The sequence below is a fragment of the Chrysemys picta genome, chromosome 1, assembly GCF_011386835.1.
Source record: "Chrysemys picta bellii isolate R12L10 chromosome 1, ASM1138683v2, whole genome shotgun sequence".
Classification (NCBI taxonomy): Eukaryota; Metazoa; Chordata; order Testudines; family Emydidae; genus Chrysemys; species Chrysemys picta.
In genome coordinates this window covers 117,516,138-117,660,316 of record NC_088791.1, presented here as the reverse complement: position 1 = coordinate 117,660,316, position 144,179 = coordinate 117,516,138, and the positions used below count along the sequence as shown (strand labels likewise).

Here is a 144,179-nt window from a genome sequence, read left to right as displayed (position 1 = left end):
CAGTTGGTATTTTGTACCTGGTGCTTCCATCTCATTTTTATTTTATACAATAAAAAACAAAACCTGAAGGGCAATGTTTCCAGTTTTTTATAGTTTTAAGTTAGGCCTCTATAGCCAGATATAGGCACTGAGAGGTTCTTACCTCATTGCCAAGATGACACAGCCACTACCTCAGTTTCTTTATGTTGTGTGATACTTTGATTAAGCCTTCTGAATAAATCAAAATTTCTTCCAGGGTACTGAGAGTCCAACTCTTAAGTCCCAAACCAAGACCACATCTTCCCCAGTCTTCACCCACTTAACAGGCTTCTACCTGGGCACAGGACGAGGTGTATGTATGTGGAGGGGATAGTCTGCCTTCCATCTCTCAGATGTTCCAGCCTTTATCCTCCACAGCACCGCTTCGCTTCCCCTCCCCCAAAATAGCAGGTGCTCACTCCAAGCCTGAAGCTCATGGAGCTTCTTTTGCCCAACACCTTTCTTCCCCCTTCCCCCCCCCCCATTCCAGTTTATTGTAGTGAAGAGGCCAAGAACTCTTGCTTCTTTTAAGTCCCTCATGATAAAAGGGAACTTTTATGACAGTCCTTTCCCAGAAAGCCTGGTTTCAACCTATAACTCCCATCTTCCCCAGAGCTGAAACCAGAAACAGAGCATAGCTGGACATAGAATGCATCTTAAGTGCCTGTAACAGAAGCACTAGACCTTTAAGTGAGTTACCTGATTTCCAGACTTCCACTGAAATCAAGAGGAACTGAGCGTGCTCAGGCACCTCTGGAAATCAGGACATGTTTCTGAACGTGTCTAGGTGGTATAGTCAAACAAACTCACTACAGCCACCTCAGCTCCATTGCAAATACTGTCTTACAGCCTTCAAGTCCCACTTAAAAAATAAAAAAAAATAAAAAAAAACCCCACATACTCTTGTAATTCAGTGGCATTCACCCTGCAGGACAAAAATCCTTGGCTGAAGAGGTGGAATGTTTAAAGCTCCATGATTGTACACAGTTTTTTTTTCAAATCCTTGATTTTCTTGTTACTTAATATATTATTGCTTATAAAACATATATATTGTGCCACACAGCTGAGTTGATGTTGCTGTATAAGCCAGGTAGAACCTTGAGCAGTGTGCATGCTTTATTTATCTCAGTTTAAGGGGGGAGGGGAGGAAAGAGAAAGGAGGGCGGAGAAAAAAAAACACACCACAGTTTTGAGGCCATCTGTATCATTTACATAATTTTTGTCTTACTATTGTCTGAACTGGAGCAGCCAGAGCTGCTTCAGTTCAATCCATTTTTAAAAGCCTGCTCACCAGGTGGCCTTGTTTTTCCTCTGTGCTATTAAAGAAACCACACACAGTGTCTCTAACACCACATAATGTAATGTATAGTAAAATGTTGCTTTACTTCAGAGTAATTAAGACTTATATTCTGCCAACTCAAAAGTAAAACTACATTGACACCTAAGACTTTTTAAAAAGGGATGTCCATGGAAATACATGATGCCCAGGAAACTGCAGGAAAAGAAACATTGCACAGTGCAACTTAAGTTAATTTGGCTAAATTGCTCCAATTTCTGTCACAAAAATCCTGCTTCTGAATAATGCACTGAATTACAGCTTCTTATGAAAGGAAGGAATGCAATGGTACTCCTAGCACCAGACTGTAAACCTTTATTCCCATTGGTGCACGTTTACTCACACAAGCAGTCCCATTGAAGCCAATTGACCCACAATTTGGCCTAGAGATAGTACAAACAACTTTTGCATAGACACTACTTGACATAAGTAGGCTGCCCGTATTTTGCTGATGTGTCAGGCTGCTATTGGCCCCGCAGAGGCTTCCATGAGAAAACACCCATAGCTCTGGGACAGTTAAAAGTTGGTTCAGGAACTGCAATGAGTATTTCTCAACAAATCTATTTTAACACTATGTGGAGGCTATATAAACATGCAATTGGAATGATGAATGACTAGCTACCATGATCATTTGAGACAACAAAACCCTCTTACATTGAAACTCCACTTACAAGGAAATGGAGCGAGTGGTGTTCTTGGAGAGTAGTGCTCCTCTTGGGCCTTAGTTACGCTGAGGACAACGTGGAGGCAATTTTCTGCCTTGGTGTAACTCCACCGATGCTCCCAGTGGCAGAATTAGTCATGTAAGAACGACTGTGTACTATAAAACTCCCATCAACTTAATTGGAGCAGATTTAGCACTTGTAAAAATCCCAGTTCGAAGCCAAAGCAGGCACAGATTGTTGACAGGATCTAGGGGTTGCATAGGTGTGACTATACTGACAGGTCACCTACTGCTGTAATCAGAGAAAATCCCCAACAAACACAAGGCCGCATGATTTTTGGAACTTCTTCCTGTAAGTACTCTGCTTCTCATGTCAGCCAGTTGTCTCTTCTCTTATTGCAACATGATCATGTTGTTTCCTAGTTGGATGCCATGACAACAAAGGCAATCTTTACATCTAACATATATTCCATTAACCAGATTCATCCCCAGGAACACACTTTTTAAAAAAAATATATAAATAAAATTGCTGAGGAATTGCTCCTATTGCTGTTTGGCACCTTTGAGTGTGTTACTTCTGGACAGGTCTCAAGTTCATTAAACAGGGAGAGACCTATTGGTGCTAAAATTCTCTTTGCTTCTTGAGATAACTGACAAAAGGCTAGACTTGTGGTTTCTAGTGCCCAAAGGCTGAGTCCTGCACGGACGGAAGTAAATAGACATGAATAGGCATAGTATTGGGTCCCAAGTTTGCTGAGAAAGGGAAAGGGAAGGCAGAAAAAGGAGGACGGAAAAAAGGATTGTGAGTTTCCTGACCCTCCAGTTCCACAACTTTAAGGAACAGAGAGTCATCTCCCCCTTCTTTCCCACTGCTTGACAAGGAAGTTAAGCCAGCTGAATCACCACAGGAACAGAGGTCTCCATGTATCCCCTTCTAGATACATGCATTGCTTGTACCTGTGGCCAGTCCTGACTGATATGCACACAATGGGCCATGAAATTGATAAATTGTGATTTAAGTCACTAGTGCTCTGCAGTCAAACCAGCAGAGTTTCATGTTAATGCTCTCTGCTAAATTAAAATAAAAACTAAAACAATCGAATGGTCTCCCATACGCCCTTATGACAGAGGTCCTCTTTGTAACAGCCTAAGATAGATATCTTCTTCTAGCTTGCCTTCAAAAGAACACCCACAAGAGCATGGAAAATATTTCCAGAGTTGCAGCACAATTCTACATACTTCAAGTGAACCACAGTGCCTGGTATGGACATGAAAAGCTGCTAAGTTTCATTAGACCCTGCTGTTTGAAGCTGCATGAGATTTAGTTAGAAAATGCAGATGATTGTGTGAGTGATGTACACATCTAGGATTGATCTGTTAACTTTGTGAACCAGAAGCCTCATTTCCTGTGGAGTATCTGGCCTTTGTGACCAATGGCATTTTAAAACATTTTATTTCTGCTCCTTACTGTGGCTATAACAACAAATTCCCACTTTCCCAGGATATAAGAACATAGAAAATCCTAATGCTCTTATTTGTCAACTTAATGTCACCACCCTGAGTTAATAGCTCCTCCCCCCAAAAAAGGCTTTTGATCACCAGATAATGACTTTAGCCAGCAAGTACTACATTCCAACTGTAGGTGTTTTTCATTTCTGGATAAATGGAAAAAGTGATTGAGCCAACTAAATGTTGAGCCACCTATTAAATATACTTATATGATCCTCATTACCGTGGTATCTAAGCCCCTCAATATCTAACATTTATCCTCATAACACCCCTGTGAGGTAGGGAAATGCTATTATCCACACTTTATAGTGCGGGAACTGAGGCACTTGGGCACTAAGATCTAGATCCACAAAGAGATTTAGGCACCTAAGCCTAAATGTATATCCTCTAAACTTCTGCCTAACCATGTAGTTGCCTAAATTCCCATGGCACCTCAGTTTCCACCAGTGAAATCTCCTAAACTCCTGCCAGTGAGCACATGCAAAGCCACTTGAGTCCTGTTGCCAGCAAGCCTCAAACTAGGTGTTCTTCTGCCTATGTCACTTGATCTGGTAGGCATGTTCAGAGGCAGCCTACTGGATCAGGCTCCACAAAAGACTGGTGGTGCCAGTGCCCCCCTAAGCGTCTGCTTTAAAGGTGCTCGAGCATCTGATTTCACAAAGAATTTCACCATCTGTGGAATGCATGTTGGCACCAGTGTAAGCAGGTTTTTGCTGTAGTCGTAGTACATGTGATCAAGTGCTGACACAACTTTAATCAAAAATGGATTCCAACATAAGCTGAAGACTGGCTTAGTTTTCCTTGATCTGACCACAGCATATGACACAGTTTGGCATATGGCCCTTTTGGTGAAATTCTCTAGCACTATGCCAAGTTGGTTAGTATGTGCAATGGCTTGGTTTTTGAGAAATCCGTGTGCATATTGGTGCTAGAACAAGTTCTTGTGGGAGGCCATTCCTCTGGTGCCTCCAAGGATCACTATTATCTCCAGCGTTATTCAACCTGTATGCAAATGACCTACCATATACCACCCAGTCTTGCAAGTTTGTTTATGCAGACAACGCATACCTTGGCACTCAGTCACACTCCTTTGACATACTTGAGTGTTCTGAATGCAGATATGGTAGCTATGGCCGATGGCACATACCACCAAGTGGAAGTAAGACTGTGTCGAGTGTCTTCCACTTACATCATGCACAAGCGGGCAGGAATATAGTTATCAATGGTCAGCGAATAAAGCATAATTCTCACCTGGTTTTCTAGGCATCACGTTGGACAGAACTCACATATCATGACCATCTTGCCTCAGGTCAAAACATCCAACAGCCTACTTGGAAAACTGGCCGGAACAACGTGGGGCACCAACACCCAAACGTTTCGCACTTCTGCCTTGGCACTCTGTTATTCAGTGGCTGAGTACTGTGCTCCAGTATGAGCTCTCTCATCTCACACAAAGATGATCAATGTACAACTAAATTCTACCATGCGTATTATTTCAGACACTTAAAATCTATTCATAGATTCATAGATTCTAGGACTGGAAGGGACCTCAAGAGGTCATCGAGTCCAGTCCCCTGCCCGCATGCCAGGACCAAATACTGTCTAGACCATCCCTGATAGACATTTATCTAACCTACTCTTAAATATCTCCAGAGATGGAGATTCCACAACCTCCCTAGGCAATTTATTCCAGTGTTTAACCACCCTGACAGTTAGGAACTTTTTCCTAATGTCCAACCTAGACCTCCCTTGCTGCAGTTTAAACCCATTGCTTCTTGTTCTATCCTTAGAGGCTAAGGTGAACAAGTTTCCTCCCTCCTCCTTATGACACCCTTTTCTTCTACCATGGTTACCTGTTCTCTGCAATACTGCTCCATCCATTGTTTGCAGAGAGGAAAGTGTAGCAAAGCTCATGATGAAACTGCATGATGTGCCACATCTACCATCAATTAAAAATTAATCCACCACATGGTCATCTGCCGTCATGGTGCCCGTTGTGGATAAATTTACTGGGTAGAATCATAGATTCATAGAATATCAGGGTTGGAAGGGACCTCAGGAGGTCATCTAGTCCAACCCCCTGTTCAAAGCAGGACCAACCCCCAACTAAATCATCCCTGCTAGGGCTTTGTCAAGCCTGACCGTAAAAACCTCTAAGGAAGGAGACTCCACCACCTCCCTAGGTAACCCATTCCAATATTTCACCACCCTCCTAGTGAAAAAGTTTTTCCTAATATCCAACCTAAACCTCCCCCACTGCAACTTGAGACCATTACTCTCCCTGTTCTGTCATCTGCTACTACTGAGAAAAGTCTAGGTCCATCCTCTTTGGAACCCCCTTTCAGGTAGTTGAAAACAACTATCAAATCCCCACCTCATTCTTCTCTTTTGCAGACTAAACAATCCCAGTTCCCTCAGCCTCTCCTCATAAGTCACGTGCTCCAGCCCCCTAATCATTTTTGTTGCCCTCCACTGGACTCTTTCCAGTTTTTCCCACATCCTTCTTGTGGTGTGGGGCCCAAAACTGGACACAGTATTCCAGATGAGGCCTCGATCTGCTTGCAATACCCCTACTTATACAACCCAAAATGCCGTTTGCCTTCTTGGTAACAAGGGCACACTGCTGACTCATATCCAGCTTCTTGTCCACTGTAACCCCTAGGTCCTTTTCTGCAGAACTGCTGCCTAGCCATTCAGTCCCTAGTCTGTAGCAGTGCATGGAATTCTTCCATCTTAAGTGCAGGACTCTGCACTTGTCCTTGTTGAACTTCATCAGATTTTTTTTTGGCCCAATCCTCTAATTTGTTTAGGTCCTTCTGTATCCTATCCCTACCCTCCAGTGTATCTACCACTTTTCCCAGTTTAGTGTAAGGGATTTACGGTAGAGGACACGTATTGAGCTTCATGGTCCACAGAGAAAGTGAAATAATTATCTCATCTCAGACCCCACTCAACATCAACCTGGATCTGATTTACCATGAAGGCAATGGAGCCTTCTGGACCGGTTTTGTACCGGACATGGGATTTGTGCTGCAGTGAAATTTTGTTGGCGTTTTAGAGACAGTCCTCTACGTTGATGTGGCAGTCAAACTATGACACCTATTCTTGAGGACTGCAAAAATGACAACTTCTTGGAGGTCTTTGTGCCTTGAACATTGCTGGTGAGAATGCGGTGGTTTGGCTTGACCAGACTGCATATGCCAAATAAATAAGTGCCCCCTTTAGGCTTCTGAGCTGAAGGGGCTAGAGAGCAAGAATGACTCTATAACCTAGTGCTTAGTGCACAGTCCTGGGACCCCCAGGTTTCCATCCCCACTCCAATGACTGTTTAAATATTTTATACAAAGTGGAAGGACTTCAGCAGAAGACACTGAGACCCACCCTATAGCCTGACATGGCATTCCCTAGGGATGTTCAAATCCCTTCTCCAGATTGGCAAAGGGGGATGGTAACCTGGGTCTCCCACATTCCAGCTGAGTACTCTCACCATGGGGCTACAGGGCATAAAGGCATGTGGCACCTATACCACTACCACCATTTTTTTCGGTAAAGGCACCTAAGCAAGGTAAGCCCTAACTCCAGGAACATGTTCACAGCAATGACTGCAAGTGGAAGGAGATGTTTCATTCCCTTTGATGCCTAGCATTTCATACCGGCTAGCTCAGGGAGCTCCCAACTGAGCGTGCAGGCTTCCGCAGTTCCCATTCTTAGGCACCTAAATATCCCAGTGCATTGTATAGAGAGCCTGGGCACCCAAGTCAGGGCTGGGGATTTCACTAGGCAGCAGGGCACCTAAACATTGTGTGTTGCAGCTTTGAGTCCAAGTCCCTTTGCAACTCTAGCCCTAAGTAGGGTGACCAGATGTCCCATTTTTAAAGGGACAGGCCTGGTTTTGGGGACTTTTTCTTATATAGGCACCTATTACCCCCCGACCCCATCCCGTTTTTCCCCACAGTTGCTATCTGGTTGCCCTAGCCCTGGGTGACTTGCCCAGCACACAGGAGCTTTGTGGCAGAGAGAGAATTGAATGCAAGGCGCAGGCCAACATCCCAATCATTAGACTATCCTTTCTAATTGTTGTGTAATTCTGAAGAGTATTAGTCTCTTAGTTTAAAGTATGAGAGAGTTAGACAGTGGTGTTAAACTCCCCCTTGCACTATACATGGAAAGATGTATCAGAAAGGATTGCACATTATGTGGCCTGAGCCTTCAGCTGGATCCATGTGGGCAGATCCCAGCACCCTAAGAGTCACTAGAGTGTAATAGGGTTATAAGGAATAGCCGGCATGGATTTGTCAAGAACAAATCATGCCAAACCAACCTAATTTCCTTCTTTAACAGGTTTACCGGCCTAGTTGATAAGGAGGAGAAAGCAGGAGACTGGACATATCTGTTTTTAATAAGGCTTTTGACACAGTCCCACATGACACTCTTGTAAGCAAACTAGGGAAATGTGGTCTAGATGAAATTACTAAGGTGGATGCATGACTGATTCAAAGAATAGTTATCAAAGGTTCACTGTCAGACTGGGTAGATCTAGTGGGGTCTTGCAGGGGTCAGTGGGCCAATACTATTCAATATTTTCATTAATCACTTGGATAACTGAGCGGACAGTATGCATATAAAATTGGCTGGGAGGGGTTGCAAGCACTTTGGAGGACAGGATTAGAATTCAAGATTACCTTGACAAATTAGAGAACTGGTTTTAAAATAAGATGAAATGCAATAAAGACAAATGCAAAGTACTACACTGAGGAAGGGGGGGAAAAAATCAAACACAACTACAAATTAGGGAATAAATGACGAGGTGGTAGTTCTGCTGAAAAGTAGATCACAAATTGAATATGAGTCAATGTGATGTTGCAAAAAGGCTTATATTCTGGGCTGGATACAAGACAAGTAGTAATTGTCCCGCTCTACTTGGTCCTGGTAAGGTCTCATCAAGAATATTGTGTCCCATTCTGAGTGCCACACTTTTTAGGAAAGATATAAATAAAATTGAAGAGATTCCAGGGGAGAGAAATAAAAGGTTTAGAAAAATCTGACCTCTGAGGAAAGGTTTAAAAACCTGGGCATGTTTGTCTTGAGGAAAGATGGCTGAAGGGGGACCTGATGACAGTCTTCAACTATATTACAAAGAGGAGTGTGATCAATTTTTCTCCATGTCCACTGAAGGTAGGACAGGAAGTAATGGGCTTAATCTGCAGCAAAGGAGATTTAGGTTAGATATTAGGAAAAAATTCTAACTCTGAAGGGTAGTTAAACTCTGGAACAGGCTTCCAAGGGAGGCTGTGGAATCCCCGTCATTGGAGGTTTGTAAGAGCAGATTGGACAAATACCAGTCAGGGATGGTCCAGGTTTACTTGGTCCTGACTCAGTGCAGGGGGCTGGACCTGATGACCTCTCCAAGTCCCTTCCAGCCCTGTCTCTCTATGATTCTTGCATCATTTCAATGGGGAGACTCAATGGGCACAAGGGTTCAGGCATGCATAACAGACTGCTGGATTGAGGCGCAACCTGGTCACTTAAGGTTCTGTTACAAAGTTTACTATCCCAGGATACCCCCTCATGCTATTGTGGGGCTTTTGAGTAGCTTTGCTCAAGTTCTCCCTTGCTTTTCCTTAATTGTACCCAGCCACCAATGGCTTCCAGGCTGCTTCAATGACAGCCCTCCAGTCAAGTTACATTTAGTGCCGCCACTTCCATGGCACCTGTATCCCCAGGTTTTACACTCCAGCCTGTAAAAGCCTCTTCCTCCCCAGCCTCTAGGCACACCACATTCCTTTTTCCACTTAGCTGCAGGGGTCTTCAGTCTACAGCACTCTCACTAGCATCAGTGAAAAGTTCTCTTTGCTCCCCCTTAGCTCCAGAGGGTCACAGTACTCCCAGGCTCTAGGGTCCTTCCCTAGGCCCTGTCCAAAAGAGACCCAACAGTCACACTTGTTTTACCTCAGGTCTTTCAATGGAGAGACTCCCTGCTCTCCCCTGGATTTCTTTGTCAGCCAGCCCTCTGCGAAGGGCTCTGGCCCTCAGGAAGCTGCAATCGATCAGTCTACACACCTCACCAGACACTCTCATACTGCTGGGATTTTCTCCTCACCCCCACACCAGGGTGGTGGAACAGGGCTAACTGAACGGGCCTGAAGGGGCACGTCACCCTGTCACAGGTTCATTTGTAAAGCATTAATACCAAAAAGAGGTTTTAATAAACAGCATAAGGCCATCCATAATACCTTCCACCTAATGCCATTATCAATATCTGTAACACAAGTTATTCATACCTAATGATGATGTTCAGCATGTTATAATATATTAACCCTTTATAAATGGAATTTTAATAAAGTGCAACCCCCTACATTTGTATGAGAATCCTAAAACTGACAAATTCTGAAGTCAGTGGGATTCAATAAAATCCAAGATAAGACTTCAGGATTTGACCTACTGTTAACTGTATATTAAGGGCAGACATTTCCCCCTAGTACATGGACATAAACTGGTTGTTTCTGCTTTTAGACATCCAGGGATACAGGGCTGCATTGGGTGGCTGAACGGAGAGACTCAGACCTCTCCCCCCGCCCCCAGTGATAAACTAATCATGTCACTTAATGCACTTTTGGCAGGCACTCAGATACTAAAATAACCGAGTGGAAATATTGTTGATGCTCCTGTTTCTCCTATTCTATGACAGATGGTGCGACTACCATTTCATTTTCCTTTTTCACACTCACATACTTGTCTTTTGGGCATTCATCATATTAAGCTGGAGTCTTTGAGATTTGCAACAAGTCTCTTTAACGTAAGTTAACAAGTCTCCATGGTGTTGGGTGAATGGATTCTCTGTTTCTTCAATAAGATCATTAAAGGGAAGGTTAATAAGATCTAGAGAGAGGATTCTGAAGTCATCTGCACAGTGAATATTGCCAACTATCTAAAAGGTTCTAAGAAAAAGATGGTCTTAAACTAGACAGAGTTTGATCCTGCAAAGTGCTCAGTATCCTTATCCTCCCAGTGATCTCACAGTATCGAGCCCAAATTCATAGTTTGTAAAGTGCAAACTGCAGCCAGCCTCCCACTCCTTGTAAGTGCGGAGTGAGCAAAAGTTAATTAACTGAATTTTATTGCCAATGAATACAGACATCAAGCAGTACCTATTAACCTATGATGAAATTCACCTTTAGGCAGAGAATAAGGACTAGCCCTGTGTACCACTTATTTTTCACAAAAACCAATGCAGGGCTGATCCAGAGCCCATTCAAGTCAATGGAATTACTGATTCAGATTGATTTGAAGGAGCATTAGATCTGGCTCATAGTGAAGCGAGGAGGATAGTGTACAAGAACAAGTAGACAGTATTACTGTGGTGGGCCTCTAGATTTGCCTAAATACATGCAAATCATATATTGAGTAAAGAGGAGGCAGCTATTTTTGCCTTTGGACCCAGGAACTCCTGTACCAGTGCAACACCAGCTCAATCCCATCTACCCAACAGATGGATGGAACTTCCTAGGACAGCAAGATGTCTAGCACAGTCCTAGACAAAAGTTGATATAACAAATGATACCAATGCAAAGTATTATTGTTTTGTAGTGTAGACGGAGAGCAGTAATTTTCATGCTTCTCCAGGCCAAGTCTGATCCTGCAAAATAGGGACGCCTCCTTGCAAAATACTAAGTGCCCTCAATTTCCACTACAGTCATCACCTCACACTGCCCATTGAAAGCCTTGTGTGTAGACAAAGAGGTTCTGACATGTAATTCAGCCACTCATTCAAAAGAAAAAAATTAAGCAGTAACATTTATGTTTTCAGTTTTCAAGATCCTTCCAAGGTACATTGCCCACAATGAAAGGCTCTTGCCACCATTAAGCCATAAGATATAGCAAGAAAACAACCTCTTCCTCATCCTCTAGCTATAGAGAAATTGTGTCAATGGGACTAAAATCACTTATCAGACAAGCAGTCCAAAAAATAAATAAATAAAGGAAATAGTTAACGGACATTTAAAAAAAAAAATAGCCAAAAATCCCACAGTGACAGCTATAGCCAGCGTGACACAAGAAGTTTTTTAGATGGACATTTAAAATAATTAGTTTATCAATAATGAATCATAGGAGAGAAACCTCTAAATTAAAGATGGATGGAAATGTAGCAAAGTTTGGCAATTTATGTCACTCCAAATAATGTATGTCCGATTGACCTGTCAGTCTGGAGAAGGGAAAGACACCTCTACACCATATTCCATTGCCAGCATCACAAAAATAAAGACCTTTACAGGAGATCCAGCTTGCTAAGGACTTGCAAGGTGCTGAGCATGTTAGCCCAGTTCAGCAAAGCACTTAAGCATGTGCCTACCTTTAAGCATGAGAGTCTCCCAAAGTTACTGAGAATACTACGGGTCAAACGCCGTCTCCTCCAGCTGACTTTCCCAAGACAGGAGGTAGCCATAATACTGGAACCAGAACTTTCTGATCACAAAGGGTGGGGGTACTCGCACTTTTGACATCACTGAACAGCCCAGAGAGGGAATGTATGTGCAGGTAGAGGTGTTACCATGGCCCTATCTTCTATCCACCAGCTACACATTTTCCAACATTTTAGCAAAGGCTATGAATGAGTGCATGTCTTCCACCCCCTAAGTGCTCATGAAGGAATTACTGTATGCCTTCTGCAGCCATACTGCATCCAGTCACATTGCAGCTCTAACTGAGCCCTGTGGGTAAAAGCATCATTTGGGAGAAAATGGGTAGTGAAAAAAAGTTCAAATGATTGCCATGTTTTGCTTGGGAAAAGGGAATACTTGTTCTGCATCACACTGTAGGACGAGGAGCCTGTGATAAGTGCTGCTGACAGTTTTTCCAAAGGCTGGAATGTTATTGTATGAAGTAAAACTGTTGGCTTCCGATGTCAGACCAGCTAACACTAGTCTCTCTTATGAGCTTTACACACGAGTCCTGATCCTATAAGTACTCCAGGCATTGGACAGAACCCCCACTGAATGCCTTCTAGACTTTCATGATTGGACCCTTGATGCTTACTGCCATTTTAAATCACTTCCCCCTTCTGTGTATTCAGGTGTTCTTAATTTCTAGCTCAGTTGATGCCTGGTCTTAATGTTACGATGTTTCTTTGGTATTTCTAGGTTAACTATAACAGCACCTTTGATAGGATTTAAATTTTTTTTTAAGTGACTGGCGAGGGTACCATAAAGCTTCATCTTTTCCTTTAACACAGATTCTTGAAAGCAAAACACCATTTTTAAGCTCCAACATCCAAAGTGTTTGCAGAGTAACTATTTTTCTTGAAAAGACCTTTTTGTATGGCTGAAGAACACAATTATTGGCACGTCGGGATAGAAAGTAACAGAGGTACCATTGTCAGGCAGCCATTTAAAAAAATTCCTAGACTGAAAGAAAAATAACTGGAGCAGCATTTGAGTCAAAAACAATTGAAACTATTGGAGCTCCCATCCCTTAGCTGGAGGTGAAGGGAAATAAGCTCCCTGTTTCAAAGAGTTTGGCATGAGCCTGGGAACTGTGTTCACCTTTCAAATGAAAAAAAATAAATAAAAGCAAGCTCAGACCTCCCGCACCATTATATTTTACATAACGGTCCAAGCTTGGGTGGTCCACCCCACACAACCTGCCTCTTCTCTTGGGACACTGGAAAATGCTAACTCATGCTTCTGAAAAAGGAATATCATTTCCAAAAGATAGGGAAAGAACTGCATAGGACAGTCACAGAGGTATGTCGCAAGCTTTGAAAAAAATATTCTCAAGTTAACAGCTTGTTCAGGGTCTTATTTTTGTCTCTCTTTTAGGCCCAGTCATGCAGTGAGCTCAGCAGTGACAGTCCCTTGTGCCTCTATGGAGCCCCACTGACTTCCAGTCCTATCACATGTGGTATCCCCATCTCGACTTTCCACAAAGTATGTAAAATATTATGTATACTATAGAATAAGACCCTTCCCCACCCACCCCCAACACACACCCCAACAAAATACCCTATGGCTAAGCAGAAGGTGCAGTTAGGAACTATAGGTTTCCTGTTTTATATCTCTTCCCCAGACTATAGTCAGTGTTTTTGTAAATTCACAACCCTTGTAATCCTACCTGAAATATAACTTATGTCTGCAATGTGACAAGTCAAAGTCACATCTCCCCCTCTAGCCACATTGCCTTTCAGAATAAAATGTGCCAAATCAGCATGCTTGGCTATGCGCTCTGTAATCCCTGTTCTAACCAAAAGACCAAGCACTGTTCTCACAGCCAGGAATAGAACCCAGGAGTCCAACATTTCACTGCTATCTCACAAATAATAGTTATGTAACCACACTTGCCAACTTTCACGTGGTAAATAAGCACCCCGACTTTTACAATAAGCCAAAAATCAAGCTAATCCCATTTCAAAACAAGCCAATTCCCAAGAACCCCAACACTATGTGACTAGATCCCCGCGGCGTGCAGTCTGGGACTGTAGTGGGGAGAAAGTCAGGGGTGCACAGCGGGTCCACCTTTGCCCCTGCTTGCCGGGAAATGATTTAAAAAAAACACCCACCACCACACACGCAACAAGCCACAAACCAAAAAACTAGCCAACAAGCAACTCAAGCCCATTAAGCCAAAAACAAGCCCAATTTCTGCATTTTTTTCGTGGGTTTGGCATTCCTGTACGTAGCCCACTGGCAAACGTGTGTCATGTCACCCTCTAGGAAATGGTCCACATTGATGGTAACAGTCTACTTCTGCTAATTATTCCTCAAGTGGAAGAGATTGAACACTGAAGATCTCAAGGCCTTATGTTTAAGCCCAGATAGTGACCTAAATGAAATTAAAAATAAATAAATAAATAAAACAGTATGTGATCGTATAATTAAAGATAGTTTCATAATGCACACACAAACACAATGAATTAAGGTTGCACAGGCAACCTGATTCTGGCATTTCCTAACTTTAGAGCCTGACTTTGCACCCATAGTGTTACTTTAATGTAGTATATACAGGACCTTCTACTAGATACATCATGGCATTGTTAATGAGCTACAGATCTTTTCACCAGAAGTTCACCAGCTTGAATACAACCCAGTTTAGTAGTGATTAAAAGTTGTTTCCATCTAAAGGGTGTTTGGTGATGCATATATATGATATGAGTTTGGTGGATCTCATTTCCAGCTCCCACATCACATATGCACCACCAGGCTTTCCACTAGTTCACAAACTCCTCAGAGAGGCCATGAATTGCACTGGCCATGGACACTGCACTACTTCTGTTAGCCCTGGACAAAGCCCCCACATCAAATCAGAGTTGATGCAGGCTGGCGGGGCAGTGTGTGCGGGAAGCTTGCTCTTCTGCTGTCCTGTAGACAAACAGAAGAAGTCATTCACCATAGCTGTCAAATACCTTTCACCGGCAATTTAGCCATAGGTTTTTTGTTTTTGTTTTTTTTAAAGCTGAAATTTATGGGTTATCCACAAGTGATTTGCAAATATATTAAGTTAACTCATTAAGTAACTTGCATAAAATGTCACATATGGAGCTGCACAGAATTTGGCAGTCATGGGATTCCAGTGACATGGTTCTCATTGCAGGATAGGAGCCTTGGACTGCAAGCTCTTTGGGATGGAAACTGACTGAGTTTGAGCCTTCTAAACCACTATGCACATTTTTTGGTGCTTAACCAACCAACCTACCTTCTGTCTGAAGCATCCCAATGAACCATTTCATCTGGCATAACATCAGAACGGCCATACTGGGTCAGACCAAAGGTCCATCTAGCCCAGCATCCTTTCTTCAGACATTGGCCAATGCCAGATGCCCCAGAGGGAATGAACAGAACATGTAATCATCAAGTGATCCATCCCCTGTCACCCATTCCCAGTTTCTGGCAAACAGAGGCTAGGGACACCACCATCCCTGCCCATCCTGGCTAATAGCCATTGATGGGCCTATCTTCTGTAAATTTATCTAGTTTTTTTTAAACCCTGTTATAGTCTTGGTCTTCACAACATCCTCTGGCAAGGAGTTCCACAGGTTGACTATGTTGTGTGAAGAATTATTTCCTTTTCTTTGTTTTAAACCTGCTGCCCATTAATTTCATTTGGTGACCCCTAGTTCCTGTGTTTGAGAAGGGAGTAAACATTTTTTACTGTCTCCACACCAGTCACAATTTTATCATTAATCATATACTCTTAGAGTGATGATTTTCCAATATAGATCAAAACTGCTGTGCCATATATGGAGAAAACTATGAAAATGTCCAGGTGAGTCAGGCTATTTCTGAGATTGCCAGTGTTGGGGATTTTTGTAAAAAATTGGCATTTTAGTGATTACCACACCTGAGTTCTAATGTCTCACATAGCTGATTAGACATATGAGGGGGCCAGAGATCCAAACAAGTAAAGATGGGATTTTCAGAATCACTGGAGGCCTAACTCTGTTCCCAATTGAGTCAATGAGAGTTAGGCCAACGCTGAATGTTACTGAAACCCCATCCTATGTGACTAAACAGCATAATTTTTTTAAATTAATTCTATGGTACCTTGGAAAAGAGAGGGGTCAAAGCAGACATACTCCAAAAGATAAGATGAACATTGACGTATTACACGTAAATCCATCTTAAAAAACATGTTAATAAAGTAGTAAGAAATGAAAGCATATTGGAAGAAAAAGTATAATGTTTTGAAAGAGCAACAGACGATACATGATTTGCTCTCACTTTACCTTTGCAAAATGTCTGCTCCTTCAGTAGTGTACTGTTTTACATGTAATTAAATTTTGTATTGATTTTAGCAAAATCAATACTGTTCATGATGTAGATGGTACCTTGATATAAACCAAAACAAACACTGAAGATCAAGTAAAAATCCCAACAATTTGAAATTGCAAAAGAAAGCATAGAAAATTTATAGCTTTACACATGTTAATAAAAATGTAATGATACCCAGATCTTGGTTTTAGAAAATACCAGCAGCAAAGCAGATCACTCAAAATATACCAAATATACTTGATATCAAAACATAAGTCATTTATTTACACATACACTTCGCTGAGGGTGGGACCCAGACAATGAAATTGTGCTTTTCCTAATGTAACTCACCCCTTAAAAGGAGGGATCTTGTTAGAGCAAATCATGAGTTTTATCTGTACACAGGCTTTGAGAGAATATTTTGGGTGTATTTCTCTAAAATAAATAGTCAGGGGGTCTGATTTTCAAAGTCAAGCACACAGCTGTCCACACAAACAGGAAATATATATATATATATATATATATATATTAGACATGCAATTTATATTATTTATTTATAGTATTGTATGCAATGTACATACATACACACACACACAATTATGATTACATACAGAGTATTTTCTCATGCAAATAGCCACTTCACCATTGCACACACAATTGTAGTAGGTGCACATGCAAAGGCACATGAATTTTTGCAGCAGACTTTCTGGAAACTAGGTCCATAACACTCAGTAGCATATATCCCAAACCATTTTTGTAGAAGACTGAAGTTTTCCATTTTCAAAATGATTGCCTTTTTGTCTAACAACATTGCCACTAGGATGCAAGGGTACTGTTAAAAGCAAATCAACTGGACTCTGGAGCTTTCAGAGACCAGGAATTAAATCTTGGCTACTACTCTAAAGGATTTCTGATCGAAAGGTTTCTATTATTTCCGTTCACATGGAATTTCTCCTGGTGGTCCAAGGGGACCCCTATAACTTCAGTGGAAGCCTCAACAGTCAGGTTTGCTTCCAACAGCCTTGCTAACACTATGCCCTCATTTAAACACCTGCAACCTCTCCGACATGCTGAGGGTTGCACAGATGTAACGGAGAACAGAATTGAGTCCTGCATCCAATGGATGCTCATCCCATTGATGGGGTTTTTAAATACACATGGCAGTGGGAACTGCTGACATCTGAAAGAGGATGGGTGAGCCTGATATAGAAAGGTTCACTTGGAGCCAGTTTTCAGCCATGACTAAAGATAGATCTGTTTGCAGTGTTATTGTAACTGTGTTGGTCCCAGGATATTCAAGAAAAAAAAAAGAGGGGGGAGGGGGTCAGGTAATATCTTTTATTGGACCAACTTACGTTGGTGAAAGACAAACGTTCGAACTTCCTGAAGAGCTCTGTGTACTCTTGAATGCTCGTCTTCTCTTTCATCAATAGGAGTTGGTCCAATAAAAGATTTTTTCCACCCACTTTGTGTGTCTAAAGATATATCTGTCTAGGCACCTATGATGTGTTCATCACTGCAGTATCCAAGTGCGTTTCAAATGCTAGAAGCAAATCATCATCGGGATGTATTTGATTCCAAACAGGATAGGCACTGCCTATGCTGAGTAGCCTCCACTGCCTATCTTAGGTGCTTACGTAGTTCCCATCATCATAGTATCTGAGCACCTCACAATCTTTAATATATTTATAACACCCCAGGAGGTAGGGAAATGCTATTTTCCCTATTGTACAGATGGGAAACTGAGATTCAGAGACTAACTGACTTGCCTGAGGTCTCACAGGAAGTTATGGCAGAACAGGGAATTAAACCCAGGTCTCTGGCCAGTGCTCCTAACCACTGAAAACCCTTCCTAGGTGCATAAGAAGATACAGATAGAGCTTCCACTGCCTCAACCTAATCGTACTATTGGGATGCCATAACCTACAGTGCTGTGCTGTCTACCTAAGCATGTCCATCAGGCTCATCACTGCAGCATCTGAGCACCAACTACGTGATGGCTTACTCAGTGATTACAGCATTCTCTCTCTCGCACGCACACACTCTGTCTCTGAAGTTCTAGGATGAGACTGTAGCGGATCAATCACTGGCTCATCAGAGATGAGAAATCGAACCTGCACTGCATAGAGCATATAGGGGAAAGCAAGCAATCACCTCAAGGGTGGCAGCCAGATTAAGTAGCATTAACTCAGTGAAAATCCATTGTGAAAGTAGAAGTAGCAGCACAGCTAATTCAAGCTTCAGTCCTAGACACGCTGTATCCTCTGCTACCACTATAGAACTTTCTGACAATTTCCATTCATTGAAATGCTCACTTAATGCAGTAGCCCCTGCTTTTCCCATGGAGCCTTGCTAAGAATAGCAAACAGGTCTACAAGACCGGAGTCATTTATTTAACTGTTTTAAAACAGAGCAAGAATGTAGCAAAAGGCTGCTCATGACAGAAGCCACACAAAAAAAGTTCATACGCTGGTAGCTCAGTCCCCTGGCAGTTTCATACAAAAAAGGCATTAATAGCTATTTAGGTTATTGGCCTTTTTAATATGAGCAATTTTTTCCTCAGTGATCATATAGTTGCTTCTTCATCATTGCTAGGACTGACAACGGTGGAGTACAGTTACTTTCAGGATAAGATACCTTGTGGTGGTTTTTTTAATACTGAAAGTATTAAGTGTTTGTGTTTAAAAAATACTGTACAACATTTGGACTGACTTCTGGACACCAAGTACTCTTCAGATCCGACAACTTTGGTCTATTTCCCCTAAGCTAGATGTGAACTAGTTACCTAGGCGCGCTCTCTCTCTAAATGAGGGTAAGTCTGCATAGGAAATTTTTTAGTATTTATACTGGTATAGTTATACCAATACAGTTAAACCACTATAACCCCAGTATGGACACTTACTCTGGTGTAAGAGTGGCTTATGTCAATTGAGATTAACCCCTTCCAAAGCTAAACTGAAAATGGCCTTTAAACAGATATAAAAGTGTGTCCACATAAGGGATTAGACCAGTACAACAGTAGCAGTTTACGTTCACACCTTAGCTTATACCAGCATAACTGTCCCACGTAGACAAGCCCTCAGTTGTGTCAGAAAACAGGTTTAACAACATATCAAAGCATATTGGTAAACACCCTCACACTGAGTGTAGACCATTGTGTTTCAAAAGTGGGGGGAGGACAGGGGGTGCAGGGTTAATCATGACCAGCCAAGGGCACTGGAATAATTTTCATTGGGGGCGGGGAGGGGTGCTGAAAGACATTGAACAAAACTGTAAACTCTGTATATGATGGAAGTCACAAATTCAGTTTTTTATTACTACACCAGGGGGTACTGCTGCACCCCTACTTCCAGTGGCCTTGTGATCAGCTAACACGTTTTGAAACACAGCTGCCTTTGTCCAAACTGGGTGCTGATGTTGATTAACAGGTAAATTAAAACATGTTAAACATGTTTTCTAATACAACACCCTTCCCCAGTGTAAAATCCTCATATTGCATTAGCAATTCCCTCTGCTGTCCAGTCCCCCATTATGTTCTTTTAAAATAAATTATTTCATATCAGAAAATAATGAGGACTCCAAGTAGCGCAGACAGAGAGGACTAAAATGATACGCAATCCAAGAGGTTGTGATTCCCGGATTTGTTTTAGAATGAAAGAGAATTTTCCCTAGCCATTCCCTTGGGAACCTGTTCTCTGAGCTGTATATTAGCACTACCTGCCCCTTTTCTTGGGCTCAAACCTGTGTTAAACAGCTTTGTTCTTCACAAGAAGCTTTTCCCAAAAACTCAACAGCCTAGAAAGCTTATGTGCCATATTTTCATAGAAAAATAAGCAAACCAAATGTGAAATGTAGGGGCCAAATGGCCAACTGGACATTTTATAATTGGTCCAAATTACTTTTGTGCAGCCTCTTTGAAGTCAATGGTTTTGCATGCGGGATCAATTTGACTCTCAGTCTGTACAGGGAAATATATTAGTTTCATCATAACGACATGTTTCTATTGTAACTCAGTGATTGCAAGTGTTGCTGCCTTTTGCTATGCTCATTAAAAAGATGCAGTGACCCTTCCTGATTCTCTCTTACAGTACATAGATGCATATTAGAATGAAAAAGGGCAAAGCCATTTTGGATGCTTAAGGACAATGTTTTGTATCTGTCACTATTAAGCAGCAAAAGGTCAGAAAAGGGATATGTTTATTTTACTGTCTTGCGATTTTTCCCTGGCCCCTTCAATTCTTGCTTTGCAGTAACAGGCACAGGGCCAAATCCTGAGGTCTTTGCTCAGTCATCATTCAAACAAAACATCCATGAATTTCAATAGAAAGTTTTGTTTAAAGACTGAGTAAGGTCTTCAGATTTTTGGCCAACAGAACTCAAATAGAAAAGACACGGCAACCCTGTTATGTCTGGGGAACTGCTGAGTGGAGCAGGAGGAGGTTATGACCTCACCAACTTGTGTCGCAATTGGGCAGGTGGCCAGTTGTCTCAGGAAGCCTTTTCTAGGGTGGTAGTTGCATGACAAGTTACACCAACTAGGTACTACACTTTTAATTATTCAGTCAGAAGAATATTAAGGGTAAACCCGCAATGAAAGGGACTGGCTGCCCTACTGAAGGGAGGATTGAGAGAAATAATCTGGCAGAAGCAACAGGGGGAAAAAAATCCATAGGAGGACAAAGACAGCAATGACTAGAAAAGGATTCTTGGAGAGAACCACATTCAAACCAATTCTAAGACACTGAGGGACCCTCTACTACAAAACCAGTATGCCAGAGTGTTTTGTTTCAAGGCATACAAACAGAGAAGTTAGATTAAAAAAAAACCCACATAAAATACTCTTGCTAGCAGGTTGCCATGTAGTACTACTTTATTTCTTAGAACACACAAGAACTCAAAAAACAAAGGCTGGCTCCTAAAATAGAGTAAGGTGGGATGAATGCTGCTACTCTAGGCTGGTTGGACCTAGCAGCAGTCTGTCTGCAGCCAGATTGCATGCTTCCCTGCAGAAAACCCTCTAGCCTGAAACAGGATCAGTCAACCCCTTGAAATTTAAAGTGACAACTTGTAATTTTTACACAATTTCCAACACCCCACACAAAGGAGGAGGAATTGAGGGTCAATTCTATTGAAGGGGGGGGGGAGATGTGGTACTACGGGGGGAGGGAATAGGTCAGTGGTTTGAGCATTGGCCTGCTCAATCCAGGGTTGTGAGTTCAATCCTTAAGGGGGGCATTTAGGGAACTGGGGTAAAAATCTGTCTGGGGATTAGTCCTACTTTGAGCAAGGGGTTGTACTAGATGACCTCCTGAGGTCCCTTCCAACCCTGATATATAATAGATATTCTATGATAGCAATTAGTCTGATGAGGAGGCGTTCTAAGATCTTGGTTGTATGTCACATCACATGTACCCTAAAATCAGTATCCACTTCTAAGTATGCATGTAAAATTTATAACTTCACAGCCACAGCAGGGGAATAGAACTTGGATTATCCTGCTGCAAATGCACAGTTCCCTTCCACAGGCAAATCCTTTTAGTTTTGAGCAATATGAGTCCTACGATGCTCTTATTGCACAATGATGATTCCATCCAGTAAAGGTTCAGAGATACACATATACAGCAGCCAATTAAGATAGTAACCATAAGGACACGGGGTAAAATTTCCAAAAGCATCTGTGTGGTTTGGGACCCACATTTTCAGAAGTAATTTAGGAGCCTACATCTCACTGAGAGTCAATGGGATGTAGCACACCTAAGTCACTTTGGAAAATTATACTTCTAGTCAGGGGACCATTGCCCTGAATCTTGGACCTTCATTTACACCACTTCAACATAAGAGCGCGAAGGGGTATAAAATGCTCCCATTCTTATTTGGTGTCATCTTACACCCTCTTTGCACAAACATAAATGACTACACAAGGTGCTTGGCAAAGCAGAATCAGGCCCAAGAAATTCTTACATGGCTAAGAGGTTAGCCAGGAGGGACCTGAACTCAGGCCACTGGCAGAGAGAGGACTGGCATGTGAGAAGAGACAGGAAAGAGACTAAAATGGCAGCTTTTAACTCAGCATATCTGCTTCTTGCATATATTGGGTCATAGCTAAGGCTGGATTAAGGCACAGGCATGGTTAAGCACCCTGGCTCCCAGAGTCACATGATGACATCAGATGCTCAGCTGTTATTAAAAAAATAGATCTATATGAAAGTTTCTAGCTCTTGTGACGGTGAAGAAAAGCCTGAAGACATGACTCAGGTGTAACCAATGTAGTGATGCCTGCCTGCGTCTGCAAACAGCCTGGCCCCGCAACCACCACCAGAGCAGATAAGCAGCCCTTTTCTGGTGAGAGGAAGATCACTGTCATTGCCAGGGGAGGGATACCACTTCTGTACTCCCCAGATGGTGGGAGTCCCAGCTTGGTTGAAGGAAGGTGGAGGCAGCCCTGGCCATTCCCTGTGAAGGGCGCTGCCATCATCACCACCACTGAGGGCAGAGGAGGGTGGCTCTACCATTCTCCAGGGGGTTGGGGGAGGAGGGGACCACAGCCCCGGCACCATTTCATAGAGGCCAGGGGATGGAAGAGCCAGACTCACAGCTCCTCACTGATCAGGTAGAGTGGGGCCTCTGCTCAGGGAACCCCAGTCACTGCTCTTTCTCCAGGGCTGGGTGTGTGCGGGGGGTCAAGGACACAGAGGCATCCGCTTCCTCCTGCTCCTCCTTCCCACCTTCTCTGCTCCTCTCTCTTTTTCCTCGGTGCAAGATGCATGAGTGCCAGAGCAGTTCAAAACCTACGAACAAGAGGGGAGGAAAATGGAAGGGAGCAAGGCAGGAGACAATAATGCTGCAGTGTCTGGAAAGAGAGAGGGGGAGAAGGAAGAGGGTCTGAGCAAATGGAGAGATGCGTGGAATGAAGGAGAGGCTAGAGGAAAGGGAGTGGGAAGGATAGGAAGGTTGAATCATGAGCTGACAGCCATTAGTCCCACACACTTTAAAAAATATTAAAGGCACTTTGGTTGCCACCCCCACCTCCTTGAAGCAAGGTTTCCTATACATAAGGACCCCCCCACCCCCACCCAACAGCACCGGCCTGGCAGAGGACTGTGTGCACCCCTGCTGCTGCCCCATAATGGCTCTGTTGGGTGATCCTGAGAGGGATCCTCACACACTGAGTGGGGTGAGAGTCAAATCATCTCTCCTGTGGTACAACACATCAAAACATGGTCACCTGGGGAGTGGGAAGCCTTAGCCGGTCCAAATAATAATAATAATAATAGTGGTGGCAGGACTCCCTCCAGTCCAGTAGACAGACAGCTCTTGTGGGTAACCCCTTCACAACACAGGGGTAATATACAGGGACCATGGCAAGGTGGTGATGGGAGTCGGGAGGGGAAATTGCACAGGTGGGTAGGGTCAGGACATTGGGTCTGTACCTTAATCCTGCCCTAGCCACAGCTACTTATTTCATTGACAGAGCTGAACTTTTACCAATGCAGAACCAACACGGCGACAGAAGAAACAGCAGGATTCTGCTCCACTTTGCACATCATCAGCACAATGGTCAATTTAACTCAGATTAATACCAGCAACATCAAAGATGTTGCAATATGCAGCAAATGATAGAAAGGATGCAAATTGATTTTTTTTTCCAAATCCCAGACTATGCACTAGACTTCTGTTAGAAACAGTATATGATTTGCTAAGACACACAAGGTGGGTGAGGTTATATTTTTTACCAGACCAACTTCTATTAGTGAGAGAAGCTGTCAAGCTCCTCCTCATAGCTCTTCTTCAGGCGTATGCAATATAAAAGTTACTGAAACAACTGTGGAACCCCACAATACTTCTTTAAGAGTATAATCACAATTTAAAGTGCAGCCTTAGTAGAAAAATGACTATATACTTATTCTCTTCCAATGATCCCCAAATCCTATGAAAAAATATAGTAAGTGATCATGTAATTAAGACTACCATAATACATACACACAGGAGGCCAAATTAAGGTTGTAGAAGCAGCCTTAATTCTGATATTTCCTAACTTTTGAGTGCTTAGTTTTGCAATCTTAATGTTATTTTAAAGAAGAGTGGGGGGGGGAAGAGTATGTGATTTTATGTTAGTTGGTACAAACTTTAGAGAAAGAGAAGCAAATCTCTATTATTAAAGATCTGCCATATCTGAAAGATAGAAGCCAAAGATATAAGGCAAAGCAAGCAGAGCTGTTAAAACAGCAACATACAATACCCTACTGTATGCAATTTGTTGGCTTTGTTGATACAAGATAAGGAAACTGGTTTAGAAAAGCAAGTAAACACTACTGGTAATATCACTAGCAAATTTATACATTTATTTACTGGCACAACATGGTAGGTTGCTGCCACCTTTTGGTTATATATTGCTGTAAAAGGAAATGATTAGAAAACTTTCAACATAACACATGCAAAAGATTTGATTAGTAGTTTTTCCTGAATGGGAATGCTTTATGTAGGATGCCTAGTTCTAATTGTTGATAGTAACATCAGAGGTTTACTTTTTCCTCTATAAACAACACAGTCGCTGTGCTTTCTTACATTTACATAACATCTTTCAGCCTGAGGTACTCTATAAAGGTAAGAATCTCTTCACCCACCACTCAAATGCAGCTATGTGACAGCTATTTAATGGTGAACAACAAAACTATAGGATTCTAAGAAAGTAAGGAATACAACAGCCAAGGAGGGGAGTGGGGGAAACCACTATAAAAGGAAACTAGGTGGGCAAAGACACATGCACATATACCAGAAAAACTGTCCTGGGTGGTTTGTGGCAGATCACTCAGCTAAGGAATTAACAAATGTAGCTCTGCTTTTTAATTTCGTATTTTTCCCCACAATGGTTAACAGTTAAATGAAAAAACAAATCTCAGTTTCATATCAGGGCAGGGGTAACTTCCCACCCCCACCAGCTAATCTGTAAGTTCAACAATATCCATTTAACTTTTATATCCCCCCCCTTTTCACTTAAAACCCTTCATAGTAGCCACTGAGAAAGAAATGTGCAAAAGGGATTCTTGAATTCTTAGAGCATCTACAAATATCTTCACTTCACTAATTAAGCCACACAGGGCCAAATCGTGGGGTATGAGGAAACAGGAGGTAAGTAGCCTGTCCCTTTGTTGTGGCTGTATGGGTCAGGCACAATCCCACTGTAGTGACATAGGTTAGAGTCTGTTCCAAGTGTAAATGGGGGCAGCAGGAGTGTTCCAAGCATATTTTCTTGCACAGAGACAAATTCTAGTTTTTGCACTGCACACAGAGACACAAAAGACCAGAATCTGGACAAATACTTAATTGAACACATGAGACACAAGGTGGGTGAGGTGATATATTGGACCAACTTCTGTTGGTGAAAGAGACAAGCTTTCAAGCTATTTAAGTTAGAGTGACAGGGCCAAAGTCTGATCAAATCTAGATCTGCAACTGGATCTTGAGTTTTCCCCAAGGTTTGGGGGTGGGGAGGGAGTACCAGTATTGTCAATCCCCAGCATTCAAAAGTCATGACTCAGGTCCCCCAAAACCACAAGATTTTTAAAACCAACAGCTTTTGGGTCCTTTTTGGTATTCTGGCCTTGCAACCCTTAAGGTTCACATTTGTAAGTTTTACTCCACAACCACAAAGGCTAGAAAATTCCACTACCTGAGAATCACAGCTTAGTGTGTGTTTAGTCACATGAATCCATGAGTGCTTTAAGAAAACCAACAAACACTGTACAATTAGTTAGGGCACTTGGTCTGGTTAATTTCTCATTTAAATAGATACATATGGCAACATCTCTTATTTGTCACCATAGAATTGAGTACTCTAAAAACTGACTATAATTATATGGACTGAATTCTGGAGACCAATATCAACCATCATTGCTTATTTCATTCAGACTGCCCCCCCCCACCCTTTAGCTAAAAGTTTGTAATACATTGCGATGCTTTAGGCTTGTGGGGTACTATGATGCATGTGAATGGCACTATATACTTTAATCAATAACTTGTTCAGTTTTCTGGTAATTCACTTACTACTTCTTGGTACACGATCAATTTAAAACAAAACAAAACAGAGTTTTAAAACTAATTGACACAATACTGCCTCAAAAAGACCTCTTCAGCCCTCAACAGTGACTTGACCTGTACAGACTACATTACTTCCTCAGACAAAAGCGTGAAAGAACAGATAGCCCTTATAACATGTCTTGGGAGCCAGCAACACTGGACTGGTTTACCAATAGAGAAGGTACTTCCAGTCTCACTCCCCACACACCCTCCCAACATCTCCTAATCTCCAGCCCTTAAATCTGTACTACCCTGCAAATATGTCTATTCACCGGCAGTCACCTCCTTGCATGCAGATGTGGCATAATAGCTCTCAGACGTCACTAGGACCCCCCTGCCACCAGTCAGTGTGATGGCATCTCTTCCAGTGACTCAGCCCTTTGGCCAGTTCACCATCTTAAGTCTACCCCTTTTGGGGTCACAACTGTCCAAACTAAGAGTCTCAAAATGTCTTTCTGACCTCTCTGGAACTATTCCTCAGCCCATCTTTGAGGCTTAGCCTGCAGCCCCCCTGCAAGGCTTAATAACTCTTGTGATGGGCTTGTACAACCCCCCTACCCCTCATTGGGGCCAGTAGGAGAATCCACTTCTAGGTTCTTGCCCAGGGCCCTGTACTGAACAACTAGGCCTGCTCCTTTACCTGTGCTACTTCCTCTTCAAACTCTTACATTCTCCTCTGGGGATCTCCACCTCTTCCCTACTTTAGGCAGGGTCTCACCTGGGCCTCTCTAGACCTTTTCCTGTCTCTCCACCACCTCTTTCTCTAGCTGGGTTTTATCACTACTTAATCCCAGCTCACCCGCTTTACTTCAACTCTTTATGGGGAAGTGCCTGATTCCCCTCAGGCGCGGCTCATTCTGTAATCAGAATGCCTTAGCCCCAGGCTCTCTAGCCCACCAGGCAAGTCATCCTGTTACATACTCTCTCTTGGTTTCCTCGGCACTGGGGGCATGGTGGAGCATGAAGCTACACTCCTGTGATTCCCAGCTAGCATACCAATGGCTGATATACTCCAGCACAGTTTAAGACTGCCTTCAGATGGCTCAAAGTTGTGCTAGTGTCCAAAACAGCTCTTCAGCTTTCTGTTCCCCTAGTCCTGGAAATGGTCATGAAAAGCCACCTTTGCTCCCCCACTCCCAAGGTGCAGTAGAGCTCCACTCAGTGTAACTGAGAATTGAGCCCACCATATGCAAGAGTTGCTTAGATATGATGACAGTGATATGGATATATACATTGCTGCACATATGCATATAAGTGATATATATGGTTTTAGTTCTTTTCTTTCACTAGCCAGCAAACACACAGGTTTTAGGCTGGAATAGTGTAGGGAATATACAGTTAAGTCCTGCAAGGTGCTGACCACTCTGGACCCCAGCTTGGTGAAGCACTTAAGCAGGTGCTCAATATTAAGCACAAGTAGCCCTTTAGCCTTCAAGGAGACTACTGGCAGGCTTAAAGATACACCCAATCAAGTTCTTTGTTGGATCAGGGCCAAAATGCTCAGTACCGAGCGGGATCAAGCCCATGCTAAGGAAAGTGGAATGCTTTTGTGCAACCCTAAGACAAATGGTGAGTTCTGTATTGAACTATAAGTTGATATGTATTTGTTTAGACATCTTCATGACCAGTAAGTTAAAGCCACAGATGTTTACCTTGCATATCCTTCTCATAAACTCCCTATATTGGAGGCAAAGTAGACGGTGGAATTCTTTATACCAGGGAAGGCTGTGTGAACTCTGACATTTGGTTCATAGAAGTTCTGGGAAATACAGTCTGACAGGGCAGACATTTTGATACAGACATGTTTGTTTCCTATTTCTGGTAAACTGAAGACTGTGGGTTTAAGGTGTTTGTTTTAATGAGAAGATGGTGATGACTCCCCTGTCTCATCCATGGAACAATTTTTTTTAATGAAAGATATTATTTTTTATAGATAATTATCTCACTTTGGGTGGGTTTCTGGGAAGTGCTATACTCCCCCAACTCCCACCAACTTCAGAAGGAGCTCTGAACTTCCCAGGAAGTGCTCAGCATTTTGCAGCTAGGCCATACGGTGCTCGAATTGAGGTGCTCTCAATAAGGCATAGGAAGGGTGCTTGTTTATGATGCATCTTATCAAGTGGGTTGTGGTGGTGATTTTGCTAATTTACTGTTATTAAATAAACCGTAGTTTTAATAAAACTCCTTTGTGTCTTAAACAAGATGGTCACAACCTTTCACATGAATCTTTCAGCCTGAAAAGTGCTGTATCATGTGTATTTTACATGTTCTTTAGGAATCATATTGAAAAAGTTTTAGAAATGAAACGGCTCTCAAGTGTCTCTTGTTCTGAGGGATGTCACTCATTGTAGTCCCAAAGTTCAATATGATCCACACAAATCTAATGTCCTCTCTCTTTTACTATTGAAAGTTGTTTACCTCAGAACTAAAGAATTATGAAACAAAGGCCTTGTGTACTCATATAGCTAAAGCAGCACAACCCTTTTGAATATGGACACAACTATATCATTTTAAAAATGCTTTTGAGGCTGGGTTATTCCTGTAAGGGGCAGGGAATAAGCTATATTGATAGAAATGTATCAGTAAAAAATTCACCAGTTTAGTTAAAAACTGTGTAGACCAGGCATAAAACTATAGAAAGCTGTTTACAGAAAGGTGAATCCTCTAGGATTTTAAGTTTCCTGTATGAATAATTTCTGTGTCTCTCTTATTTTGGGCCATTGTCACATATTGAGCCCCACGTTCAGGTTTTGCCAGGTTGCTCAGTGGTTTGAGCATTGGCCTGCTAAACCCAGGGTTGTGAATTCAATCCTTGAGAGGGCCATTTATGGACCTGGGGCAAAAATCTGTCAGGAACAGTACTTGGTCCTGCTGTGAAGGCAGGGGACTGGACTCTATGACCTTCCAGTTCTATGAGATGGGTATATCTCCATATTAATATTAAACATACATACAAAGCAAGCAGTGTGAGGGCAAATGTTCATTACAGTAGTTGTGAATATCTTATATGTAACAGCCTGACTTAGACTTACTTACACCCACTTGTGACCTCACTGAAAACTAGAAGCTGTACCTGAGATGAGCTTTTCTGAATAAACATTTTAAAAACATGCTTTTACTTCATGGTCTTGCCACAGAGACATAAAAATAATGAGCCAGATCTTCAGCAGAGGTAAGGTGTAGTTTGACTGTAGTGAACAGATGAGACTGTAGCTCCTAAAAGAATCCCAGTAATATCTAGCTCTTATCAGTAGATCTCAAAGTACTTTACAAACAAGATCAGTATCATTATCCCCATTTTAGAGATAGGGAAACAGGCACACGAGGTGAAGTGACTTGCCCAGAGGTCACACAGGTCTTCTGAGTTCTAATCCAGTGTCTTTCCACTAGGAAACACTGCCACTCTATAGCATTAACTTGATGAACTATTATATTCCCTTTTATATAAGGGACAAAAGCCGGTGAATTATTATTTGTGTTAGATATTTGTTGTATGTCTGGTCAGTGATTTCACTGAAGTATACGTGACGAGTGAGCACATACTGAACAGAGGGCAATATCTCCCACACTTGTGAACTGAGGCAGAATAACATTTTTAATAAGTAATCACACATGAACTCGCTCACTGTCTCTTGACGTCCTTTTATATTATCCAGCTTCCTCACTTGCTTGGAAAGAAAGAATCCAGCTGCAGGCAACTAATTAAATGCTTCGGATTTCAACTGCAGCCTGTGTGCGCGTGTGCGCATCTGCTGTGCTATAAACTTTGTTTTAAGTGCAATTGACATATTTTCCATGCTCCAGGACAGAATGTTCATGACATGAACCCACAGAAAGCCACGTCTCTGCCTTCCATTAACTCAAAAGTAAAACTACAAAGCATTGTTCAAAATTAAAGGTAAACAGATTAAAGCTCTTCATTACTCAAGGCAACCTTAATTCTAGATTGCAAAGTTTTACTCTAACATAACTTACCTTATTATTAATTATTACTCTAACATAACTTACCTTATTATTATTATTATTTATCTAGCCCCAAAAATGTCATAATGCCAATACCTTACAACTTGGGTGCATAAATTTAGGCACCTAAAGCCATGTTTAGGCACAGAAGTAAGTGGGTTGAATATGCTGTCTTATATGTATTACAAGGTCCCTGCCCCAAAGATTTCACAATCTAAGGCCCAGATGAATCCCTGTGCCTCTGTGGAGTCCCATTTAAGTCAATGAGGCACTGGACAGGGTCAACCCACACAGACCCAGTTGCAGGAGCTGGGGAGAGAAGGGCACAGAGCTGCCTTGATCTGCTGTGATCTTTCTGCTCTCTCCTCTCCCCACCTGTGAAAATAGGCTCCTGAGAGGAGGGAGGAGAGAGAGCTCCGCTTGTGATTGGCTGCTTGCACCCCAGGAGGTAGGGAAAGCAGCTAATTACCAGGGGTTAACCCCCCCAGGCAGGGCTGAAACATGTGCCCCTCAACAACTCCTCTGGAGCTGTAGAAATTTTATTTGCCAGGTCTCAGACTCCTTTCGACCTGGCACACTTTAAGCACTACACACAAGTTGCACCACTCTATGGCTATATCAGTTTAGTTAGATGAATACAATGATTTCAGTGGAATGCAATCACTCGGGTGCACTTTGCAACATGTTGCAACAATGTAAGCATGGCCCAGTGTTCTCAGGTATCCCAGGATGCCTGCAGGTGTGCTGCCTTATGGGAAATTTTCATGGTGTACTGCAGAATACCCTCCAGCATCCAAGGGAAGTATGGGTCAAACCTCCATCATCCCTTCTGCTGTAGCCCAGAAAGCAGCTGTTTTTACAAGGAAGCATCAAGGAAGGATCTTTCCATTAAATGTCCTAGTCCTCTCTTCCTAATGCAATAAACATTCTTTCTTTTAAATAGGAAACATGCTGTTTTCCTCTCAGCTTCACTCACCTGCCCCAACTGTTCACTTGTCAGTTGAAAGAAAATCACTGACTCTGCTCAATTTCTTGCTTAACTTTGCTGGGTCAGAAGGCCTGCTGGATCTTATGTCTCTGACTCATAAGAGAGTTTGCTTGTCATCTTCACATTAAGTATATCAGGGGATCTTTTGACTCCAACCTCCACTAGCAGGCTACAAATAGAGGGAAAAATACTCAGTGGTAAGGGCATTAAACTTAACAAAAGCCTTTAAACATCATCCAATAGGCAGTACTCAAACCTTCTACAAGCAAAACAGCTCAAAGGGTGGCTGAACGACTAGCAATGATGTCTCATTTGGGACTAAGCAATGAGATTTATCATCATATTACTTGTTTTTTGTTGTTGTTTTTTTTACCAAAAAGGATTTGCACCACAATGAAAAGGGCATTTCTAGAAGCAGCAGGTGGGAATCCACCATAAATCCCTGTACATTAATCTTTGTGACAGGATTACAAGATACATTTTCTTTTCTTTTTTGCAGTTTCTGGTGACATAAGGAGAAAAGGTGCTATAGTGAAAGATAAATTTATTATTTTAAGATTTATGACCAGTCCCAAAGCTAACTGGGATTACAAATCTGTATTTCAGAAGCTGTAACTTTTTTGGGAACATCTCACATGAAATGTGTTCAAACAGTGGGCTGCTACTTGGATCTTTTTATGGTTTATTTTTCTTATTGAATTTAGTATTGTTGAAAGGTACCGTACAAACAGTAGTCTGCCCTGAAGTCCTATTTATCTCAGGAGTAGGTACAGCATCAGAAGTGCCTTGTCCTTCAGCACTGACCTGGAAGGATCATGTCCACTCAGACCTTGTCCCCTTTGCTGAGTGTGCCAAACCTGAGATTTTTAGCTTTGTAAGGGTCGCACTATAGAAGCAGGTGGGGGAAAAAAACAACCCTACTATTTCCACTAGTATATACTGATAACTGTAACAGAGCACTGAGGAGGAGAGAGGGAGTGCTATTGTCCACCCTCAGACCTCCAGCCTTGGGCCCTAAACAAACAAGCAAGGTTTGTCTCCACTGCCTTCCCCAGAGCTACAGTCCAGCCAACACAGCTTAGAACACATTAAACAGAGAAAATAAGACTCCCCCCCCCCACCCCGAGTGTTCAAATATCTTGTCATTGCAGAGGGTATGTCTTAGAGTACAGCCATCTTCCCTCTGAGTATTTGCCTGGCTCTGTACTAACTCCTCATTGCAAGGTACTTTCATGCACTCCGATTGGGACTAGTTGTGCAAACCCAGCAATTGTCTCCCTCTTTCTGATCTTTATATCTAAAGAGCTGTCCCTGAGAAGTGCAGCTTTCTGTCTCTTAATCCTTTCCTCAAGCACGCATACCAGGCAGCAAACTCCAGTCTCTGACGACCCTCCTAAGGCCCAGACAGGTACTATAACCTGTCAGACTGTCCTAATGCTATCTTAAAATGGGAATAATCAGCTCCCACACATCCCTGCAAAATCCTGTGCTTCGGGCCACGGCACTTTCTGTAATGACGTCACAAAATGTTGCACTAGAAAATCTCAGCCTCTCATACGATGACCAGACAGCAAGTGTGAAAATCGGGACAGGGGGTGGAGGGGTAATAGATGCCTATATAAGAAAAAGCCCCCAAAACCGGGACTGTCTCTATAAAATCGGGTCATCTTACCCTCTCAGCAGAAATGGATCTTCAAAGACTTATGACTCACATTCACCTCACATTCTACAGTGGCTTCTGCCAGCATAAATCCTAGGGGAGGTCCCTGGGACTGGAAAGTCTGCTGGGGGAGACTGAGATTGCAGTGGTAGAAAGTGACTAGAGATGAGGTTACCAAGGGAACAGCATAACCCTGAAAGAATATTGTACTGGCTGGGAACAGGATGTTCCAGGAGCTGGGAATGTGCTGATCTATTACATCCCCAGAATAGCCTCTCTTATCTGGGCCCTCTAAGGCAGTGGTTCTCAAACTAGGGCCACCGCTTGTTCAGGGAAAGCACCTGGTGGGCCGAGCCGGTTTGTTTACCTGCCGCGTCCGCAGGTTCAGCCGATCGCAGCTCCCACTGGCCGCAGTTCGCCACCCCAAGCCAATGGGGGCGGCGGGAAGCGGCGCGGGCCGAGGGATGTGCTGGCCGCCCTTCCTGCAGCCCCCATTGGCCTGGAGCGGCGAACCGCGGCCAGTGGGAGCCGCGATTGGCCGAACCTGCGGACGTGGCAGGCAAACAAACCAGCTCGGCCCGCCAGGGGGCTTATCCTGAACAAGCGGTGGCCCTACTTTGAGAACCACTGCTCTAAGGTACCTCAACTGAAACTTAAAACTGCCCACACCCAGCAGTGATATTGAAGGCGGGAAGATGGTGGACGCAGCATCTGCCCTTCCTGGGATTGTGTCCTTCCAGGGCAGTGAAACTGTGGGAGCCATAAGAAAGATTCAACATTTACCTCGTGAAGAAGTTACATTTACAGCATTTTTCATTTAAGTATAGAGAATTCCTATAAATAGAATATAATATCTATAGTTGAGTGATCGTAACAAAAAGTTTCCCAAGTCTTAGATTGCCTTGTTTGTTTGTTTAAAATTTTACTAGGGGACACACACACACACACACACACTTTCTGCTCTTTGCTTACCTTGAACAGTGAAAGCAGACTGGGCAGTTTCACTGACATTTTGCATGCAGAGTGTCTGCCGCAGGCTTATTATTTTTGAGAATTTCAGACAAAATGATTCAGCCATTTCTGAGAACATGGCTAGAAAAAAAAATACACAGTTTTGCCCAGGTTAAAGAATTCTGTTGACCTTTTCTTAGAACAGTCCAGAGGCCCCATGCTTTGGAGAATGGATGAAACTTGCCTATGGGGTGGCCTCTGTAGCCTTTTGCCATCATTATGAAAAACTGCCTACATTTAGCCAAGTTATAAGCATTTGAACACTTGCAGTGCACACACGTTCAGTAGAGACCTCAATTTTAGCTAAATTTTCCTAAGATTCCATCGTCACTGAGCATGCTTGAGTCTCTCACTCCTCCTAGGGCTGGCCAGACTGCATATGCACCATCCCCCCAGAGTAACTGAGCACGCTCCAGCCAAGGGCTACGGGGACAAAGCTGGATTTTCCCTGATTGCTCCTCTAAGCCAGGGTGGGTCTGGGCACAGAAACAGAATAGGGAGCCTGTCTCTCCTGTGTTCTCCATAACATCCCTGTGGCACCCAGGCAGCCTAGAGGAAGAAGTGGTCTGATTAATACGCAGAAGGGACAAAAGCTGAACTAGGAAAGGGAGAGAAGTAGATTGGAATAAGAAGTCTGGTGAGACACACTGGAGAAGTGGGTGGGACAGAAAGATTGGATGGGCAAGGAGACTACCAACTCCATCAGGCAAAGTATTCACTACAATAAGGATTTTCTCAGTGGAACACTTCAAGACAGTAAGTACTATGTTTTGGGGCTATAGCTCTTAAGTGGCATATCTGCAAACATTGATAGTTGTTGTGAAAGTACCCAGGGCCCTTTAAAAGTAATCTGGTCAAAGTATTTGACAGGCTGTTTTTTTCCCCCTCCCTGTTAGCTTCAATTCAGCTCATCCATTATTCATGAATGTGGAAAAATTTAGAAACGTGACCTTGCTGATTCAGGTGAAATTTTCCAAACTCCAATGAAAATCCGCCTTTGTTTTTAATACAGCAGTTTCATAAGACTCAAGCGAAACACACACCTCCTTGCTTTTCCAAACCTACACATCAGAATAAATTTATTAAAAATTTAAGCAGAATAATTTATCAATAGATATCTTAAAACAAACAAACGATCCCCAAACTCTGCTTGTTTCAAGCAAGTACCAGGCTAATGTCATTAACAGATAAAAGTGCATCTTTATGTGACTATAAAAGCCTATGTTATGTTTAGACATCTTTCCCTTCTGGAATGTTGTTTAAAATACCGTTTTCAGGGACCAAACTGTTTATTTTACTTGCAAAGCTGTGTGCATATGGGAGCCATTTGCAGAACAGATCTGTGAATGTTTACTTGAACAATTTATAGCGAACGGTTGAAAGTGACAGACTGTAGGTTCAACTATCTACCGTTTTAAAAGTAAACTATGGAGAAGGAAAAATCCTATTTGTCACACATTTATAAGAAAAAGAAGGGAAACATTTGTGGTTGTGTTCATGTCCATGTGTAAAACAATCAAGGTGTAATAGCAGTGGTAGAGCATGAAATAAGTTCAGCTTGAAATCCTGGATAAAGCCAATTTTTACCTAACCAGAATCATAAGCTCTGTGGGCAGGCACCGTCTTTACACTGCCTAGCATAGTGGAGTCCTGCACATGACTGAGGCTGCTAGACACTACCACAATTCACAATCTCTCACCTCTTGCAGTGAAAAGCAGCAAGGAATAAAGTCAATGCTTGAGATTCTGATCTCAATTATACCAGTACAGAATCCTGAATAACTCCATTGTTTTCAAATGGACTTAGTCCAAATTTATATAATTTTGTAATCAAAATCAGAATCTCACCCACTGACTATTACTTTGTGTAAAGCAAAATTACATGGGCATACATAGTGCAATTGGGACAGAGTCTCGTCTTGGTTACACCAGTAATTCATTTTGTAATAATTATTTACATGACAACGTAAACGTTAAGAAAGTACATATGTGTTTTATCTGTCTTTTAATGCAATGCAGTATATGGAAACTGAGCACTATATGAACTGACAGTTCTCAGCAGATCACCTTGCTCCAAGGACAAGTTTGGGAACACAATTTCCATTGGCTCAGCTTCTCAGTAGCCATTCTCCCTCATTCCCAGAAAAGTGCTGTTAACCACTCCTTATTCCAAATTTCTACCATCCACCTGAAGCTTAGGCCAAGATATTCTAAAGTGCCTAGAAGATTTTGAATGCTTCAGTATTTGGGTGCCCAACATGAAACTTTAAAAGGGCCTACTTTTCAGAGAACAGGGTTTTCAGCACTTTTTAAAAATAGGGGTCCTTTAAAGTGTATTGTGCATGTAAAATTGTCCCCAAATCAGTCATTATTGAAAATCCTTGCCTTCGTCAACTACCCAAAGGTTAACAAGCATAGTAAGCAACCTGCTCTGTTTTCTGCTCCACGTCCTCAGAGTAACAGCAGCTAGGGAATTTGAACACAAAACCAATTCAGAGTAAGACTAAGGTAGGGTGCGTTACTCATACACTGAAGGACAAATTGCAGGCTCTTCTGAGAAAAGATGGGCAGTCATTAATATTTTTTCTCCTGCTGCAATTATAGTGCAGATTGCTAGCAGCAAAACCATTACAGTCTCTAGAACTTCATATAAATTAGTGATGAGATGCATCCCTAATAAGATGTTATGCTCATAATACTCACCTGTTATTGTATTTGGGTCAGCCATATCTCCCCATAGCACTGCCTATTGCTACTGCCAAAGCCACCCATCCTATGCAAACCTTGGGCAACATTTTAAACTGTAATAGAAGAAAGGTTTCGGACTTAAGGAACTGTCAGGTCATCAGAAGGGAAATGACACCACGTATTTAGTCACTGATAAGGCCATCCAGGCGCTGCAACATTTATTGAATCTTCATTTTTGTTGAATCAGACAACGAATGCTCTTGTATTCCCATGGCACTGGCATATTTTGCCCTAACTTGGCAATACTTAGCACATAATATAAATAAGTCTCTCCACAGTTAACATTACCCACTAATCAGTTCTCAAAAGGCAAGGTAGAAACATTTCAGAGATGGAACCTCAGAGGATACATATGAGTGTTTACATGTAGCACACAAAATTAAAACTGATGCATTGTGTTACCTGACCCACCCAGCAGCAGAGCAAGGGAGCACAGAGGTTTTCCCAAGCTTTATGGTTACTTTTTTGTCTTTCTCTTAAGGCACAATACTTCTAGAGAGATTTATTCCGCTGTGGACAACACTTCCAAATACAGACCTTGGATTAAACCAAGTTAGCCAATGAACCTTACAGACAATAGTAAAGAGAGTATGTGTGTGTACACACAAGCTCTACATCTACACTAAGTTTTAAAACCTGTGGCCATGAGTCTCAGTGCTACAGTGCTCAAAGCAGCTGTGTAGATGTTTGGGCTCGAGCTGCAGTTCCAGCTCTGAAGCCCTGCAGGAAGGGCAGTTTCAGAGCCTGAGCTCCAACCTTTGCAACGTCTGCACTGCTGTTTTTAGTGCTGTAGTGCAAGCCTGAGTCAGTAGACCTGGGATCCGAGACTTGCTACCATGGGTTTTAAAATGCAGTGTAGACATACCTTCAGTGTTCCTAACCATCAAAAGGAAGAGCAGAAACCATCATCTATCCCTCTTCTGCTCTCTGCCCCTCCAACTTCCACTATCACCAATAGCAGAATTGCCTCAGGACCCACAAGCCAACTGCCAAAATATTACTCCACTTGCACTAGATTGCGAAGATGTTCAGTGTATGATCAACACAGGTTCCGCTGGGCTTACCAGACTTGAAATCCTGGATAAGTCTGTGGGGTCCAGATATACATTTAGTAAGGTCAGATTTATGCAGAGGCACTTGTCCCAGCTTCTAGTCACTGTAATATCAATTTCATCTTTCACTTTTAAAAAAAAGTTTCTAACCCTAATAGTTGAAAGAAGAGCTTGAAAATATCATCCAAGTGTGACTGATACAGTAATGTCTGCAAGGATCTGCAGAGGGAAGCGCAGCAGTCACTAGAACCAGGGGGGAAGATGGCCATTACAACAGACCCGGCCCTTGCAGAGCCAGATGGGGGGCTGTGGCTGGTTTGGGGACTTAGATTCCCTGCTGGGCTCTGCAGAATTTGCTCCTCCTCAGGGCTCAAATGTAATCTGAGGGCTCTACTCCTTCCTTCTGGCTTTTTGGCCTCACGAGTCAGATTGTTCCACTCACAGCACCAAAATTAAACAGGATTCCATAGATTGTGCAGAGCTGCAATTCTCCTATTTTTGTATATACTTAGTTAATAGTGAACTGGTTGAAATAGATCTTTAAATTAAATTGAATGAGGCACTTTGACTGTTTGATAGCCGCCCCTCCCTCCCAAAAGCACCAGGTTGCTGACCCAGTGAGACCTAGACCAATTCAAGTCCTCCATATAGTCCACTATCCCGTGTCTCTGACAAGAGAGCAGAACTAGATGCTGCCAAAGATGAAGCAGAGAACCCACAAGTGGACTATTTGGGGAAACCTGCCTATGGGGAAGTTTCTTCTAATCCTTTTAGGATACATCTACACAGCAATGTACGCCTTGGGTTAGTGGGACTCGGTCAGCTGATCAGCATTAGGGAACCCTGGGCTTGAGCATCTATACTGCATTATAACTTTAGATTAACTATTTTCTGACCCGTGCTTGAACCTTGGTGTCCATACTGCAATGCTCAAATCCGAGTCAAAGTAACCCTATCCCAGAGTGGCTAGCAGCCTCTCTCCACCCCATGTCGATACCCTAGCCCAATTCTATTGATGGGACTCAAGTCCCCATAAGGAGCACATGAGTCCGTAAACTGCAAAATAAGCTCCTTTGGTAGCTCTCGCAGTAGAATGACTGCAGTTGAGGCGGCTTTATACACTGAACTACCATCTAATCTGAGAACTGGGCTCTCCATCTCTAGGCTGAGTCACATTGGCAGGAAAATGCCCATGTGCCCCTGTTCTGAGGACAATTAGGACATCAGTCTCCAGGACTGTCAAACTATTAAAATGAAACGTTGCAATTCTTCATTTTTAAAATGGGATGTTAGATGAAGATTCTTGGTTGGTTTTTTAAATTTATTTCTGTCTGTTTTGAAGTTTGACATAAAATGTAAGTTTCAAAGGAAACACACACACACACACACACAGGGTCCTGTGGCACCTTTGAGACTAACAGAAGTACTGGGAGCATAAGCTTTCGTGGGTAAGAACCTCCACACTGATATATACCTGCCTCTGGAGATTTCCATTACTTGCATCTGAAGAAGTGAGGTTCTTACCCACGATAGCTTATGCTCCCAGTACTTCTGTTAGTCTCAAAGGTGCCACAGGACCCTCTGTTGCTTTTTACAGATTCAGACTAACACGGCTACCCCTCTGATACTTGACACACACACACACACACACACACACACACACCCCAGCCTGGCTGCTGCCAGCTGCGGAGGGGTGAAGTGCACGCCCATGGCTTGGAGTGCAGTGTGCTCCAGGGAACCCTTAACCCTGCCCCCACCACACCCCAAGAAACAGGGATGAGGGATCCTCAGGAGGCTGTGGGGAGGTCTGGGGTTGGCTCCACTCACCACCCTCACAGTGCGCACTGCCTGGGCACCCCTGCACACATAGCACTAGGGACAGCAAGTAGAGCAGGACCAAGCAGCTTCCCTGCAGGAAGGGGAAGTGGCAGGGTTCCTGGCTCAGCACAGCGGGGGGAGGGATGACCCCCAACATCCTAGCAGCAGCGTGGAGGAACCAGAGTCGCCGCTGAAGGAGGCTACGGGGAGGTTTGGGGGCTGGCTTGCACTTGCCACCCTCACAGCATACACTGCCCGGGCACCCCTGCCCATGTAGCCCCAGGAAGGGCTGGGATGTTGGGGGGTCATCCTCCGATCAGCTGCTTAGTCCCTATTCCGCTCTCTGGTCCTTGCATCGCAATCTGGATGTGCTCTGATGAACTGGAAGCAGCTCTCTTTGCAAAAAGTTTATTCTAATCAGTCTCCATGAAAACCCTGAAGGCTCTCTGATGGTGTGCTTGTAGACAATGGGTTAACACTGACCTGAGCTGCTGCCATTTGCCAAGGGAGGTATGGCTTCTGTTTGCAATAAAGTGCAATAGACTGCACCAGCTGTTCTTAAACAGAGGGCTGCAATCTCTAAGCCAGTTCCACAGGGTCCGCAAAGCAAGACTGGCACTAGATTGCCTAGTTTCCCACTATCCCCGCCCGGTGGCAGAAGCCAGAAGCCCTTCTCCCCCTTCCCTGCTTGGACCTAGAGTTCTTATAGCATGTTGGGGGAGGGGGCGGTCTCAGAAAGAAAACTGTTAAGAACCCTTGGACTGCACCACAGATTGTTGGCATAAAAAGGACTAAGAAATTGCCCCAAGGAACTCTGGGATATATCCAGAAGTCTGCCAGGACCTAGGTCAAGCTGTGGCAGAATGCACACAGGAAAGCAACAGGGCTCAGACCTTAGGTCCCAGCTTAACATGGGTTCGGACCCTCCAGGGTCCTGGGACCCTAGGTTTGAGCCCTAGGTTAACACATTTGGTGTGTGGACACAACATAGGTTAGGCCCAGGCTTACATTGCTGTGTAGACATACCCTTAATGAGAGGCTGTTTTATGCCCTGAAGCTTAATCATTTCCAAACTTTTTTTAAAAAACATGTTAACTGGGGCAGCGAACTGCCTACTTCAACATTTCTTCAGCCATATACACAATAGGACCTCAATTCTGATGAGGATCTTCGGGCATTATGGTAAGTATTACATTGTTTTGAGACATGTAATTGAAATGGTAATTAACTTGGATGGGTGATTTACTTCAGCTCATCAACATTAACCCCTTTTTCCTCACCTGCAGCAGTTTGCAAAAAAAAAAAAGGGGGGGGAAGCCAAAGTTAAAAAAAAAAGTCTGTAAAGAGTATGAATTTAGTGGTGAAATTTCTGTAGTTTCTATTGATTTAAATAATCTGGAAATAAATTGCAATGAAGGGGAAAATATCAACAACTACACATTTATCCTGATGTCATTGTGACACTCCACCCCATATTCTTCATAGTGATATTATGGCACAATTATGATGCATTTTGTACAAGATAAGTCATGTGAGGTGTCATTGGAAGTTATGATTTGCTGAATATGATTATCCTATTTGTATGCATGTATCATTTTTGTATCTGACATTAAAGATACTATGTATCTATACTTCAAATGTAGTTACACCTGGGTAACGTTCACTCCACCCCTTCCTCTGAGCTGGCTATGCCCTCGCACCTCCCCGCCTCCTGCAGCCACGAAACAGCTGATAGGGAGGTGCAGGGAGGGATGGGAAGGCGCTGATCAGTGGGACTTCCGGTGGGCAGGAGGTTCTGGGAGCAGGGGGAAGCAGATGGGGGGCTACTGACACATTACTGTGGCTCTTTGGCAATGTACATTGCCAAATTCTGGCTCCTTCTCAGGGTCAGATATAGCCATCCGTTACAGTAGGGTGGCCAGACGACTAAGGATATGTGACCAGGCCACATGATTCTGGGCTCCATCTTGGGATGTCAGTATTTTTCCACAAAACAGTCTGGGAACCAAGTTTTGAAACAAAGGGTTCCCGGTAATGTTCCCTTTTTTATGTCCATGTGTGGAATGAATTTTGTTATGTGCACCAATATGGAGGTGGTGTGTGCACATAAAATTCATGAGGTGGGGCTGAGGGGTTCAGGGTGCAGAAGGGGGCTTGGGCAGAGGGTTGGGGTGTGGGAGGATGAGGGCTCTGGGGTGGGGCTGAGGGGTGCAGGAGAGGTTCAGGCGTGGGGTAGAGGGTTAGGTGCATGGGGTGAGGGCTCCAACTAGGAGTGAAGGCTCTGAGGTGGTGCCAGGGATGAGGGGTTCAGGAGGGGATTCAGGGCTGGGGTAGAAGGTTGGGGTGTGCAGGCTCTGGGGTGGAGATGAGGGATTTGGAGTGCAGGCTGCCCTGGGGCTGCGGTGGGGAGAGACGACTCCCCCCCAGCAGGCCAGGGCCAGGGGAGAGATGCCTCTCTCTGGCTGTGGCAGCTCCGGCAGGGCCGGGCTAGGCAAGAGGCTCCTCTCCCCCAGCCACAGCAAGACTGGGGCAGGTCTGTTAGGGCCCGGGGAGGGGCACCTCTCCCCTGGCTGCAGCAGGTCCATGCTGGGAGAGAGGCATCGCTCCCCACTGCAGCCCTGAGCATGGGCATGGGGCTTAAGAGGCACCTGCACAGCTTAGGTTCCCGCCCTATTTTAAATATATATAAGACAGGGAGTGACATCATCGGTGGTTCTTCACTCCCCACACCCCTGGAAACACCTGAGGAACAAAGACTGAACTGAGGGAAGGACTAGACCCAGGCAAAAGGGATTTCTAGCCTGTGTATGAAACTCCTGGGGATTCAAAGCTGTAAAGCATGTGCAACTTGCCCATTAAGCATCTGCAGCCTGCTTGTATCATTTCTCAGAGTGAGATTCTACTCATTCATATTCAATCTATTTAGTATATTAAGTTTAGTTTTTTATTTGCTAAGTAATCTGCTTTGATCTGTTTGCTATCATTTATGATCACTTAAAATCTATCTTGTTTTTGTTTTAATCTAAACCTGTGAGCTTTGACTGGACTGCTTAGGGAAAATCTCTGCTTGGTTACCAAAAGTGTGCATTGTCCTCTTCACATTGAGGGTGAGGTGGACCAGGTTTAATACCCATATACTGGCCAGATTTGAACAGGGCAGGACAGGACTGCTCTGGAGTCCTAGGCTGGAAACCTGATGGTCAGAGAGCCTGTGTGTAACTGCAGCTGGATGTCCCCCTACCTGTGTGAATGCTGGTGAAAGTGCAGGCTGGAGGGCTTTGCAGCTTGCCACAGCAGTAGAGTGTGACAGGGAACCCAGGCTGGTGGATCAGAGGGCTCAGTGGTACCCCAGTTCCAGGTGGTACCCCGGGGGAACCCATCAGTCATACTGCAGAAAGGCAGCAAACCTTCACAAATACAAAATGAGAAAATGCATTCTCTGACTGAACTATTTGGGTGGCTTCTCCCTTATGAAAAATGTCCTATAACAGATCTCTGAACAGAAGAACGCAAGTAAAAGTTATATCTGGGTAATACCAATAAAAAGAGAACAGCCTGAATTACTCCAAACTGGAGAATTAATGTTATTCTTCAGAAATACTCTAAGTAACATTCAACAAGTCAGACAGATGTGTGGAACTGCCATTGTGTGTGCCTGGAATACCTCTATTAAAGTTGGTATTTGTTTGGCGCAACAAATCAGTGGTACTTAATTCTTGCATCTGAAGCACAGACACAAAAGGATTAGATATATTTAGAACACGGATATGTGTAAGCATAAATCATTTCAGAAACTTTCTTCAAGCTAAAACAAAGCTAAAAAATTCACTTACCTTTTTGTTACCAGTGCAAACTCAGATTTAACTCTCTCTGTCCCTCTGCATTTTGGTTTTAAATGGACTCTTTCCCCACCATGCCCTTCCGCCCCACCCTGGGCAACTGCTGCATCATTAGAAATCACAAAATGCTTTTCTCAAATGCAAGAAAAGACAATCACCGGTTGATTATTAATAGTTTACAGGTACAGTACAGGATTTATATCCAACAACTCTTAAGTGTGCATTCCATCATTTACAGAGGAACTAAAAAGATATTTAAATTTATATTTCAGCTCTTTTAAAACCTTCATTGAATGGTTACAATTTGGAAGCTAACGTGGTTATTTGCTTTGTTTTATTAGAAAAAATACTCAGGCAAGGTCTACAATCATCTGTCAATTATAGATGACTTACAGGGAACTCATGAAGCAATAAAATTAAAAAAATACAAATACAAACTATATCTGAAACACTTCTATTTGGCAATTTTATAACAAATTTTAAAAAAGAACCAAAGAGATTGTGGATTACTTTATAGGTACAGAATAAGCAGTAGATGAAGTGCTCAAGCAAAAAAATTAAACAAAACACTGTACTTTTTTAAAAAATAAAGTCAGGTTGCTACAAATCTTATGAATAATACCCTTATTTATTAAACAACCAGTCCAGAACATCTTATATTAGTGGTGCTTTTAATCTGCACTTCTATTTTGTTTGATAAGATTTTTCATGTATATAAGTAACATATTTAACCCGTTGGAGCCAAGCAAGTCTCTTGTGTCAGTACCAATGCAGAATGCATTCGTATTATATTAGGAAACACTTAACCCTGCAGCCAAAGGGTTAATTCTAAGTTTTATTCTATTTAATAAAATTTTAGTGTAAAAACTGCTGGTTTTTCGTTTCACTGTAGTAACGTGAAAATGCCTCCCCAATAAGGAAGACTAATTCTGCAGTTTGACTGCATATATCCACATATATTTTACATTAGTTCCTTCCAACAGCAAGGAAATGACTGATTTCACGTTCACTATCAGAAAGGAGTGCCATTATGGATTCTGTTCATCCCTCAAAGATTTCTGGGAAGGATGTTCAATGTATTTTTGTTCTTACAACAGATATTAACAGTAGTACATAGTCCCTTAGGTATGCAAACGACTTTTGTTGTTGTTAGGAAGGTGCTTTTTTAAACATTTCTTCTGGCAGCGCTAGTGAATTACAATATCCTTCCATATTTTCTAACATAATATATACATTTTAACTTTCATGCCTCTAGAAAAACATCTACAGTACATTTCATAATATAAAAATATATTACAAATCTGCTGAATTATTTACAAGCAATGTCCTATTATCTATATGCAACATTTTTGTCTCCATACAAGACTAACAAGTTACACACATTTCTATTTCTGTAAGTTAAAAAAATCCATGATTTCTTGCTTATTAAGCAAGAAAGTGATTTTATTTTCCTTTTCAAAGCCAACTTTGGTGCATAAAGGTTGAATTTCTAGATGTTTTAAAAAAATATCATTTTCTTTACATCTAGAAAAGATTAGGCCAAATAAAAAAAACACATACTGTACAAGTGACAGTCTTAAAAAGGTCAAAAAATTAAAATCAAACACCAATTTCACTAACTGCTTAAGTAGAGGTTTTTCAAAAACCGTTCAGTAATAAAGATTACATAAAAGTAGACCTCATTAACATACAGTACTAGTCCTGAAAAAGGGACAGACATACTGCAACACTCTTAACAACACCTTTCAGTCTTACTTGGATATAGGAATTTATAGTTGATTGGGAAAAACAAGCATTCCATTAACATCTGTTTAAACATCATTTAATGTCTCTTAGTTTTTGTGAAAGGACGCACACGTGTACAAATGACGACTGATCACTATCCACCATACTCAGAAGGTAATAGGATAAAGCCTGGGTAGTTTGTTCATTCTCTGATGAGTGTTAAACTCTTAGCAGCTTGTTAAGAGTTCTCCTGGGAACTGTGTAAGTTGTGATGGTTAGTTACTTCCTCTTTTCATCAAACTACTGTATATACTAACAAAAGAAAAGCAGCTTAAAGAAGCAAGCATGCAAAGCCTTTTAGTTGTTCCACTAAGTTGCCAGAAGAGTGTTTGCTCAGTCTCCCACTGTACCATTCCATGACAATGTGGATATACAGTAATATATTAAGATATTCCACAGAAGCATCTACTTCATTCACAGAATGTTTACACTAGGCATAAATATTATCTAAGGATTTGGAAAAAAAGGATGGGGGTGGGTTGGGGGGCCTTGACTAATGTGCAACTTTATTTCTAATTCCATTGTCAGTGACTAAGACTGCAGGTGTCCCCAATTGCTTGGTTTTTACCTCTTCAACCTCTTCTGTGGCATTGTTCTGAAAAAGAAGAAGATACATTTATGGTTCAAGGTCATCTCAACAGCTGATTCAATATAGTTGTATATGGAGTACTTTGGAGTATATAGAGTATACACAATTTATTTTCATTAAATTTTATTCAAACTGAAATGTCATTTTAGAAAATCCCATGCCAGAATCCATTATATCAGTCTTTGTACTGAGACTAGTATCCCTTCAATAATTCTTCCCCCATTCAAGGTTTAGGCTCCAGTTTCAGTTCTTTGATCACACAATACTGTGAGGTTTCCAAAAGAGCAATATTTACCAGTACACAATTCCAGGAGTTAAAATTCTAGAGTACAATTTATATAGTTCATGGGGGTATTTTAGCAGTTTTACTGGGGTCTCTCTTAGCCCAAAAATATTAGTTTCATTTGAAAGGATTATAATATCCATTTTCATGGAACTTGTAGAAAGTTGGCAAAAAATAAATTAATCAACAAACGGATCTATATGACATCATTAAATTCCATTTGGGCCATAAAATTACAAGTAACTAATACCTAAAGCAGGGAATAAAAACAGTTTGTATTAAACATTTTAAAACAAGATACAGTCTAATTTTGCTCATCACACTTATGAATTATTAGTTCACATCAGTAATTCATATTCAAGTAAGTATTTTAAATACTTACATTTAGAGAGACAGCACATATAGCAAAATTAATTCTCTCCATACTTAAAATCCATTAATTTGATTAGTGAAGTAAATTGGCTATGAAGGTAAACTGAAAGGCTTAATACACATCCAGACCTCAGCTGAGTGTTCTGTGTATTGCTTTAGACGTTAGTGATGTCAAGAAACACAGGAACACTGAACTTTGATCATGGCAGTAAATGAAAAACAACCAGATTTTCAAATTTTTTACGCTTTTAGAATTAATCCTACACATGTATCATCCTGTTATTGATTTGGGATCTTAATTTATTTAAAAAGAATTGAAAGCATTTCAGATTACCTTTAAAAAATTTTACACAAGATACAACTGTGGGCCTCTATAGGATTAAGTATAGCACGTTAATACAGAGGAATAAAATAAGAAAATTATTAGAAATGTGATGATTAGAAGCCAATCTGAAGTCCTAAAAAAACACACGTGTATGCTGCTTAAAGACATGTACTATCCCTCACCCCACCCCAAAGGCTAAAGAATCTTGTATTAAAAAAATAATAGTACTTGTATACAAGTACAGGTTTCTAAGGCTATGTCTACACTACTGCGATAAGTTGACCTACGCTACGCAACTCCAGCTACGTGAATAATGTAGCTGGAGTCGACGTACCTTAGGTCAAGTTACCGCAGGGTCTACACCGTGGGGGGTCGACGGGAGAAACTTTCCTGTCGCCTTACCTTACTCTTCTCGTCGGGGGTAGAGTACTGGGGTCGACTGGAGAGCGATCTGCTGTCGATTTGGCAGGTCTTCACCAGACCTGCTAAATCGACCACCAATGGATCGATCTCGGAGCATCGGTCCCAGCTGTAGTGTAGACATAGCCAAAGTCATACTGCATGTATTACAGCTGAATGTAAAATATGAAAAGATAAATTTGGACTTTAAAAAAATTGGTATACAAACCAGTATGTGATCTTAACAGAAGTGATCTTTCAGGATTCCACTGTATGTACCTCCTTTACTAGAATTTCTGTACACCAAGCACAAAAAAGTAAAATACACTTGGTAAATACATACATTCCCTGTTTCTCAGTTACTAGAGTTCTGTTCAAGAAGTTAAGCAATTCTGAAAAGACTTAAAACCTCAGAACTTAACCCCTGTACACTGCATGATTGATGTCCCCTGCACTGGTGCATCATGCGTTAGCAATCTTGGCTTCTGGCATCAAAAAGTTAAGTGATGCTTAAGACTTTATTGAAATAAAGTAAGAGGTTTAAAATTAGGAAGTTACCTGTATATGTTTGGGTCCAGAAGCAAGGCAGTATCTTTTGGTAGTTTTGATAAATGAACTACTTTAGTTTTTAATTGATGTCGTTCACTTTCATTTACCCACACATCAGGCAGACTATGAATAAATAAAATAAAAATTTTCAAAAAAGATCAACCCTTTTTCTCACCACAAAAGTATGTGGCAAACTAGCACTTATGAAGTATTTTAATATAATCCTCAAATTTCATGTACTAAAATAGCATCATCACTGGGGTGGTAAAAAGACAGCAGAATTTTCATACATTCCTTACCTTTACAGTGCAAAAGAGACTAAGAATGGCTGAAGTTCTAGTTACTTAGAAATACTGGATGAAAAAAATAAAATAATGGCCTTGCATTTTGAATTTCAGAATTTTGGCATTTTAAATGTAAAACAAAGAAAAGCACACAGTGACTTTTAACAAAGAAGAATAAATTCAACTTAAAGTCTCAAATCTAAAACAAAAATAGTATGTTTGATTTTTCAAGTATTAGATAATGATAATCTAGAATACTAAATGCCCTGAGCTTCACCCTGGACCAATGAATCTGCTAGTTATTTGCTTAATTTTCATAAAACTAAAGCTTACTTGACGTGCTCATCAAAATATGGATTTCCTGAGTCAAAATAATGAAGTAAAATGTATTAATTCTCTTTTTGGATATATAGAAAGCTAATTTCAAGCATGTTCAGTATCTAGTATTTCAACTGTTCTTAGGGTGAGATACAGTAGAACCTGGTTACTACACAAATTGAGAGGTAGTCCCAGTGCTGCGTATAATGAGGCTTACGGGTAAGGGCTTGGGACAAAAGAAACTCTGGCCCAGTTCCTAGTACACAACAATGCTCTGAAACAAGACTAATCCACTTAAAACTGTCTTTTTCTTTTGCTGTTTAGGAAGTTGTGAGTGCTAAGGATTGTGACATGCACGATATATGGAAGAATGCTGCATGGTCATATATGAACGCACTTTACAGAGAACATTGATGAAATGTAAAAAGAAGTTTCTATAAAATGTATTTTAGAAATAGGGAATATTAACTGTTCCTAAGGGAGCCCGTGGCACAGAAAATTTTGAAAAGAAATCAATGGATTGATCCAAGTCGGATGTTTGGAATGGAAATTAAATTAAAAACAAGAAATTACCAACTTGTAACTTGTAAGCCTAAGAGGCAATCTGAAACCCTTAAGATGGAGAAAATACAGTAGAACAGATTCTTTTTCTGAACCCCAAAATCAATTGTAGTTTTTATTATTCCCTGTGTTTATTGGGAAGACATGCCATCTGGTGTTCTGTCCTGGCTCTTACCTACATCAGATAGTACAGAATGTTTATGGATTTACAACTAATATATTAAGTTAGCTACAAAGGTGTAGTCCAAGTATTGTGTCAGAACATGCAAATTGACTGGCTTTCTTGAAAAAGTAAGGTAACAGTTCACTTCTGTTGAAACAGCAGAAGTATGCACATTACAGCATTCCTTTAAATGGACCAGAACTTCCACTCTTTACATTTACTTTAAATATTGGATTGTCTAACATATCTGAGTCACTTCTCTTCTGCACTGTACAATAGGTTCTAAAATGTTGTTCATTTCTTTAAATTGAAATATTGAAATTCAGCTCGACTCTTTAAAAGTAAAATATTGCACTGAAAATTTAAATCATTTCTATTGATATTAGAAACTTTCAGGTATTAATTAAGCAAATAACCTTTTATCACCTATACTGTAATAGGAATAAGTATGTGTTACAGTACTGTTAGAAATATTCTCATAACTTAGAATTCTATTACAAGATATTAAGTTCTATTTTTAATACATTCAGACTCAATCTTGCCCAATGAAATGGCAAGAACAGTACTTTAGTGGCAGCTGAAGTATTTATAATACCCTTCCCATTCCTGGCTGAAAATTACTCAATCATCCTGCACTTCTGTAGGTGGCAGCAGCAGCAAAAGAAAAAAAAAAAAAGGCCACAGGTAGTTACAACACCAAACCAAAATGCCAAGGACTCCAGGAAAGGAAAAAAAATAACTTACCAGTAATCCTTGTTCTCTGAAGACAATAATTATAGTAGAGCCACACTGTTGGGTTCATGCTCTTGCACACAACCAGTTGGGACACTGAAAATCTGAGGTGTTAAAACCACCTCATCAGAACATGTGTTTGCCTACCTGCTTTTGAAGATCTAAGATATTTAGATTACACCTGCTCATCACAGTGGTATCTGAATCAATCTTCAGTTCTTATTTGATCTAAAGTATCACTGAAACTAAAAATATTCCCTTCCTCCAAGAGATGTTGACTGAGTGAATGAATGCAGAGCTATTATATGCAATTACTCTCTATAAATGGAAATTCACTTATGATAGTGTCAAGCTTGAAACCTGAAGTCCATGCCTAATTTCAAATTATATGATTGCTACAAAACTAGAACTTTTTTGATAGATAGTACCACAGGGATTTTATTTGAAAGTCTCCAAAGAAGGATGCGCACATGCCACCTTATTGATGCAACCATTTAACTTTTCTGAATTTTAGCTCCGAAGTATTCCAGATACAGTCATATGCAAGAGCATGGATTCAAGAATGTGGCCCTATTATAATTCTACTTACCTTTAGAAGAAAAAGTAGTAACTTCATTAAAAAAACTTGTGGAAAACCCAGGGATTGCGCAACACTGGCTAAACTACACTCCTAATGGGTTTCCTAATAATATTAGAACAAGGTGGAAATAAAAAGATTATTCCACTTTTCCATATAATTAGGATTATAATATTTGCATACAAAAGAACTTTTCTTATTTGAAAGAGAGAGCTCTTAAAGTAGAGTATTTTAGAAAAGTAAATCAATGATGTATGAAATATTTTATACTTACAACTTTCTATTTGCCTTAAACCTATTTGAGGAGGGTTGAAACTGTTGTCATTTGAAATCTGGCAGAACGAGAAATTACTTACCTTGTATAAAGCAACAGAGGGTCCTGTGGCACCTTTGAGACTAACAGAAGTACTGGGAGCATAAGCTTTCGTGGGTAAGAACCTCACTTCTTCAGATGCAAGGCTTGCATCTGAAGAAGTGAGGTTCTTACCCACGAAAGCTTATGCTCCCAGTACTTCTGTTAGTCTCAAAGGTGCCACAGGACCCTCTGTTGCTTTTTACAGATTCAGACTAACACGGCTACCCCTCTGATACTTACCTTGTATAGTAACTCGAGTTTTTTGAGAGGTGTCCTCATCAGGACGTGTGAATGACTGTGCACTCTGGAATGAAGATCTTTCATCAGCAGTGGCCACAGGTCCGTGCATGCTTGTTCCCTAGATACCCTCATGCGCCAGTAAAAGGGCATATAGGAAGGGGTGAACCCACTGCCACTCAAGTTCCTTCTCAACCACAGAAATCCAACAAGAGACTCTCAAGGCAGAAGGGAAAGAGGGCCTGTAGTAGAGCACCCATAGGTAGCTCACATCTCAAAGAGCTCCAGTTACTGTACAAGGTAAGTAACCTCTCATTTTTCAAGTAGTGTCCTTATGGGTGCTCCATGTCACAAAGACTCCTGAGCAGTACCTCCATCATAAAGGAGGGTGCTGAGGAGATAGATTCATTACAGAATGTTGAACAGCCTAAGCTCTGGAAGCAATCACAAGAGCGTAGTGCAGGGTGTATCAAAGATCAGGGGGTTGCTCTGCAGAGGTCTGTGATGCATATGTTTCTCAGCATGGCAACTGGTAGAGTCAGCCAGTGGGAAGGGGATGAAACCCTGAGGCTTTAAGTTGGATCCTGCAATCCATTTGGGTAGTCTGAAGGGAAATCACCTGTACTTTCATGTTTTCTGCAATTGATAAAAAAAATCTGGGCGAAGCCCTAAAGGGCCTAATGCTAGCTAGATAAAAGGTAAGATCTTGTCTTACATACAGTATATGAAGGCTCACTTCTTCTCTTGAAGAGTTGGGCTTGGGATAAAGCAAACCGTAGGCGATTTTCTTGGCTGAGGTGGAATTCGGAGGAAACTTTAGGAAAGAAGCGAAGGCATGGATACAGTCACCGTGTTGTGATAGAACACCATGCACGGTGGGTCAGCTATCCAGGCCCCAACCTCCTGTGTCCTCCTGACCAAGGTGATAGGTATGAGGAATGGGGTTTTAACAGACAGATGGAAGAGGAAATAGTTCACCGTAGGTTCAAATGGGGGGTTTCCTCAGTGCGGTGAGGACTAAATTGAGTTCCTGTGGTGGAGTTGGTTCTTTAATCTGAGGGAAGAAGAGAAACTTCTTCATAGTTGGTCTTTGAGAAACCTTATCATAGTTGGGTAGGTCAAGACTGAAAACCCCTCAATGAGGGAGGGAAGGCTGTTATAGCAACTAGGTGAACTTTAACTGAATGCAGGGGTAATCCCGTGATTTTTAAACTCAATAAGTCATTGAGAATGTGTGTCAGATGAGACTCAAGAGGAAGTCTAGATCAGTGACTGTACCAAGTCTAGAAGTGTATCCTCTTATGTAGGTTTTTTGCTATATTTAGATGCTTGAGCAGTAGGGGAGTCGGAATGAAACATATAGCAGTATGTGAGGCCAAGGAACTCTCAGGGCATCTCCCACTGAGTTCCACCTGTATCCTCCCCTCAAGCAGAATCATCTGCACTTCACATTGGATGGAGGGAAAGGGACAGGACCCTACTTGTCCTTGCCAGGATTGGGTGTATCCCCTGCTAAAAGTTTTGCCAAGGTGAACCCTGAATGAAGGAGGCTCAACCGGGAACCCTGAATAGACCCTTCTGAATCTAATAAGGAGTTATCTCCTGTGTCAACTGGAGGGGCAAATAGTGCCAGTTACCAGTGTTTGAGTGAATACAGAGGCCTGAAATGGGTCCTTTAATTGCATCAGTACCAGACCGTGTTAATATTAAGATATCAGATAGTGTCCAGTTGATAGAAATGGAAATGAATATGTGTATCCGCAACGAGTTTATGAGAGATTGAAGACAGTGATGGTACCGGGGGGCAAGACAACATTGGACACGGTAGTGGAGGTTAAGTAGGCTCCAGCAAGCAAGATGGTGCCAGTGGGGAGCATCTCACAGTACCCCTCAGCAACAATGGCTCAGGCTCCTCCAGAATCTGAAGGTCCTCAAGGGTCAAAAGACTAGACAGTACCAGGGCCTCCGGATAGGAAACATCAGGAGTACCAGAGACGTCACTGAAGAACAACTGGTGCCTCCTTCATGTCTGGCTGCTGGAGGTAGTACTGACAATGATTTCGACTTGACTTGGGAGTCCTTATGTCAGAGTCACAGAGTCCAGTGCCAATGTAGGTGCCACTTCAGATAGTTTACCTGATGGTTTCTCAGTACATGGCATGGTTTTTTTTAAGTCTGTGCTGTGGTCTTGGTGGGAGCCTCAATGATTCCCATAACTAGTCACAAGGTCCCCTGCGTCCCAGATTGAGGGTAACTTTTTTCTCTTTCTTTTCTCCCATTCTGGAGAAGGAAGCCTTCTCTTCTTTAATGGTTTAGATCAGCGGTTGTCAAACTGTGGGTCGTGACCCCAAAGTGGGTTATGACCCTGTTTTAATGGGGTTGCCAGGGATGGCTTAGACTTTGCTGAGGCCTGGGGCCGAAGCCTGAGCCCCACCCCCCGGGGCCAAAGCTGAAGCCTGAGGGCTTCAGCCCTGGGCATTGGGGCTCAGATTACAGCCCTGCCTGGGACTGAAGCCCTTGGGGCGCAGGGCTCGAGCGAGCTCAGGCTTTGGTCCCCACTCCTAGGGTCGTGTAGTAATTTTTGCTGTCAGAAGAAGGTCACAGTGCAATGAAGTTTGAGAACCCCCAGTTTAGATGGTTTCGAAGGGCCTGCAGGGTCTTTGCTTACTGCCAGTAGAGACAATCACCAGAGCTCTCTGAGGATCTAATGTAGAAAGGGGGTGACTCAAATCCCATAGGTCTCAGGCAGCACTCCACTGACAGGCGTTTGAACCTGTCCTTCCTCAATTATTAGATCTGCTCTTAAATCCTGAGCTGATCTTACATGCGAGATTCCCTGAGGCAATGGAGCAGCTTGAACTGTCTCTGTGGGGGAAAGACCCATGGCAGGTCTGGCAGGCTTTAAAGCCCAGGGTCTTGGGCATAACAAACTCGAGGCCATGACCCAAAGACCTGAGAAAAAGCAAAGGCCCGAATCAGGCAAAAAAAGTGAAGAGGAAACCCCCCTTTTATAAAAGCACAAACTGTGCTAAACAAAAATGAAAAAAATAAACATTTTAGCAACAGGATAGCAAAACAAGAGGCTAGCGAGCAGATGCTGCAACACAGCCACAGGCGAATGAGAAGGAATTGGGAGTGGTAGCGGGTCCATCCCTCCTGATATGACCTCATAGAAGAGCATGAGGGTATCTAGGGCACAGTTGCGGACCCACGTGAACTGCTGATGAAAAATTTCATCACGTATCCTGACATGGAGTATGCACAAAAACACTACTCAAAGAACATTCAAAATCAAAGAAAAGCAACCAAACAGGCTGAGAAAGCTTCAAATGCAGTGTAGCAGTTTGTTCTTAGGGTATGTCTACACAGAAAAGAAAAACCTGCAGCTGACCCATGCCTGCCAACTCAGGCTCGTGAGGTTCAGGCTGTGGGGCTGTTTCGTTGCTGTGTAGACTTCTGGGCTCGGCTGGAGCCCGAGCTCTATGACCCTGCATGGTCGGAGGGTCCCAGAGCTCAGGCTCCAGCCCAAGTCCAGAAGTCTACACAGCAATGAAACAGCCCCGCAGCCCACATCAGCTCACACAGACCAGTCGCGGGTTTTTCTTTGCTGTGTAGACATACCCTCAGTGTGTCTTAGTTAAACAGGAGAATCCAAAATGGTAGCATTACACAATTCACAACTGAAGCGACAAAATGTAATGTTCCCATGGCAAATTTATTGCAAGATTGCAGCATTTGCTTTATGTATCTTGTAGTCCTGCTGTGTATTACCAATTACAACACTATTATGTGTCCATTTTATGCAGTTTGTTGCTATTTCACTTTCCTAACACCTGACATACTGAGAATCAGATAAACCATAGTGACAGAACAATCACCATTTCATTATATATTCCAATACCGCAAGCCCATCTGTAATTCTTAGGGCTGTCGATTAGTCACAGTTAACTCAGGCGATTAACTCAAAAAAATTAATCGTGATTAATCACACTGTTAAGCAATAGAATACCAATTGAAATGTATTAAATAATGTTGGATGTTTTTCTACATTTCCAAATATATTGATTTATATTACAACACAGAATACGAAGTGTACAGTGCTCACTTTATACTATTATTTTTTTAATTACAAATATTTGAACTGTAAAAATAACAAAAGAAATAGTATTTTTCAATTCACCTCCTACAAGTACTGTAGTGCAATCTCTTTATTGTGAAAGTGTAACTTACAAATGTAGATTTTTTTTTTGTTACATAACTGCACTCAAAAACAAAACCATGTAAAATTTTAGAGCCTACAAGTCAACTCAGTCCTACTTCTTGTTCAGCCAATCGCTAAGACAAACAAGTTTGTTTACATTTACAGGAGATAAATGCTGCCTGCTTCTTATTTACAATGTCACCTGAAAGTGAGAACAGATGTTCACATGGCACTTTTGTAGCCAGCGTTGCAAGATATTTACGTGCCAGATATGCTAACATTCGTATGCCCCTTCATGCTTCAGCCACCATTCCAGAGGACATACTTCCATGCTGATGATGCTCGTTTTAAAAAAACAGCGCGTTAATTAAATTTGTGACTGAACTCCTTAAGGGAGAATTGTATGTCTCCTGTTCTGTTTTACCCAGATTCTGCCATATATTTCATGTTCTAGCAGTCTCTGATAACTCAGCACATGTTCATTTTAAGAACACTTTCACAGCAGATTTGACAAAACACAAAGAAAGTACCAATGTGAGATTTCTAAAAATAGCTACAGCACTCAACCCAAGGTTTAAGAATCTGAAGTGTCTTCCGAAATCTGAAAGGGACGGCGTGTGGAGCATGCTTTCAGAAGTCTTAAAAGAGCAACACTCAGATGAGGAAACTACAGAACCCAAACCACCAAGAAAAAAAAGAAAATCAACCTTCTGCTGCTGGCATCTGACTCACATGATGAAAATAAACATACATCGGTCCACTCTGCTTTGGATTGTTATCGCGCAAAACCCATCATCAGCATGTACGCATGTCCTCTGGAATGGTGGTTGAAGCATGAAGGGATATATGAATCTTTAGCGCATCTGGCACATAATTAACTTTGACGCCAGCTACAACAGTGCCATGCAAACACCTGTTCTCTCTTTCAGGTGAGACTATAAACAAGAAGCAGGCAGCATTATCTCCTGCAAATTGTAACCAAACTTATTTGTCTGAGCGATTGACTGAAGTGGGACTGAGTGGACTTGTAAGCTCTAAAGTTTTACATTCTTTTATTTTTGAATACCGTTTTTTTTTTGTATATAATTCTACATTTGTAAGTTCAACTTTCATGATAAAGAGACTGCACTACAGTACTTCATTAGATGAACTGAAAAATACTATTCCTTTTGTTTTTTACTGTGAAAATATTTGTAATAAAGAATAAATATAAAGTGAGCACTGTATTCTTTGTATTCTGTGTTGTAACTGAAATCAATATATTTGAAAATGTAGAAAACATCCAAAAATATTTAAATAAATGGTATTCTATTTTTGTTTAATTGCTTGATAGCCCTAGTAATTCTACATTTCAATGATTAACGGCTCTGGCTATTAACATTTACTCTGGCCTAATATAGCACGTACACCTGCTTTTAAAAAATACTCTGTTTTTCCATAAGTCATTTACATAGACAGTAATAATGGATCATCTCAATGACTTGGCAACTGAAAAAAGTCAACTAGACAAAGGAAAAAGTTATTGACTGTTTTGTTCCAAACACCCAGGTTACTTTAAAAAACCCAATATTTAATACAGAAAATGTACTGTTAAATAGTCAAAGAATAATAAAGGACAGCACATTAACTGGATTGTAAACACTTCCACATGCAAATGTTATAATTGACAATGTATGTACTCACATGTCTTCTGGTGTCCAGTGAAGCAAGAGTTTTATTTTTCCAGACTCCTCTTTTCTTTTAGCTATTACCTGACATTAACAGTTAAAATAAACATTATTTAAAAATCACATCTGCAGAATATTTGCTCACATTTACATTCCCTTGCTAGGTTTTATCTCAATTGAAACAACTACTTAGGAAATAAAAATTGTTTCATCAAAGACAGTGATAATTATATGCATAAGAAATCCATGTATAGAACTGCTCAAATAGTTCTTAGTAAGGTTGTAACCCTTTCATTTAAATTTCCCTTAATATTTCATATTTGACATATCCAATAATCACTGAATGAAAATTCAGATGCATCTTGAAATTTTTTTTTTTTAAATTAAAGATTTTTTTTAAAAATCAGTCAAGATTTTGAAAAGTTATTTCAAAACAGAAATTATTGAATAAGATCCACAAATTTTATGTATAGTTACAAATATGCATGTGATGCTTTATGAAATACCTAAGGAGACAAAGTTACTGCCTGATGGAGCTTACAATCTCATTCTAATATTACATCCAAAACCTAATGTTCCTTTAATGTATTTAGATTGCAGAATAAATCACTCAAAAGTTAGGAAATGCTACATTTATGGATGCCTGTGCAATCTTAATTCTTCCCCCTTGTACGTACAAACTGTTACTCCTGGGGGAATTCTGAGCCATTGTGCAATTCAGAATTTTGCAGAAATTAACGTGTGTGCAGAATTTCCTTTCCCCCACAGAAATGGGCTGCAGTGCTGCTAGCCGCCACTAGGGGCCACTGGACTCTGCAGAGCCCAGCTTGCAATAGAAGACAATGCTGGGGGAAAGGGAGCTAAAGCAGTGGTTCTCAAACTTCTGTACTGGTGACCCCTCCACGTAGCAAGCCTCTGAGAGATCCCCTTTGTAAATTAAAAACACTTTTTTATATATTTAACACAATTATAAATGCTGGAGGCAAAGCAGTGTTTGGGATGGAGGCTGACAGCTCATGACCCCCCCATGTAATAACTTCGTAACCCCCTGAGGGGTCCCGACTCCCGACCCCTAGTTTGAGAACCCCTGAGCTAGAGGGTTCCTGGAGGCTGCAGTTCCCAGCATGCCCTGAGGGAAGGAGAAGGCGGCACATAGGAAACTCCATGGCAAAGGTGTACCCTGCAGCTAGGCTCTGCGGAGGGTGAGGTGTGGGTATCTGGGCTGGGGGGTCCCACGGTTGGGGTCTGGGGAGGATGGGGTTTGGGTGTATTGGTTGGAGGGGCCCCTCCAGGTGGGCTTGGGGGTGTGTGGAGGGGTTGTGGGTATCTGACCCCCTCCCGGCTAGAGTGGGAGTGGGGGGTGGAAGGGGCCAGAGAAACAGGAATCAGGTTGTCATAGGGCTTTCTTTAACTCTCTACTCTTGGGGGAATTTGTGTGTGTGTCTGTCTGTAGTGTTACAGACATACTTACTGACAGGTATTTTGAAATAAATTACCAAAATATTGAAATGGGCGTGACTATGTAGAATTAGTTTGACAAATAACATTTGCAGAATTTTTAATTTTTTGGGCACACAATTTTTATTTTTTGGGCGCAGAATGCCCCCCAGGAGTAAAGTGTTCTCTGAATGAGAAAAGGGCCCTATAGTGTAAAAACAGTGTCTGATTCATGTGATTAAAGGCGCTCTCTCTCTCTCTTTATATATATATAGTGTGTATACACACACACACACACAAATGTATATACACAAATTAAGGTTGCACAGGGTGCCAGCTCCCCCAATAGTAACACCCAAGACATTTCAAATGTGGAAGACATGGAACAGAAATATTAAAACAGAAAATGTTTCTCCCCACAATGGGTTTTTAGGAGAAAATGAAACTGCGTTTTTAAATTTAGACTAACTTACAGTATGACAGCATACCACAAATTCTTGCAAGAAATTCAATTGACTCACTGTTCTACAGAGGATCATAAAATTAATTATTTGCAAACAAACCATTCTCTATTCTGCTGGTACTGGAGAGCACTTGCAAATCTATTCCCACAAAATAAATCCTTACAGTCAAGGGCCAGATTTTTAAATATGGGATCCTATACCTTGGCTTGGCCAAGATTTAAATAAAACATAGTGAAATCTAAGCATTGAAAAAGCTACGTAAAATACAAGTTAATACAGTTAGTTTACATATGTAGTGTATTTTCCTTAACACCGATGTGTTAATACTCACATTAAACTTTCGAATAACCTACAATCCAGGGTGGGCTGCTTGCTTTCCCATGTACTGGACTATTCTTTGGCTCTCCAATGCTGGACCTAACACTTATATATTGCGCACGCACACACTGTCAAAGAGCTGTACAAACATTAATCCTAACAACTCCTGTACATCTGTGAATGCATGGCAGTCCATCAAATCCATGATAGGGACTATAAAGCCCGTAACACTGCCAATTCAGAGTATGTCAGATCCACAGATTACTGCTGAGCTTTTAAAGGCAAGTGCATTTGTTCTGCAAATGACCTTTGCAAAACGTGCAGGACTAAACTCTAATGTCAAGAAGTTATGTAGATGTTTGAGGAGGATGTTCATAAGCTGTGCCAGAACTGAAGCCGTTCCCATGTTACCATACCCAAGCAACGAATGCCCAACTATCCTCTCCAAACTAGCCCTATCCAGGACATATTTTCCAGGACTCTATAATAAAATAAGTTTGATGTCTGTAGGCCAAGATACCTGAAAAAATATGACCTGACCAAAACATTTTAAAAAATCGAAACACTATTTTGGAAGTGTCACACTTCACATGACTTGTCAAATGCCCCTGGAATCTAATAAAAAAAGATCTGCCTTTGCTCAAAGACCTCATAAATAATCTGAAGGACAAAAGAATTTCTTAAAAAATAATATAGAAGTGAGGCAATGAGGGGGAAAATCAGTTTCAGGACTGAAAGTTGATTGTGACAACTATAGAGAGAATGGCATCTTCTCTTAATGAGAGACTAAATCCTTTGTATTCTTGGATACAAAAATTGTGCAATTAAGCCAGTATTCACCACAGTGGAAGATGTTACTAATCACCCAGACATTGATGCTAAACTTCTTTTAATCACTTTGCAAGACAGGAAGAGTCACACAGAGTAACAAAATGAAACAGATCAAAGAAAAGATTGTTTTCATTGTGACAGACAGCAGGAGTACATAGAAATTGCTGGTTGCAGATGCAAGCATACATGTCAGAATTCTGCAGCTACAAAATTGCACAGGGACAACCATCCAGCACAGGCCATTAACTTCCATTGAAGTGATCTTCCTGTCCCAAATAAGCCCTGCTTGTTGAAATCAAACTATTGATAGAAATTTGTTTACTTAATTGACACTGTTATGTAACAATTTTGCATGTTTTCAGACACTAAGGAATGAGCAGGCACAAGAAAGGTTAATTTGCTACTTGAAAAATTCCACTTTCTTTGACACTGAACCTTTCAAATGACAACTATTTTTCACTTCATGCAAATCACCAGGAATACATTTGGAAGTGGAGACCCAGACACTAGGATTCTGTTACAATCCTGCTGACACTATGAATTCAGAGAACTGACCTACCTTTTGAGTGGTCTATATGCAGCCATTCTAGAAAGTAATAGGACTGACTCATTCATCAAGATCATGCCAGCAACAGAACAGGAAAAAAAAATTACAGAGTAATCAAGTCTCCAGATATACCTATAGTCCCAGGCATTTGCAGTCAGGTTCATAACAAAAGACTGACTTGATTCAGTTTCATATCCCCTTTCCTTTAAGCTGATTTGACAGAAAGCATGCACACTTTCAGAATAAGCTTGAACTGTTTTCTTCTAGTACACTTAGGCTGATGACATGGTGCTTATCCGTGGATAAGAACACTGACAGTTACCTGTCACTTGAATTGATTTAATTAGATTTCACCTTCACTACAAAACAGGAATTAGTCTTCTTGCCAGGCAAAGCTTTTCTGTATAATTTTGTTATATAAAAAAAGAAGTCTACTCTTTAATTATGCTTGCTTTTAAGTTACCAATGGACATTTAAAGACAGAAGACAAAATGGGGTGATTTCATTTACCAAAAGAAAAGCCCATCATACAAATTATAGATAAAACTAAATTTAACTATACCGAGGCCTGGTCTACATGGCAGCGACAGTTCACAGACATGTAGATTGCAACACAGCTCTGCCGAACCTAGCATCGTCCCAGGCCTGCTGAGTGATGGCTCAGGAGAGGGCATTAACATGTGCACCGAGGACCACGTTGTGGCTTGACAGATGTCCTGGATCAGGAAGTGTGCCAGGAAGGCCGCCGAAGATGCCTGCGTCTGGTCAAGTGAGCTCAGCGGTGGAGGGACTCCCACCAACTCAAAGCAGGTGCAAATGCAAGAGGTGATCCAGTTAGAAATCCTCAGCCCTTCATTCTATCAGCTGTAGAGATGAAAAGCTGAGTCAATTTACGGAAAGGCTTTGTCCCATCTAGGTAGAAAGCCAGGGCCCTTCTTAAGTCCAAAGCGTGAAGGTGCCTCTCTTCACCAGTTTCATGGTGTTTGGGGCAGAAGACTGGAAAAAAGGTGTCCTGGCTCATATGGAAAATAGACACCACCTTGGGAAGGAAGATCGGGTGGGGCCAGAGCTGAACCTTGTCCTTATAGAAGACCGTGTACAGTGGTTCTGAGGTCAGGGCTCGCAGCTCGGCAACTCGCCTCACCGATGTCACTGCCACCAGGAAAGCTACCTTCCACGATAGGCGAGACAGGGAGCATGAGGCCAAAGGCTCAAAGGGCGGATCTGTGAGCCTGGACAGAACCAAAATTGAGATCCCAATGAGGGACCGGGGATCGAACTTGTGGAAAAAGTCTCTAAAGACCTCTGAGGAACCTGACCGTCATGTCATAGGAGAACACTGTCTGCCCCTGGATTGGCAGATGAAAGGCGAACATGGCCAGCAGATGCATCCTGATAGAGAAGTGCGCCAGCCCCTGATCCCTCAAATGAAGCAGGGAGTCTAAGATCGACTGCACCAAAGAATGCGAAGGGGAGATGTCCCACTTGGCCGCCCAGTGGGAGAACCTCATCCACCACTTTGCTAGGTAAATCTGTCTAGTCGAGGGCTTTCTACTCTCAAGGAGGACCTTCTGGACCACTTCCAAACAGGCCCGTTCCTCAGGATTTAGCCACGCAACATCCAAGCCGTGAGGTGGAGGGACGCGAGGTTGGGGTGCAAGAGGTGGCCGTGATCCTGTGACAGCAGGTCCGGTCAGTTCAGCAGGGGCCACCGAGGGATCGCTGCTAGGCTTGACAGAGTCCCAAACCAGTGCTGGCCACACCGGGGCGATCATGATAACCTGAGCCTTGTCTCTCTTGATTTTCGCTAGGACCTTGCTGATGAGCAGAATCGGAGGGAACGCAAACGTTAGGCTTCCTGCCCACGGCAGGAGGAAGTAGGTCCAATAAAAGATATTACTTCATCCACCTTGTCTCTCTGAGAAGGAACCACGTTGATTTGAAAATTGTTTGACAGTAGATGCTGTCAGAAGATAAATGTTTAGCAAAACTCTATGGTGGTGCATAGCGAGGAAGTGTGGTCTCCCTCAGAGAAGGACCAGGAATGACCACAACCCGCCCCTTGGGCTGCAAAGCCAGGAAAGCCATGCCTACCCCGCCGGAAGATGAGGGGCGGGACAGGAAGAGGAAGTAGAAAAGGCAAGCCCTGCAGCTCAGTTGGGCTGGAGCTGCCAAGAGAGACAGAAGCTTCTCCCCTGCCTCCAGAGTGGGACGTTGAGGAGGAGCTCCCAAGGCTGCTGCCTGAGGACTGGCCAGAGTTCCCAAGGCTGGCACCTGACAGATGCCAAGGGGCTGCCCCAATGACTGGCCAAAGCTCCCAGGGCTGCTGGGCGACGAAGGCATCGACAAGCGGCTCGAGCTACCGCTGATCACCGATCCTAGGGAGATGGAGGACACCTACAGCACAGAGGTACCTACCTCCCCAGCATTTGGAAGTAGCCTGGGGAAACTAGACAACAGTCTGGTTGGACCTTGGCCTAATACTAGGTGGGCATGTTGTGGGTGGATCCCTGCTGATCCAATGGTGGACCACTCGGCCACTGTTAGGGCCCTGGGCTGGGACTGGTGGAGTAGGGTGGGGGGGTCCCCCTGCAACCCCACTCCTGGGGTGGCAGCCTCCCCGCATTAGGCCAGGAGGCCAATATTTGGTGCTTACCCCTGCCTGAGCCCTGAGACTGCCTTACCACTCTGTCCTGGTTGCAGGCCAGAGCCCCTAACTGCTTGCTGCCCTGCCCCAGGGTCTGGGCTTACAGACTGCGTTACTGTGTCCTGATTGCAGATTGGAGCCCCTAATTGTTGGTGCCATGCCCTGCCTGAGGGCCAGGGTTCATAGACTCGCCATTGCCCTGCCCGGATCAAGCAGACTGAGCTCTAAAGACTGTTTATACCCACTAATTGATTGCAATCCTAAGGGCTCAACAGCCTCAGAGAAAGACCAGGACGGACAACCACGCAGGCTTACACGAGGTATGTTAGGGAACAAAGCAAAAAGTACATATGCCACTGGGTGCACAGAAACAGAGGCTTGGACTTCTGGACAGAAGCTCCACACAGACAACTCATTCAGAACATCAGGGGTTGAATTTGAAGGATCAGCAGCTAGCCCCTGGGAAAAGGAAGAAGGTTAGTGAGTTAGCTCCTGTGAGGAAAAGCAGCACTGATGGGCTTTTATAAGCTTAGGCTGTCCTCAGTGGAGTATGAAGTAGAAAGGTTACTGAATGTTGTTGTTTTGTTAGTATTATGTTTACTCTTGTTAAATAAGTTTTGTGTTTTGTCAAACCCAGGGATTGCAGGTGTAGTCTATCAGTGAGCTTTGAAGAGATCTGCAGGCTCCTCAAAAGAGTTAAGAAAAGCAGCCAGCAAGGCTCGATATTTACAGGCAAGTTTCTGAGATTACCTCAGACCTTAGTCCATCCCATGCTTTGCTGCTACCCACATTTGCCATCCTTTCCTGTCAACTGCCCTTCTCTCCAAATCTTCCCTAAGAAGATTAGATGGGCAAAAAGGATGCACTGATGTTGTATAGGTGCTTAATAAGGTGTGCACCGAGGAAGGGGCAGGTCATGACAAAGAGCCTGTTTGTTTATTTTTAAAGTGGAAGCCTTTAAGGAACAGAGGATCAACTCTAGTCAGAATTGCACGTGAACAGAAGTGATCAACGCAAGAAACCAGGACCTCAACAGAGGAAATAAGTACCCCTCTAGAATTAACAGCAACTTCAACTGAATAGGCTCAAGGTCAAGTTGCTAATTATTTTATAATGGAGAAGTTAATAATGACTAACCATTACAGGTTAGTACATAGTTATAGCATGCAATTAGATATATACTTATGAAAGGTATATTTTATGGGTTTTCCTAGACAGAAATTCTAAATCCAATTCACTAATTTTTTTTTCTTGTAACTTGTATCGTTAGCTTCTCTTACCCTTACAGAACATGGATTACTTGGTACCCTAAAAAGAGAACTGAATAACTAGTTTGACAGGGATGACGGATTCTGTAGTCACACTAAGTAAGAACACTTTTGTCCCCTAAATTTACACACTAAACTGACCAGAACTCTTTCCCTGAAAGACAGAAACCTCTAAAATTTTGAAAAGTCAAGTTAAAATAGATTACCCAAACAGCTACAGAACCTCATCTATCAGAAATAGTGCTGCACTAGTAGTTAGTAATTCTGACTCTCCCATGGATCTAATTTGGAGAGGACCAGAGTCACAAGTAGTGCTCATTTCATGGTGAAAACCATAAATACATGGATGGTCAGTATGCAAACCAGCCACTGTAATATTAGCAACTAGAATATTATGGCCTCTGTTTGCAAAAGCCACAATATAACTGAAATAGTAGAAGCTAGCTTTGCTGTCACCATACTGCTGTGAAGACTCAAAGGTCCTCTAAAAAAGGCATTTTTAAAACTAAATTTATTCCACTCATGTGAAATATTTTATTTTTAAGTGTACAGTTCACCCTGTTGTAAAACAAAACATTTTATTAGGTACGAGATGATAATTTTAAGTGGGTGAGTTATGTATAGTACTATTTCTTTTTAAAAAGTCATATACCTTTCTTATAAAATACTTACACCGTATACAGGAATCTAGTTGCAGAGGGAAACTGAATTACAGTATATCTACTTTTACAGCACTGATCATCTGATAGTCTTTCTAGTCTTTCTAATTAGGAATCAGAAAAGTTAATTATAGATAAACGGTAATCTGCTGACCTCTTCTGGAAAGCAGAAAAACCCCACCTTCAAAAACAAAAAAAATTGGCAACAACTTAACTTCCTGCATTCCATAGCAACTACATTAAAAATGTGATATCAATAAACATATTTGGAATGGTCTCTCATAAGTGGAACCAGCAAGAAACAGAACTCTGAAATAAACCCAGAATAAGATATAGTAATCATTTTTATACTTCTAACTTGCCTGCAGTGAAAATAAAAATACCGAAAGAGATGGGAAAATAGTGTATATATATGGTGGTGTTCAAAGGAGACGTTTCACAAAACTTTAGTTGAAAAGTCTATTGGAAGCCAGAAATCTCTCTTGTGGGAGAAGTGGGTCAGCCTTGAAATATTCCAAAAGAAAGTAACCCTGTCAATTTCAAAGCGAATCATAAATAGAAAAAGTATCATCTTGAGAAAGCAACATTGGAGGCAGACAAACTACAAATTGCAAGTTTGAACGGAGATTAGAATCGGTCACTGGCAGCTAAATAGAATGTGATGTCTCATGTTTTCTACTTAGCTCAAGTATGAAGACACTCTAAATGCCAACAACAAAGATTACAGTAAGTCAACCAATTCTGAGTTTAGACAAGAAAAAAATAGGAAGAAGGTAAACATGCAGGCATCTAGTCAAAGTAAGCAGCAACTACTACAGCCAAATATCCTAGTCAGATAAGAAGATAAAACTTTACCTATCACAAAAATCTTGCACAAAGAATTCAATTTTGATAAAGTTATATCACCAAGAATCTAACATTTGAAATAATCTGTATGAGTTAAAACAGTGATATTCAAAGCAAACCATCTCATATTTGACAAGAATTTATTATATACTACACAAAAACTTTAGTATGTAGTCTTATTAATGAAACAGTACCCCAACTGTCTAAATTATCCTGCTTATAGAGGAATAGGATCAAAAATGTACAAAAGGAGTGCCTTCGGTAAGGGGTGAGACATCAAATCTATAATTACTATTCCCAGATTTTTCACCCTAGTAAAGACTTAATTTTCTCTCAATGCAGAGACATCCATCATATACAATACTGCATCGTGCTGACTCCATTTTGTTCCACCTAGTTTCCAGGAACCAAGTCCATTTTCTTTTGGATTTTTTCTTCCTTTGGTGTAAAAGGCTCTCTCAGATTACAATTCCTATTCCCACCCCTATTTGAAGATGTCCTATACATGTGGGCTGTAGCTGTAGCACTATTTGCCAAACTGCATGTGACAAATCTGAAATTTGGTGTTGATGAGAGCTAGGCTAATATCTGGGGGTATTTAAGTTGACTATGACCCAAGTACCTAAGTGACTAATGGCCTTGAGATCTAGTCAGTGCCCCATCTACCCACCATCTCATGAGTGGTGGACATGAGGAAGAGAAGGAAGCCCCCGCCTCCAAAAAGTCAGTTTGTACCGACCGGGGGGGGGATGGAGGACAAGGGGAAAGAGTCCACAAAACTGCATTTAGGGCCTACTTTTAGAGCACAATCTTTGACCTGGTCACACTTCCCTACTCATGTTGCCAGAGCTGAGCTTCCACACTTGCTGAGAATCTGGCCAGATAGCCTTTTTGGGGATAAGGAAAGAATTTTCGCCTCCAACTAAGACAGACGAGTTATAGGAATTTTCACTTTCCTCGCAGCATCCTGGAGGCATGTTTAATTAGAAAAACATGACAGGATAACAATTAAAATACAATAATAGCAATAAATGGAGTATCCACGGTTGCTACTTACAGCTCATGTCCACTGTGGGTAAAAGGACTTATGAGTTCGCCAGCTGAAGTAAAACTCCAGCACCGGACACGTAAGTCAATAGGCCTGTATCCTGTGGTGCATGGGATGGGATTGAAGTCTTAAGCTTAATGCACCCTTCCCATGGGCTGGATACAACAGTTGGGCTGAGTCCTGTTCTTGGGTATGGAGGGTTAGGCCAAGGATAGCCCTCCTTCCTTTCTAGCAGTTGTATGCCTTAAAATCAGTTAACCCTCCACTGAACCCAATTAAATGCTGGTAGTTCAGCGGACCACAATTCCCTTCCCTCCCAACAGTTTTGTTAAAGTTAATGAATTAGTGGGCTGTTGCTTAAAATTCATCAATATGGCTGTGTCTACATTCTCTTGCATATCCAAATCACCTGACCTAAGAAGGAAAATTGGGATGCGACACTTTTTGAAATTCCTATATTTCATCACTGATGGAATACTATCACACAATTTTTTTAAGTGAACCATGCTGATCTCTGCATCAGTGTATATTAATATCAGTCCTGTCCATCTACATATTCTTAATAGGAAATCTAAAATACAATACTAAAAATATTACACGTAAAAGGAACTGAAATTGAGTTCATCAGCTGCTACTTGCCTAGTATTTTGGTGGTATGCTGATGGGAACTGGATAACAGTGAATTTTGATTAAGATACTTATCTTGGTCATAACTTTTATAATGGAGAAAAGACCTTGATGTAGATCATGGTTGGACGTCCCCCATCAGTCCACCAATAGGACCACACATAAACAAGCATACGTACTTTATTAGGACTTTGTTAATCTCTCTTGATAAATATATTTTCAACTATTCTCATTCTAGTATCCTTTTTTTATTTATTTTTTTAATAGTAAGCCCTAAAAATTCCACATTATGATACTAACATGAACTCAGACTACAAAGCCAATGAAATGAGTTTTGATTGAGAAGAGACCTTGAAATGAAATTGTTCATCACTACATATCTACTGTTAAGATATCGTCCAAACCTAGGACACAAAACTGGGATTACTGGAAATAACTGCCAACATATCTTAAAAATTAAATTCCTTGATTTCATTGTTTTTAATAATAAGCGAAAATTCCCTATTAATATTTTTGCACGTGGAACATCATTAAGAACAAGATCTTCACTGTAGCCATTACACTTTCAGATACACAAATGCAAATATGAAGGAGGAAACAACATAATACTTACAGTACTATGAAATACAACACTATGGCCTTTTCCTAAACTTTCTATATGAGCTGAGAGGTTGAAGCAGATGGCTCGATGTCGTATGGCATCCAGTGTTTGTGCATCAAAGAAGTCATGTGGTCTTGCTGGAAAAAAAAAATCCTTACTGTTAAACTCCAAGACATCGCAAGCATTCAAATACCTGCAAGTACTTTATATTTACACCAAAAGGCTGTGAAGTGTAATTAATAAGTCAGTTATTTATATTGGTAGTGAGCATCGTATCTTGTCAATATGATCTAAAGATTATTTTGGCAAAAAAAAAAAAAGGGGGGGGGGGGGGGGCTGACTCATAAAACTGGCTCTCACCTGCCTGTCTTTCAAGTTTGCTCAGAAACATTTATTTTTAAAGCTTTCACTTTAAAGTCCCAGCACAGCATCAATATGTGCACTAAACCTCACTGTAAATCCTTTTGCTTTTACACTGCTGGAGTACATACTATTCTTTTTTAACCTTCAGTATTAAGAATAAGGATTTCAGGATGGATTTACTGAAGAATGCAGCTTCCCCAGAAGTACTGCACTCTTCTTTTAAAAAAAAAAAAATGTAGTTCTACTGCTCAAACTCAAAACAGATCGACTCCTTTTTAACAACTGGGAATCCAAATGTATGGCAAAAGAAATATTGGAATGCTTCCCCGCACTGCGAAGAATATATTTGCAAACCTAATTCTCCAAACCACCCTGAAGTGCTGTCCAACTAGTTTCACTACTGCTGCTATTACTTAATTCAAAGTTGTATTTAAAAAGGGAACTCCTCATACTTACAACATACTAAAATAGCAATGGTAGACAAACTGCATGATACTCCAGCAGACCCAGGGAAATCCAGGAAGTGGAATCTCACTAGAGGCCTAACTAAATTACAACTAAAGTTTATCCACTGTTACTCCAATTGTTTCAAAGACAGACTGACTATGCTATTCTATATGGAGTGTTGTTTCAGTCAATCTTTTTTAGTGCTGCAGAGGAACATACATCAAGTTTAAACAGCACTTCAACTATACTGACAGGGTAAGAAAATCAGTAAATGACAAGAAATTCTGACTCCCAAACCAGAGGGTTTATCTGTGGATCATTATGTCTAAAAGTTGACTGAGGGTATATATTTTTTAAAAATCCACATATTTATCACATGCTTTTAAATCAAAGCACAAAGGACTAAGGCAAAATTAATATTGGTGTACTGGCTATCAACTACGTTTTTGTTTTTTTTTAAGCCAGTTTTAAACTCTAGTACTATCCTACCCTCTATGTATACATTGTGCAGTACTTCATTTTCTATTGTTTGATAATAAACAAATTGTTGATATTAAAACAAAAATGAACACTTGCCAATTGTGCTCCAACCATTCCATCAGACCTTAAGTTTTAACTTACAGTTTTAGGTGAAGTGGTATTAACATCCTTCTGGTACTGTACAGTCATTGGTTGGGTGAGCTGAAGGTTGGTGAACTAACAGAACTGATTTGTCTCAGGTGTTAAAGACATTTGTTTGTTTTTTGGCTAAAGGTGGACCTTACTGGCAAACACTTCAAGAACTATGAGTAAGAGGCTGCTATAGTAAATGATTTGGGGGGGGGGGGGTTTTAAAGGAAATTTGTCAGATCTAAGGTATTATTAAGAAAAGCAGAAAATTGCATCTAGTTAAAAGGTATTTGCAATTAAAAATACATATTTTCATCTTACTCTGTTAAAAATATTTTAGGCTTTACCTAGCATACATGAATATCATATTAAAGTACATAATGTTAAGTTTTGCTGTACTAATCCTTTAATTTCATGTGACAAATTTTAACAGTTTAACCCTGCATTTAATCTCTACTGAAAGATAAAGTAAAGGTTAGCTCATAAGAAAAGCAAATATTATATCATGGGATATATCACCATAAAAATTGAAAATTATTTAAGTTTTTAAACAACTTCTACTCTTTTCCCCCCCCTCAAAAAAAAAAAAAGTTTAGTTATCAAATATTTAAGAACAATTCTGAAAATTCTACTGGAAAAAAACCTATTTTCTACACTCTTAGGACCAATTACTGCTTAGACGTTGGTTTTCACATAATGTGCCTTATTCTCTCGGAAATCAATATTGCAAATTAGGCAATCATCTCAGTTGTAAATGCTCTCCTGCTGAAATCAGATAACCTAAAATTGTAGGCCAGGTCACAAGAGGCTACTGAAGCTACCATTTTTTATACTGAGACTTTATTCTGTCAAAGCTGTAATGGCTGCAAAATGTACCTTTGTTTTAACACAAAGCCAAGGCCTTGTACGCCAAACAGCCTTAATACTAATTTTCCTTGTTCACAATACAACCATAAAGATATTTTTGTACGAATAAAACATGTACAGTAATACTCTAAGGCAAGTGTGATATTTGTATTAGCACTATGAAAGCCTGATTTGGCATAATACTTGAAGCTTCCACAACTGCAGAGATTCTCAACCTTTTTCCACCCATAACCTCAAACCACCAGCTTCTTTCTTCTCTGATCCAATATCTTGGATCCGTTACTCAAATGATCCAAATGCTGTCATATATAGTTTTTTAAAGTTCATTGTGCCATATGATTCTACTATCCAAATAGATATAAGCAATAATTCCATCACATTGAAAAAGTTATATAATTCAGTACTTGACAAATCCACTAACCAGTGGTGAGTAAGACTTTCTGTGGTGAATGGGGTGGCTTAACAGTCTCTACGGAATCTAAGCTTTCATTCTTAAAAAGTTGAATTTTGAGCTTTTGAGTTACAAAGACACCTTTTCCAACTGTGACTCAAACAAACCAATGCAGTCCCCTTCCTGAATCTGGAAGTAGCATGAAACAAGGTTTGTAAGCTACACTTGAAGCCTAAATCCTGGTCCCAGTGCATAGCCTGAGCAACCACGTTCTGTTTTAGGAATTTCTTCCAAGGCCTGGGCAGGACCCTCTGCTCCCATAAAGCATCTCTATAGCAATGGGACCAGTCCATAGCAGCTACAGGATAACACAAATTCTAATGGTATATTCGATGTTTCTGAAACTTTTCTAATTCATATTAAAATGTTTTGTACATCTCCAAGGCTAGGTTTCTCAGAATCAGTTAGCCACTCAGCGTCCAAGCCACAAGATGCAGAGATGCCAGGTCTGAATGAAGACTTTTTCAACTGTCCTGGGAAATCATGTTCATAGACACTGACAACGTTTCTGGAGGATGTCTGGAAAGTTTCAACCCAGTCTGTGTATCAGTATTGTCTGGGCCTTGCTGGTGCTAATAAAATCAGTAGTGCATAGAGATGGTCGGGAATATTTTGACAAAGCATTTTTTCCACTGGAAAATGTGGATTTGTCAAAACAAATTATTTGCAGGAAAAGGTTGGTTTCAACTATTTTTTCTACATTTTTCCCCCAATCTGAAGCTGCCAAAATGTTTTGTTGCAACGTTTTTAAATCATTTTCTAAACAAAAAATTTCAAGCAGTCATTTTAAGCAGATTCAAAATTTAAGCTAATTACAAACAAAAAATGGTGAAAAATCAAGAAAATATTTTGATTAACCCAAACCATTTTTCTATTTTATTTATTTTTGGTTCACGAAAACTTTTGACATTGACTTTTTCTCCTGTTTCAGGATGGGAATTTATTTTTTTTAAATCTCAAATATCATCATGGGAGGGGAAAACGGTTTCCTGTCCAACTCTATTACCAAGACTCTCATTTGATTTTTCTCAAAAGCCTTGTTAAATAAATAAATGAAGGTGGGTGTGCATATATCACTCCCCAGTCCATGGTATGAAAAAGGTTTCTGGTTGGAATCCTGGGTTCTGACCCACTCAATCAGTAGGTTTGACGCTGTGTTATTTTCTGTGACCAACAAGTCTATGTCTGGCTTATCTCAGCACTGGAATACTCTTCGAATGAGGGAATCCTTAACTGATCATGAGTGTTTGTAAGAAAAATACCTGCTCAGGCCATCTGCCAACGTATTCTGTAATCCCGGCAGAGAGCAATGATTATAACTTGGTGTTCAGTGTACCAGTTCCACAGCCAAGCAGCTCCTCACTGTCTGTTTACATAAACCACTGTCGTGGTACTGACTATCATGAACTGTCTTGCCTTGAAAGAAAGGAAAAAGTATCATATGTGCCAAGCTGATCACTCTGAGTTCTAATATGTGGGATGTACAAGTGAATCTGTGCACATGACCACAGATCCTGTGATGGAAAAGATGAGCTCCCCATCACACACTAGAAGCATCTACTACTATCATCTTTGGGGGTAGAAGTGGAGAAAATGGAATGCCCTTGCAAACTTGATCTAGGTTCTTCCACCAATTTAAATGATAGCATTTCTTGTGGAATCTCAACTGCCACATCTCCATGAGCTACAGTACAATCCTGAGAATCTAACATAGGGATAACTGAGGCCAGAGTGGCCACACAGAAGCTGAACCAACAAATGAAGATATTGAGCTCTCTCAAATGCATATATGCCACCACCCTACTCTCTTCTTAGGGAATAAATTAATGGGAATAAAAACCCTTCCCTCTAAACAGAAGATGAACTCCTTCTATTGTTCCCAGTGTAAGAAGGGGTTTCACCTCTTGATTCAACAATCTCTGATGAGAAGGGTCCCTGAAAAGGGAGAGGGAAGATTGGTGGGTTTTAGAACTGCTTGAAATTGAGTTGAGTAACCTTTTTCAATTACAATTTCTAGGACTCACTGGATTGTGGTAACATTGTTCCAAGCTTTTTGAAAATAAAATCAACTGCTTTTGAACTGGAAATAGGGATGTTTTAAGGTATATCTACATTCCACACCCCTTTTGGCAACATATACAATACATACACTACACGCTTCCTTAACAAGGATATAAATAGCAGTATAGACAGTAAAGCACTGCTTAGGCAAGTAGAGTTACAGATATGCCTGAAACCTGTACTCTTTACTCACCCAAACAGTACCTCATCCTGCCCCCGTCTGTGCTGCTGTTTTCAGCAGCGTAATGTCCTGCTGCCAGAGCCTTTCCCCATTGGAGGGAGCTGCCAGAGCCTTTCCCCACCACAGTGAAAGACTCCAGCAGCAGGGAAAGGCTTTGGCAGGGGGGAAGGCAGCAGAGAAAGGTTCTGGCAGATACCCACTGCTGAACCTTTCCGAGCTGCATCCGCTCAGTCACCACCTTTCATTGACATGTGTAGCTGCACACTGCAGTGTGGATGCAACCTGCTTTTCTGCGAACTACACATACACTACACACCGCCACAAGTGACGTGCAGTGTAAACAAAACTTCAGATGAAGTTCCCAACTGCTCTGGATGGAAAACTGTTTTTAAGCTGGCATGTGACTCAATGAAGTCACAGTAGCAGCAGAGGAGGGTCTTCTCCTATGAAACTTTTATTTCCTTCCAGGCAGTTCAGTGGTATGACTGACAGGAGGAAGCAGGAGATTGTCTTGAATAAGGTTTGTACCTAAACTGCTTCCTCCTGGGCAGAAAGCTGTAAATGCCCAGGATCTGAGCACAGCCCTAAAATCATTTAGTGAAAGTAGACCATTATCAGTTTGGGTGCTGCAATTTAATTTCCATCAAAAAGAAAATCTATTGCATTCTGAACTTTTCTGAGAATCCCAGAAGATTATAGCCATGGCATGCCTCATAGGAATAGCTATTGCCACTGACTTAGCTGCAGTATCTGAAGCACTGATTGCTGCTTATAAAGAGGTGCACGCAATGAGCTGTCCTTCTGAAGGTTAGATATTTTCATCCTTTTTTTGGAGTCTTGGGGTGGTACCTTATCAAGGAAGTCAGACACTTTGTGCTCACTTTCATACTAATTATCAGGCTCTCCTTTCTAAGACTAGCACATTAAGAACTTTTTCTGCCAAAGAGAGATATGTGCTTCAGCTCCTTCTCTTTCGGTGTAGATTTTGAATGCTGCTGTCTTATCTTTTCCTGAGCTGCAGCAACCATCCGTGACCCAGGTGTTGGGTGCATGCAGAAATCCTAAGTCTGAAGAATGGACTTTGTATATTGCATCGGCTTTTTTAAAAGATGGTGGAATAGAGGTTGACGTATGAGGACCTTCATTCACAGGCACAGCCAAGTTTCAGGCAAAGAGGGGTGCAATACGTCCAAAAATGTTGTGCCTTTTCTCGCACAACCTCTGCTGGTATTTCCAGCACCTCTGCCACCCTACAAAGAAGATTTAGAAAAAAAATCTTATATACAACAGGGGCAGAAGTATAAGATATGTCAGCTTCACTTGGTGATGAAGATATGCCTACAGGAGCAACTTTAATAGAATGCTGCTGCTTCTCTTCATAAATGTGTGAATTCTTAAGTTCTATACAGGACAGTTGGGAGGTGGTTGCTGTTGTACCTGGATTTCTGTCAAGAGGGATCTGGATTTGGATCGAAAAGAGCTTCCTGATACGGCACATGCTCAAGGTGCCCAGTATGGCCGGGAGTGAGAACCATACGGGTAATAAGTGGGTAGCCAAAGTGAGGGATACCAAGAAGTGGGTCTCTCCCTACATTCCATATGCCTACTATGACTCTTAGCTCTGGAATCCCCATCTGAAAAGTAGGAGTCATATGATTATTGCCTCAGTGAGTATGTGATGACCCCCCACCATGATGTTCCGAGAGAGAAGTGGTACAAATCCTCCACATGTAGTAGAGGAACAGAGCTAGCAGAAGTCTGTGGGCCTAAGGAAAGGAGATTCTTTACTAGCGCCAAAGACGGCCCTGGTACCACAGCAGTTGGTATTGTGGCAGGTATTTTCACTATGGAAGACAAAGGTGACTCTGGCAGTGCTGATACAGTTAAATTCCCCATTACATAAGCTGTGGTACTAACAATAACAAATTAGACGTTGTCAGCACCATAGTAGATGGTGGTACTACAGACTCCATACTGACGGCAGCTAGAGATGAACTCTTAAATGGTACCAGAGCACAGATATTGAGATTTCTATGGGTGCCCAAGGGACCTTGGTCAGGCCTCAAGTAACCCTCATCTGAAAGGAAAGATGAGATTTTCCCCTCGCTCTTTTGCTAGATCCCTGGGACAACTTCTGTGCTTCTTAGGGGAGTGGTGCTGTGTCCTACCCTTTTCAACTCCTGAGGAAGACGTGACAGCTGGAACAGCCTAGGAATGCTTCAGTGAAGAAGCAGGAGCCTCGAAACTTGAAGAGCCAGTGCCTACCGAGGTACTTTCAGAAGAGGACTGCTCGGAGCCAGAAGATTCTTGTCTGCCCTTATCCAAGGAAGGTCTCATTTATTTATCTAAAAGAATCATGTTCAAGCACTCTGTGATGGTCTGTACCCCTATATTCACCCCTTCCACACTATTATAATAATCTTGGTACAAAGTATGCCTTGGGAGGTCTTATTTGAAAACCCATAACTCGCTGGTCAATGCTGTCCTGGCAAAATGTGTGTGATATTCCACTGTATGGTGTTACTGAAACATATTCAAATTCTGGGAGTAGCCAAACTACCGTCTCAGAGACAATGGGCAAACTGACACCTCAGTCAGGTGTAAACAAGGCCAAATAGGCCATCACCTGCTTACATGGCCATTCATTGGCAGGAAAAGGGATCTGGATGAAAGTCTACATCTTAGCAAAGAAACAGCATAGAGTTCCTGACAATGAGGACTGCATGGCATCCTGCTCCCCGCTGGAGAAGCCTCTCACAGGAGGGAGAGAACTATAAAAGGAAAGATTTCTCCCTTTTTCTCTGCCCGCAGCATTCACAACACTTGAAGAACAAAGAAAACAACACTGGACTGGAGGAGGTATCTTGACTGAAAGAAGTTCAGCCAGTAGGACTGCTGAAACAAGTGGTGAGAGACTTTGCTTTGAATTTACTCTAGTTGGTCACTTATTTTTCTTGTAAACAATTCTGACTTTCATGCCTCACTACTTGTATTCATTTAAAATCTCTCTCTGTAGTTAATAAACTTGTTTTATTGTTTTATCTTTATCAGTGTGTTTGAATTGAAGTGTTTGGGAAACTCCATTTGGGATAACAGGATTTGTGCATATCATTTTCTATTAATAAAACGATAGACTTCATATGAGCCTGTATTGTCCAGGAGAAAGCTGGGCAGTACAAGATACACATTTCAGGGGAAAGTCTGGGATTGGTAGCATGCTGTTGTCACCCTACAGTGTGGTTCAAGAGTGGCTGGCTGCAGAACTCATACAACGTGGCTGGGAGTGACCTACATGCTGGAGGCTGTGTGAGAGCAGACCAGGAGTGGTAGCTACAGCACAAAGCAGTGTAAAGAGCACCCCAGGAAAGAGGGCTGAGGTGACACAGCTGTTCATCAGCATAGATTGTACCCTGGGTATGTCACACATGCACCCCAGACTATTAGGGTTCATCTGGAGAACAAGTGAAAAACAAAGCATTTCTCAGTGATATGTCCCTCACAAAGAAAAAAATAATAATGTCAATCACTGAGTAGTATAGCTGTGCCACACAAACAGCAGTATTTAAAACCAGGAGATTTTTGGTCAGCTATGAAGTTGACCACCTGGGTACTGGTAAACAAATAGCTAGAAATAGTTAACTCAAACTAAAACCTAATAAAAATACTATCCTAACTACTAAAGTATTATTAGGGACTTGTCTAATATTAGTGGGGTAATGCACTATGGAGGTCTGATTTCTAAAGTGCATTAATGTGTTGCACATTAGTTGCTCCACGTAGTCCCTGCTGATGAGCACTAAAGATTTATTTGTGTGCTTTAGGACTTGTCTACACTTGAAACACTACAGTGTAGACACTACCTACGCCAGTGGGAAGGGTTCTCCCATCAGCACAGATAATTCACCTCCCCAAGAGATGGTAGCTAGATTGACTGAATAATTCTTGTCAATATAGTGCTGTCTACACCAAGGGTTAGGTCATCTTACCTACGCCACTCAGAAGTATGGATTTTTCACTTCCCTGAACCACGGGATTGGGTCAAAACTAACTTTTTAGTGTAGACCAGGCCTGTTTCAAATTACTGTTTCAAACAGCACTATATTAAGGCATGCCAGCAGGGACTACACGGAACAATTAATGCACAATATGTTAGTGCGCTTTAGAAATCACACCCTTGTAGAATTCATTACACCACTGTGTAGACAAGCCCTAAGAAGGTAACTATATACAAAAATTCTGGTTTAAGGACCACAAGTGCAAGAGACAGGGAAACTGCTCTCTCAGTCACAGGTGATCAGAAGGAACTGAGGGATGGCTGGCCCTGCTCCACCCTTTATACCTTTGGAAGGGGTGGGGGCTCTCCCTGGTATAGGCATGGTCCCAACAGGCACTGCTGGCCCAAATATTTCAATTGAGTGCATGGGGTGTAGGCACACCACGAGCAGAAAACATATAGACAAGCAACTGAAGAAGCTTAGATTCTGTAGCAAATATGAAGACACACTTTAGGGTCATGGTACAAAGTTGAGAATCACTTTCAATAAGTTTGGATGGATGCCTCCAAATGTATTAGGAACAGAGAATCTATCTGAGGCTATACAGAACAGAATTCAGTAGCAGAGATATTATGACTGTGAGCATGAGTGTCAACTTTGATAGCACTTATAGTAACAAGGTCAGCAAGTTGCCATCTGACTGCTTATGTAATCAGCTAGGAAGGTGTCTACAGCAAGAGAAAAAGAAAAAAATCACATTGTCAAAAAATACTAGATTCAACTTCACACAATATCTAATCTTTCATTACCAATTATTTTTAAACCCATATATGCCTATAACAAGCAACTGAAAAAATATACACAGTGTTTATGAACAGGAAGACAAAATACAAACTAGTTTAAGACCAGCAAAATATCAACATGAAGAATAAACTGTTCATATTCCAGTAAAGTAAGTAAGATCTTGCTTTTGTCACCTAAACATTCATGGTAAACTATTTTGTGTTAATAGCTCCACTGAGAACCTCGGGTTTGAGCAGAGAATCAGCTCTCTTTACTTTGACTTTTATTTATATATAAAAAAACCGAGGATATTTTCAGTGTAATCATGTATAAACAATCAATAGCTAGTATTTTCGTTAGACACTTTTACTTCTAAATAACAAAAAATAATTGCCTGAGTTATAAACTGTAACCAGGTGCACAGAATTCCCTCCTCAAAGGGAGAAGGGAGTACTTTCCTCAGTTAATGAAAAAGGAAGTTGGAAGGTTGGTGGGGAGGTGACAAACTTTAGGAATTTATTTTTTCTGAATGATTTTAACAAATGGTATGTTATGGTATTTCAGAATTTGTTTGATCAATAACTTATTCTAACCTGAGCTGCTCAGTACCTCTGAAAGTCAGGCCACTCACCCAAGTACTTAAATACAGATCTGGGCTATGTCTACATCATGGGCTCTACAGCAGCATGACAACACTGCTGCAACTGTGCCACAGTAGCACCATAGCGTAGACTCTTTCTCCAGCGATTAAAGGGGTTTTTCCTTTGATGTAGAAAACGAAGCAGCTGTAGCTAGTTCGATGAAAGAATTCTTCCGCCCACCTACCACATCTACACTGGGGGTTAGATCAGCTTAACTACGGAACTCAGAGGTGTGAAAAATCCAAACCCCGGACTGCAATAGCTATGCCGACCTAATTTTTAAGCGAGACCAGACCTTAGATCAGCGATACTCGGACTGAGGCTCGGGAGTCGCAGGTGGCTCTTTAATGTGTCTCCTGTGGCTCTTTGCAGCACATATTAAAAACACTGATTTAATTATTAACCGATCTAAGTTATTAACCAATCAGGATTCTTTTACTATGTTATTAACCAACTGCAGAATGCCTGGTCAGTCACTTGCCTTTCTGTTTCTTCAAATGTAGTGTACCTAAAGTTAGGCATCTAAAGCAGTGATACTCAGACCTCAGCGGTTCAGGAGCCAAATTTTACTATATAAAAATAGTAAATGAAACAATGAATTCACACTACTGTGGCTCTTTTGGGTAATGCTGAGCACTAATTTGACTCCTAAACCACTAAGGTTTGAGTATCACTGCCTTAGATGCCTAACTTTAGGCCCACTACTTTTGAAGAAACAAAGACAAACAGAATTATGAGACCGTTAAGGAGTCTGATTTCAGAGCCTAACAAGATTTGCAACCCATGGAGAAAGTTTTAAGACAAGCTACCTATACATAGCATTTTGTGAAAGTGTTATCAGCTTTGGATAAACGTTTTAGTCACACGGCCTTGGGAAAAGTACATTACAGGAGTCTATCCTCAACTCAGTTAGATGGAAATTTTGTCTTAAGGTAAAGTCATTCAGACAGCTTTGTTGCATGGGGCAAGAAAACTGCAAGTGCTCCTGGCAACTGTCAGTTCACTTTCTATATAGAACTTCCTTTTGGAAGTAAAGTGAAGCAAATTACAATGTAATAAGAGACCAAACATTTGGAGCTGTGAATATTATTTGCTTTAAAAGAAAAAATTACTCATGAAGCCACATGTATCGAGATTAAAGAGCTACAGGATGTCAGCATGCTGAAGAGAACTCCAACAGAACAATACCTTACATGAAGTCCTGTAAGAAAGAATTTCTCAAACAATGTCAAGAGGGAAAAAAAAGTAAATTAGTTGTTCCACACATTGTCTATGAAACGTTAGACAAAATGGCATATTAACAAATTATCCAAGCAACACATATACACAAGATAAAAAGGAAGAGAATCAGATTTTGAATCATAGAATCTAGAAAAATTAAAAGACCTATTGGGTCATCTAGTCCATCTCCCAGCGAGTACTGTTCCTTACTGTCCATTCCTGGTTTCTCCTTCCTGATTAAATCTGCATCAGATTCTTTTACTTTAGATTTATTATCTTGCATTTTTCCAAGATAATCTCATTTTATCATCTTCCACACACATTAATCTCTCTAGGTCACTTTGCACGATGTGTTTGTAACTCCTATCACCACCTACAACTTTTTACAGATTTTTCCATTTACTTCCCCATTATATACACAGTATGTATTCTTTAGAGAGTATCTGTAGAAAAATTCAACAATATATTCATATTATAGCTGTGTAAATCTCGAAGGATGTAGATAACTTGATGCTGGCAAAGAGCTGTGTCATAGCTTTAATTGAGGAAGCTCTGACTTGACTCTTATGACTCAATCACGTTCAATTAAATATAAATAAGAACTGCATACCGCCAATTTGGAATAGTTTTTTTGGACACAAGAGTCAATATTTTCCAATTTGGATACTTAAAATCAGCCATCTAAATCATATTTTGACTTCAAATCTCAGCATCTCTGAAAGTGCAGTCATTTATTTTGAGATGCCTAGCTTTAGTCATGCAAGTTTTGGCAAGCTCCAGAAGCTCCTGTTAAGTCTTCATTGGATGGAAGTGCTTCAAATGCAAATTAGACACACTACATAGCAGAAAGAAAACATCTGTTTTGATTTGCAGCTGATCAAGTCCTTTACACCACATTTTCATACTGGACCTTGGAGCCATCAGTATTTTCAGACCAAATGCTGAAAACATTATTATTCTTTTTAGTTTTGTGCTGAACTCGTTCTTCAAACCAGAAATAATGGAGATTCTGTTATTCAAAGTGATTTCCTTTGATTTTCAGCCTTTATTTTTATGTGCAAAAAGTGATCAGTTGTCATTTCAACAAGTGAATTTAAACTTAGTAAGGTTTTACAGATCACTTCATAAAACTGGTTTTTTCTCCTCACCCAATGTCTACATATAACACATTAATATTTGTATCAGAAAAACCTTTCCCAACAGCCCCTCTGCACAATGATGCTTATTGCTGCCTGGCAAATATATCCTAGGCGTCTCTGAGTTTCACTGGAAAAGGATCTCAAATATGCAGCTGGGAGCATGGAGATGACACGGTGGAAGGAAAAGGGGAAAATAAGAGAATACTGTCAATGGAGGAAAAAAAAAATCAGTACAACTCATACACTTACGTAATGAGCGTCGTCTTTTGTTCTTTAACTTCCTTCTTTTGTTCATTCCAGCTTTAGAAGGAGATTCCTCTTTGGCCTTTGGCTGGCTGGCAACTTTTGAAGAGTTCTGCTGGCTGAAGTGCGTGGGCACATGACGAGCCAGCCCTCCCTGAGATGCAAAACTGGCATTGCACCCACCAACCACACACTAAAGGGGAAACAAAATGACAAGAGAATATTGGGGATGATCTGTGGCATTCATTCAAGTGGCAGATAGTCTGCAGAGAATTGATTTGTTATATTTTAGGTTTTTTTCAGATGACCTTTTCTTACTTGAATTCCAGCAAATTAGAAGCAATCAATTCAAGTTCTCAAAGTGCATGAAATTCTATGCAAGAACAGAAAAACTGTGATACAAATTCCCATCCTAACTTCTGTCACATATTTTTCCAGTGAAACAGATTACTGTACAGCACAAAAAAAATGTTCTCAAAGCTCAGAGAAAAACCTTAGACACTGTACCTACAGCTCTTGCTGCAAGAAGCAGATCCATTCACTCTCATCCTCAATGACATTTCCCCTTTCAATTCAAACTTACCCCATTTTCAAAACCCTCCATTCATGAACTAGCTCTACTCTGCAGTTACTTTACAACCTTATTTACCTATCAAATATAATGTTCTCTTACATCTACCTCTTCTGCCCTTCCTTGTGACAATTCATTGTTTGAGATTGCTTTTAAAAAGTTCTTTTTGAGCTTAACGCTTACTGGGAAGTACTATACTATTAATAAAGGATGCTTATTTTTAAAAGATATTGTAATACATATTTTACAAATTTGAAGTACCTCAGTTATTTTGGCCTGGTAAGGTTACCATTTTTTTTGAGAAAATGCATAATCAAAAGATAATGACAGAAAACAAAACAGAAAAACAAGACGAGACCAAGAAATCTCCTGGTCATAAACAAAAGAATTACAGATATAGTCAGTGTTCTCATATCTGGTTATTAGACAAATGGTAAATCATAAAACAATGTTTCAACAATGCACAAAATTCAATGTGTGTCTTGGTTTTACTTAGTTTTAGTTCATAGACAAAATGTTTTAATTTCACTTTGATTAGGAGCTGGGGAGGGAAATCTTCCCTCCAGGGCCAGACACTTGAAAATGGAAGACGGGGAAAATGGATTATGACGATCATTCTGGGATAAGAATGGATGTATGTGTGAATGTAATATTAATTTTTTCAGCTCCCTTTCCAAGTAACAGTAATAGTTAACTGTACTAGTAGCTGAAAGGAACTAAAATATCACTGCCCAAAAATGAAACAATGTGCTCTTATTTCTCTCTCCCTCGCTATTATCACTTTATTGTTTGAGTTTGGCCTGCATCCTCTTATTTCTCATCTCACTTATGAAAACTCCCTTGATAGTCAGGCACTGCAGCGGCTGGAGGAGTGTGGGAGGCTGTAACTCTGCAGGTAATGACATCCATGTGCAGACCAAGAAATAAAACCACAAACCTCTTCCTCACATATCCTGACCTTGCAAATTGGGCTGAATGAAGGGAGGAAATGGGGCTATCACTTAGCATATTCTGCTCCCTCATTCCCAACTGAGCCATTCTGAGCTGCGGAATAGAGAACGTAGGCCATGATTACACAATGGGCAATTCTACCCTGGGAAGCAGTGACTCTGAAAAAGATTTGGGTAATCAGGTAACATGATCCTGGGATGGATAGACAAGGGAATTTTGAATAGGAAAGGACATTTTATTTCTCTATTTGGTACTGCTATGACTGCTATTAGAATACTGTGTCCACTTCTGGTGCTCACAATTCAAGAAGGATGTTGATCATTTGAAGAGGGCTCTCAGAAGAGCCACAAGAATGATCAGAGGATTAAAAAACATGCCTCCCAGTGACAGATTCAAGGAGCTCAATCTATTTATTTTAACAAAGAGAAGGTTGAGGGGTGACTTGATTACAATCTATAAGTATCTACATCAGGAACAAATACCTAATACTGGGCTCTTCATGCTAGCAGAGAAAGGTATAACATGACCCAATGGCTAGAAGTTGAAGGTAGACAAATTCAGACTGGAAATCAGGCATACATTTTTAACGGTGAGTAATCAGCCACTGGAACAATTTACTAAGGGTCATGGTGGATTATCCATCACTAACAATTTTTAAATCAAGATTGGATATTTTTCTATAAAATATGGTTCAGGAATTATTTAGTGAAAGTTCTATAGACACTTGTTATATACAGGAGGTCAGACTAGATGAGCACAATCCTCCCTTTGGCTTTGGAACCTGTGACTCACATATAAGCACCTAATAAGTGCATCTGTGGACAAATTAAATACAGTGGTCCAGGATCCTATTATCATTTTCACAACTGTAAAGCTGGAGTGACACCAATGTGACTTCAATTACTCTGAATTCATAGTGATATGAAATAAGAATCTGAGCTTAATCATGTAAATAAATAAATTGATTGATTGATATATATATATATATATATATCAAACTTGTGCCAGCAGAAGTAAGGATGAAAACAACTATCTGAAAGCATAATTTCTAGCAAAAATTGTTTCTTCTGTAGTTCTGAAATCATTAGAAGCTGGTGACTTCTACATGAACACAAGATGGTTTCATGAAATGAAATTAAAAGTCACTAAAATAAAACTTGAGGTTCTCTACTATTTAGCCTTTATAAAAAAAATAGGGTTCTCTACTGAAGTTGTGTTACACAGCCTTCTTAACTTTCACTTCAAAATCTTCCTAGCTCCATTAGCTCTGACAAGATTTGAACAAAGCAAAAAACCTGACCCTAAGTAGAACCACACTCCTTGCAAAATTTAAAGCCACACTCTTAGCAATGTGTGCTAGAGCTCAGAAAATAGTCCCAGAAAAAAAATGGAATATTATAAGCGTGACAACATTACAGACTTATTAAATGAAAGTGAAACAGTAATACATTCTACAAATATAGCCAGGTAAATGTATACCAGACATGTTTCTGGAAGGCAGGTTCATAAGACACAGTGGTGTTTCTAGTCTGTCTGGGTGGATTACACAGCTGGTCAAAACTTCATTGTTCTCCAACCACACACAAGATATTCAAGAGATTCACCACAAAAATCAGCACTTGCTCTATCCAAAACTGAGCTCTTTTCCATGTCATTACTGACACAGCATACTTACATACTCAAGTAGGTGCAGTTTATATCTAAAAAGCACCCAAAAAAATGATTAGTTATAAAGTTAAGCAACTGAGCCTGCAACCAAGATACAAAAGTATTTATTTATAAGGACCATTTATTTTACTGTGTCTTCATGTGCAACATAGTTTGACAATAGTTGGTTATATTATTACAGCTAATTAAAATAAGTGTAGTATACCACAGATGCTACAGAATACTTTGTAGTCAAGAGGAAATAGAAGAGAAAAATGTCTTACCTGTTCTTTTCTTTTTTTCTCTAAAATAATATATCCAGCAATCCGTTACTAATGGGTTATGTCTCTTCCTCTCCAAAGATATAGGAGCAGTTCAGGCTGTCATTTCAGGATCTCTGGACTTTAAATCCCATCCAATCAGCTTCCCACCAAATACTTATACAGCTTTAGAAGACCTCTGATAAATCAAACTCAACTATTATGCATAACTTTAAACCTCTCTCTTTCAGAAACTCAGATCTAAGGTGTTTTTGATTTTGTTTGTTAATAGCATAGGGTGGGTCCGGATTGGTGGATATGTTACTTCAAGAGAAAATAAGTTAACATGTAAGAAGTTTAATTTCTCCAGTGTACCCATACCCACCATTACTAATGGGCAGTAATCAACACTGAATTTACTTTACAGAATAGGTAGGGAAAAGCAAGAAATAGGTAGTAAAGAAGTAAAACAAAAGCTCTGCTATAATCCCCTTTTAAATATAAATGCTATTTTGGAATTATAGCTTGTGCTATATAAGAAAGGATGTATCTATACAAACTCTCAGTGCCGACTTACATTTTGAAAAGCTTTAACTAGACACTCTACCATAGATTTCTCTTAAGAAATCTGCACTCTTTCTGACCATACAGTTGTTCTCATTGATGTGTTAAACAAAGGTTTTAACCATAGGTGACACTTGTAAATATTCCAGCACCTGATCCACTAAAATAGCAGCTTTAAAAGCTTTCATTACGCTATTTGTTTTTGGTTAAAATGTGCACTTTTTATCCTTTATAATAATGCTAACTTAACAGATAAGATCGAACTTGTGAAGTTCTTTTATCTCAAACATTCAGTTCCGGTTCCTTCTTTCAGAACTTCCCAATTTACTGTGGACTAACAAGATGTGATCCCCTCTAATATCTAGCAGCATGTGGATGGGAGTATAACATTTAGCAGTTAACCATTCTAATTATACTGAAATTTGTAAAATATACTTTTTAATATTCCCCTACAGATTCACAGAATACCCTATGTCAAGAATAAAAAGTTCTCTCTTTGCACACCAGAGCTTTTATTTTAGCCAGACCTTACTTTCTATGGTCAGGTTTTAAAGACTAAACTTTTTTTTCTCCAAATTTAAAAATCCAAGCTTAATTCAGTCATGGTATTTATTTTGAGAGGACATTATTAAATCCTAAAATAATTCTAAGTGCCACAATGCCTATGCGGTTTTGGGTGGGATTTTTAGAAGCATTCAGAACTGGCCTAAATTCTGACTCCAAGGGTGCAGAGTTAGTCTAAAGCTAAGCACTTCTGAAAATCCAACCCTTGGGTATTGACATATTCAATTCTGGAAGATAAAAACATGGAACATTACACCTACAGGCTTTAGCAAGTAAAAAGCTGACATGTTGGTTCAACATTTAAATTTGATGGGACTCTAAGAAATAAAGAAGAGACTCCTAATCATGGTCTGAAAAGAAGTTATGTTGCCTTTGTATTTCTATTGGATTCAAAGAAATTATGTCTCTTTTTGACAGTAACAAATGTGAAATTTTGCAAATAAATCCAATCTTGATGTTTCAAACATCTGTCATCTGCATAAATCCTACAGATTTGAACATTGTTATTGCTCAATTATCAGTCTGCTTAGACAATCTGCCTTAATATTTTATACATCCTTCGTGTGCAGTGCTCTGATGAAGAGGATACTTTGCCAGAAGAATAACTGGCAGAATTCAAAATGAAGACTGGAGCGTCTTGATCCTGTTTGCTGGGCTATGCAACTGTCATTCCATTATCAAGCATATCAAATGTGCTCATCCTTTAACGAGTTCTGGAAGTGACCGGTGCTGGCAGGACAACTCAGTTATTTAATGCTCTCTCTTTTACTGCTGACCAGAGTTCCCATACCAGAGCCTCTGACAAGTGTCCATGTTGACATAAGTTATTACTTTAAATACTAACCACTGTAGAAGCAAACCCTGCAAGAGAGATGTAAGAAACTCAGAATACACCCACTGGAATAATTTTAGCTGGGAAGAAACAGCTACAATGTCCTCAATATGGAGTCTTGCATGCAGGGATATTTCTATTCAGGGTTATAATTTCCCCAGATTAAATCTCACTGAATTCTTTCTAGGTCAATAATTAATTGTTGCACCTTGCCTTGAACCTATCATTTCTCCCAACATATGAATCCTTTCAGCAAGTGTCAAATTCCTGTTGACTTTGTTGAGGAAACTGTTTTTGAAGAATGCGTTTAGTACATCTAACAGTTTAATCAGGTCAACTTCCTTTCTCTGTTTGCTTTATCAGGATATGGCATAATAAGGGATACTGCAAGTCAGTTTCATAAGCACTACAATCCACTCTGGGGAACAATCAGGCTGGCTGAGATCATTAAAAGTTCAATATTAATCGTGTCTGTGATAAGCAAGTAACAGGACAGTCCAAGGAAGTATAAGGGAGACATTCTCTCTTCTGGAAGAGGTAATCAGTTATATGCAATTATAGTTCTCTGAAGAGAAGACTGCAACAAATTACCACCCTTGGTTCCGTGTGTGAGTGGACTACCACAGCCCAAAAGATCTAAGTCATTTGACTCAAGGAAGCATCTCATGCTACTCATGATGTAGCTAGGCTGGCCATAGTCTTCCATCAGTTCCTTCATAAGAGGGGCAAAAACACTTTCATAACCGAAATACCCATAATTTACATAATCCTCAACTCTGTGGGGAAAGTGGTGTACTAATAAGAATTCATTCAAACATACAGTGTATCTTTGGGGAACAACAACATGTAAGCTAGACACCCAATTACAGATCCACAGTCCTGAGCAGGACTGTATTCAGGTGACTAGCCCATGCCATCGTGGCTACATTGCTATTGTTAATAACTAGCTCCATCAAAGTTGGCTTGAGTACGCCTATTGGCGCTGCAGTCATGCTACCCTATTGCAGTGCAGATAAACCTTCAGTGGTTGGCATGAGGGTTTACCTATTTCTTAAAAATATATATTTTAATCCTATTTAATGTAATGGTGCATGTTCTCATTCATCACATAAATGCTGACGCCTTTTCTAATCCAACACATCTGAATGACTCAGTGATATCTATTGCAATAAATTCCAGACTAGTTTTTTAAGAGTTTGATTCATTCACACACACACTTTTAAGCTTATCTTTCAATTTAATGAACGCATTTTTCTCTTGTACTAGAAGAAAAGGTGCAGAGGAGTACCCACTTTACACTTGATCAGTCTCCTCTCTAAACAGTCAGTCATTTCATCCTCCACATAAGAAATCTTTCTAATCAACATATCTCTTCTCCCCTCTTTTTTACTCTACCCTTTTTGAAACTGACTGACCAGAATTGAACAGTTTTCCAGTTAAATCTGTACCATTGATCTATATACTGTTATAGTTTCATTATTTTCTTTCCCATGCTTTAAAATCCTAACACCATGTGTATCCCCCCCCACACCACCCTTTTTTTTTTTTTTGAGCACTGCTTCACAAGAAGTAGAGATTTTCACTGAGCTGTCCACAATGGATGTCTACACTACATTGTAAACACAGGTCTGTGGGACCTAGAATTATGGACTCTGTTTCCAAGCCCGTGCGCTTTAGTGTGTGCACTGCATTGTAAACCTGGTTTACAGTTGCTGGACCCAAGTCTCAGATGCATCCATACTGCACTACACAGATCTTCTGACTTGAATCTGCAGCTGGAACTGAGTCCACACTGCAAAATAATATGGGACATGAACACAAGACACACCGGGACTTGGCTCTGACCTACCAGAAGCACTAGGAGGCTTCTGAGTGCTTGCTTACCCTGAGTTAGACCCACGTGTGTGGACAGATGCGGGTGGGGGGCTCAAACCTGAGTCAGAGCCCAAGCTTAGCATGCAGTGTACACATACCCAATACATCCACTTCTTTTTCCTGACAAGTCTATAGCTAATTTAGAACCCAATAATATGTAGATCAGTTCAAACTATTCCTTCCAGTATGCATTATCTTACATTTGTCAACAAGACATATGGCTTAACTCTGATCTGCTCCTCTGAAGTTCCTCAATCTTCCATTTAATCTTTTGCCAAGTTGAGAGCTGACCATTTTTTCAGTTCCTTGTTTTCTCCTAGACAGTTTCTAATCCAAGATAAAACTTTGCCTCTTACTCCATATTAGTTTACAAAGCAACTAAGTTTAAGGATTTTCGAAAATCCAAACAATTTATATCTACCAGTTCTTTTTTAAGCGCTGTTTTACAGACACATTCAATTACTTTTAGTAGACTACAGGCACAATTTTCTTTTATAAAAGCCCTGGTAGTTGGTTCCTATCACACATTCTGCTATATGTTTTATAATTCTCTGACTCTTTTCAACCAGTTTTCCTGGACTTGGAAAAAAAAAAAAAAAAAGCTCCAAGGTCTAACTCCTAGGATCAATCCTATTGCCTTTTATAAAGATAGGCACAACCCTGACTACCCTTCCAGTCCTGCTATAGGAGCCCAGGCAATTTTAATTAGACTAAATTTTTGTTTGCAACTCAGCCATTACATTCTTGGATGTGTACCATTAGGTCTTTTTAAACTGCAGTATTTTATTTGTTCCAGCAAGTCTACTTGCCATCTCAGTCTGACAGTGCCTCATCTTTATTAGCTAAAAATGTGAAGGTCCAGAGTTAGACACCTTCCATCCCATACAGTATCTTCTGTAGTGAAGACTGATACAAAAATCAGTTATCTCCACAATGCCCTTCTTCTTCATCCTTATGAGAGATGCCTTCAGAAAGCTAAAAGAATTTGAATCTGGACTCAGAGAAACATCATCTTACTTTCCACCATAACAGTACTTAGCTCTTGAACTGTAAGACCCATGCCAACAAGTAAAGAAACTTTAAACTGGGATGTACAGAGGTGCCCAAGTTCTATGTGATAAAATATGGCCAAATTCTCATGCTGATGGGATTAGCCACTACTATCATTAACGGGATTGAGACCCACGAGAAACCAAAGCATTGGGGGGGTTGTGGAATTCCTCAATCTCTTGAGTTTGATCAGAACCTTTGCTATGACAAAAATCTGTGGAAATGCATTTCTTCCCAGTGCCTTCTACAGAATATTGGTAGCTCATTCTTCTGGAGGGTTCCTAATAGATCTCTCTGGTGTTCTCCACCCAAAAAAGCTCTCATCCACTAACTATCCTCATTCCTTAATTTTGGCAGGTCCATTACCCATTTACTAAGCATGTCTGCAATCTTATTTTCCTTTTGTGCTAGGTAAATGGCAACTAGCAATGTCCTGTGGGGGACAGCCCAATCTCACATGTGAAAGGCTTCCTAATAAAGGAAGTGAAATTCTTTTTTTCTGTTTTAGCACTTATACAAGACAAAGTGGCTCAAATGTCAGTTCTCTGAAAGTCCACTGTGCTTTCAAGCAGCTCTCATCTCCATAACATTAATATGAAGCTGCTGCAATACCTGAAGAGACCAAGTACTTGAATTGTGCAGTCTCTGCATGGGTTCACAATCCCACTGAAGTAACTGGAGATTAGGGGAAATCCATGCCTAATTTCAGTCTGACCCTTGATCTGCCACCAAGCCAGCGAGGCTAGGAAGTTGTCCATTTCCTCAATGCCCTACAAGGCTCTGTGGCCACATGAATAGTCCTGCAGTATACACATTTGTGTCGTGACTAATCCATACATTGTTTTGGCCTTCAGCAGTGACATTAGTAGCACAGCTCTCGTTGATGCCTACTCTGGCAAATCCTGCCTGCCAAATCCACAATGTTCTGGATCCCATCATGGGGGAAGGAAGGCTTTGAGGTGAATCATGTAGGACTTCTATGTATTTCAGTGATCTTTGTGAGGACAAGACAGAATGTTGGGTAATCAATCATGAACAATAATGACTAGCACCCAGAGATATTATGAAATTTTTCTTAACCGGGTGAAGTTTGGCTTCTCAGGAATTCATGTTAGGATTGAGTTCTTCTGGCTTTCTGGGTATCAGGAAGCCCTCCTTGAAATTACAACCCTTCCCAACTTTTGCCAGATATCTCAGGTTTGATGGGATCAGATTTCCTGCAATGTCTCTTGCTGGTATGACTGAACTCAAATGCATTCTCAAAGGGGATCATTTGGAGGGATTTCTCTGAAGTAGATTTTGTAGCTGGGTATTGCTGAGGATCCTGTGTTTGAGCTGACTGGGGTCATCAGGAACAAAAAGTCCTAGTCAACATGACCAGACGTTTCTGAGAAGCAGATACTGACCAGGATTAGCTATGTGCTAACTTGTAGCAAACACAGCACTTTGCTGAAAGTAGGAGTTGCTGAGTGTGTAAATAGGACTCAGAATACTTTGGCTTCTGCTATGACGCTGAGCAATTTGACTTTGGGAACTCCTGAATTCAGACCCAGAAGTCGGCCTCTTGAAAAAACTTTTTCCTGCTGTAGATGAAGGATGATGAGAGGGGGGCAGCACATTCTCTTTGGCCTTAGTGAGACTAGACACTACCTTTCATCAAAGAGATTTTCTTGTGATATGGTAGATCTTTGAACCTTTAATGAATACTATATGAAGGCCAGATAATTACAGCCATGTGTGTCTGTATCCATCAATGCTACCTACCCTTTCTGCCATACAACAGGCAAAGGATGACTGCACCTGATATCTGAATGCACTCCCTCACTAATCATGTTCTTGAAGAACAGAAGGTGAAAACTCTCTTCCATTGCTCCAAATGGCATTTTCCAAATGAAAGACAAGTGGTTACCAATGTAAGCCATTAGCATTGCGGTCCAGAAAACCTTAATAAAGAGCATCCAGTGCATTAGATCAGAGACAGGCACCCATAATGTTAGTTCAACCAGTCTTGGCACTGGCCATACCATATTCTTCATCCATTCAAGTACAGACATTAAAGACTCTGCCCCCATATATATGTGGGAACAGTCTACTCCCCAATACCTGGAAATCATGGCACATGGGTGCTTTGATTACTTCAGTCTGATTTCTGGTGCTAGATTCTCTGAAAGGAACCAAAAAAAAAAAAAAAGATGACAGTAAGCTCCACTGGAGATGCAAACTTCCCCCAGAGTCACAGCTACCACAGGTGGTGTTTAAAAAAAAAAAAAAATCAGTAGAGTTTAAGGAAAATACACCAGATACACAAAGAATTAGAGGATAATAGGATGAAATGCTGAAATTACTCGGACAGAGCCATGATGAGCACTATTGACCAATAGTTGTAGTCTTTAGAGAGTTCTTTCATCAACCTTAGCCAGAAAGTACTGGGAACAGATTAGCAATATCAGCACATGTAACATAAGATGCCTTCATCTAGGACAAACTGCTTGGAAGTTTAGATGTACGAGTTCTCACCAATGCAAATGCATTAACCTAAAAGCTGGCGTCTACTGGGGCTGGGATCTTTTCAGAAGCTTCTGTCTTTTGCTAGGTAACTAACTATGGCAACTGTAACTGAAGATGAAATAATTCATCATCCATTGTTGGGTGTATCCCCTAAAAAGCCTACATTTTCAAAGGCAAATGTCTCTAAAATTAGATTCTTTATCTAATCTTTCATGGAATAAGCTTCCTTGATTTATAGTAATGCCTTGGTTGAATGCCTATGACTTTCGACTGCTTGTTTATACCATACTAAAACTTAAAACTTTGACAGGAATAATCTTGCTGGTCTAGGCAGACTGATGATAAAAAAATATATCTCACATCTCTAACTGCTGCATAAGGACAATTAGGACAGGCCTATCTAATCAGGATTAGGCCCAATACAAGTTTGCATGCTACCAGAAAGCTACAGGAAGAGATGATCTTTCAGAACAATCACCACCACTTGCCTCTATTTATAAAGCAGAAAATACCCATTTTAAATCTCAAAGTGTGGGGGAATTAAAGGAGAAGTTTCATCTGATCAATAACTTTCAAAATTGTTTCCAGGACTAGCAGTAAGCACTGGATTAGTTACTGGAATAATCATATCTGGAGGTGTTAAGGATCTCTGACCCATCCGTTGAGCTTCTAAAAATAAGAGCCATCACCTCCATGCCAATTTAATTCCCCTGAACAAGCTTGAGGGCTGGTACTGAATTGCCCTTTTGTCATTCATCCTCTCAGTCAGAAATCCTCATATTATGTTACGCAGTTTGCGATGAAAAACGACACTTTAGTTTTCATACAAGGTTGGAGAGATGGATTGCATTTTTTCATCTCAGACTTTGACCGTAGCTTCTCTTTTTCTGCCATGATGCAAATATGAGCTCTGCAGAGAAATAACATCTGGCAGAGGTCATTATAACAAAAAAATTCTTTTTGAGAAATATAAATGCCTTAAAAAAAAGAAAACGCAATAGAGTAGCCAGGAAAAAAAATAGTACTACTTTTTAGAGAGAAAAAAATACTACCTAGGTAAGTTATCAAAGAGGAAGAAAAGCCCAAATTGATGTTTCATCAAAATGATGAACCCTGCATGGAGGGAGAACTTCAGACTGGAAATAGTGTGGGTGGGACTTACCATCAAGTGATCCAGGATTGACAGCTATGAACTGCCCCACTGTATCCATAAGAGGATGAAGCAACCCATTAATAACGGATAGGTGGATATGGGAATGATAAACACTACTATACCTAGAATCACAGGTACAGATTAGGGGGGGAGAAAGAGAGAGAGAAAGTTAGAAAATGCTATGCAAGAAATATAGTCAGCTATATGGACCTCTATTCCTGACTCACATTTCCTTACTACATTAAGAAGAAATATGTTGATCATAAATATCGCTCACTAATTAAATTTTGTTTGCAAAAATGGCTGTCATCTAGATGCAGGATTCACATGCTTTTTTATTCACCAAGAATGGACGTTTAAAACATAAGAGTCATGCTTCCACCTGTTTTCAGCATAAACAGATAGGTTAAACTGGAAGCTGAGCTTCAGGAAAGAGAGTTAAATTTAAGACTCCCATACCACTTCGGATAAAGGCATTGGGAATAAATGTACAATCTCTGTGGGGCAGAGACTGTGTCTTCATCTGTGTTCGTACCATGATGGAGCCTTCACGTGCTATAATAATATAAATGATTAATGAAGTGCAATTGGCCAAGTTTGTCTCTCTCGATACTTTTAGAAAATCCTCCTGTGTTAAAAATGTAGCCCAAACATAAAAAGTAGAATTGTTTATCATTTTCAACATACAAAACATGATTTCTTATAAAAACAGCTTACCTTGAAAGGTTTGTCCCCACTGTGTGTCAGCATATGCCTCTGTAACCAACTTTGACTTGTTGAAGGTGTATTATATACTTTGCAACCTTTCCACAAGCAAACAAATACCTAATAAAGGAAAAATATGTAATTAATTCTTATAGAAGTCTAAAAACATATTATTTGATTATGTTATGAATACAAAACATGTTGGTTCAAAGGATACACGAAAAGTGTTTAGACCCTGAATAAATAAATAAGAATTATTTGCTTTCTCATACCAACTTGTCCAGAATTTTGGGAAAGAAATAAGGCCCACAGGCATTCATAACAGCAGTTCTCAGGAACAAAATTTTGGTGCCCAAGTGCTTGCCCCCTATAAATAAGTTCAGGAGCTACACCATGAACCCTAGAGATATCTTCCAAATCTTGAAATCCTCTAATGATTAATATGTACTAAGAAAGGAAAAAAAAGATCCAAACTGACTAATCACCTTTACATTCTTCTCATAAGAGAAAAGGACAAAATGGTTTACTCTCATATAAAAGCAACAGTCCATTTCCTCTATATGAGGGAATCAAGTTAAAACTTTGTTTCAAGGTACTAAAAAGTATTTAAATAACTGTTCAATAACAGTGAATTTTTGGACACTCTAAACTAAACTACATATTCACATTATTCCCATCACAGCATACATCCAGACATATTTATTGTGGGATGAAAAGATATCCTTGCCTAGTATGCTTTTTAACTCCTATCTTAGGAAACTGGGTTTTTCTAGGGCATTTATCACCATGGAATCTAACTGCTTCTGGATGATGGAGGAAAAGGAATTTATTTCTAGATACACATATGGATTAACACTCCTTTTAAGGTGCCAATTATTTCTATGTCCATTTCTTTCCTCCCATAAAACTCAAACTTCTACTTCCTGAGTTCTCTCTCCACATTCTCCCATGGGTTCAAAATGCTGATGACAAAAAACAACAGCAGCAAAAAAATATCCTCCAACATAAACTTTAACGAGGCTTTTGTTATTCATCATATTCCAAAGATTAACTGATGCCATAAGCAGCTACATTCAAGTAATTTTAAAAAGCATGTTTTTTAAATACACTTTCAAAAGACGGAGCTGCTGAATTTGAGGTTATTGTCTTTAATCATTATGTACAGAGACCCTAAGTATGGCTTTCAACAAACATCATGTATATACCATCAACCTGAAATAATTCTTTCTGTAATTTTTTTTTATCACTTGCCCCTGCGCACACAGTTCTATTTTGCTTAAAAAAAAAAAGAAGAGGATCTGAGTTCTCTGGACTTTGGAGCAAAAACCCAAGCAGATGAAAAAGTAAAAGCGGTGCATTAAAGGGACACCTTCATATTTTGGCGATTTAAAAGTCATTTTATATATACATCTACCCCCAATCTCCCAGGCCAATTTTTGTGATTTTACATGTTTTGTGCTATCCTATTCTATCCAAACATATTAATTGCAAAACGATGAAGTAAAAAATTATCATACAGAAGTGTCTTTAAATTGATAGCATCTCTTTTAATTAATTTTCCAAGGAATTTGCTAATTTCATGTCTCTGAGTAAAAAGAAAATGATCACTTTGTTGGCAGCTTTGATGGGGCAGGAAGCACTGACATGGGGGGTGGGGGAAGGAGGAGGAGAGAGAGAGATCTCAACCAGGAGCAACTAGGGCTGTATTCTATGTGCTGCTGCTTCCCTCTCTCCTTTTCCTTTATAACTGGGGGAAAGAGTGGGCTGCTTCCTTTTCCCCTTCACCCTCCCCTTGTGCTACACGCGGGGGGGGGGGAGGGGGGGGTAACTGCATGCTGCATACTAGCTCCAGAGCCTGTCCCACTCACCACTGCTACCACTGGACGGTGAGGGTGGCAATGAGACAGGGTGATTGGCTCCTGCCTGGAGGAGGAAGAAGGCTGCAATGGTTTGCTGCATAGGCAAAGAGCCATTTTGGGCTCCCTGTTTCAGACCTACCCTTAAACTAGTATGTTGGATCTCCTTTGATGGCAGGGGCTAGACTGATCATCATTTGGGGATCTGGAAGGGATTTTTACACAATGGCAAAACTGTCAAACTGCCACTTTTCATCTGGCATGCTGGACATCTGATTTTGGGTGTTTCAATTATAATTGTTCCAACTTTGGAAGGTTCCAGTGTGGCTGGTGAGTTAGAAGTGTTTGACTGAGGTCCATATAACTCAATGGGCTGCCTAGGGACTGGTCCTGGACACAGCAGCTCATGATGGGGGGGTATGCCTCTGTCCCATGTACCTTGTGGCTTCCCTCATAGAATCATCGAATATCAGGGTTGGAAGGGACCTCAGGAGATCATCTAGTCCAACCCCCTGCTCAAGGAAGGACCACTCCCCCCCACTAAATCATCCCAGCCAGGGCTTTGTCAAGCCTGACCTTAAAAAGCTCTAAGGAAGGGGATTCCACCACCTCCCTAGGTAACCCATTCCAGTGCTTCACCACCTTCCAAGTGAAAAAGTTTTTCCCAAAATCCAACCTAAACCTCCCCACTGCAACTTGAGACCATTACTCTCTCCTACCTCAGGAAAGGGAGTGGGATGGGATTCTGGCTTCCATCAGGGTCCTTTAACAGGCCTGAGGTATAGACGTAGGATGGCCTTCACACTCACCCTCAGGTTTATATTTCCCCCAGCCACATGTGCCATTTGGTACCCACATTGGAAAAGTCCTACAGGTAGTTTGAGTATTAGTTCTTTTATATATATATATATATATATATATATATATATGCAGCCTGTACATTTAATCATACTATGTTGAATGTCTCTCATTGTTCCCTTGCCTATAATTCTTGTTCTCTACAAGCTACAGTCATTGTGCATAAGTAGGCTTGAAAACTCCACACTAAAGCCATGAGCTATTCAATCACCTCACCTGCAGGTGGTGCACATACACCTACTCTTGTAAAACAAACCTGACAGTAACTGTCAGTCTCTTTCTTGCCAAATCAAAGAATTTAATTTTTAACAACAAATTCCAAACTACAGCAGGGCACACAAATGGACAAGTGTAGACAGATTGCAATTCAGACACTCAGAGCTTCACGCAAACGTCTCTTTCTGAAAACAAAGTATAGTCTATCACAGAGCACATTTTGTAAACTAAAAACTCCAAGAATATCAAAATACAGAGAAATCTGCAAACATTAAAGAAACATGAAAGCTTCAAAAAACCAAATCCAACTTTAAAAAAGCCTGAAAGAGTGGAGTGTGTGAAAGCTGGCAGAATACTGATGTGGACTAGCAGTTTTATTGTTGTAATCCACATTCCATGCATAACAGTTGGTGAACATATGCAGATCTTCACATGGCAACTCTGCATATTTTGCACATGGTAAAATGTCTGAGACTGGCCAACTGCACTGCAATGCCTGCAATTGAATATTACCTAACATCTAACAGGAAGATTAAGTCCTGCTAAGGAATAACATTAACAAGATACAGTCATACCATGAAGTCTCCCTTAATAACAGACTGAGTTATTAAATCCCAAACTTGACAACTCTAAATTCTACTCCAGATAGGGCATTAGAAGTTATTAACTCCTATTTGTAGGGAAGATCCTTGTCAAAACAGGCATGAAGAAACTGAGAAATACTGATCACAGACTAGTTTAAGTAATGATACCTGTCCAAGGAATTTAGGATGAGTGACTGACACCACTCAATCTAATGCATTTTACATGATATAGAAATTGGATGCGTCTCTAGTATTTAGACCTAATCCAAAGCCAGTTTACTTTGCAATGACATCACTGACACCAAGTTAATTCTATGGCTTTCAATTTATTTTTTTAAACTATATCATTGTAAGAAACTCAGACAGATTTCTATGAGAATAAGGGACCAGATTAATGCTCTATAACACAGTGGGCTTCTTAATACTTAACTCGTGATGTAGCTTTAAATTTACACTGGCATAAAGAAGCCAGAAGCTTTCAGAGCATGTTGTTATTATTTTTTTTTTATAAAACCCCAAGTATTAACAAGGCCTAAGACTATGCACAGCCTGAAAATACAAAAGCACATCTTTTGAGGGTACATCTTGTAGAGAAGTGTCAAACTACAAATACTGTTGTAACTATGAGATCCTGCATTCTCAGGATGAACTGGACCAATGCCAGCCAACACGATTACATATTCAGTGCCAAGCCAAAGACATGTTACACTCTTAAAATGGTCAAATGTAGCTTTTATCTGAGTATCATACTGACTACTGTATGCAGTAATATGTACTCTAGAAACCATTACAAAACAAGCTCCAACTATGGATAATTAAAAGAGATACTAACAGCTTCAGCACCCAAATAACCAACATCTCTATGGACAAATTCTTTGAGGTCTTTTCTTGAAGAGCACTATGTAAGCTTGTCTCTTTCACCGACAGAAGTTGGTACGATAACAGATATTACCGCACCCACCTGGTCTCCAGTATCCTAGGACCAACACTGCAAACAACAAATCCTTTCCTCACTTACAAAAAAAATGTATCAATGCATAACAACAATGAAGAGCTTATGAGGAAGCACAGGGTTCCAAAAGTTAACTATTCAGTTTTAAAACTATGTAACTGCAACTCAAACGATAACACTTGGAACCGGAAACAGAGCACGCGGGGGGAAGGGGGGGGGAAACGTATACAAAAGTTTTAAAGGATTTTTTTTTAAATTAGTGGCAAGAAAGGGTTGAATGTTAAGGTACCCACAATAATCTAAATCAAAACACAACATACATACTTTATCTTCCATTGTACCTGTGACAACTGCCATTATGGCCAAACTGCTGTGAAAAAAATCCATCACATACACAAATCAACTTAAAATATTGGCTTTTTTTCTGAATTTGATTTAAAATTTGGAGCTTAGAACTTTTGAATTATCAGGTCAGATTTACAATGGAGTCTAACTTTAGGAATCCATTTTTTTTAAAAAGTCCTAAGCAGAATGACTAGTATAAATCATCCAGCCCCCATTTCCTTCAGACGCTGCATTTCCTAACATGGGCTATTTTATCTACTCAAAGAAATTTGTGATGACATACACCAACCTGCAAGAGTTTCAAATAAAGCTGCAATAGCTGGCATCTAATTTTATCATTCAACAAACATATGCAGGTAAAGATAGTTATCTGAAAATGCAAAACTGTTGACATGACTTCATGAAAGTGCTACAAAATATTAATGCATCGAGATAGGACAGCAAAGAAGAAATAAAACCAACCCCTCCTCGCTGACCATCTACATGTATGGAGCGAATGTGATCTGCCAGATCCGGGCTGGAGTTGAAGCAAGCATGGCACTGGTCCCAACAACAGTTATAAGCAATACTTTTTGCCGATGAAGCAGTAACTCCTTGGCCAATCATCATAACTGGAGTCGAACGCCCACTGGAAATTGTGCTGTCTACGTCCATTATAGTGCTGCTTATGCTACAAAGAAAAAAAGAGAATGTTATTCCTGGGTGCAGGTTAACACGGCAAACACTTGATAATGAACATCTGACTTTTATTTTAGTTTGACTTCTTGTATGTATAGACTTTATTAGAAATGTATGTTCTACTGAGTTGTCAAAAACACGATGCATGTTCTACTGAGGTTTGCCAAATATGAACTGTGCGCCAGATATTATTAGCGTAGATCTCTCATTCCTAATGTTATCTGTCCTCTACGGTCTACTAACATCCAGAATGGCACTGTATAAAACTAGGTAAGAAAGAGGGAGCAAGGTGTATTAATTTTCTGTGTTTTGTAAACCAGTACAATATAAATACAGGTATAAGTCAAGTTGGATTAATTTTGGAACAGACACAGATGAAAGATGTAAGCTGTGATCACTGCAAGCCTGCTCCCCAGAGTTAATAAAGTATGAACTTCTCTATCTGCGCTGATTTGTCTATGTTTAATAAACTGATTGAGCTGAGTTATCTGATGTCTTGTTAATCAATAATCAAAACTGAACCCTAACAAGCTGAAGTGCTGTCATATTATAAGCTTTGCAGTCTTTACACAGGCCAGATCTAGAGATAAAAGGTCTCACATCTCTAACAGTCAACTAATAAAATCCAATCCCCAATACAACCTAATAATACACCTTGTTTTTTAAGAGAAGCTACTTATCAGTAACTAATGCTCTTCAAGAATGGTACTCATGTATTCACACTTGAAGAATAAGGTTCCCCTGATGCTCAGCTGCAGAAATGCCTTGAAAAAGCCATGTCCTTAGGTCAGAAGAGTGATGTCATCACCCTACTCTATATTAGGATCCCCCCACCCCCACCCCATTACCCTCAGTTCCTTCTCTGAAACTGCAGGTTTGATATTATACAGAACTGAGGTAGAGAGGAAGGTGGCCGGGTAGCATGGACAACAGTCACTAGAAAGGTTTCAGAGTAGCAGCCGTGTTAGTCTGTATCCGCAAAAAGAACAGGAGTACTTGTGGCACCTTAGAGACTAACAAATTTATTAGAGCATAAGCTTTCGTGGACTACAGCCCACTTCTTCGGATGCATATTACCTTACTTCTTCAAGGGCCTTTGTACATTTGCTACCCGTGGGAGATTAGCAAACAACATTCCACCAAGAGGATGATGGACAAGTTCTTAGCTAAACCTGGATGGCAGCACTGTTCTGCCAAACCCGGCACTGAAGCACAAAGCCAAGTCCAAAAGTAGCACTCTGTGAATGTCTGTTCTGAACTGCAAGTTGTTGATTTTCACATCTCCACCACAGGAACTTGTCTAAAACATGTCACTGAAGCTGTGGTAATTCTCATGGACTGGATCTTTAAACCAGGGAATACTGGCTTCCTGGCTAAAATGTGGCAATCTACTAATCCAGAGTGAAAGTCTGTTTGGTTACAGGTTTTCCTGACACTCTCCCAATAGGCTACAAATAACCTATTAGACAGTCTAAATGACTTGGTCCTTTGCAAGCAGTGACCTTTTTACACCTAGGGCACGGAGAGGAAGTTCCCTTGGATGGGAGTGAGGATCTGGAAAAGATACAGAGTGGTGAAATGCACTGAAGTAGATGTAAATATGACACCAACTTGGGCATGAAGGTAGAATGCACCCTCATGGTGATTCTCTCATTGTAGACCACAGTGTAATGTGGAATGGTCATCTAAGGACTGAGCTCCCTCACCCTCTCAGCAGATGTGATAGCTATCAGGAAAGCTGTTTTCAATGATAAATGACAGAGGAAGTAAGAGGCTTATAAGGAGAACCCATCAGCTTTATCAGGACAAGGTTTAGATCTCAAAGGCAGGGCTTCCTAATGGGTGGACCATTTATTATGCCCTTAAAAACCTAGAGACTGTAGGGTAAGAAAAGATGAGTGGCAAGATGAATATGGGCATCCGTCTCTGGTCTGATCAGCAAGCAAGAGGTGAACGCTTCTTGAAGCCCTTACAGGCTCAGGGTCAGACAACTGTAGAACAAGATTCTAGGATTATCGCTATCTGTATGTCACTCTGATGCCTAGAATGACTGTTGACTCAGTGTGAAGCAATGGAAACAACTACAAGCATGGCTGAGTGCGCTTTTCGTTTAGAATATCACTCCGCACACAAACTTTGGGGAACATGTATAAACAGCAACACTGCTTACTACAACACAGTGCATGGAAACAAGCCCCTATTATTGGATTTTTTTACACACTGTACATGACTTTATGAATTACACCTGTGCAACAGCACAGGCTTTCAGCTATTAGTAGTCCCAGTAAGAAGCCAAGGGCTCCCAGAAATTACTATAAAATACTCTAAACTATTTACAATAAGGTCTCAAGATAGGCAAAAAGTAAGTCTAGTCCTGAAGACCAAAAGCAAGTTCCATTTCTTCTCTGTGATGCCAGCAAAGGAAGTGAGGCAGTTGGGAGAGTGCACTCCCTTAGTAGGATGATGATATCACCCTCAAACGAGAATTCTCATGCACTCCCAAATGGTCATGGCTTTTCAAGGCATATATCCACGCACAGAAAGGCAGAGACCTTCACAGAAGAAGGTTATATTAAGCAAACTTTACCGTTTCCAAATATACCTCAGGCCCTTTTTTGGTTACTATATGATAGCTCTGACAGGCTACAGGTCATTCCATGCTCAGTACAAAAATCTCTGCAATGGTGAATATCTTACAGAAAACAGGGAAATAGCTATTGGAACACCATTCAAAAAAAATCACCAAGAATGCCCGCCTCTCTGGCTGGAAAGCTCAAATGGCTTTGGACTATGTGTGTGTTTGGAGAGAAACTAAAAAGTAGGCCTTTTGAAGTTGCAGGTGGTTGAGACTATCATCAGAGCCGTTCTTCCCACAATCCTAGAGATCTCCAACCTGTACAAAGACGACCACTACACCTACATTGATTGCACAGAGCAACCAGCAGGGTGTCAGCCAACAGCAAAAAGTCAAATTGAAAGACAAGTCTTTCACACTTGTAGAAGTTGAGCTCCTCATGAGTTTTGCACTCACTCACCTGGGGTGCAACAAACATGGCTAAGCTGATTAAAAAGAATTCTCCCTAGGACACTTACAACTGGCTGTCTTACTGGGGGTTTTCTGGTGTTTTTTTTTTTTAATCTGGCACAGGCACCTGAAAGCATGAAAAAATTGTGCATTTCATTCAGGAGCACAAGTGTGAAATACATCCTTTTCCACTACTAGTAAAAGTAGCTCACAAAAATGAGACAATGCATCAATGACTTTTAATGACACTGGAGTGGTTCAGAAGCTATATTTCTCTTACCAGGAAAGAATGTGTGTCAGAACCTTGGACTACTCTAACTACAGACAGGCCCATTCAAAGCACTACTACATCAGACTCTCCTGAGCTACACGAGAGCTTAGAACCTGAAACTCTAAGCTTACTGCCATACCATTACTGGCAGTATCTAGCAGTATTCTTGATGCCTCTACCTTGAGAAAACATCACTGGACCTGGACGATATGGTTTGCCTTGTGAGAAAATCAGGATTACCAAGATTCACCACCAAGATTCACCAAGGGCTCAGGTTTCCTATCTCAAAGCAAATGTTTCAGTTTGGGGAAGTATTAACTCAAGTTTATTTCAAGTCTCCTCTCCCATCCATATAGCACTTAGATTTATCAGATACGTTGTCCAGAGACCTTGTAGATTACATCTAATGGGTTAAAGGAATTTTATCTTGATATTTCTAGCGTTGACTATATCCTTAGCCATTGATCAAGCATCTGCTTGTCTTTCCTGCAGCAGACATTCCTTCTAGCCATCACATCAGATAATCTATCAAAGCACCCAGGAGAAGGGGTCTTTGCTCCATCCCCAAGAGTTTTTTCCTCAGATACTAACACACAAAGAATGGAATACTGGTCTTTCCCTGAAGATTACACGGTGTGTTTTCTGAAAAGATATAGCTCTCAAGTGCCAGTGAGCCAGACATCACATAAATAACTCTTATGGGCGGCAATTGCTACCACTACCATGATTTTGTGAAAGTGTGATGGGAAGGTTGTTACAAAAAAGTGGCAGGTTTAGGCCTATGCGACTTAAGGCCTTATTTCCTTGCTTTCAAGTCCACATAGAATGGCCCCCATATGCCAAACCACCAGGTGTGCATGGGGCGAAGGGGAGAGAAGGTTGCTACAGCCAGACCACAATGGATTACTGGCAGGCATAGGGGAGTCAAGTACAATAGGTAGAGAGGGTGGGAGCAGGGATGGTTACTTCACCCAGGTTCCATACATATTATTATTTGGAACCTAGGAACCCTGGTTATGGATCAGGACCTTACCGTGCTAGGCACTGTACAAAAAGATGCTGTTAAAAGGCAACCCTACTGTCAGATCAAAATAGTAGGAGAGGAGAGCAGTATTGGACATGATGAATAGAGTATGCAATTTAGGAATTACGGCTGATTTATGGTTACTGGGATTTATATCATATAATATATATATATGTTATCTTCAAGTCTACAGAAGTTGAAAAATCTCTCTAGACAATGGGGAATAGAATGGATATCTATATTTAAACCTTGGAGTGTGCACTAGCTTACTTCTTTTGGATACAACGTCACAAATCTCAGCGACTTTCTGAAGCCTCGGGACTCTGCAAATAGATTGAGCTTTCTGTAGATACTGGACTGCTTTCAGAAAATTCTTTCCTCTAAGGAAAAAATATGGGAAAGGCTGAAACCAGTAACCTTAAGGCTGTGGGAAGATGCTAAGAATCCTTTTGTTATGAGGGCCAGGCCTATTAATAAAATGGGAGAACAATAACCCCTAGAATTTCGACTGGTTATAACTGCTGGAAAAAGTGTTTGATAAGGACCTAGTGTGTGTTTAAACTGAAGTTTAGCACTCCAAAAATTGGAACCCAGCGTAGGTAGTTCATATCTGGATCATCTGTGCTCCACATCTGCTTTAATTTTTTGATGGATAAGAACCAGTCCAGTTTGCAACTGAATAGGCACTGCATGAACGCCATTTCATCTGTGAAGTCCCCATTCCATTGCTCAAGCTATAGGACTCTCATAGCTAGTACAACAAGCCAGTGTCAGTTCCTACTCAACAGAATCCTGGGAAATGTCACTCAATAGCCAACTTGCACTTGAAATGAGTTTTGGGGATTCCTTGGGTATTTTGGATAAAGTGCTTTATCTGTCTGGATTTCTGCAATCCATTTGATATATGCCCTAGAGATAAAGAATAAATAAACTGTCATTCCCAGCTGAGCTGTTGCCAGCACATTTTTTTCATTTCTGTCCCCATTTTCCTATCTAGCATATCTTTATGCAAGACATTAAAATATTGAGAATACCACTAACTATACCTAGCTCTCATATAGCGCTTTTCATCAGTAGATCTCAAAATGATTTACAGGGGGAGGTAAGATGAACATTTCACAAGTATTGTTACATCTTCCTATTCTGGAAATAGCTACATTTTGCTTATTAGCATGACTGATAATCAGCAGAAGCTACTCAACAAGAATCCATTACTCTCAGAATAAATATGTGGATGCCTCTCCCTATTTTTGTGTTAGTCCCCCAGAAATACAAGTAGCCTGCTGTCATCTCACTTTTTGTTTCAAATGGCTTTGGACTTCAGTCTTACTGAAACATATTTGAGTTGGTAACTTCTCTAGTGATACTGCAGAAAGAAATATGTTGATTATTTCAGAGGCACAGGAGATAAGAGAATATACATTTCAGGTAATCAGGGTTCTTGTTGCCCTCAAAGAAGCTGGATTTATTGTTGATTTTCTTATTCAAGGGCCTCTTTTAGGTCTCAGGGGCTGGGTTTTGTGAATGGACTCTCCAGAAACATAATGGCTGCCTCCAGCCCCACCCCACCACACGCCGTCCACATGGTCTGCATTTTCTGTCCCCACCCAGTCCTGGAGATATCAGTAAGGGACCCTTGTGACGTGCGTTTGAGAGGTGGCAGCAGGAGCAAGGTCCTTGGCTCCAAGGTCCTTTGCCAGTGCTGGAACATTTAGTAGTGTCTGTGCTGTGTTCAGTACAGTAACTCCTCTCTTAATGTTGTAGTTATGTTCCTGAAAAATGCAACTTTAAGCGAAAATGTTAAGCGAATCCAATTTTCCCCATAAGAATTAATGTAAATGGGAGGGTTAGGTTCCAGGGAAATTTTTTTCACCAGACAAAAAACTACATATTATAGAGATATACACACAGTATACGTTTTAAACAAACAATTTAATACTGTTCACAGCTATGATGATTGTGAAGCTTGGTGGAGGTGGTGAAGTTAGAGGGTGGAAGAGGGAGGGATATTTCCCAGGGAATGCCTTGCTGCTAAATGATGAACTAGCACTCGGCTGAGCCCTCAAGGATTAACACGTTAATGTAGCCTCTCACACAAGGCAGCACGAACACGAGGGAGGGGAGACAGCACAGCAGACAGAGACAGACATGCACCTCGTGGGAGGGAGAGAGAGAGAAATGCACACTGCCCCTTTAAGTAAGCTGACCCGTTCTTAAGTGCATTGTCTTTTAAGTGGATCAGGAAGTTGAGACAGCAGCTGCTGCCCCAAGCGCGCTCTCTCTCTGTCTGTGTCCCCTCCCTGCTCTATATGGAGAAGGGGTAAGCGGGGTGCAGGAGCAGGGGGACACCCTGACATTAGCCCCCCACCTACCCCTGCACAGCAAGCAGGAGTCTCTGGGAGCAGCTCCAAGGCAGAGGGCAGGAGCAGCACATGGTGGTGGGGGGAGGGACAGCTGAACTGCCGGCAATGGATAGCCTTTCGGGCGGCTGCAGCACAGGGAACTTAGGGGAGCGGGGAGCTGATGGGGGGCTGCCGGTCCACCCTGGTTCCAAGCCCCCACCAGCTAGCTGCAACGGGCTGCTCTTCCTGCAAGCAGCTGCCAAACACGTTAGAAGGGAGCACTGCACAACTTTAAATAAGCATATTCCCTAATTGATCAGCAACGTAACGAAACAACGTTAACTGGGACGACTTTAAGTGAGGAATTACTGTATTCTCAAATCACGTCTCAATTATTGAAGCAGAGATAAAAGATAAAATTAGTTATCATCAAAAATTCTTGTTTAAGTGACTTGCCCAACAGCAAATAAGAATTGTGGCAGACAGAGAACTCAGTTATTTTGGGTTCAAGTCCATTATATTAAGCACACATTCATTCTTTCTTCCTGTAGTTCCCTGCCTGTTCACTTGACAAACTCCATCATATGCAACTATTTGCTAAGCAAATTTTCCTGTCTCTCTTGAGGGCTTTGTATGCTTAAGTAGGTCCAAATGTACAAACAACAGAGTAAACCACATCGATCTGGCCAAATTATTCTGATTCTATAGTACATTGCACTGTGATATTTTTAATCAAAAAATGCTTGTAGATGCGCTTGCTAACCAATTCATGATTCAGGCCTAACTGTATTAAGGTCAGGAGGGAGATTTTTTCCTTGCAGTCTTGCACACTGCATGGTGGGATTTTCAAACATACCTCTGACGCATCCATGTATTGGTAATGTCTGGAAGCATGATATCTGACTCAAAAGACTAATGGTACGATCAAGTATAGCAATCCGATGTTCAAATTATCTCTGTTCCCCGTATTGTCTCCCACTGATATCCAACAGTAGATTTAATAAAAGATTGAAGGTAGACAATAGCTTCTATATATTAAATAAACTTACCGGTAATTATTTGTTCAATATCTTAAGGCTTAGCAAAAATCAATTTTTACTTTTATAACTGATGGATAATATTGGTTATTTTTAAGCATTTTTAATTACTGATTTAAATTCACAGTTGAGCAGAATTATGGGTTTTAAGCATTTTTTCAATATGTATCTATTTAAATTTTCAAAGTTGCAGGAAATAAGGGGAGCCTTAGATAATTATTTATGACAGTAGATGCTGAGATTCAAAAAGTTAAAAGTTTCTAACAGTTAACATGCAAATGGTCAACACCACATGTCAAAATACGAAGTAAATACCCTTAAATCAAACTCTAGTAAGGTCTCAAACAGCATTTTTCTTACTTTCCCTAGCTGTAAATTTCAGTCACCATCAATAGAAATATTTTCTCATCAGTTTGTGTGTACAATACAAAATTTTCCAATAGTTACCAATAAAAACCTAATCCTTCCAAACCTAAATACCTTCCTATTACATTCACACTCAACAGTGGGAAAATACTTTTAAAACCTGCTGAAGTGAAAAAACAGATTGACAGAGCCAGACGAGTACCCAGAAGTCACCTCCTACAAGACAGGCCCAACAAAGAAAATAACAGAACACCACTAGCTGTCACCTTCAGCCCCCAACTAAAACCTCTCCAGCGCATCATCAGAGATCTACAACCTATCCTGAAAGATGATCCTTTACTCTCACAGATCTTGGGAGACAGACCTGTCCTCGCTTACAGACAACCCCCCAACCTAAAGCAAATACTCACCAGCAACCACACATCACTGAACAAAACCACTAACCCAGGAACCTATCCTTGTAACAAACCCCGATGCCAACTCTGTCCACATATCTATTCAAGTGACATCATCATAGGACCTAATCACATCAGCCATACCATCAGGGGCTCATTCACCTGCACATCTACCAATGTGATATATGCCATCATGTGCCAGCAATGCCCCTCTGCCATGTACATTGGCCAAACCGGACAGTCTCTACGCAAAAGAATTAATGGACACAAATCTGACATCAGGAATCAAAATACTCAAAAACCAGTGGGAGAACACTTTAACCTGTCTGGTCATTCAGTGACAGACCTGCGGGTGGCTATATTACAACAGAAAAACTTCAAAAACAGACTCCAAAGAGAGACTGGTGAGCTAGAATTGATATGCAAACTAGACACAATCAACTCCGGTTTGAATAAGGACTGGGAATGGCTGAGCCATTACAAACATTGACTATCTTCCCTTGTAAGTACTCTCACACTTATTATCAAACTGTCTGTACTCGGCTAGCTTGATTATCACTTCAAAAGTTTTTTTTCTCTTAATTAATTGGCCTCTCAGAGTTGGTAAGACAACTCCCACCTGTTTATGCTCTCTGTATGTGTGTATATATATCTCCTCAATATATGTTCCATTCTATATGCATCCGAAGAAGTGGGCTGTAGTCCACGAAAGCTTATGCTCTAATAAATTTGTTAGTCTCTAAGGTGCCACAAGTACTCCTGTTCTTCTTTTTGCGGATACAGACTAACACGGCTGTTACTCTGAAACCTTTAAAACCACTGCCATCTTTGCCCTTTGTTTCTCTTCCTTCCTTCCTTCTTCTCCTGTATTTGCCCCTCTTTTTGTTTTTGGGCATCTCCTTTCATCCCTCTCCATTTCCTTCTTGGCACTATCTCCCAAAACCCAACCTCATAGACTTTATTCCCACCCATTTCATTCACTAAAATGATCACCAATTAAATAGTTAATGCTGACATTTGGAGAGACTTAATGAGGCAAAAAATGAACATTAGGCCTAGGTAGGGAAGTTCACACTTCAGAACCATTGTTTCAGGATGACAATGCTCAACTGGTCTACATTTGATTCAGAGTTGGAAAGTTATCTTCACAATCTTTATGAGGGCTAGGAAGTTATGTTTTAAAATTACAGCTTACCCTCTGTAGAGGGTGCTTTGTGGGCCATATAAATCCATCAAGAAGGTTGGATCTGGCCTATGGGGCTGAATTTAATATCGGTCAAAGGAAAAGTGAAAAAAACATTCATAAAATAAAGGTTGAAAAGATCATTCAATTTTAAACCACTAATTTCTGTTTTTAAAATGCAAACGTTTTTCTTCCGGACTGAAATTCCTCAAGCATCATCTGATCTATAGATTCTACTTTTCCTTTTAATTAGAAAATTAAAGAAAAACTGTAAAATGCTTTGTTTTGACATTTTAAACTGATTACATACATTCTTAAGACCTAACGGCTGTGCAAGTTTGAAAAATGCATGATAAAATAAAGAAATATGAATGAAAATATATTGAACATATATTTTATTTCATTAAAGAAAATGATGTAAGCACATAACACTCTTGACACACAGTTCAGTTCTCCAAAGAGGCTGATTTCATCACTATTGCAAGTAATCCCTTCTGGCCAATTTATTGAAAGCACTGTTATCTCAAAATTCATCTTTGTCAGTCTTTCATAACTGAAGACAGCATAAGGGCTTAGAACGAATATTAAAAAAAACAAACAAGAACAGCATAATTCTGTTCTACCTTTCTATAAACACATCATTACTTGCCACAGTCAACTTACATAAAGGCTACTTCAGAGCCAGACACTGAATAAAAAGGTACATACCAAACCCTGTAAAATTTACAACCATGTTTTCTAGATCTAACTGTTCTCCCCTCAGGAGCTTAACTGGTGCAATCTTCCCCCAGGCAAAATTCAAACCTAACAGATGGGCCTTATGAGAGCTCTTGAAGATCAACAAACTTTAGTTCAGTCTGATCAAAAGGAGAACATTTCAGAGTTACTGTCCCTCCACTAAGAACACCCAGCCTTCAAGATGCTCAAATCTAGGGCCTCGTCTACACTACAGAATTTTGTTAACAAAAGTTATGCCGCTTTAATTAAACCACTTGCATGTCCACACTATGCTCCTTGTGTTGGCAGAGCACATCCACACTAGCAGCTCTTGCACTGACACGGAGAGCAGTGCAATGTGGATAGCTATCCCACTGTGAAACTGGCTGCAGGGTGCTTTGGGAAGGGTTTGCAATGATGCAGGTTTCTCAATCCCATCGTCCCACGGGCATCCTACTAGATTGCCAGCTGCTTATTAACTGAAGTGTAGGGGGAGGAGAGGGAGATTGTGTGACAGGGAATGGGGTGTGCAGGGGGGGGGGAGGAGAGAGAGAGAGTGTCGGCATGCTGTCTCTAAGTTCAGACAGCAGCATGAGCAACCAACCCTGGGGGAGGGGGAGACACCCCCCCCCCCATCAGCCCCCAGCTCTGCAGAGCACAGCAGTTCCCCCCTCCTCCCCAATAGCAGCAGCCTGCTCTGCCAGCCTGCCAATTTCACATTAAGGATTCTGTAATTCCCTCTGAGTTCTCCCATACTGGGAGAGTCATCCTCAGCAACTCTGTGCACTCTCCACACTGAGGAATAATGAAAGCTTCCCGGAGCTTTGAAAGGGGAGGGTGAATGCCTGCAAGGCAGCCAAGTTCGAAACAGTGAGCAGGGTGGTCACAGCCAGCATTGTGGGATGCTGGGGGAGGCCAGTTATGTCAAAATAATGAATGGCAGCGTCTACACCAATGCTTTGTCACTCTAATTTTACGGCAAAAAGCTTTGCCTCTCATCAAGGTGGTTTTGTTTTGCTACCAAAAGTAACTTTGTAGTGTGTATACCTCCACTGGTTTGTCCACAATTTGATGTCAGTACAGATTTCAGGAAACATGATCGCTGTAGTCAACACTGCTAAATAAGCAGGCAGCCTCATTCTATACTAGATATAACTTCTGAGAGATCCTTAAGAATAGCTTCTGAAGGTGACAAATACGTGGATAACTGGTGAAAGCAAGTATCTAACCAGAGAATAGGAAGGCAGCACTACTGCTGATCACTGTCTAGAGCAGGGGTTCTCAAACTAGGGGTTGGGACCACTCAAGGGATCACGAGGTTATTACATGGGGGGGGGGGGGTCATGAGCGGTCAGCCTCCACCCCAAACCCCGCTTTGCCTCTAGCATTTATGATGGTTTTAAATATATAAAAAGTGTTTTTAATTTATAAAGGGGGGGGTCGCACTCAGAGGCTTGCTATGTAAAAGGGGTCACCAGTACAAAAGTTTGAGAACCACTGGCTAGAGATCAAGATCCTGCGAACAGAGGTGGAAGATACCCCTTCCATACTCTCTAGATACTTCCAAAGGCTTACACATCTTGTTTTATCTGGTTTGAGCTTTAACCACATCACTCCCATCTAATCTATCTCTGCCAGACAACAGAAAAGGGAGACTACTATCAAGATCAGACATAAGGAAGACTTAGAACTGCATGTCATCCATATTTCTTTACCTCCCCCAGTGGCCCCACATATCCATCAAGGCAGATAAGCAATTGTCCAAAACCACTACTGGGGGAATCTAACAAAATGTTGGGAATCATTAGGAAAGGCACAGATAAAAAGACAGAAAATATCATATTTCTCTATGTAAATCCATGGTATGCCCACATCTTGAATACTGTATGCTGATCTGGTCACCCCATCTCAAAAAAAGATATATTGGAATTGGAAAAGATAAAGGAAGGGGCAAGAAAATTAATGAGTATGGAACAGCTTCCACAGGAGGAGAGATTAGTAAGACTGGGACTTTTCAGCTTGGAAAAGAGATAAATAATGGAGGATATGATAGAGGTCTATAAAATCATGAGTGGTTTGGAGAAAGTAAATAAGGACCTGTTATTTACTCCTTTTCATAACACAAGAACTAGAGGTCACCAAATGAAATTAATAGGCATCAGGTTTAAAATAAACAAAAGGAAATATTTCTTCACATAAGAACTCTGTTAGAGGACGTTGGAACTCTGCTAGAGGACGTTGAGAAGGCTAAGACTATAACAGGGTTCAAAAAAGAACGAGATACATTCATGGAGGATAGGTCCATCAATGGCTATTAGCCAGGATGGGCAGGGATGCAAAACATACTCTGAAACATCCCTAGCCTCTGTTTGCAAGACCTGGGAATGGGCGGCACGGGATGGATCACTTGATGATTACCTGATCTGTTTATTCCCTATGAAGCACCTGGCATTGGCCACTATCAGAAGACAGGATACTGGGCTAGATGGACCTTTGGTCTGACGCAGTATGGCCGTTCTTATTCCCTCCCCCCACCCCCCCAAAAGGAAAGAACTGAAGAGAAATTCCAATCACTCAGCTCAGGTTGGGAGTTAAAACAAACATAACCCAGTGAATCCTGTGAGAAGGTAATTATCTGGCCACTTCACTAATTTACATCAAAGTGAAAAGTAAAGCACTTGAAAAGTTAGTTTACAGGTTTTCCTATGCATTACACTCCTTTTCAAGAGGAAAACAGATACAATCCTAGAGAGTACAGCCTGAGGCAATGGATTACCTCCACATAAAATACCCACTAAGACCCCAATTCAACTAAAGGATTTATGGATTGAGTCCTACTAACTTCAGAAGGACTAGAGACGGGAAGGAAACAGTTTTTCCATCCTAAGAAAATCTGAGATAGTAAAAAAAATTCCCATCCTGAATCATGGCAAAAAGTCAAAATCTCAGAAATTTGAATTCTGAAAAAAAAATTCAATTTGAGTCAAAGTTTTCTGTTTTATTTAGACTACTCTTTTTTTTAACTACAAATTAAACGAAATTTTGAAACAAAGTTGTTTTGAACTAGAAAAAAAGTTTTTCCATTATAAAAACGTCAAAATGAATCTAAACGAGTCAAGTAAAAAACCTGTCAAAACTGATCCGTACCTGCAAGTTTTTGTTCTGACACATCAGCATTTTCCAACAAAAAACACTGCTGAAAAATTCCTAATCACCTCTAACTGGGACTCCACACAAGTGTAACAGTTTGTCAGGATAGATACTTACAAAGTCTGAAAATGACACAATCAGATGAACTCTGTGAGCACTTGCTTTTGCAGTAAGCTTTTTCCATCTGAAGGATGTGTCTTGAGCAGCATGCCAGGTTACGATCCTTTCTGCTTTGATGCAGCATTCATCACTTGTAAACTAGGGCTCAGATACCAGAAACGCTATAAGGGTATGTCTATACAGCAAAGAAAAACCCAGAGCTGGCCCATGCCAGCGCCCAGGCTCCAGCCTGAGCCCAGATGTCTACACAGCAATGAAACAGCCCCAGAAACCGAGCCCAAGTCGGCTGGCACAGGTCAGCTGTGGGTGTCTAGTTGCTATGTAGTAATAATGAGAATCTGACTCACTGCTTGCTCTCTCACTTAGGAACAGAAATTACAAACCAAACTTGTTCTGAACTGAAACATACAGTCACGCTCCTGGGAGTGACACACTGTTCCTTCCATTGCCTGACTCTTATAAGTTTCAAAGATGGAGGAATTAGACCACAGGATTGCTGCTCAGTTAAAAACTTGTAACAGACAAAGACAGAATTTAAGTATATAGTTGAATATGTTACTATAAACATATTGCATGGTTACCTTGATCATCTGTGAATATGAAGCTGGTTTTAATACTGACTTCTTACAATGTTAGTATTTGATAGTTTTAAGACCAACATTCTGGGTACTGAAATAGGATAAAATGCACAGTTAATGACTGCAATTATCACTTGCCCAAGTACAGATTTAATGGAATCTAAACCAATGCTCTTCAAGTACTAGTTATATCAATGTAAAGACCGGGTAATATAGATCTGTGGAAAGATTAAGTACACATTCTGAAAAATATGAGGTATTATTAAATGAGATTCCCCAGGAGATAGACACATGGCCAGCAACAGAAGCTGAAAAGATAAAATTTACTTACCTACACATGTGTTTTCTTCTCTGAAGTGGTCAAATGGTGCTCTGTGATCCTTTAACTCCATACTGGTGATGCATCTCTACTCTACAAGTTATCCCAATTATCAAAAATATTCCTGTTTCAGGAACAAAAGAATTTCCCTTGCTTAATTTTGGATTTTTAACTTGTTCTTTCTTGTTCCAACCTGCAAGTGCCAATATGCCACAGTGGTCCTACTTGTCATGTGAATGGCAAGTAACCCAAAGTGAATCTTAAGAGTAGAGAGAAAACAAACTTCTTTCTATTCTAAGAAGTTGTTCTGATGAGCTTCCTAGGACAGCCATTTGCCCTGAATTACATGGGACCTATCTGAGTTCCTTCAGTGGCGCAGAAGATAATCTGGTACCTGACTGAGGAAATTCCACTGATAATCAGGAAAATGTACAGAGTAGAGAGTATCACCACCATAGAATAATGGACCACAGAACACCCAATGCGCATCAGGGAGAAAAAGGAACAGGCCAGAATGTCAGGATTCAAGCAGTAACACAGAAATCATGGGGAGCAGAGGCAGAAACTCCTATCTAGCAGCAGCAAGAGCAGAAATATCCACAAAATGCAACTGCTGACTTATACAGAAGAAGGGTCTTCCAGAAAGGAAAGAAAAAATTACAAAAATGGAGAGGGAGGTACGGAGAGAAACCTGGGATGATAAATCAGTATGTGAAAGTGATGGAAGGGATAAAAGAATGAGTAAATAGCCTATAATTTAGGTTATAGGAGTTAAGAATGGGTAAATAATTAAATTAAGAATCAATACAAACTGACTTTCACTACAACCTTTTCCCACTCCTGTGTGCGTTGCCTACTTACATTTAAAGCTCTTTAGACAGGACAGAACCCTTATGTGTCTAAAGAGCCCAGGACACTTTTAGGTGCTCAACAACCACCACCCTACTAAGTATTGCTATTTAAGTGAAAAGTCCTAAATGAAGACAAAACTTTATGATAAACAATACTGGGTGTGACTTTCAAATCATCTAAGTGATTTAGGTGCACAAGTCTAATTGAAAGTGTTTGTGGTCCTAGATCACACAGGCATTTTTGAAAATCACACTTAAACCATACCCAGATTAAGCCATGATAACTAAAACCATGTGAAATAAACAAGAAAGGCTTTACAATTACAAACTATCAAAAATAAACATAAGAACCAACTATTTGTATTTTTATAATGTAAATTGAATGCTGAGAAATCAAGAGTGGAAAATGAACAGACACAAATCAATGAGAGATCATTTTAAAAGTGAGTTGCCATGCCAGCACTAAATCTGGTTTTAAAAAGTACTTTTTAGAAGTAGATAATTGTGAAGCCGTATCTAGATGGGTTATGCCACACATTTTTAATCCCTAGAAAAGGAGGGAAACATCATATTACTAAAGTTTGTTGACATTACATTGGGAGGATTTACAAAAATCAGTGAGGACAAGAGAAATAATACAAAGGGACCTAGAGAGATAAGAAACATGGACAGAAAACAAAATAAGATATATTCTGAATCACCACCTCTCTGTGCCTTAATGCTTTGTCTACCCTGACTGTGTACATCGCAAGATCTTCAAAGCAAGAACTCTTATTATGAGTTTGTAGAGCAGATAACACAGTGGGACCCTGATCTTGATTGGGGTCCCTGGGTGTTACTGTAATGCAAATAATAAATTAACAGGAAAGAGAAACCAGGAAAGCAGTTATAGTGAAACAGATACAGCAGCAAGAATGAAGAGCAAGTTAAACAAGCATGCAATGTGACAACCCAAAAAAGAGGATAATGGAGTCAGAGTGGCTGGATTTAAATAACCAATTTTAATCATGATTTAAATTAGCAAGTAGGAAACCTTGACTTAGATCATCTATTTTAATCATGTTTTGCATTAAACTTTTTAGTTACTTTCCTTAAAAAAAGGTTGAGCCTCTTTTATTATTAAAACACACTGAAAACTAAATACAGCCTTCACACTAAATTTGGTGCTTTTTTCTTAATTAGACTATGCCTCAACACATTTAAGCAATTATATAGCTTAACTTACATTTATTCAGATTCTTACTTATTTTATGTTAGAAAATAGTGAATGATGCATTTCTTATTTACTAGATGATACTTATATTTTTACTTGTGATTTAAGTCAAGCTCATTTGCATGGAAATTAAATTAAAAAGGACAAACAGCATTTAAATTTTTTTATTGAATAAAACTACTTAAATGTGTTAGATGCATAAGAAAAAAGTTTATCAAAGCATGTTTTGCATTTAAAACTTACTGATTTATTAAACAAAGGAAGTATTATCTGTAGTTATGAAGAGAACTAATTTTTTCTAGACACGGCCTACAAGATTTTAGAACCAGTAGATCTGATTCTCTCATACCTAGATTTTATTCATAAATTGGAAGAGGAAAACAAGACTTGTTTCTTATACACTAGTCATTGAACTTAACTAGTTGAATACGAATATGAAAAAAAAACACTCTCTCTGCACCTGCAGAAGAAATTACTTCTGTCAAAACTGATTTAGCACTTCGGCAAACTCTGGTTCCAGGTGCTCAGCCAGTGACTTCTACCAGTTCAGTGGGAGGATATTCTTTCAACTTAGCAGAAAACATGCACTACTTAATATTTTTTGTAATTGGTTTAAATTATTTCAGTAGATTATAATAAGTGTAGGCCTTAACAAAGACTCTGGGTTTCAAATTTAAAATTAAATCGTTTTTTCCCTAAATAAACCTGTATTCACTCTAAATAAAACATCCAATTTAAATTTAAAAAATCTTTTTTATATATATATTTTTTTCAAATCATCAATTTTTCCAACTCTGGCCACAGTTTTGGCCAACATATGCAAAATTATCACATGGATCAAGAAAAGCGTCTGTAGATGGCTCTGGCGCAAATTTTAGGTTTACTTCCAGGGACCACATTACCTTCAACTTGTCTATTTTCCTGGGAGTTCAGGGAACAGAAACAAATGGTCAGCGGGTTTTGGAGGAGATTGAATTTATGAGGAAAGATTAAAGAGCTAAATGTGTATAGCTTTATTAAGACAATTAACATGTTGTTGGAAAAACAAATTATTCTACATTTGAACAATACTTCTAGAACACCAATAATAAATATTTAAGAAATCATGAGTTGTATTTCTGTGGTTTCACAATCCCATTTTTTTGTATTCTTTGAAAATATGTTTCCCTGTTGCTGTATGTAAGACCCACAAAACTGAGGAAACACACTAAACAAGAAAAGCCATTAAACTGACTATACACAAAGTGCTGTCAAATGCACAAAGAAAACCAATATTCTTTCTAATCTTTCAGCTATAGTCATCTTAAGTGTCATTTAAAAGTAGGCCAAAAACAACACAAAGACAGGAGTTGATGGTACAGTAGAAACTCAAAGTTACGAACACCAGAATTATGAACTGACCAGTCAACCACACACCTCCTGTGGAAACGGAAGTACACAATCAGGCAGCGAGAGAGAAAGAGAGCAGGAAAAAAAGCAAAATACAGTACCATACTGCGTTAAATGTAAACTACTAAAAAAATAAAGCTGTACTAACTCAATGTTCAGTTTGGGACCTGAAAAAGGAGGAAAGCTTGTTTTTCTTTTCCAGATTATGAACAAACAGGAAAATGAAGGTGAAGACAACTGAGTTACCTGCAGAAGCCAGTATTTTAAGTTTCTCATGTTGACCTGGCTGACATATTAAAAAAAAATTAAATTGACTATTTCATTTAACTATTTTAGTTAAACAAACAAAAACAAATCTGATTTTAAAACACTTGAATGTTTAACTAAATTCAAAAATTCATATGCTTGTTTTGTTAAAGTATTCTCGGTTTGCTGTTGAAGAAAAAAATCCAGAATACATGACGTTGTTTTAGTTAAAAAAAACAATTTAAATGTCTGTCTGGTGATGTTCTCCCCCTAATACAGCATGGCAAGAAAATCCTCCAAATATTAATGATTAACCTGTTGAACTGGAGATAGTTCACCTCCCAACCACTTCATAAATATCTGCTTCAATTACCTTTGGTAAATGAAATAACCAAACAATCATTCATTTTCTGATATAGCTGTAAAACTAATCTGAAAAGTTTTCAAAATAAATCAATTTTAAAATGTATAGTGTGTACCTTTTACAAATGAAACCTACATCTATCTCTGAGTTGTGAAGAATACGTATTAAGGTTATAACAGCCAACAAGAATGCACTTTTATGTAGAAATCCATGATTAAATAGAGTCTTCCTGACTAGTGATTGAAGTCATGATATAAATCAATTTGATTTAAATCAAATCCACCCTGCAATTCTTCATACAAATCTTTCAGGCCATAACTTGACATACAAAGTAACAAAGAAATTTGCTAATACTTTACAAAAGGAATTTCAACCGAAAAATATTTAACTTTTCTGCTCTCATAGTGCACAAAGATAAGCAAAGTTTTAAGTTTTTCAGGCCTTAAGCTACTAGATTTTTTTGAATTTACAGTTCTTGAATACCTATCACTCAGTTAAATAATGATTATTGCTCAGTACCTATTTTTATACATGATAGTGCATCTAAATTTCAATTTTAGTTTTCTGAAAAATTCTTACTCTGGGTTTCTGACAAGTGATTATCTGATCAATTTCTAGAACTGAAAGACTGACTAGATCACTATCGTTAAATTAATCTGAAAGTTAGAAAATCTTCAAATTTTTATTACAAGTTTCCACTGCAGCCCAATTACCATATCACACTTTTTTGTGTACAACTGCTCGTCAATTTTGACATTTTCTTTCCTTGTTCCCTTTTAAAAGAGCCAAAAATTGTATAAAACAATAGGTACACCTTAAAGAAAATCAAGAAAATTAATTCATGAATTAAATATATTCTGTGGGCTATGCGAAGCATAGAATAACCAGTGTCTAGTGCACTTTGATCCCACCTCTTCTTTTCTCTTGGAATGCTCCCTCCTTTCAACACACACAGGGCTCTGGCCTCTGTGTCAGGGTGGCCAGTGCAAATACAGTCTAGCAACTCTACAATGGAGAGAAAATCCACTTAATTTGTTATAGGGACCATTGAACACCAGCTAAGGATCTGCCCCACTGTGTTTAAGCCCCCTTTACACCACAGGAGCAGACTAAAAAGAGCAACAGATAACCAAGCCCTCTGTCTTTTGCATCCTGTAAAATGCCGAGCAGTGTTGGGACTAACATTAATCACAGATCCATTACCTCATGTCCTTATTTGGCTAAATATATCCAAATTATAAAGGAAATTCATGGTAGCTGCCAGTAATTCGGACTTTTAAAAATGGCTAATACCCAAACAAACTTCCTAAACTGTCTTGGCCCCCATTATATCAATCGCAGTATTTAGACTGCCAAGTGTTGGACAACATTCAATAGGTTAACAACACGTCTGGCAGTCAAACTCGGTCAGCATGGATTCCATTTCATTACTAATACACAGGGTATTTTTACATATGCCTTTCAGAACTTACAGTTGGAGAAGTTGCCCGCTGAAACGAAGCAAATGATAAAGTTTAGAAAAAGATTTAGCGTACGGCTACATTTGCCATGGGATAAACAACCCATGGCACAGCTGCAGATAGCCTATGTCAGCTGAATCTGGCTCACAGGGCTCAGGCTCATGGGGCTAAAAATCACTGTGTAGATGTCCAGGCTCGGGTTGGACCCCATCCTCCGGGACCTTCCACCCTCACAGGGTCCCAGAGTTTAGGCTCCAGCCCAAGCCCGAAGGTCTACACATTGACTTTTTGGCCCTGGAGTCTGAGCCCCGCAAGCCCACACACCCAGCCAGTCACAGGTGTTTTATCCCTGTGTAAACATACCGGTAGGCTCTTAAATGCTAGCACAAAGAGAGTCCTACATAGAAAATTAAAATTTGAAATCACAAGTCTCAGGATACATCTTTTTGCATCCTATTGGCATGAAAGAAAAGCTAAGCAAGAACTGGCCGTGGAAGTCTTGAGTAGGAAGTGGCAGGATGCTTTATACCAATTTCATGAAATGGGACGTATTTTCCAGTTTTGTAAAGTCATAACTTGCTGCTGAGACTTTAGAACACTACAACTCTGTGCACTGTAAACTAATATGTGAAATACAGAATGTTTTTATAACATTCTTTCAAAACAATTTCTTTGAACATGCTGCTTACACTCTAGGTAAGCATGACAAAACACTTGACATCAACGACTAAGACCACTGAAAGTTCAAAAGGAAGCAGTTTGAAGTATCTGAAAACTCAAAAATATCATTTAAAAATCCTTAACCCCCCAGAGTAGCTAACAAATTTACAGATGCTCCCCGGGTTACACAAACCCGACTTACGCAAATCCACACTTACGCAACTTTTTCCATAAGCTTTTTTTTTTTTGGACACGCACCTAATTGTCAGGTATATGCTCCCGATTTACGCAAGTCGGGGAGCATCTGTAGTTTGTAGGTGTGTGATTAAAATCTGGAAATGAAGGCCAGTATTTTTATCATGATTCCCAAATATATTTTTACATAAGTTGTATAATTCACACAATTAATTATATCACTCATTTGTTTCATTGGGTGGCAAGAGTACTAAGCTTGGATTCTAGATAAGTTTTAGATATCACTGCAATAATCCTATATTAACATTCAGTACAGGTGATCAAGTTCTTTCAACTAATCCCACAAAACGCCTTTATGTTATCCATGCTTAATTAAAACTAGCAGCAGGTTTTATAGCAAGAGATGTTACTAGCCTTCTTATAAAACATCTGGGCAGTTTGGTCTTCCAATAAACCTTTTTTTCCAGTGCCATAAAGACTTGAACATAACGTTACGGGAACAAGAACTTAGAATTTATTTTTCCCGTTCCACGTATTACTTCTGAATCTGAAAGCAATTGCAAAAAGGTGTCAGGAACACCTTTTAAAGAACCAATGGTAAAGTTATTTTCAGCAGAATCCCTGAACGATAAATAACGGCCTGTATAGCCAATTGTCAACCGAGGTTTGTCAGTATTACATAAGAACTAGAACAAATTATATTAAATTCAATCTCCTTAAGCACCCTATTGTAGGTGCAAAATGGATGATCTTCACTTCCTGGATAGGACGTGCAGCCTTCACGAATGAGAATGCATACATAAAAGAGGCCTGAAGCATTTTGCAATCTGGTCACATGAACACATCACAGAAATGAAGCATCTGCACTAGTACCGCTTGCCTTTTTATTGTATTTTAGATTGCTGTTCTGCTTTTATAAATGTCACTCTTATAATTCATAATACAGTCACAAATGTCACTCCAAAGTGGTCAATTTAGAAGACGACTAAGTTTTACAACTCACCGTTTAAAAAAAGTAGGTCAAATATGGGCAACCTTGACACTAAGCCTTTAGGAGGTCTAATAAGTTAACCCTCCCCCCCCCAAAAAAGGCAGTACACACAACTAAAGATTAAGGAGACCCCCATTTCAAATCACAGAAAAAAAGGAGCAAAGAGTCCTGTGGCACCAAAAAAAAGAAATCAGGATTTTCATTCCTAGTGCTGCCATATTCTCATTTTGAGAGTAAAAATTTAGAAAGGAACAATTTAATCTAAGTAAACCCTTGAAAAATAATTTCTGAAATGCATTTGTCTAAAAATGTCCTTCACAATATTCTGAGGGTATGTCTTTGCCTCAGAGTTAACCTGAGTAATCAGCACTCCAGTGTAAGCACCTGGGTATGAGTAGCCACACTCCACAGTCATTTCCAAGTTACTGGGTACACACTGAGTGCCGCTTGTACTTCTGCAGGCATATCCCATGGTTCTTTGTACTGCAGTAAGGTAAGCCACTCTGAATCTTTTGAAGTGAGTTGTGGGAGAACTTGTCTGTCCTCCTGTGTACACAGGGAAATTGTGGGAGGCATTGGAGGACAATCAGCTCCCGAATGGTTTGGCCTGCATCTTCACTGAAATGGGATATCAGTCCAACTGAAAGCAGCATCCAGGCTTTAGCCTGTGGCCTCAGACAAGCCAACTAGCCCAAGCTGATAGAACAAACTAAAGATCAGAAGTTTGTGCGTGGGGATGGGGAGGTTAGGGACAACACCTGAGTAAAAGCCCAACTTAATTCTGCAGTGAAGAGATACCCAGGATGATTCATTTACTAGCTGTCTATATCTATTTCATCCTTTGAGGAGAATCAACTTAAGATGTTTTTTCAAGATTGATATCAGCAAGTTAGTGCTGTACAACTTCTCAAACATTAGTGGCACTGAAAGTCAACCACTAGAAATACTTTAAAGCTGAAAAAAGTTCTCATACATGGCAATTTATTAAATTGGATAAACAGGTCTAAGAAACCAAGTGGTGCATATGAGTTACTTTCAGGATGTTATTTCAAACTTGGGAGTAAATGGGTAAAATCCTCTGAGTCAAATTCAGCCTCAATGTCATGTGTCTATTTTCTACACAGTACTTCTAACATTTAAAATTTCCTGGCTTCTGCTGTAGGAAATAATTTTTTTTGACCCTCAGAGTTTTATCAAGATCCACTCAAAATCGGTAACAATAGATTAATAATTTTTATTTGTGGTGACCTGCAGGGTTGCTGCTCAAATTTATGGTAAGCATGAGTCAGGATAGGCTAGAGTGTGTGTTTTGTGCTGGGAGATTTTGTGTTGATTTGTGCAAGTGGCAAATGAGGGGTGCTTGTTGTGGTACGGGGCTGCATTTGGGCTTACTGTGAGTTACTGTACCAGGAGAAAAGAACAGGAGTACTTGTGGCACCTTAGAGACTAACAAATTTATTAGAGCATAAGCTTTCGTGGACTACAGCCCACTTCTTCGGATGCATATAGAGTGGAATAAATATTGAAGATATATATATATATATATATATATATATATATATATATATATATATATATATATATATATATATATATACACACACACACATACAGAGAGCATAAACAGGTGGGAGTTGTCTTACCAACTCAGAGTTGTGCTGAGTTGTGCAGGTGAGGAACTATATGTATTTGGAGTATTTTGTGTTACATGGATGTGGCAGTTGGGCCAAGTAATCCACCATGCAGTTGCCCTCATACAGCCAATGAAATTGTTGCATGCAAATTAGCTGCAGAATGAGGGTGGTGATTGGCTGAGTTACCACAGCTATCACAACAGTCTTGGGCTCAGGTCGCTGTCGCACAGGTGTAATTCATAAAGTCAAAATGGCTGAAAACTTAGAAACTAGATGGTAACATACAGTAAATCTCAGTGGTAACTGAATGTGGTAATATTCTGAAAAAAAAGGGTCCCAAACCATGCATGTAGGTGTTTCCATTGCTTCACACTGCCTCAGATATTCCAGGCTTCAGCATGACATACAGACAGGTGACAATCCTGGAATCATATTCTATAAATAAACCATGTACCTACTGCTTCTTAGAAGGAGAAAAATTTCAATTAAATATGAAAATCTTACATAACCTCTAATATATGGACAGTCTTATTTTAGAATACTTTCATACTAGCACATGCAATTATTCTCTGTCAAAAGGTAAGCAAATTAACTATTTTGGTGTTTTTCTATTATTGTAGACAACAGTAATAAAATCCAGACGCATTAAACTAATCAGTATGCTAACACTCACCTGAAATTCTGTCCCTCTCACAACTCCCTCCCACCTGTTCAAACCAACAGAGAAAAAGTTTGGGAAAACAAGCCTTGAATGGTAATCTTAATGCTACCAGACCTAGGCTGTGGCAGATCTTCGCAAAGGATTCCTCACCAACAATGCCCTTCCACTTACCCCTTCCTCCTTTAAACAAGGGGGCTATTAATTCAAGCCTCTCAGAGTATCAGGTGAAAACCAGAAGCTTAGCCTTCACTCAGAAATCAACAGATAGTCAGTGAAGATCACAGAGCATGGGTGTAACGTTCTCTACGTAATTCACCAGTCAATGAGCAGGATGCTATCGTTACACCTTAAAATCATTTGGAAAATGCATCCCCATGTAGACATCATTAATACTACAATCTAGATGCAAACACTGTAACAAGGCATTGATCCAACAAAACAAAAAAAAAAAAAAAAAAGTTTTCAAACTTGCTTGCCAAGCATGAACATATCAAAGGAAGGGTAGAGGAAAATTATGAATTCTATTATACAGTAAATAAATTACAAAAAGAGAAACTCCACCATTTCTTTCCACTGCTCCCCTAACTCAGCTACTTATCTGGGTTGAGTCTCACTCTCACCGTGCTAGCTAGCTCTCATCTGTGTTCCAGTATCTATAAAGCCCTGAGATAGTCACTCAAACACATGAAGTGGTTTATATTAGATTAAAATATGAAGAAAAAAAAATCAGTATTGCCAATCCTCTCAATTTTAATGCAATGTATAGCAATATTTGGTGTTCTTTTTAAAGCTCCAACTCCCAGATTTCATGTCATTTCATGAGAATCCCAACTTTCATTTAAAAGAAATGTCTAGCACTCAACAGTGGAGAAAGGTATGAAAACATGATCCCAGTGCACGCTAAAGGCACATGATACAGATGGCAAATACAAAGCACCCAAAATGTATAGTTTTTTAAATCATCATGATTTTCAAGCCAATTCTATGATTTGGAGTGAGGGGGAAGGGGGGCTGATTCAGGGTTTTTGAACACTTGGGGTTGTCAATACTCAAATATACTGACATCAATCTCATCTGCTACAGTTCTGCAATATTTGAATGGACTATTTTAAACTTTTTGTCCAACTAGACTTTAACAAAAAAAAAATTTTCCCACACTATCATGTACTGTTAGGGGTGATAAAAACACCGCCCATTGTATTGCAAAAATACCATTTGGAAATGTAAATAAGTAATTTTTCAAAAGCTACTAAGAATCTGACTGTTTTGGCATTTGTTTCTCTACATGAACAAATACATTAACTAGATTTCTCCATTTAATGGAAGTAAAACTAGAAACACATTTATGTAAAAATCATAATGGGCCATGATCTATTAGATTTGTCAAGGACACAAAGCACCATTTATGATCAAAGTTACAGAATTTCTTAAGCCATTTTAAAACTCAATAACTAGATCTAGAATAGAGTTGGACTAGTAAAGTGACAAGTAAATAATTTAACATCATTTCTTATTCTATTTATTTGTCCTATCATTTAGTTTGATTGTTAATTAAATATTAGCACACAAAAACAAGAGTCACTCAGTACATCACATGTTTTTGAACAGCTTAAATCACAACAAAAACAATATTTTATAAGTATATTCAGTACTGCTCACCAAGTTCATTGCTCATTTGCAAGAAGGAAATAACTAAAAACAGTGTAAAAGATAAATATATAATATATAGGAATCATATGTTTATCTTTTATTGGATTCAATTACATAAATATTCTATTAAATTTTAATCCTTAAACATCCTAAAGATGACAACTACACCAACAGAAGTTGGCCCAATAAACAATATTACCTCAGGTTTCAGAGTAGCAGCCCTACCTTGTCTGTCAATCACATTGATTATTAATCTGTGTTTGTTTTAAACAAAGAAAAGTATTTTATGGTCAGAGAAAAGGTTGGTACATGACAAGGCCTATCCACATACCAGATAGCAACCTATGCTGATCAAGTAAACTAAAATTCCCCCTCAATAGTTACAGACAGGTTGCTTCTCTCTGTAATACACAAACACCTGCACTGGTATAGGCAGAATACACCAACCAACACCTTTAACACTTCATCTTTGAACTTTAGATCATACTGATTGCATTTTAACACAAAATACAACTACAAAGGCACTTGACACTGTTTTATGAAAGAGGCATTGGCATCCCAGGAAAACAGTCGTTAAACTTTACTATTTAAATACGGACCTTCTGCACATCAAACAAGAAGGAACCAAATTGAGTGGCTATCAAAACAGCCAGTTAATGATTTCTATACTTCAAGAACTCCATTCCCACCTGACGAGAGATTTTTTTAGGGAAAAAAAAACAAACCTCCAGGAAGAAAATGAAAACCTAAGGACAAAGTATATTACTGAAAGTACCGAAGTCGGCGATTTTTCTGCTATCATTAAGCCTGGTAAGAGCAGAATCATTCAGGAGAGAGCACTAACCATGCAAAAGCTCAATATGCAAATAAAAATATTGAGGCCTCTCTTCCTTCTGCTGGGTAAGTACAAGAGGAAAACACAACGCACCTGGTGGCTCCTAGCCCTTGTTCTCGGTTCTAGGAATGACAATCCCCACCCATCCCTTCTTCCTGCCCTAGCTGCCCTCTGCCCCTGGCTGGGAGATGGCCGGGGGCAGGAGGAGTGTGGGTGGCGGTGGTTTGGGCTGCTCCGTGTGCGGGCTGTGTGTGCCTCTGGGCTGGGGGGAGAGGTGATTTCCCAGGGGCCGCTGTGTGCAAAGAGGCCCAGGAGATGGCGTCTCAGGGCCCCCATCTCGTGAGGGACTTCAAGGCTGAACCTGCCCCAGCCTCCCTGGCGGCCTCCCCCGGCTGAGGGAAGAGCTGCAGGGCCGACGTCCCCCCCAATCCCCGACCGGGGGAGCGACCGCAGGGCTGCGGCCGGCCCCAGCCTGCCGAGACGCGGGGGCTGCACTGACCTGTCCTCCGAGTCCATCCGGCTCAGGGGCTCCCCGTCCGAGGACATCTCCAGGCTGCCCCGCCGGCCCCCCGACGTGGCGCTACAGCTGCTGCTGCCACTGCTGCCGCCCCCTCCGCCGGTGCCGTAGCCTTCGTCTCCGCCGCTGGACACGCTGCTGCTGCTGCTGCTGCTACTGCCGCCGCCGCGGCCCAGCCCGTCCTCCTGGCTGCCCCGGGGGCCCTTGGACTCCTCCTTAGCGTCGGCCTCGCTGCTGCCGCCGGGGCTGAGCGAGCGGGTCTCGTCGCTGCAGCAGCCGCTGCTGGTGCTGCTGCTCCCCACCAGGCTGCTCTCCTCGCCGCCCTCCTCTTCCTCCTCCTCGTCCTCCCCGTCCCCGGCCTGGCTGGCGCTCTCCGGGCTCGGCTCCGACATGCTCTCGGCCTCGCCGCTCAGCAGCAGCAGCGCCTCGGACTCCGCCGCCGCCGCCACCCCGGCCTCTTCCTCCTCCTCGGCCGCCGCCGCCGCCTCGCCGGGAAACAGCCCCTCCGGCTCCGCCATGTCGCTGAGAGCGGCCGCCATGGTGCCGCCGAGCTGCTGCCTCCTGTGTCGCTCGCTCGCTCCCGCCGCCGCCGCCGCCTCTCGCCCGCACAATCGCGCAGCAGAGCGAGCTAGCCGCAGAGGGGAGGGGCTGCTGCACGCGCTACGGAACCCGCCTGGGGACAAAACACCGAGCTGGGAGGGTGGCGCCGGGAGGGGAGAGGAATCGAGGACGCGAGGCTGCTTGGAAGCGGGCAGAACCAAGTGCACGGGGCGGGGCGGGGAAGAGAGAGAATGGGCAGAACCAAATGCGGCGGGGCTCTGAGGCGGGGAGGGAAGGCACTGGGAGGCAGCAGCAGCTGGCAGCTGTGAGGGGGACGCGAGGCTGGGCGGCCCTAAGTGGTTGGGGCAGGAGTCAGAGCTCCAGGCTTCACGCTGGTGACTCTCCCGTCAGGCCCCTCCAGAGAAAACAGGGACCCTCGTTGCCTTTGCCCCTGCCCCCCCTCCAGGCGGGTAATGAATTGCCCAAACTCCCGCCCCACTCAGAACAGTAACTTTTTTACTTCTTCGAGTGCTTGTGCAAATCCATCCCACTCTTAGCACTGCACTCACTGTGCCCCACCATGTGCATAGGGGGTGCCCCACGGTGTCGGAAAGATGGTAGCATAGCTCTGCCAAAAGAAGATGGGGATGCTTCTGCCAGAGCATAACGCTCAACAGACATACGGGCTGAAGAACCCCAAGTGGGTGTGAGCCCTAATCTGAGCCAGAGGGGTTTAAACTAGCTAACGCATAACAGACCCAAATGCATCCCAACACCCACTGGGGTAGTCTCGGAGAACATACTGCTTGACCTTCCTCTCTGTCAGCAAATGGTACAAATCATCTTGGGGAAACTCTGAAAGGTTAGGCTCTTAGTGAATAAAAAGATGAGGCCCTGTGAACTTGAAATGTGCACCCTAGCTTTCCCCTGGTTAGTAAGTGTTTTGGGGAAAACACCAATAAAAGAGTTATTTGGTTCAAATGGAAACCCATTGCTACTTGGGCAGAAACTCAGAGTGGGATCTGAGTGATGCCTTACCCAGATGAAATATTGTACAGGAATGGCCAGCTAGGACAGCTTGCATTTCCCCAAATCTTCTGGCTGATGTAATTGCCACTACTAAGGATGTTTTTGTAGATAAATGCAACAGGGAGCAGTTTGCTAGGTGCTTAAATGGATGGAGTGGATGTGGCTTACCTGCCAGCACAACATTAAAGGCCAATGGAGATAGAGGTTCCCTTACTAGTGGAAAAAACATGTATAAGGCCCTTAAGAAATTTAATCATAGTAGGTGGGAAAAAAAAAACATAGCGTTGAAAGGGGGGAGGAATAGCGGGGATGTGGCAATATTGCTCCCAGGAACACTCTAAGGGCTTGTCTACACTATCAGATGGGTTCGATCTAAGATGCACAACTTCAGCTACGTGAATAGAATAGCTGAAGTCAATGTACTTAGATCTACTTACTGCAGTGTCTTCACTGCGGTAAGTCGACAACTGACGCTCTCCTGTCAACTCTGCTTGCTCTCCTAGTTCTGTTAGAGTACCGGAGTTGATGGGAGAGCGCTTAGCGGTTGATTTATCGCGTCTATACGAGACTGATAAATCGACCCTGGCTGGATCGATCGCTGCCTGCCGATCCAGCAGGTAGTGTAGACAAGCCTTTGGAGAGTGCAAGTAGTCCAAGAATTAGGGAACTGGGAATCACTAGGAAGTAATTAACATCGTTCACATCAAATCCGGAATATTTTCCACTTAAAAGCCTATGTTAGGCAGGAATATTTTCTACTTTGGATCAAAATGTTCCGGACATTCAGTAAGTAGCCAAGCTGTCAGATGGAGGGAGACTGGATTTAGAGGTAAGATGTTCCCAGTGTTTTGAGATATTACTTCTGGTAGAATTAAAAAGGTTTTCAGTGGATGAAATGAGAACAGCATCAGCTCCATATACCAAAATGACCTCAGCCAGGCAGCTGCTATCATAATGACTGTGGCAGCATCTTGTCTGATCTTTTTGAGCAGCCTGTGAATCAGAGGGATGTGAGGGTAAGCATATACATCATCCCTGGCAACTACTGAGTGAGAAATGTATCAGACAGGAATTCTAGGCTTAGACCTCCTTTGGAGCAGAAATTGATACATTTAATGTTCTTGGGCGGTTGCAAATAGGTCTACAGAAGGATGACACCACACGTGGAAAATGTGATGGATAACAGAATCCTTGATCATCCACTCATGGCTTGACAAAAATATCTTCTAGAGCATTCTGCTGATCTAGGATATGTATTGCTATGAGAAATTACTTAGTGCTGAAACATCAGTTCCATAGTTAACCTCCTTCCAGACATCAAAGGGTTCCTTTCCTGCCTGTTTATATAAAATGTGGTTGTCGTGTTGTCAGCCATAACTTGGACTGTCAGTCCATGGATAATTGGTAGGAATGCAACACAGGTTCTACGAACCACTTTGGGCCCTAATACATTTACGTGTAGTCAAGTATCCTCATGGGTCTGTAGACCTGAAGCCTGATGATGGTCCAGATATGCTCCCCATTTCAGAAGGGACATGTCCTTTCATGAGTGCAGGGGACTGGACTAGATGACCTCTTGAGGTCCCTTCCAGTCCTATGATTCCATGTCTATCACTAAGGTCTTGGGTGGAAGAAGTGGATAAAAAGGGGCAAGGGGGGGGGAAAATCTTTCACCATCAACTGCACCTCCCTTTGGATGCCAGAACCAGGGTGCCCTCCTCTTAATGATAGACAGTATCATTGAATGAGAGGCTGTATTCAGAGGCATCCATTGCTGCCTGGAGGGACATCCTGGCTATTAGCTGTTCATCAGCAGTCAAAGATTGAAACTCTGTTCTCCAGGGGTACATTGTTTGTAAAATCTGAAAATGTAATGTAATTTAAAAAGTCATCAACAGTAACACCTGATAATTAGCAATCTAGAATTGCTGGCTGGCAGATGAATAACTCTTACATCTGAATAAATCTCTGGAAGTTATCTTTGTCTGTTGCTGTGTGCTTGTTTCATTAGCTACTATAACCACTAGTGAGTAAGGTATAGGTGAGTGTAGATACTCAGACCTGGTGGACGGTACCTGTACCACTTACCTGCCTTTTTAGAGGTTGGAGGTTCTGATGAAGTTGTTTGCCAGATATGCTTTGTTGGGCTTTGTTGATGAGCAACCGGGTATGGAAGCACAGAGAATGTCCAAGAACTTGTGTGAGCTTTCTTGTGCGGTCTCCACCAGTATCGCAAAAGAATCTGTGATAGGTCTGAGCAGATCCTGAAAGCTCTTCTAGTTGTCTGGGTGGGACAGTGTAGATGGGACCCCTGCCTTATCAAAGGATGAAGTTAATACAGCAGCTGGCTTTGACTCATCTTCTGTCTGGGGGTGTTCCTTTGCAGATAATTCCTCAGCGGGCTCAGATTCATGGACTGCAAGCTGAGACATCTTAGCTCCCTGGGAAGGTGAAGGAGAAGAGGTTCTTACCCTGGAAGATGGTGCAGAAACATAGTATCTTGTTTCTGAAGACCCCAGAGTAAGGCCATGATGAAATGTTATATGGAACAGCGCCCGAAGCTCAGGGAGAAGAGTACCAGGAGCAGGGCACATGTCTACTTTTATATCCCTGTACAATCTAGGCATGTATGAGACTCTTGACTGTTTGAGACTCATAAGGATGAAATGAGGGGACCATTACTGAATATATAGGGGATCCTTCCCTGCTTTGTTGGGCATCTGATGAAGAAAGAGAGCACTTTCCATCTAAGAGGTATGGCCTGCTAATGGAAAATTTAAACTATACATGTTGTATATTTGTGGAAGATACAATGTATTCTTTATACCAGAGATACAAATCCCTGCTGTAAGTGAGAAACTGAATCTGTCCTTAATTATGAAGTTGCTACTGACACCTCCATTAGTTCCTCTTGCAGGCCTGTCAGAAGAGTTATAAAATAAAAACGTGAGTAGACCATCCAGCGGATGGGGCAATTTTGCACATGCACACTAGCCCGTAAATCTCCATAGTTTAAGAAATTATACTTCAAACTTAACTGCCTATGAGGGAGTCTTACTCTTCCTTTACTAGATTTAAAGGATTACCTTTTCAAAGACTTGGGGCTGGTCCACACTAACCCCCCACTTCGAACTAAGATACACAACTTCAGCTATGTTATTCACGTAGCTGAAGTCGAACTATCTTAGTTCGAACTTACCGCGGGTCCACACGTGGCAGGCAGGCTCCCCCATCGACTCAGTGTACTCCTCTCGCCGAGCAGGAGTACCGGCTTCGACGGCGAGCACTTCTGGGATCGATCCCAGAAGATCGATTACTTACCGCCGGACCCAGAGGTAAGTATAGACGTACCCAAAGAGAAAACTAATCAAGACCTTGCATGCTGCAAAACCAGTATGAAAACATTAAAGTCCAGCTGAAATAAACAATGATACTAATGAAATGATACACAACTCTGGAAGAGCACAGCTGTACTATAGATATTGTGTACAATTGTAGAATCACTTTAAAACACCCTTCAGAGAACTTACTGCGTGCTTCATGGTAGTCCAGATTGTGAAATTTTTGTTTGAAAAGACCTATTTTTTTTTTTTTCAAAACCATGTGTACATTTTGTAAAACCAAAATGCTGATGACAGTACAAAACTCTGTTCAAGTGTGTGTATTTTTCATTTTTTTTAATTACTTCTTTCTCTCTCTCTCTCCACACTATGGCCATTCTGGTGCAAGACCCTTTTCCTCTACCACCCAGGTAATTTAGGATAGGCTTCTTGTCTCTCTCACGCTTCTAAATTCTCATTTGAAAATTTCCCTTTCCTTTGACACACTTTCTATGTAAGGTACATATGTGGCCTCCATTTTGTAGTGTCTGAGCACCGCACAGTATTTTATTTATTTATTCTCAGAACCCTCAGGGAAGTGCTATTATCCCCATTGTACAGATGAGGAACTGAGGCACAGAGGCACTAAGATACATGCCCGAGGCACAGAGGCACTAAGATACATGCCCAAATCATACAGGAAGTCTGTGGCAGAACAGGAACTTGAATCAAAGTCTCCCAAGTCCTCAACTAGTTCCCTAACTCCTGGACAATTTTTCCTTTCTTCTTTTTCTGTCCCACTATTTTGTGATTGCAATGTTTCATTCTGTGATTATTGGTAACAACCAATTTTGTAACTTAAATCTATATAGCATTTTGAGATCTAATAGTCTGAGAGAAACCGTATAAAGTTTGTTTCTATAATCTCTCAATAATAATAGACTGTGGGTACAGAAACATAATATCAAGAGACTAACTCAGTGTGACTATTCACCTGCATAAAGTTGCAGAATCAAGATCCAAGTGCACAATTTGCACTCACAAATGGAGAAAAAATTAAGGTCAATTGAAAATCTAGTTTGTGAGACAATTTTATATATAAGGCACTATTGTATATACATATTAAATAATACTTAGTGATGGACTTGAACATGACCTCCAGAGCCAACCGAGATCACTCTTTGTGATTAATGGTATGTTTTCACTGCAATTAAAAACCTGTGGCTGGCCCATGCCAACTGATTCAGGCTCGCGGGGCACAGGCTAAGAGGCTGTTTAATTGAGGTGTAGATGTTCGGGGCTTGCGCTGGAGCCCTGGCTCTAGGACCCTGCAAAGTGGGAGGGTCCCAGAGCTCAGGCTGCATCCCTAGGCCCAACGTCTACACTACAATTGAGTCCTGTGAGCCCAAGTCAATTGGCACAGGCCGACCGCAGGTTTTTAACTGCAGCATAGACATCCTAAGACCTGAATTTCATGGTGCAGAATATGAGATCCAAACACTCTTAACTTCGAAGAAGTTCAGATCTGCATTGAAGCCTCGCTTTATTAGGATATCAACTCTCTATACAATTATTGTCTTTATCTACTTGTATAAATAGGTCATATTTCAAGTAAGTCAAATGAGTTTCCTAGTAAGAACACAAACAGCAGACAATTTCACTATCATGTGCCATTAAAACATAATACAGGAGATTATAGATCATACATTTATCTTAGCCAATAGACCAGTAGTTCCCAAACTGGGGTTCGAAAACCCTTGGGGGTTCACAAAATGTTACAGGGGATTCTTGGGAAAAAATTCCCTAATGACAGACAGAGCTGTTCATCAGGAGTACGGGGCCAGCAGCCTTGGGAACTACCAAGAGCTAAGTAGCTCAAAGCAAGCATATCTATCACACTGAGGAGATTTAAACTTCAAGACTCCTTATATGAAATAGAAAGGGAGGTGGATATTTTTTAATTTTAAAAACAGTAAATAGGCAGCTAGTGTTGTTTTTACATTATTATGAAGAACAAGTTTAAGCTTTGTTGTAATGTGCATTGTTTGCCTGGATTGCTCAAGACCTGAATGCTTGTGTAGAGGAACTCTGAGTTGGCTTCTTAAATACCTTCATGCTGTCTCACGTCTGATACTCCTTGATAAAAGAGAGGAGCCAGAGGCACCAGTATGGGGGGTGGGGGATGACGAGCCCTCCCCTTTTTTCTGGCAGGCCCCACAGGCCCCCCCACTTTTCTGGCAGTGCCCCCCCAGCCCCAGAGTACACGGGGGCTTTGCCCTCGCACCCCTTTTTTCTGCTGGTGCCTCTGATAGGAGCCTTATCTTATAACAGGCTTAATCAAAAGTGATACAAGTTACAAAAGTAAGATCTTGGAAGAGTGTTGCCGTTTTCATAATGTAATAAAAACACTAATGATAATTAATAAATAGTGTGTAATAAGCATGTCATAAAACCAAATTTTATATTTCCAAGATCACTGCTTTTATAATTTATGCTGAGGTAAGGGAGAAAATCCCTGGATATTCATTTTTAGGAGGGGGTTCACGAGACTTGACATTTTAGTGAAAGGGGTTCACGGGTGGTTAAAGTTTGGGAACCACTGCTATAGACCATGTTGTTTCCAATTTGTAACTCTTATCACCTTTCCTCTGCTCAAGGACCTATCACATATATTGAAACTAAATGAACCTGATAGATTCTGCTTAGCTTCAGAGACATACAGTACTGCTCACTATTTCATTCAATCAAATCTCAGAGAAGAGAGAGATTGATGAGCACAACCTACTTTTCTGTGCGTGGCATTCACTGAATGTGAAAAGGGCTTCAACAGGATTGAGAAAGTGACTGTTGTCATGACAGCACTGGGAAGCCAGGGGACTGAAAAGCTCTTCATCAGCTCACTGCAGCAATTCTATGCCAATGGAATCACACTGCCACTGCCAGTCTGCATTCTGACAACTACGGGGAAATGCCAATTCCTCGAACCTCTCCAATTTCATTCTTCTAACTTTCCTGTAGCCCAAACCTGGGATTTGGTAATTTTGCAAAAATGCTGCCTTTTTCAGACAACTATTTTTTGCTTTTTAACAAGGAAAAAATGCCTTATTCTGCTCCTCCACTGCTTGTTACCTTCCTCTTCTGGCAAAATTGCATTGTACCAAAAAGCAGCTCAAGGCTATTGAAAACCTTATTAAAAATACTACAATGGTCTGCAATCTGAGTCACAGTTGCACATTTTACAATCTTGACTACAATTTTTTTCCGGTTATTGGTGACTACTATAGTATTGCAATGGGAATTAAAAATAAGAGACTTTTGTGGGAGCATCACTTGCTTGGGATGATGTTCTGACAAGCCTTAGATCCTATCTGGCCAATTCTGGCCATTCCTTGGGCAGACAAAATTATTTTCTTTTAGCCTGCAGTTGGGAAGCCTGCCCCCATGTCAACTGGCATAGTGTGATCACTGCAAGTCACATCACTTTTGGGGACATATGAGACTGTTACTGTTTCAATGAAGCTTTTGTTTTACAGAAGCAACAGAATGATATGATGCATGGCTGGGAATTTTGTATTGTAGAAAAAAAGGTTTTGCTATATGTAGATTGGCTGAATTTCAATACTTGTTCATTAAATGTGGTGAAAAATATAAACTTTGAAAATTTGTATAGTCACAACACTTACACTAATATGGATTAAATCTAGCAGAGCAAGAGATTGGTAATAAGGGGTCCTGGGATGAGATTTTCACCTCCACTCTAGCACCTTTGTGTCCAGTAGAAGAGCAGGAATCATGCAAAGGGGTGAAACTCCCATTGACTTCAGTGGGGCTAGGATTTCACACCCAGATTGGGCTCTCAGAAGATTGCCCTAGAGCAGGAACTGAGGATGTATGTCAACTGCAGGTTTTCCCTCAGAGGACTCCTAGCAAGCCTTGGTGTAGGTGGTGTGTGCTGGGGATGGCTGAGGGCTGGAGGGTCAAATCAGAGGGGAGACCACAGCAGGTAGTACTGTGAAGAGTCTGGGCTATAGCGGCTGCCATAAGTTAAACAGGCCCCCCATTATACTGGAGACTGCAGAGCTTCCCAGAATTGAGAGGACACACAGGTGGCTTAAAGCTACTATGATGCCCCTCATACCACACCACTAAGCTCTATGCTGTGCCTCTAAGAGGCACAACATAGACTCTCACCCCTGAAATCTATTATCAGATCCAGGATCGGATTTAGGGGCAGGCAATTGCCTGGAGTGCTGGGCTTGGGGGGCACCAGGCTCAGGGTGCTGTTTTTGTTGTTAGCGACAAAAGGGAAATAGAATGTTTGAAGTAAAATGTTTCAGGTATTCTGGAGGTGGATTCATTTTTTCCATTAACCTCCATAGAATCTCATAGAACCTCCCAGACTTTGAGAACAAAATTTTCCTTGAACCTCCTAGATATATACTTCGCAGGTATATAAGGGGCGGTGCATCACCAGTCAGTCAGTGAGATATAAGAACAAAGTGAAGTGAGAGCCCAACTGCAATATTGTGAACCTTATTATTGTTTGGCTGGCACAAACAGGACAACACGAAAGTGCTTTCACTTAAAGCTAAACTTTACTTAGTCTCAAGCACTTATACACCAACCCTTGATAATTACCAAAGCTGAGTGTGGCTCTCGAGTGGCACAGCCGCAGCCCATGTGCTGGTGGGGAACACAAGATGCATCCAGTGGGAGAGTCCAGTCCTGAAGAGTTCCCCTACCGCAAACTTTCCCCCCTTATTTATACATTAGTAATAGAACGCCATGTCCCTTAAAGAAAACTTGTTAAGCAAATAGTTTCAATGGTCAAGCAAGAGGCTTCCTTCTGATTATTGATTAACCAGGTGTGGGCTTTTCCCAGAGTTTGCAGCCTTGAAGCCCCAATAGAAATTCCTCCTCTTCTAAAATGCATGTATCAGCAACTTCAACACAATTCTTATCAGGAAGGACGTGGGGTCAAACTCCCCTTTCTGTGGCACCCAAAAAACCCCTCCTGCCTTGGTCAAGCTGAGACTGCTGAATAGGCTGCTTTTAACAATAAGCCATAGTGGTTTCAGGCACTTTACTGGTTTGCCAAAATCTCCCCCTACATACCCACAACACAAAGTATTCTCACTAAAGCTGGGCATACTTTTATTTACAAACACATTTTGTACTGTTCACCCTTTTCTAATTTCTTGTTTCGGCAAAAAAAATAAGAAAAGAAACTTAGCAGATGATAAACTTCAGTAATAATTTTCACCTATTGAAACATTTAGATATGTATCCTATTACCCTCCAACACGTCTTCTCCTAAACAGTTCAGTGCCTAAAAATAGCTTTCAGTGCGTGTTGAAATGCGGAATGAAAATCTGGTGTGAAATTATTACTAGGTAGCTATTAAATTGTTTCTGAGTTTGGAACATTGTGTGTGTTAATCCTGAAATGTCTTGAGCTAGTCATTTGTTACAGCAATGATCTTCATGTCTGGATTTCTAGTCAGTCATTTAAATTTCAGTCTAGATAATAAGAGGCATTTTTACTGTAATGTGCTCTAGAGTTACGTGAAAAGGTCTATTTTTAGATATACTGTATCATATTGTAACCCAGTTCATTCTACCAAACTTGTCTAATCTGCAGAAAAATAACATTTTGATTTACACTGTGTTAGTCTGTGAGGAAACACAAAGAACAGGTACTGTACAGTACAGTAAGAATAGGTCATTCATTGAAAAATCATTTTAAGTCAGTAAGATTTGCTTAAGGAACCATAACCTACGTCTATACTGTTCTTTCATAAGTAGACTCTTTGTGCCTCAACTAGGTTATTGGCCAGGGCTTCTTAGGTCCTCACTGCTACCTTGAGCCCTCACAAGCTTCAATGGCTTTTCTGACTTCCCAGGGTATGTCTACACTGCAATGTAAGCCCAAGGTTAGTGGGAGTCAAGTCAGCAGACCCTCAGTTTGAGAACCCAGGGCTTGAGCATCTATAGTGATTTCCAACCCTATTGGTACATTTTAAGGACCTCAGTCTGGGGGGTGGGAGGGCACTTTGTCTACATTTCAAAATGATAGGGCTCGAATGTTGGGTCCCGACTTGACTTGGACTCAGACCCTCCACCCTTGCAGAGTCCTAGGATCCTGGGTCTGATCCGGAGTTTGAGAGATTTGTGTGTAAATAGAAGGGGGGTTTGGGCTTGAATCTGAGTCTGAGCCTGGGTTTACCTTGTAGTGTAGACATACCCACACAAATTTTCCTCAACTCGGTCATTCCCCCTGTCTTTCTTTCATCATCTTCTGCTGACCAAGGGGTTGATAAAGTGGCCAGAGTAACGTGGAGACAAGTATGGGAATTCCATGTTGTTCCTGTTTTAGTGCTGTTGGAAGGTGCTAAAGTGGAAGCTGTGGAGTTAACCATTTATTATTATTTGATTATGAATTTATAAAGGGCCTAGCTTTTGAATGGCGGGCTATTCAGATCTGTAGGCTTTAGCCTTTTGTATCATGTGATAGATTCCCCTTTGCACTGTGTTATACTAATGTGCTTGTTACATGCAAACTATACTTACCACTCCAAGGGCACGTCTTCACTACCCGCCGGATCGGCGGGTAGCAATCTATCTATTGGGGATCGACTTATCGCATCTAGTGAAGACGCGATAATATCGATCCCCGATGGCTCTGCCTTCGACTCCGGAAATCCTCCCCGGCAAGAGGCGGAAGCGGAGTCGACGGTGGCGCGGCAGCGGTCGACTCGCCACCGTCCTAACAGCCAGGTAAGTCGACCTAAAATACGCAACTTCAGCTACGCTATTCACGTAGCTGAAGTTGCGTTAGGTCGATACGCCCCCCCCCCGTGGTGTAGACCTAGCCCAAGTATGATTTCAGTAGCATCTTATCCTTTATATTAAAAACAACAACAAAACCAAACAACATGATTTTAAAATGTAATGGTCACTGTCTCTTTATATGGCTATTTGTATTTCTGACTCCTCCCTGGTCTCTCTGAGTGCACCCTCTCAGGTTTGAGCCCTCATGTCTTCACCTCTCTCAGGGTGAAATCCCACGATCCTTAGACCAGGGCCTGGGCTACAGTACTCTGTATCTGCTGTGCTCACCCAGTAGATCTGACGGAGTTTGACACCTGCAGTTCTGCCCTTAAGGAGTCTGCGACCAGAGCGAATACAGTGCCAAATGCACTACCAAAGTATTGTTTAATCTTAACAGTAGGAACCCTGAAAAGCATAAGAGAAAAGGATTTTAAAACAATGGAACAGTTTATATGCATGTCTATCTTACCTGAAGCTTACCCCCTTAAAGCTTAGGAAGGCCCAACCTTTTCATAGGCCTAAGTAAGTGTATGTCAGTCTGTTCCCTGCAAACCACTCACTGATAACTGCCCTCCACCTCTGGACACAGCAAGTTTTTAACTGTTTATAATCCTTTTGATCGGATCCCCTACCCCCACCCCAAGAGTTGACAAAAGAGCTGTCTAACTTTGGCTGGAGCCTAGAAGTAGCATCTTCACAGCTAGTAGCTCAGATATTGTCTCAACCTTCTGACCTGTTCACGAGGTATTGTTTTATCCAAAACCATTGGCTGGCCTTCCTGGCTGTTTTCAACAGGCTATTAAACTTAACCTACATATACATACAGTAAATTAACCCAATACTGCCATGCAGTAAACATTCTGATAACACAATCACATACAATATTCATAAATTAATACAGACTGGCCCCACATCTGTCACAGTTGCCATCCCAAATCAATATTAACAGAACATGTATAATTTTAAATAGATATCCATTAAAACGAAGTATTTGAAAATCTGTTTCCTCATTATGTAGCTAAATACAGCGTTAAGGCTCACTGTGCAGTATTTCAGATGAAATGGGCAAGGACTTCAGCATGTGCCTAACTTTTAATCATGCAAGTTGCCCCATTGAAGTCAGTGTGCTGAAGTCCCTCGCAGAACTGGGGCGCCCATTATAGGAACGTTAACCTTGTTGTCTTGGTCAAATTTGACTTCTGATAAATGCATTACTCCTACTTCAATTCACACTATAATTCCAGTTTGATACAATAATTCTTCACTTCCTGTCCTAAACTGCTGGGTACTGTTGCTGTGTACTATTAAATAGCTACAGCATTCCATTTCAAAAGCTATTTTAGTGGTGGGTGTAGTATTTATATCATACGAGGCCTGTGAAATTTATTACAGTTTTGGCTACAGTTCTATGCAGAAGCTTATTTCAGTCTGGGATTTCTCTTGCCAGTAAGGCTGCAGGATTGAGCCCTTAATATTAGAAAATACATAATGAAAGTAAAACATTGGACCATTCTGGTAAAGAGGTTAATAAAATAGAATCTTACACTAACTAAAAAGGAGCTATTTTTTCCCTACAGGTAATTAGTTTACACAATTGAATAATCTTTCTTATCCTGAAACCTTACATGTAAAACAGCTCAGATAGCATCGTTTACATACAAGCTGCTGCACATGCATGCTAATGTCTTCCAGTGAAAAGTTGAGACAAGTTTGGAAGTTTGCAGATTTCTTGCACGTGCTCAGCACCCAGATACAAGGAAAACCAGAACAGAACTGGATATTTTCTAAAGAATCTTTAAAATGACAAGTCTGTTATGGCTCATTGTGCCTCTGGATGGATTAAATCCTAGACAATGATCCCAGGCCTCAAGATTTTGACAGCCCCTTATGTATTTTTTAAATTGAGCTTTGAGTCAATATTAAACCTTTCTACGCATGTTGAGACTTGAATAACAACAGTTTCTTTCGTCTGTCAGTTATACTCATGCCTGAATCATTTTAACTCTGTCGTGTTATTGCCACTTGTTTTTTCTGGCGTACTATATTGCTCACCATTGGAATCAATCTACATTCCCATGAAAGGTACTATCGTATCACCCCATAGCAATTATTTGCTTTCATTCCTTAAAACTGCTAGACAATAGTAGCCCTGCCAGGAGGACAAAAGCACAGGGAGAGAGGCAAAAGGAGGAAAACTGCAGTGGGAAAGCAGCGGCAGCTGAGCTAACTTTGTTCTTTAGGGGCCCTTCCGGTAGAATACTTGAACTTGAACTGAGAATGTGTGCGCCCTTCATCTTCTGCTTCGACTTGTAACACAACTAGTCTCCCCAGTGCAGAAACTGGAAATTAGTTTGGATTAATTGCTTGTGCGTCAGCAGAGCCAAGAGGTAATAACTTTGCTTTTATGACACAACCCAGAGATTCAGTGCCTGTTGAAAGCAGCAAGTGGCAGGAGAAGGGAAGGGTGGGAGAAAACTTCCTGGAGCAGTAATTTTGATTGCCATCAGGAGTTTCCAGCACAGATCCAGCTCTTTGGGGCCCCTTTCAATGAATGTACATGAACAGCAGATTCTCCTAGCGGTTTTAGAAGGGGCCTTTTGTATATCAGAGCAAAACTCCAGAGTTTGTATCTCTGTTTGAATGCAGCAGAGACAGCACCTTCGTGTTAATTAAGGAATTTATTTGAAATGCTGAGTCTGTTCTTTCGTATAGTCATCCTCCTATTGTGAAGGATTTTGTTTTGTCAAGAGATCATAGCTATTCCAGATTTTTAGATTGCCTTGATTTACTGATTGAATATTGATCCAGCTACTAGATAGCTTCTGTCCTTCAGCCTGGTTAAGGTGCCAAATAAGCAGCTCTGCTAGGTCACGTTTAGTAGATCATGACAATGTGATATGTGAAGCGGGCCTCACTTCCATATTCCTCTTGAATGACTCAGGTAGTGCAGTTGTCAGTGAATTCAATGAGATCAGAGTAATTTTCTCCCTCAAAGAAGCCCTCAAGGGTTTAGATTACGTAAGCAGCTGTGTCTTCCCCCAGTGCTCTAATTTGTCTCCACAAATTCTCCTTCCTTGACGCAGTTTGCTAAATGGGGCTGAGAGGCTGATTCCTACAACCACCTGTGGGCAATAGCCGTTCTTCTTCGAGGAGTGTCCCTGTGGGTGCTCCACGTTAGGTGTTCAGGCACCCCTGCGCCTGTAAATCGGAGATTTGCTATAGTAATACCTGGTTGGGCTGAGCACGCGCTGCCCCCGCCTCGCACTACCCGAGGAGGTTATATAGCACCGGGTGGCCAACCACCTGTCAGTTCCTTCTCTTCCGCCTTTGGCTTGGATCGGACCACTTAGCGGTGCCTCTGTACCTAACCTACTTAGTATAGTTCTTGCTGTTAATAGTTAGCATTTATTTAGACTATAGCCTATCTTCCTGGTTTATTTTACTTAGATTAAGCTTCAGTTGTTAGTGACCCCTTGGAATAGAGTTCTTCTACCTTGAGGGAGAAAGCCCCTCTCTGAGGAACATGCCCGGCTCCCCAAGTTTCAAACTCTGCCTGACGTGCAGATTATCTATTCCTGTCTTGGATGGGCATTCGCAGTCTGTTCTGTGCCTGGGCAAAATGCACATACTGCAGAAAAGCTCACACTGCCATAAACTTAAAGCCCGCACCAGGATGGCAAGAGATTTGCAGTTGAAATTTATGATGGAAAAGTCTCTGCGCCTGATGTCCGAGCACAAATCACGGACTTCTCCTGGACAACTGTCTCCCACGACAGCCTCTGACAGAGGCTCTCCCAGGATGTCTCAAGCAAAAGAAAAACAGTGTCAAGAAGGCGACTAAAAAGTGGGCTTCGTCATCTCCTTCTCGGGAATATGCCAAGAAAAGGCATTCCCCAACTCAACATACTCTGTTGGTACTGACCGCACCCAGGCCTTACACTGCCAAGATAGTGGGACCATCCTGTACCACAAGAGCAAAATAACCCAAGCAGGCTAGCTCAGACAAGGGCAGCAAGAAGACATTGAAACCCTCTGCCTCGGCACCACTGGAGTCGACAAGATTCTTGGCACTGAGCAGCTCGACATCACCACAGACTATGTGTGATGTTGCACTCCATATGTTTTATGGAAATATGCTTATGAGTGTGAATATGATGTAACTGGAATATGCTTTATGCAAAAGGTCTCTTGTTAGGTATCATAACAAAGGTTATAACTTACTGAATATATTCCTCCTATTTGTATGCATGTATCATTCTTGTATCTGAAGCTAGAAATATGAAGTATAACTCTGAGGTCCTACCGTAATTATGCAAAGTGTGGGCCATTAATGGTGGTTTAGAATCCTGATGGCTCCCATTGAGGTTGTAAAAGGTTTATTTACCTGCATGCCTTCCTGTGTACATGTGCGCCAACCCAGGAAGAATGGAGACTAGGGGTCTTACAGGGACATATGACCATGTCACATGATACTGGAATCCATCTTAATCCTTGTACTTTTCCATTGATGGGGCGGGAATGGAGACAAACACAGACAAAAGATTCCCGCCTTGTGCCAAAGTTATAAGGGTGTGCGAGGGAGGGGGGAAGAGCAGGACAAAAGGGCTGGCCAGTCATGAGAAATCCCCTACTTACCACCTGAGATGTCTGCTGGATCTAACAAAGACTGTACCGGGTAAAGGATTGGGCCCAGACTAGGAAGGAGTCTAGTCTGTGAAAGAAGCTTATTGGAACATCTTTGAGGGTGAGATATTACCTGTAATCAGTTTCTTAACGTATTAGGCTTAGACTTGCATGTTTTGTTTTATTTTGCTTTGTGACTTACTTTGTTCTGGCTGTTATTACTTGAAACCACTTAAATCCCACTTTTTATACTTAATAAAATCACTTTTGTTTATTAATAAACCCAGAGTGATTAATACCTGGGGGAGCAAAGAGCTGTGCATATCTTGCTATCTGTGATATAGAGGGAGAACAATTTACGAATGTACCCTGTATAAACTTTATACAGAGTAAAACGGATTTATTTGGGGTTTGGATCCCATTGGGAGCTGGGTGTCTGGGTGCTGGAGACAGGTAATCTGCTGAGCTATTTTTAGTTCAAGTCTGCAGTTTTGGGGGCGTGGCCCAGACCCTGGGTCTGTGTTGCAGCAGGCTAGCATGTCTGGCTCAACAAGGCAGAGTTCTGGAGTCCCAAGCTGGCAGGGAAAATGGGCTTGGAGGTAATTTCAACACATTAGGTGACAGTCCCTAGGGGATCCCTGTGACCGAACCAGTCACACTATGGTGCTGCCTACAAAACCCATACAATGCGATCCACAGCACCAACAACCGTGCAACAGCCGTTGATACTGACAACATCTTCAGCGGCACTGAGACTCCCAGTACTGCAACAATTCCTATGGCAGAAAGATTTGCTGGTCTCCAAAGTGCCAGAATCTTCTCTTCTCAGTACTATCACTTCCGCTCAGTCGGTTCCAAGCCACTTTCCCACACCACCCAAATTTGCTCCTCCTTTCTCGAGTAATAAGGAGGATGCTGATGAAGGAGAAATCTATTCTTCCCACCACTCTTCCCCCCCTCACTTCTGCCAGACCGGGCACATCACAGCAAAGGAAACACTACACGGGGCCTGAACTTCAGACCTGGTACAGGCACCCAGGAATGCCACTAATGTCTATACCACCACATTGGCCTTACTGGAGGCCAGGGGCTGCATACCCCCCACACCATCACAAGCCTCCCTGTCCACCCAGGGTGAGGCCACAACATTCCCCTTCACTGTCAGAACAGAGACCAGCAGAGCTTCCACAAGAGGCTGTTGATGAATCTGGGGAGCTGTCAGACCAGAAAGATGCCCCTGCAGCCAATTTTTCATCTTCTCCTCCGGACAAGAGTGTCATGCCCCCACCTCTCACCATGGGGGATGATTTTAAACAAGTTTCAAGAGCTCTTTAAAAGGGTAGTGGACTCACTGGGCACAT

At 41.0% G+C, this 144,179-nt stretch overlaps 1 protein-coding gene across 3 annotated transcripts; it reads right to left on the bottom strand.

Annotated features, from left to right (window-relative positions):
- Positions 1–43,739: 43,739 nt before the first annotated feature.
- AEBP2 (AE binding protein 2) lies at positions 43,740–127,207 on the bottom strand. Of its 3 annotated transcripts, XR_010592764.1 has the most exons (10): positions 126,459–127,133; positions 99,068–99,275; positions 93,807–93,914; positions 81,121–81,307; positions 68,126–68,250; positions 56,837–56,904; positions 47,735–47,848; positions 47,406–47,472; positions 47,180–47,306; positions 45,618–45,803 (listed from the first exon to the last, which is right to left on the bottom strand). XR_010592764.1 is itself a non-coding variant. In XM_008174287.4 (9 exons), the coding sequence occupies exons 1-8, from the start codon at positions 127,013–127,015 to the stop codon at positions 47,418–47,420; spliced, it is 1,422 nt and encodes a 473-aa protein (XP_008172509.2). In that variant the 5' UTR covers positions 127,016–127,207; the 3' UTR covers positions 43,740–45,803; positions 47,406–47,417. The 3 variants fall into 3 exon arrangements, 2 of the variants coding, with proteins under 2 accessions (XP_008172509.2, XP_005309041.2); XM_008174287.4 differs by lacking the exon at positions 47,180–47,306 and having other exon boundaries at positions 43,740–45,803; positions 126,459–127,207; XM_005308984.4 differs by lacking the exons at positions 47,180–47,306; positions 47,406–47,472 and having other exon boundaries at positions 43,740–45,803; positions 126,459–127,130.
- Positions 127,208–144,179: the final 16,972 nt, after the last annotated feature.

Coding starts and splice junctions, on each gene's coding strand:
- AEBP2 (XM_008174287.4), bottom strand. CDS start 127,015: ATGGCGGCCGCTCTCAGCGACATGGCGGAGCCGGAGGGGCTGTTTCCC. Junction 99,276..126,458: donor CGGATGGACTCGGAGGACAG/GTCAGTGCAGCC, acceptor TTTTCTTTGTAG/CATAAGCAGCACTATAATGG. Junction 93,915..99,067: donor TAGATGGTCAGCGAGGAGGG/GTTGGTTTTATT, acceptor TTCCTTTATTAG/GTATTTGTTTGCTTGTGGAA.